The following is a 142,830-nucleotide window of genomic DNA, read 5'->3' as shown; positions in this document are numbered from 1 at the left end:
GACCCGTGTGCGCACCTGTGTAACGCTTTGCTTCTATTTCCCAGTAGTGGCCTGCACCTCAAAACGTCCATTGCCTGGGCAAGCCCAGACGCCCAGCCGATCAAGTTTTCTTCCGAACTGCGAAAGCATCCACTGCGCCTGCGCTGTGATACGCCCCGAACGCCGCCGTCCCTGACGCTACAAAAGGAACTGCTTCATCGCCTCCTGCTACATTTGGCAGTAGCGACGACCCGTGTGCGCACCTGTGTAACGCTTTGCTTCTTTTCCCCAGTTGTGGCATGCACCTGAAAACGTCCATTGCCTGGGCAAGCCCAGACGCCCTGCCGATCAAGTTTGCCTCCGAACAGCGAAAGCATCCACTGCGCCTGCGCTGTGATACGCCCCGAACGCCGCCGTCCCTCACGCAACAAAAGGAACAGCTTCATCGCCTCCTGCTACATTTGGCAGTAGCGACGACCCGTGTTCGCACCTGTGTAACGCTTTGCTTCTATTTCCCAGTTGTGGTCTGCACCTGAAAACGTCCATTGCCTGGGCAAGCCCAGACGCCCAGCCGATCAAGTTTGCCTCCGAACAGCGAAAGCGTCCACTGCGCCTGCGCTGTGATACGCCCCGAACGCCGCCGTTCCTGACGCTACAAAAGGAACAGCTTTATCGCCTCCTGCAACATTTGGCAGTAGCGACGCCCCGTGAGCGCCCCTGTGTAACGCTTTGCTTCTAATTCCCAGTTGTGGCCTGCACCTGAAAACGTCCATTGCCTGGGCAAGCCCAGACGCCCAGCCGATCAAGTTTTCTTCCGAACTGCGAAAGCATCCACTGCGCCTGCGCTGTGATACGCCCCGAACGCCGCCGTCCCTGACGCTACAAAAGGAACTGCTTCATCGCCTCCTGCTACATTTGGCAGTAGCGACGACCCGTGTGCGCACCTGTGTAACGCTTTGCTTCTATTTCCCAGTAGTGGCCTGCACCTCAAAACGTCCATTGCCTGGGCAAGCCCAGACGCCCAGCCGATCAAGTTTTCTTCCGAACTGCGAAAGCATCCACTGCGCCTGCGCTGTGATACGCCCCGAACGCCGCCGTCCCTGACGCTACAAAAGGAACTGCTTCATCGCCTCCTGCTACATTTGGCAGTAGCGACGACCCGTGTGCGCACCTGTGTAACGCTTTGCTTCTTTTCCCCAGTTGTGGCATGCACCTGAAAACGTCCATTGCCTGGGCAAGCCCAGACGCCCTGCCGATCAAGTTTGCCTCCGAACAGCGAAAGCATCCACTGCGCCTGCGCTGTGATACGCCCCGAACGCCGCCGTCCCTGACGCAACAAAAGGAACAGCTTCATCGCCTCCTGCTACATTTGGCAGTAGCGACGACCCGTGTGCGCACCTGTGTAACGCTTTGCTTCTATTTCCCAGTTGTGGTCTGCACCTGAAAACGTCCATTGCCTGGGCAAGCCCAGACGCCCAGCCGATCAAGTTTGCCTCCGAACAGCGAAAGCGTCCACTGCGCCTGCGCTGTGATACGCCCCGAACGCCGCCGTCCCTGACGCTACAAAAGGAACAGCTTCATCACCTCCTGCTACATTTGGCAGTAGCGACGACCCGTGTGCGCACCTGTGTCACGCTTTGCTTCTATTTCCCAGTTGTGGCCTGCACCTGAAAACGTCCATTGCCTGGGCAAGCCCAGACGCCCAGCCGATCAAATTTGCCTCCGAACAGCGAAAGCGTCCACTGCGCCTGCGCTGTGATACGCCCCGTACGCCGCCGTCCCTAAGGCTTCAAAAGGAACTGCTTCATCGCCTCCTGCTACATTTGGCAGTAGCGACGACCCGTGTGCGCACCTGTATAACGTTTTGCTTCTATTTCCCAGTTGTGGCCTGCACCTGAAAACGTCCATTGCCTGGTCAAGCCCAGACGCCTAGCCGATCAAGTTTGCCTCCGAACAGCGAACGCGTCCACTGCGCCTGCGCTGTGATACGCCCCGAAAGCCGCCGTCCCTGACGCTACGAAAGGAACTGCTTCATCGCCTCCTGCTACATTTGGCAGTAGCGACGACCCGTGTGCGCACCTGTGTAACGCTTTGCTTCTATTTCCCAGTAGTGGCCTGCACCTCAAAACGTCCATTGCCTGGGCAAGCCCAGACGCCCAGCCGATCAAGTTTTCTTCCGAACTGCGAAAGCATCCACTGCGCCTGCGCTGTGATACGCCCCGAACGCCGCCGTCCCTGACGCTACAAAAGGAACTGCTTCATCGCCTCCTGCTACATTTGGCAGTAGCGACGACCCGTGTGCGCACCTGTGTAACGCTTTGCTTCTTTTCCCCAGTTGTGGCATGCACCTGAAAACGTCCATTGCCTGGGCAAGCCCAGACGCCCTGCCGATCAAGTTTGCCTCCGAACAGCGAAAGCATCCACTGCGCCTGCGCTGTGATACGCCCCGAACGCCGCCGTCCCTGACGCAACAAAAGGAACAGCTTCATCGCCTCCTGCTACATTTGGCAGTAGCGACGACCCGTGTGCGCACCTGTGTAACGCTTTGCTTCTATTTCCCAGTTGTGGTCTGCACCTGAAAACGTCCATTGCCTGGGCAAGCCCAGACGCCCAGCCGATCAAGTTTGCCTCCGAACAGCGAAAGCGTCCACTGCGCCTGCGCTGTGATACGCCCCGAACGCCGCCGTCCCTGACGCTACAAAAGGAACAGCTTCATCACCTCCTGCTACATTTGGCAGTAGCGACGACCCGTGTGCGCACCTGTGTCACACTTTGCTTCTATTTCCCAGTTGTGGCCTGCACCTGAAAACGTCCATTGTCTGGGCAAGCCCAGACGCCCAGCCGATCAAATTTGCCTCCGAACAGCGAAAGCATCCACTGCGCCTGCGCCGTGATACGCCCCGAACACCGCCGTCCCTGACGCTACAAAAGGAACTGCTTCATCGCCTCCTGCTACATTTGGCAGTAGCGACGACCCGTGTGCGCACCTGTGTAACGCTTTGCTTCTATTTCCCAGTTGTAGGTCTGCACCTGAAAACGTCCATTGCCTGGGAAAGCCCAGACACCAAGCCGATCAAGTTTGCCTCCGAACAGCGAAAGCGTCCACTGCGCCTGCGCTGTGATACGCCCCGAACGCCGCCGTCCCTGACGCTACAAAAGGAACTGCTTCATCGCCTCCTGCTACATTTGACAGTAGCGACGGCCCGTGTGCGCACCTGTGTAACGCTTTGCTTCTATTTCCCAGTTGTGGCCTGCACCTGAAAACGTCCATTGCTGGGCAAGCCCAGACGCCCAGCCGATCAAGTTTGCCTCCGAACAGCGAAAGCTTCCACTGTGCCTGCGCTGTGATACGCCCCGTACGCCGCCGTCCCTGACGCTACAAAAGGAACTACTTCATCGCCTCCTGCTACATTTGGCAGTAGCGACGACCCGTGTGCGCACCTGTATAACGTTTTGCTTCTATTTCCCACTTTTGGCCTGCACCCGAAAACGTCCATTGCCTGGGCAAGCCCAGACGCCCAGCCGATCAAGTTTGCCTCCGAACAGCGAAAGCGTCCACTGCGCCTGCGCTGTGATACGCCCCGAAAGCCGCCGTCCCTGACGCTACGAAAGGAATTGCTTCATCGCCTCCTGCTACATTTGGCAGTAGCGACGACCCGTGTGCGCACCTGTGTAACGCTTTGCTTCTATTTCCCAGTTGTGGCCTGTACCTGAAAACGTCCATTGCCTGGGCAAGCCCAGACGCCCAGCCGATCAAGTTTTCTTCCGAACTGCGAAAGCATCCACTGCGCCTGCGCTGTGATACGCCCCGAACGCCGCCGTCCCTGACGCTAAAAAAGGAACTGCTTCATCGCCTCCTGCTACATTTGGCAGTAGCGACGACCCGTGTGCGCACCTGTGTAACGCTTTGGTTCTTTTTCCCAGTTGTGGCCTGCACCTGAAATCGTCCATTGCCTGGGCAAGCCCAGACGCCCTGCCGATCAAGTTTGCGTCCGAACAGCGAAAGCATCCACTGCGCCTGCGCTGTGATACGCCCCGTACGCCGCCGTCCCTAAGGCTTCAAAAGGAACTGCTTCATCGCCTCCTGCTACATTTGGCAGTAGCGACGACCCGTGTGCGCACCTGTATAACGTTTTGCTTCTATTTCCCAGTTGTGGCCTGCACCTGAAAACGTCCATTGCCTGGTCAAGCCCAGACGCCTAGCCGATCAAGTTTGCCTCCGAACAGCGAACGCGTCCACTGCGCCTGCGCTGTGATACGCCCCGAACGCCGCCGTCCCTGACGCAACAAAAGGAACTGCTTCATCGCCTCCTGCTACATTTGGCAGTAGCGACGACCCGTGTGCGCACCTGTGTAACGATTTGCTTCTATTTCCCAGTTGTGGCCTGCACCTGAAAACGTCCATTGCCTGGGCAAGCCCAGACGCCCAGCCGATCAAATTTGCCTCCGAACAGCGAAAGCGTCCACTGCGCCTGCGCTGTGATACGCCCCGTACGCCGCCGTCCCTAAGGCTTCAGAACTGCTTCATCGCCTCCTGCTACATTTGGCAGTAGCGACGACCCGTGTGCGCACCTGTGTAACGCTTTGCTTCTATTTCCCAGTAGTGGCCTGCACCTCAAAACGTCCATTGCCTGGGCAAGCCCAGACGCCCAGCCGATCAAGTTTTCTTCCGAACTGCGAAAGCATCCACTGCGCCTGCGCTGTGATACGCCCCGAACGCCGCCGTCCCTGACGCTACAAAAGGAACTGCTTCATCGCCTCCTGCTACATTTGGCAGTAGCGACGACCCGTGTGCGCACCTGTGTAACGCTTTGCTTCTTTTCCCCAGTTGTGGCATGCACCTGAAAACGTCCATTGCCTGGGCAAGCCCAGACGCCCTGCCGATCAAGTTTGCCTCCGAACAGCGAAAGCATCCACTGCGCCTGCGCTGTGATACGCCCCGAACGCCGCCGTCCCTCACGCAACAAAAGGAACAGCTTCATCGCCTCCTGCTACATTTGGCAGTAGCGACGACCCGTGTTCGCACCTGTGTAACGCTTTGCTTCTATTTCCCAGTTGTGGTCTGCACCTGAAAACGTCCATTGCCTGGGCAAGCCCAGACGCCCAGCCGATCAAGTTTGCCTCCGAACAGCGAAAGCGTCCACTGCGCCTGCGCTGTGATACGCCCCGAACGCCGCCGTTCCTGACGCTACAAAAGGAACAGCTTTATCGCCTCCTGCAACATTTGGCAGTAGCGACGCCCCGTGAGCGCCCCTGTGTAACGCTTTGCTTCTAATTCCCAGTTGTGGCCTGCACCTGAAAACGTCCATTGCCTGGGCAAGCCCAGACGCCCAGCCGATCAAGTTTTCTTCCGAACTGCGAAAGCATCCACTGCGCCTGCGCTGTGATACGCCCCGAACGCCGCCGTCCCTGACGCTACAAAAGGAACTGCTTCATCGCCTCCTGCTACATTTGGCAGTAGCGACGACCCGTGTGCGCACCTGTGTAACGCTTTGCTTCTATTTCCCAGTAGTGGCCTGCACCTCAAAACGTCCATTGCCTGGGCAAGCCCAGACGCCCAGCCGATCAAGTTTTCTTCCGAACTGCGAAAGCATCCACTGCGCCTGCGCTGTGATACGCCCCGAACGCCGCCGTCCCTGACGCTACAAAAGGAACTGCTTCATCGCCTCCTGCTACATTTGGCAGTAGCGACGACCCGTGTGCGCACCTGTGTAACGCTTTGCTTCTTTTCCCCAGTTGTGGCATGCACCTGAAAACGTCCATTGCCTGGGCAAGCCCAGACGCCCTGCCGATCAAGTTTGCCTCCGAACAGCGAAAGCATCCACTGCGCCTGCGCTGTGATACGCCCCGAACGCCGCCGTCCCTGACGCAACAAAAGGAACAGCTTCATCGCCTCCTGCTACATTTGGCAGTAGCGACGACCCGTGTGCGCACCTGTGTAACGCTTTGCTTCTATTTCCCAGTTGTGGTCTGCACCTGAAAACGTCCATTGCCTGGGCAAGCCCAGACGCCCAGCCGATCAAGTTTGCCTCCGAACAGCGAAAGCGTCCACTGCGCCTGCGCTGTGATACGCCCCGAACGCCGCCGTCCCTGACGCTACAAAAGGAACAGCTTCATCACCTCCTGCTACATTTGGCAGTAGCGACGACCCGTGTGCGCACCTGTGTCACGCTTTGCTTCTATTTCCCAGTTGTGGCCTGCACCTGAAAACGTCCATTGTCTGGGCAAGCCCAGACGCCCAGCCGATCAAATTTGCCTCCGAACAGCGAAAGCATCCACTGCGCCTGCGCCGTGATACGCCCCGAACACCGCCGTCCCTGACGCTACAAAAGGAACTGCTTCATCGCCTCCTGCTACATTTGGCAGTAGCGACGACCCGTGTGCGCACCTGTGTAACGCTTTGCTTCTATTTCCCAGTTGTAGGTCTGCACCTGAAAACGTCCATTGCCTGGGAAAGCCCAGACACCAAGCCGATCAAGTTTGCCTCCGAACAGCGAAAGCGTCCACTGCGCCTGCGCTGTGATACGCCCCGAACGCCGCCGTCCCTGACGCTACAAAAGGAACTGCTTCATCGCCTCCTGCTACATTTGACAGTAGCGACGGCCCGTGTGCGCACCTGTGTAACGCTTTGCTTCTATTTCCCAGTTGTGGCCTGCACCTGAAAACGTCCATTGCTGGGCAAGCCAAGACGCCCAGCCGATCAAGTTTGCCTCCGAACAGCGAAAGCTTCCACTGTGCCTGCGCTGTGATACGCCCCGTACGCCGCCGTCCCTGACGCTACAAAAGGAACTACTTCATCGCCTCCTGCTACATTTGGCAGTAGCGACGACCCGTGTGCGCACCTGTATAACGTTTTGCTTCTATTTCCCACTTTTGGCCTGCACCCGAAAACGTCCATTGCCTGGGCAAGCCCAGACGCCCAGCCGATCAAGTTTGCCTCCGAACAGCGAAAGCGTCCACTGCGCCTGCGCTGTGATACGCCCCGAAAGCCGCCGTCCCTGACGCTACGAAAGGAATTGCTTCATCGCCTCCTGCTACATTTGGCAGTAGCGACGACCCGTGTGCGCACCTGTGTAACGCTTTGCTTCTATTTCCCAGTTGTGGCCTGTACCTGAAAACGTCCATTGCCTGGGCAAGCCCAGACGCCCAGCCGATCAAGTTTTCTTCCGAACTGCGAAAGCATCCACTGCGCCTGCGCTGTGATACGCCCCGAACGCCGCCGTCCCTGACGCTAAAAAAGGAACTGCTTCATCGCCTCCTGCTACATTTGGCAGTAGCGACGACCCGTGTGCGCACCTGTGTAACGCTTTGGTTCTTTTTCCCAGTTGTGGCCTGCACCTGAAATCGTCCATTGCCTGGGCAAGCCCAGACGCCCTGCCGATCAAGTTTGCGTCCGAACAGCGAAAGCATCCACTGCGCCTGCGCTGTGATACGCCCCGAACGCCGCCGTCCCTGACGCAACAAAAGGAACTGCTTCATCGCCTCCTGCTACATTTGGCAGTAGCGACGACCCGTGTGCGCACCTGTGTAACGATTTGCTTCTATTTCCCAGTTGTGGCCTGCACCTGAAAATGTCCATTGCCTGGGCAAGCCCAGACGCCCAGCCGATCAAATTTGCCTCCGAACAGCGAAAGCGTCCACTGCGCCTGCGCTGTGATACGCCCCGTACGCCGCCGTCCCTAAGGCTTCAAAAGGAACTGCTTCATCGCCTCCTGCTACATTTGGCAGTAGCGACGACCCGTGTGCGCACCTGTATAACGTTTTGCTTCTATTTCCCAGTTGTGGCCTGCACCTGAAAACGTCCATTGCCTGGTCAAGCCCAGACGCCTAGCCGATCAAGTTTGCCTCCGAACAGCGAACGCGTCCACTGCGCCTGCGCTGTGATACGCCCCGAACGCCGCCGTCCCTGACGCAACAAAAGGAACTGCTTCATCGCCTCCTGCTACATTTGGCAGTAGCGACGACCCGTGTGCGCACCTGTGTAACGATTTGCTTCTATTTCCCAGTTGTGGCCTGCACCTGAAAACGTCCATTGCCTGGGCAAGCCCAGACGCCCAGCCGATCAAATTTGCCTCCGAACAGCGAAAGCGTCCACTGCGCCTGCGCTGTGATACGCCCCGTACGCCGCCGTCCCTAAGGCTTCAAAAGGAACTGCTTCATCGCCTCCTGCTACATTTGGCAGTAGCGACGACCCGTGTGCGCACCTGTGTAACGCTTTGCTTCTATTTCCCAGTAGTGGCCTGCACCTCAAAACGTCCATTGCCTGGGCAAGCCCAGACGCCCAGCCGATCAAGTTTTCTTCCGAACTGCGAAAGCATCCACTGCGCCTGCGCTGTGATACGCCCCGAACGCCGCCGTCCCTGACGCTACAAAAGGAACTGCTTCATCGCCTCCTGCTACATTTGGCAGTAGCGACGACCCGTGTGCGCACCTGTGTAACGCTTTGCTTCTTTTCCCCAGTTGTGGCATGCACCTGAAAACGTCCATTGCCTGGGCAAGCCCAGACGCCCTGCCGATCAAGTTTGCCTCCGAACAGCGAAAGCATCCACTGCGCCTGCGCTGTGATACGCCCCGAACGCCGCCGTCCCTCACGCAACAAAAGGAACAGCTTCATCGCCTCCTGCTACATTTGGCAGTAGCGACGACCCGTGTGCGCACCTGTGTAACGCTTTGCTTCTATTTCCCAGTTGTGGTCTGCAACTGAAAACGTCCATTGCCTGGGCAAGCCCAGACGCCCAGCCGATCAAGTTTGCCTCCGAACAGCGAAAGCGTCCACTGCGCCTGCGCTGTGATACGCCCCGAACGCCGCCGTTCCTGACGCTACAAAAGGAACAGCTTTATCGCCTCCTGCAACATTTGGCAATAGCGACGCCCCGTGAGCGCCCCTGTGTAACGCTTTGCTTCTAATTCCCAGTTGTGGCCTGCACCTGAAAACGTCCATTGCCTGGGCAAGCCCAGACGCCCAGCCGATCAAGTTTTCTTCCGAACTGCGAAAGCATCCACTGCGCCTGCGCTGTGATACGCCCCGAACGCCGCCGTCCCTGACGCTACAAAAGGAACTGCTTCATCGCCTCCTGCTACATTTGGCAGTAGCGACGACCCGTGTGCGCACCTGTGTAACGCTTTGCTTCTTTTTCCCAGTTGTGGCCTGCACCTGAAAACGTCCATTGCCTGGGCAAGCCCAGACGCCCTGCCGATCAAGTTTGCCTCCGAACAGTGAAAGCATCCACTGCGCCTGCGCTGTGATACGCCCCGAACGCCGCCGTTCCTGACGCAACAAAAGGAACTGCTTCATCGCCTCCTGCTACATTTGGCAGTAGCGACGACCCGTGTGCGCACCTGTGTAACGCTTTGCTTCTATTTCCCAGTTGTGGCCTGCACCTTAAAACGTCCATTGCCTGGGCAAGCCCAGACGTCCAGCCGATCAAATTTGTCTCCGAACAGCGAAGGAATCCGCTGCGCCTGCGCTGTGATACGCCCCGAACGCCGTCTTCCCTGACGCTAGAAAAGGAACTGCTTCATCGCCTCCTGCAACATTTGGCAGCAGCGACGACCCGTGTGCGCCCCTGTGTAACGCTTTGCTTCTATTTCCCAGTTGTGGCCTGCACCTGAAAGCGTCCATTGCCTGGGCAAGCCCAGACGCCCAGCCGATCAAGTTTGCCTCTGAACTGCGAAAGCATCCACAGCGCCTGCGCTGTGGTACGCCCCGAACGTCGCCGTCCCTGACGCTACAAAAGGAGCTGCTTCATCGCCTCCTGCTACATTTGGCAGTAGCGATGACCCGTGTTCGCACCTGTGTAACGCTTTGCTTCTTTTTCCCAGTTGTGGCCTGCACCTGAAAACGTCCATTGCCTGGGCAAGCCCAGACGCCCTGCCGATCACGTTTGCCTCCGAACAGCGAAAGCATCCACTGCGTCTGCGCTGTGATACGACCCGAACGCCGCCGTCCCTGACGCAACAAAAGGATCTGCTTCATCGCCTCCTGCTACATTTGGCCCTAGCTACGACCCGTGTGCGCACCTGTGTCACGCTTTGCTTCTATTTCCCAGTTGTGGCCTGCACCTGAAAACGTCCATTGTCTCGGCAAGCCCAGACGCCCAGCCGATCAAATTTGCCTCCGAACAGCGAAAGCATCCACTGCGCCTGCGCCGTGATACGCCCCGAACACCGCCGTCCCTGACGCTACAAAAGGAACTGCTTCATCGCCTTCTGCTACATTTGGCAGTAGCGACGACCCGTGTGCGCACCTGTGTAACGCTTTGCTTCTATTTCCCAGTTGTAGGTCTGCACCTGAAAACGTCCATTGCCTGGGAAAGCCCAGACACCAAGCCGATCAAGTTTGCCTCCGAACAGCGAAAGCGTCCACTGCGCCTGCGCTGTGATACGCCCCGAACGCCGCCGTCCCTGACGCTACAAAAGGAACTGCTTCATCGCCTCCTGCTACATTTGACAGTAGCGACGGCCCGTGTGCGCACCTGTGTAACGCTTTGCTTCTATTTCCCAGTTGTGGCCTGCACCTGAAAACGTCCATTGCTGGGCAAGCCCAGACGCCCAGCCGATCAAGTTTGCCTCCGAACAGCGAAAGCTTCCACTGTGCCTGCACTGTGATACGCCCCGTACGCCGCCGTCCCTGACGCTACAAAAGGAACTACTTCATCGCCTCCTGCTACATTTGGCAGTAGCGACGACCCGTGTGCGCACCTGTATAACGTTTTGCTTCTATTTCCCACTTTTGGCCTGCACCCGAAAACGTCCATTGCCTGGGCAAGCCCAGACGCCCAGCCGATCAAGTTTGCCTCCGAACAGCGAAAGCGTCCACTGCGCCTGCGCTGTGATATGCCCCGAAAGCCGCCGTCCCTGACGCTACGAAAGGAACTGCTTCATCGCCTCCTGCTACATTTGGCAGTAGCGACGACCCGTGTGCGCACCTGTGTAACGCTTTGCTTCTATTTCCCAGTTGTGGCCTGCACCTGAAAACGTCCATTGCCTGGGCAAGCCCAGACGCCCAGCCGATCAAGTTTTCTTCCGAACTGCGAAAGCATCCACTGCGCCTGCGCTGTGATACGCCCCGAACGCCGCCGTCCCTGACGCTAAAAAAGGAACTCCTTCATCGCCTCCTGCTACATTTGGCAGTAGCGACGACCCGTGTGCGCACCTGTGTAACGCTTTGCTTCTTTTTCCCAGTTGTGGCCTGCACCTGAAAACGTCCATTGCCTGGGCAAGCCCAGACGCCTTGCCGATCAAGTTTGCCTCCGAACAGCGAAAGCATCCACTGCGCCTGCGCTGTGATACGCCCCGAACGCCGCCGTCCCTGACGCAACAAAAGGAACTGCTTCATCGCCTCCTGCTACATTTGGCAGTAGCGACGACCCGTGTGCGCACCTGTGTAACGCTTTGCTTCTATTTCCCAGTTGTGGCCTGCACCTTAAAACGTCCATTGCCTGGGCAAGCCCAGACGTCCAGCCGATCAAATTTGTCTCCGAACAGCGAAGGAATCCACTGCGCCTGCGCTGTGATACGCCCCGAACGCCGTCTTCCCTGACGCTAGAAAAGGAACTGCTTCATCGCCTCCTGCAACATTTGGCAGCAGCGACGACCCGCGTGCGCCCCTGTGTAACGCTTTGCTTCTATTTCCCAGTTGTGGCCTGCACCTGAAAGCGTCCATTGCCTGGGCAAGCCCAGACGCCCAGCCGATCAAGTTTGCCTCTGAACTGCGAAAGCATCCACAGCGCCTGCGCTGTGGTACGCCCCGAACGTCGCCGTCCCTGACGCTACAAAAGGAGCTGCTTCATCGCCTCCTGCTACATTTGGCAGTAGCGATGATCCGTGTTCGCACCTGTGTAACGCTTTGCTTCTTTTTCCCAGTTGTGGCCTGCACCTGAAAACGTCCATTGCCTGGGCAAGCCCAGACGCCCTGCCGATCACGTTTGCCTCCGAACAGCGAAAGCATCCACTGCGTCTGCGCTGTGATACGACCCGAACGCCGCCGTCCATGACGCAACAAAAGGATCTGCTTCATCGCCTCCTGCTACATTTGGCCCTAGCTACGACCCGTGTGCGCACCTGTGTAACGCTTTGCTTCTATTTCCCAGTTGTGGCCTGCACCTGAAAACGTCCTTTGCCTGGGAAAACCCAGACGCTCAGCCGATCAAGTTTGCCTCCGAACAGCGAAAGCGTCCACTACGCCTGCACTGTGATACGCCCCGAACGCCGCCGTCCCTGACGCTACGAACGGAACTGCTTCATCGCCTGCAGCTACATTTGGCAGTAGCGACGACCCGTGTGCGCACCTGTGTAACGCTTTGCTTCTATTTCCCAGTTGTGGCCTGCACCTGAAAACGTCCATTGCCTGGGGAAGCCCAGACGCACAGACGATCAAGTTTGCCTCCGAACAGCGAAAGCATCCACTGCACCTGCGCTGTGATACACCCCGAACGCCGTCGTCCCTGACGCTACAAAAGGAACTGCTTCATCGCCTCCTGCTACATTTGGCAGTAGCGACGACCCGTGTGCGCACCTGTGTAACGCTTTGCTTCTATTTCCCAGTTGTGGCCTGTACCTGAAAACGTCCATTGCCTGGGCAAGCCCAGACGCACAGCCGATCAAGTTTGCCTCCGAACAGCGAAAGCGTCCACTGCGCCTGCGCTGTGATACGCCCCGAAAGCCGCCGTCCCTGACGATACGAAAGGAACTGCTTCATCGCCTCCTGCTACATTTGGCAGTAGCGACGACCCGTGTGCGCACCTGTGTAACGCTTTGCTTCTATTTCCCAGTTGTAGGTCTGCACCTGAAAACGTCCATTGCCTGGGAAAGCCCAGACACCAAGCCGATCAAGTTTGCCTCCGAACAGCGAAAGCGTCCACTGCGCCTGCGCTGTGATACGCCCCGAACGCCGCCGTCCCTGACGCTACAAAAGGAACTGCTTCATCGCCTCCTGCTACATTTGGCAGTAGCGACGGCCCGTGTGCGCACCTGTGTAACGCTTTGCTTCTATTTCCCAGTTGTGGCCTGCACCTGAAAACGTCCATTGCTGGGCAAGCCCAGACGCCCAGCCGATCAAGTTTGCCTCCGAACAGCGAAAGCTTCCACTGTGCCTGCGCTGTGATACGCCCCGTACGCCGCCGTCCCTGACGCTACAAAAGGAACTACTTCATCGCCTTCCTACTACATTTGGCAGTAGCGACGACCCGTGTGCGCACCTGTATAACGTTTTGCTTCTATTTCCCACTTTTGGCCTGCACCCGAAAACGTCCATTGCCTGGGCAAGCCCAGACGCCCAGCCGATCAAGTTTGCCTCCGAACAGCGAAAGCGTCCACTGCGCCTGCGCTGTGATACGCCCCGAAAGCCGCCGTCCCTGACGCTACGAAAGGAACTGCTTCATCGCCTCCTGCTACATTTGGCAGTAGCGACGACCCGTGTGCGCACCTGTGTAACGCTTTGCTTCTATTTCCCAGTTGTGGCCTGCACCTCAAAACGTCCATTGTCTGTTCAAGCCCAGACGTCCAGCCGATCAAATTTGCCTCCGAACAGCGAAAGAATCCACTGCGCCTGCGCTGTGATACGCCCCGAACGCCGTCTTCCCTGACGCTAGAAAAGGAATTGCTTCATCGCCTCCTGCAACATTTGGCAGTAGCGACGACCCGTGAGCGCCCCTGTGTAACGCTTTGCTTCTATTTCCCAGTTGTGGCCTGCACCTGAAAACGTCCATTGCCTGGGCAAGCCCAGACGCCCAGCCGATCAAGTTTTCTTCCGAACTGCGAAAGCATCCACTGCGCCTGCGCTGTGATACGCCCCGAACGCCGCCGTCCCTGACGCTAAAAAAGGAACTGCTTCATCGCCTCCTGCTACATTTGGCAGTAGCGACGACCCGTGTGCGCACCTGTGTAACGCTTTGCTTCTTTTTCCCAGTTGTGGCCTGCACCTGAAAACGTCCATTGCCTGGGCAAGCCCAGACGCCCTGCCGATCAAGTTTGCCTCCGAACAGCGAAAGCATCCACTGCGCCTGCGCTGTGATACGCCCCGAACGCCGCCGTCCCTGACGCAACAAAAGGAATTGCTTCATCGCCTCCTGCTACATTTGGCAGTAGCGACGACCCGTGTGCGCACCTGTGTAACGATTTGCTTCTATTTCCCAATTGTGGCCTGCACCTGAAAACGTCCATTGCCTGGGCAAGCCCAGACGCCCAGGCGATCAAATTTGCCTCCGAACAGCGAAAGCATCCACTGCGCCTGCGCCGTGATACGCCCCGAACACCGCCGTCCCTGACGCTACAAAAGGAACTGCTTCATCGCCTCCTGCTACATTTGGCAGTAGCGACAACCCGTGTGCGCACCTGTGTAACGCTTTGCTTCTATTTCCCAGTTGTAGGTCTGCACCTGAAAACGTCCATTGCCTGGGAAAGCCCAGACACCAAGCCGATCAAGTTTGCCTCCGAACAGCGAACGCGTCCACTGCGCCTGCGCTGTGATACGCCCCGAACGCCGCCGTCCCTGACGCTACAAAAGGAAACTGCTTCATCGCCTCCTGCTACATTTGACAGTAGCGACGGCCCGTGTGCGCACCTGTGTAACGCTTTGCTTCTATTTCCCAGTTGTGGCCTGCACCTGAAAACGTCCATTGCTGGGCAAGCCCAGACGCCAAGCCGATGAAGTTTGCCTCCGAACAGCGAAAGCTTCCACTGTGCCTGCGCTGTGATACGCCCCGTACGCCGCCGTCCCTGACGCTACAAAAGGAACTACTTCATCGCCTCCTGCTACATTTGGCAGTAGCGACGAACCGTGTGCGCTCCTGTATAACGTTTTGCTTCTATTTCCCACTTTTGGCCTGCACCCGAAAACGTCCATTGCCTGGGCAAGCCCAGACGCCCAGCCGATCAAGTTTGCCTCCGAACAGCGAAAGCGTCCACTGCGCCTGCGCTGTGATACGCCCCGAAAGCCGCCGTCCCTGACGCTACGAAAGGAACTGCTTCATCGCCTCCTGCTACATTTGGCAGTAGCGACGACCCGTGTGCGCACCTGTGTAACGCTTTGCTTCTATTTCCCAGTTGTGGCCTGCACCTGAAAACGTCCATTGCCTGGGCAAGCCCAGACGCCCAGCCGATCAAGTTTTCTTCCGAACTGCGAAAGCATCCACTGCGCCTGCGCTGTGATACGCCCCGAACGCCGCCGTCCCTGACGCTAAAAAAGGAACTGCTTCATCGCCTCCTGCTACATTTGGCAGTAGCGACGACCCGTGTGCGCACCTGTGTAACGCTTTGCTTCTTTTTCCCAGTTGTGGCCTGCACCTGAAAACGTCCATTGCCTGGGCAAGCCCAGACGCCCTGCCGATCAAGTTTGCCTCCGAACAGCGAAAGCATCCACTGCGCCTGCGCTGTGATACGCCCCGAACGCCGCCGTCCCTGACGCAACAAAAGGAACTGCTTCATCGCCTCCTGCTACATTTGGCAGTAGCGACGACCCGTGTGCGCACCTGTGTAACGATTTGCTTCTATTTCCCAGTTGTGGCCTGCACCTGAAAACGTCCATTGCCTGGGCAAGCCCAGACGCCCAGCCGATCAAATTTGCCTCCGAACAGCGAAAGCGTCCACTGCGCCTGCGCTGTGATACGCCCCGTACGCCGCCGTCCCTAAGGCTTCAAAAGGAACTGCTTCATCGCCTCCTGCTACATTTGGCAGTAGCGACGACCCGTGTGCGCACCTGTATAACGTTTTGCTTCTATTTCCCAGTTGTGTCCTGCACCTGAAAACGTCCATTGCCTGGGCAAGCCCAGACGCCTAGCCGATCAAGTTTGCCTCCGAACAGCGAACGCGTCCACTGCGCCTGCGCTGTGATACGCCCCGAAAGCCGCCGTCCCTGACGCTACGAAAGGAACTGCTTCATCGCCTCCTGCTACATTTGGCAGTAGCGACGACCCGTGTGCGCACCTGTGTAACGCTTTGCTTCTATTTCCCAGTAGTGGCCTGCACCTCAAAACGTCCATTGCCTGGGCAAGCCCAGACGCCCAGCCGATCAAGTTTTCTTCCGAACTGCGAAAGCATCCACTGCGCCTGCGCTGTGATACGCCCCGAACGCCGCCGTCCCTGACGCTACAAAAGGAACTGCTTCATCGCCTCCTGCTACATTTGGCAGTAGCGACGACCCGTGTGCGCACCTGTGTAACGCTTTGCTTCTTTTCCCCAGTGGTGGCATGCACCTGAAAACGTCCATTGCCTGGGCAAGCCCAGACGCCCTGCCGATCAAGTTTGCCTCCGAACAGCGAAAGCATCCACTGCGCCTGCGCTGTGATACGCCCCGAACGCCGCCGTCCCTGACGCAACAAAAGGAACAGCTTCATCGCCTCCTGCTACATTTGGCAGTAGCGACGACCCGTGTGCGCACCTGTGTAACGCTTTGCTTCTATTTCCCAGTTGTGGTCTGCACCTGAAAACGTCCATTGCCTGGGCAAGCCCAGACGCCCAGCCGATCAAGTTTGCCTCCGAACAGCGAAAGCGTCCACTGCGCCTGCGCTGTGATACGCCCCGAACGCCGCCGTCCCTGACGCTACAAAAGGAACAGCTTTATCGCCTCCTGCAACATTTGGCAGTAGCGACGCCCCGTGAGCGCCCCTGTGTAACGCTTTGCTTCTATTTCCCAGTTGTGGCCTGCACCTGAAAACGTCCATTGCCTGGGCAAGCCCAGACGCCCAGCCGATCAAGTTTTCTTCCGAACTGCGAAAGCATCCACTGCGCCTGCGCTGTGATACGCCCCGAACGCCGCCGTCCCTGACGCTACAAAAGGAACTGCTTCATCGCCTCCTGCTACATTTGGCAGTAGCGACGACCCGTGTGCGCACCTGTGTAACGCTTTGCTTCTTTTTCCCAGTTGTGGCCTGCACCTGAAAACGTCCATTGCCTGGGCAAGCCCAGACGCCCTGCCGATCAAGTTTGCCTCCGAACAGTGAAAGCATCCACTGCGCCTGCGCTGTGATACGCCCCGAACGCCGCCCTTCCTGACGCAACAAAAGGAACTGCTTCATCGCCTCCTGCTACATTTGGCAGTAGCGGCGACCCGTGTGCGCACCTGTGTAACGCTTTGCTTCTATTTCCCAGTTGTGGCCTGCACCTTAAAACGTCCATTGCCTGGGCAAGCTCAGACGTGCAGCCGATCAAATTTGTCTCCGAACAGCGAAGGAATCCACTGCGCCTGCGCTGTGATACGCCCCGAACGCCGTCTTCCCTGACGCTAGAAAAGGAACTGCTTCATCGCCTCCTGCAACATTTGGCAGCAGCGACGACCCGTGTGCGCCCCTGTGTAACGCTTTGCTTCTATTTCCCAGTTGTGGCCTGCACCTGAAAGCGTCCATTGCCTGGGCAAGCCCAGACGCCCAGCCGATCAAGTTTGCCTCTGAACTGCGAAAGCATCCACTGCGCCTGCGCTGTGGTACGCCCCGAACGCCGCCGTCCCTGACGCTACAAAAGGAGCTGCTTCATCGCCTCCTGCTACATTTGGCAGTAGCGATGACCCGTGTTCGCACCTGTGTAACGCTTTGCTTCTTTTTCCCAGTTGTGGCCTGCACCTGAAAACGTCCATTGCCTGGGCAAGCCCAGACGCCCTGCCGATCACGTTTGCCTCCGAACAGCGAAAGCATCCACTGCGTCTGCGCTGTGATACGACCCGAACGCCGCCGTCCCTGACGCAACAAAAGGATCTGCTTCATCGCCTCCTGCTACATTTGGCCGTAGCTACGACCCGTGTGCGCACCTGTGTAACGCTTTGCTTCTATTTCCCAGTTGTGGCCTGCACCTGAAAACGTCCTTTGCCTGGGAAAGCCCAGACGCTCAGCCGATCAAGTTTGCCTCCGAACAGCGAAAGCGTCCACTACGCCTGCACTGTGATACGCCCCGAACGCCGCCGTCCCTGACGCTACGAACGGAACTGCTTCATCGCCTGCAGCTACATTTGGCAGTAGCGACGACCCGTGTGCGCACCTGTGTAACGCTTTGCTTCTATTTCCCAGTTGTGGCCTGCACCTGAAAACGTCCATTGCCTGGGGAAGCCCAGACGCACAGACGATCAAGTTTGCCTCCGAACAGCGAAAGCATCCACTGCACCTGCGCTGTGATACACCCCGAACGCCGTCGTCCCTGACGCTACAAAAGGAACTGCTTCATCGCCTCCTGCTACATTTGGCAGTAGCGACGACCCGTGTGCGCACCTGTGTAACGCTTTGCTTCTATTTCCCAGTTGTGGCCTGTACCTGAAAACGCCCATTGCCTGGGCAAGCCCAGACGCACAGCCGATCAAGTTTGCCTCCGAACAGCGAAAGCGTCCACTGCGCCTGCGCTGTGATACGCCCCGAAAGCCGCCGTCCCTGACGATACGAGAGGAACTGCTTCATCGCCTCCTGCTACATTTGGCAGTAGCGACGACCCGTGTGCGCTCCTGTGTAACGATTTGCTTCTTTTTCCCAGTTTTGGCCTGCACCTGAAAACGTCCATTGCCTGGGCAAGCCCAGACGCCCAGCCGATCAAATTTGCCTCCGAACTGCGAAAGCATCCACTGCGCCTGCGCTGTGATACGCCCCGAACGCCGCCGTCCCTGACGCTACAAAAGGAACTGCTTCATCACCTCCTGCTACATTTGGCAGTAGCGACGACCCGTGTGCGCACCTGTGTCACGCTTTGCTTCTATTTCCCAGTTGTGGCCTGCACCTGAAAACGTCCATTGTCTGGGCAAGCCCAGACGCCCAGCCGATCAAATTTGCCTGCGAACAGCGAAAGCATCCACTGCGCCTGCGCCGTGATACGCCCCGAACACCGCCGTCCCTGACGCTACAAAAGGAACTGCTTCATTGCCTCCTGCTACATTTGGCAGTAGCGACGACCCGTGTGCGCACCTGTGTAACGCTTTGCTTCTATTTCCCAGTTGTAGGTCTGCACCTGAAAACGTCCATTGCCTGGGAAAGCCCAGACACCAAGCCGATCAAGTTTGCCTCCGAACAGCGAAAGCGTCCACGGCGCCTGCGCTGTGATACGCCCCGAACGCCGCCGTCCCTGACGCTACAAAAGGAACTGCTTCATCGCCTCCTGCTACATTTGGCAGTAGCGACGGCCCGTGTGCGCACCTGTGTAACGCTTTGCTTCTGTTTCCCAGTTGTGGCCTGCACCTGAAAACGTCCATTGCTGGGCAAGCCCAGACGCCCAGCCGATCAAGTTTGCCTCCGAACAGCGAAAGCTTCCACTGTGCCTGCGCTGTGATACGCCCCGTACGCCGCCGTCCCTGACGCTACAAAAGGAACTACTTCATCGCCTTCCTGCTACATTTGGCAGTAGCGACGACCCGTGTGCGCACCTGTATAACGTTTTGCTTCTATTTCCCACTTTTGGCCTGCACCCGAAAACGTCCATTGCCTGGGCAAGCCCAGACGCCCAGCCGATCAAGTTTGCCTCCGAACAGCGAAAGCGTCCACTGCGCCTGCGCTGTGATACGCCCCGAAAGCCGCCGCCCCTGACGCTACGAAAGGAACTGCTTCATCGCCTCCTGCTACATTTGGCAGTAGCGACGACCCGTGTGCGCATCTGTGTAACGCTTTGCTTCTATTTCCCAGTTGTGGCCTGCACCTCAAAACGTCCATTGTCTGGGCAAGCCCAGACGTCCAGCCGATCAAATTTGCCTCCGAACAGCGAAAGAATCCACTGCGCCTGCGCTGTGATACGCCCCGAACGCCGTCTTCCCTGACGCTAGAAAAGGAATTGCTTCATCGCCTCCTGCAACATTTGGCAGTAGCGACGACCCGTGAGCGCCCCTGTGTAACGCATTGCTTCTATTTCCGAGTTGTGGCCTGCACCTGAAAACGTCCATTGCCTGGGCAAGCCCAGACGCCCAGCCGATCAAGTTTTCTTCCGAGCTGCGAAAGCATCCACTGCGCCTGCGCTGTGATACGCCCCGAACGCCGCCGTCCCTGACGCTAAAAAAGGAACTGCTTCATCGCCTCCTGCTACATTTGGCAGTAGCGACGACCCGTGTGCGCACCTGTGTAACGCTTTGCTTCTTTTTCCCAGTTGTGGCCTGCACCTGAAAACGTCCATTGCCTGGGCAAGCCCAGACGCCCTGCCGATCAAGTTTGCCTCCGAACAGCGAAAGCATCCACTGCGCCTGCGCTGTGATACGCCCCGAACGCCGCCGTCCCTGACGCAACAAAAGGAACTGCTTCATCGCCTCCTGCTACATTTGGCAGTAGCGACGACCCGTGTGCGCACCTGTGTAACGATTTGCTTCTATTTCCCAGTTGTGGCCTGCACCTGAAAACGTCCATTGCCTGGGCAAGCTCAGACGCCCAGGCGATCAAATTTGCCTCCGAACAGCGAAAGCGTCCACTGCGCCTGCGCTGTGATACGCCCCGAACGCCGCCGTCCCTGACGCTACAAAAGGAACTGATTCATCGCCTCCTGCTACATTTGGCAGTAGCGACGACCCGTGTGCGCACCTGTGTAACGCTTTGCTTCTTTTCCCCAGTTGTGGCCTGCACCTGAAAACGTCCATTGCCTGGGCAAGCCCAGACGCCCTGCCGATCAAGTTTGCCTCCGAACAGCGAAAGCATCCACTGCGCCTGCGCTGTGATACGCCCCGAACGCCGCCGTCCCTGACGCAACAAAAGGAACAGCTTCATCGCCTCCTGCTACATTTGGCAGTAGCGACGACCCGTGTGCGCACCTGTGTAACGATTTGCTTCTATTTCCCAGTTGTGGCCTGCACCTGAAAACGTCCATTGCCTGGGCAAGCCCAGACGCCCAGCCGATCAAATTTGCCTCCGAACAGCGAAAGCGTCCACTGCGCCTGCGCTGTGATACGCCCCGTACGCCGCCGTCCCTAAGGCTTCAAAAGGAACTGCTTCATCGCCTCCTGCTACATTTGGCAGTAGCGACGACCCGTGTGCGCACCTGTATAACGTTTTGCTTCTATTTCCCAGTTGTGGCCTGCACCTGAAAACGTCCATTGCCTGGGCAAGCCCAGACGCCTAGCCGATCAAGTTTGCCTCCGAACAGCGAACGCGTCCACTGCGCCTGCGCTGTGATACGCCCCGAAAGCCGCCGTCCCTGACGCTACGAAAGGAACTGCTTCATCGCCTCCTGCTACATTTGGCAGTAGCGACGACCCATGTGCGCACCTGTGTAACGCTTTGCTTCTATTTCCCAGTTGTGGCCTGCACCTCAAAAAGTCCATTGCCTGGGCAAGCCCAGACGCCCAGCCGATCAAGTTTTCTTCCGAACTGCGAAAGCATCCACTGCGCCTGCGCTGTGATACGCCCCGAACGCCGCCGTCCCTGACGCTACAAAAGGAACTGCTTCATCGCCTCCTGCTACATTTGGCAGTAGCGACGACCCGTGTGCGCAACTGTGTAACGCTTTGCTTCTTTTCCCCAGTTGTGGCATGCACCTGAAAACGTCCATTGCCTGGGCAAGCCCAGACGCCCTGCCGATCAAGTTTGCCTCCGAACAGCGAAAGCATCCACTGCGCCTGCGCTGTGATACGCCCCGAACGCCGCCGTCCCTGACGCAACAAAAGGAACAGCTTCATCGCCTCCTGCTACATTTGGCAGTAGCGACGACCCGTGTGCGCACCTGTGTAACGCTTTGCTTCTATTTCCCAGTTGTGGTCTGCACCTGAAAACGTCCATTGCCTGGGCAAGCCCAGACGCCCAGCCGATCAAGTTTGCCTCCGAACAGCGAAAGCGTCCACTGCGCCTGCGCTGTGATACGCCCCGAACGCCGCCGTCCCTGACGCTACAAAAGGAACAGCTTTATCGCCTCCTGCAACATTTGGCAGTAGCGACGCCCCGTGAGCGCCCCTGTGTAACGCTTTGCTTCTATTTCCCAGTTGTGGCCTGCACCTGAAAACGTCCATTGTTTGGGCAAGCCCAGACGCCCAGCCGATCAAGTTTTCTTCCGAACTGCGAAAGCATCCACTGCGCCTGCGCTGTGATACGCCCCGAACGCCGCCGTCCCTGACGCTACAAAAGGAACTGCTTCATCGCCTCCTGCTACATTTGGCAGTAGCGACGACCCGTGTGCGCACCTGTGTAACGCTTTGCTTCTTTTTCCCAGTTGTGGCCTGCACCTGAAAACGTCCATTGCCTGGGCAAGCCCAGACGCCCTGCCGATCAAGTTTGCCTCCGAACAGTGAAAGCATCCACTGCGCCTGCGCTGTGATACGCCCCGAACGCCGCCGTCCCTGACGCAACAAAAGGAACTGATTCATCGCCTCCTGCTACATTTGGCAGTAGCGACGACCCGTGTGCGCACCTGTGTAACGATTTGCTTCTATTTCCCAGTTGTGGCCTGCACCTGAAAACGTCCATTGCCTGGGCAAGCCCAGACGCCCAGCCGATCAAATTTGCCTCCGAACAGCGAAAGCTTCCACTGCGCCTGCGCTGTGATACGCCCCGTACGCCGCCGTCCCTAAGGCTTCAAAAGGAACTGCTTCATCGCCTCCTGCTACATTTGGCAGTAGCGACGACCCGTGTGCGCACCTGTATAACGTTTTGCTTCTATTTCCCAGTTGTCGCCTGCACCTGAAAACGTCCATTGCCTGGGCAAGCCCAGACGCCTAGCCGATCAAGTTTGCCTCCGAACAGCGAACGCGTCCACTGCGCCTGCGCTGTGATACGCCCCGAAAGCCGCCGTCCCTGACGCTACGAAAGGAACTGCTTCATCGCCTCCTGCTACATTTGGCAGTAGCGACGACCCGTGTGCGCACCTGCGTAACGCTTTGCTTCTATTTCCCAGTTGTGGCCTGCACCTCAAAACGTCCATTGTCTGGGCAAGCCCAGACGTCCAGCCGATCAAATTTGCCTCCGAACAGCGAAAGAATCCACTGCGCCTGCGCTGTGATACGCCCCGAACGCCGTCTTCCCTGACGCTAGAAAAGGAATTGCTTCATCGCCTCCTGCAACATTTGGCAGTAGCGACGGCCCGTGAGCGCCCCTGTGTAACGCTTTGCTTCTATTTCCCAGTTGTGGCCTGCACCTGAAAACGTCCATTGCCAGGGCAAGCCCAGACGCCCAGCCGATCAAGTTTTCTTCCGAGCTGCGAAAGCATCCACTGCGCCTGCGCTGTGATACGCCCCGAACGCCGCCGTCCCTGACGCTAAAAAAGGAACTGCTTCATCGCCTCCTGCTACATTTGGCAGTAGCGACGACCCGTGTGCGCACCTGTGTAACGCTTTGCTTCTTTTTCCCAGTTGTGGCCTGCACCTGAAAACGTCCATTGCCTGGGCAAGCCCAGACGCCCTGCCGATCAAGTTTGCCTCCGAACAGCGAAAGCATCCACTGCGCCTGCGCTGTGATACGCCCCGAACACCGCCGTCCCTGACGCAACAAAAGGAACTGCTTCATCGCCTCCTGCTACATTTGGCAGTAGCGACGACCCGTGTGCGCACCTGTGTAACGATTTGCTTCTATTTCCCAGTTGTGGCCTGCACCTGAAAACGTCCATTGCCTGGGCAAGCCCAGACGCCCAGGCGATCAAATTTGCCTCCGAACAGCGAAAGCGTCCACTGCGCCTGCGCTGTGATACGCCCCGTACGCCGCCGTCCCTAAGGCTTCAAAAGGAACTGCTTCATCGCCTCCTGCTACATTTGGCAGTAGCGACGACCCGTGTGCGCACCTGTATAACGTTTTGCTTCTATTTCCCAGTTGTGGCCTGCACCTGAAAACGTCCATTGCCTGTGCAAGCCCAGACGCCTAGCCGATCAAGTTTGCCTCCGAACAGCGAACGCGTCCACTGCGCCTGCGCTGTGAAAGCCGCCGTCCCTGACGCTACGAAAGGAACTGCTTCATCGCCTCCTGCTACATTTGGCAGTAGCGACGACCCGTGTGCGCACCTGTGTAACGCTTTGCTTCTATTTCCCAGTAGTGGCCTGCACCTCAAAACGTCCATTGCCTGGGCAAGCCCAGACGCCCAGCCGATCAAGTTTTCTTCCGAACTGCGAAAGCATCCACTGCGCCTGCGCTGTGATACGCCCCGAACGCCGCCGTCCCTGACGCTACAAAAGGAACTGCTTCATCGCCTCCTGCTACATTTGGCAGTAGCGACGACCCGTGTGCGCACCTGTGTAACGCTTTGCTTCTTTTCCCCAGTTGTGGCCTGCACCTGAAAACGTCCATTGCCTGGGCAAGCCCAGACGCCCTGCCGATCAAGTTTGCCTCCGAACTGCGAAAGCATCCACTGCGCTTGCGCTGTGATACGCCCCGAACGCCGCCGTCCCTGACGCTACAAAAAGAACTGCTTCATCGCCTCCTGCTACATTTGGCAGTAGCGACGACCCGTGTGCGCACCTGTGTAACGCTTTGCTTCTTTTTCCCAGTTGTGGCCTGCACCTGAAAACGTCCATTGCCTGGGCAAGCCCAGACGCCCTGCCGATCAAGTTTGCCTCCGAACAGTGAAAGCATCCACTGCGCCTGCGCTGTGATACGCCCCGAACGCCGCCGTCCCTAACGCAACAAAAGGAACTGCTTCATCGCCTGCTGCTACATTTGGCAGTAGCGACGACCCGTGTGCGCACCTGTGTAACGGATTTGCTTCTATTTCCCATTTTTGGCCTGCACCTGAAAATGTCCATTGCCTGGGCAAGCCCAGACGCCCAGCCGATCAAATTTGCCTCCGAACAGCGAAAGCGTCCACTGCGCCTGCGCTGTGATACGAACCGTACGCCGCCGTCCCTAGGGCTTCAAAAGGAACTGCTTCATCGCCTCCTGCTACATTTGGCAGTAGCGACGACCCGTGTGGCGTACCTGTATAACGTTTTGCTTCTATTTCCCAGTTGTGGCCTGCACCTGAAAACGTCCATTGCCTGGCAAGCCCAGACGCCTAGCCGATCAAGTTTGCCTCCGAACAGCGAACGCGTCCACTGCGCCTGCGCTGTGATACGCCCCGAAAGCCGCCGTCCCTGACGCTACGAAAGGAACTGCTTCATCGCCTCCTGCTACATTTGGCAGTAGCGACGACCCGTGTGCGCACCTGTGTAACGCTTTGCTTCTATTTCCCAGTAGTGGCCTGCACCTCAAACCGTCCCATTGCCTGGGCAAGCCCAGACGCCCAGCCGATCAAGTTTTCTTCCGAACTGCGAAAGCATCCACTGCGCCTGCGCTGTGATACGCCCCGAACGCCGCCGTCCCTGACGCTACAAAAGGAACTGCTTCATCGCCTCCTGCTACATTTGGCAGTAGCGACGACCCGTGTGCGCACCTGTGTAACGCTTTGCTTCTTTTCCCCAGTTGTGGCATGCACCTGAAAACGTCCATTGCCTGGGCAAGCCCAGACGCCCTGCCGATCAAGTTTTGCCTCCGAACAGCGAAAGCATCCACTGCGCCCTGCGCTGTGATACGCCCCGCACGCCGCCGTCCCTGACCGCAACAAAAGGAACAGCTTCATCGCCTCCTGCTACATTTGGCAGTAGCGACGACCCGTGTGCGCACCTGTGTAACGCTTTGCTTCTATTTCCCTGTTGTGGTCTGCACCCTGAAAACGTCCATTGCCTGGGCAAGCCCAGACGCCCAGCCGATCAAGTTTGCCTCCGAGCAGCGAAAGACGTCCACTGCGCCTGCGCTGTGATACGCCCCGAACGCCGCCGTCCCTGACGCTACAAAAGGAACAGCTTTATCGCCTCCTGCAACATTTGGCAGTAGCGACGCCCCGTGAGCGCCCCCTGTGTAACCGCTTTGCTTCTATTTCCCAGTTGTGGCCTGCACCTGAAAACGTCCCATTGCCTGGGAAAGCCAGACACCAAGCCGATCAAGTTTGCCTCCGAACAGCGAAAGCGTCCACTGCGCCTGCGCTGTGATACGCCCCGAACGCCGCCGTCCCTGACGCTACAAAAGGAACTGCTTCAAGCGCCTCCTGCTACATTTGGCAGTAGCGACGGCCCGTGTGCGCACCTGTGTAACGCTTTGCTTCTATTTCCCAGTTGTGGCCTGCACTTGAAAACGTCCATTGCTGGGCAACCCAGACGCCCAGCCGATCAAGTTTGCCTCCGAACAGCGAAAGCTTCCACTGTGCCTGCGCTGTGATACGCCCCGTACGCCGCCGTCCCTGACGCTACAAAAGGAACCACTTCATCGCCTTCCTGCTACATTTGGCAGTAGCGACGACCCGTGTGCGCACCTGTATAACGTTTTGCTTCTATTTCCCACTTTTGGCCTGCACCCGAAAACGTCCATTGCCTGGGCAAGCCCAGACGCCCAGCCGATCAAGTTTGCCTCCGAACAGAGAAAGCGTCCACTGCGCCTGCGCTGTGATACGCCCCGAAAGCCGCCGTCCCTGACGGTACGAAAGGAACTGCTTCATCGCCTCCTGCTACATTTGGCAGTAGCGACGACCCGTGTGCGCACCTGTGTAACGCTTTGCTTCTATTTCCCAGTTGTGGCCTGCACCTCAAAACGTCCATTGTCTGGGCAAGCCCAGACGTCCAGCCGATCAAATTTGCCTCCGAACAGCGAAAGAATCCACTGCGCCTGCGCTGTGATACGCCCCGAACGCCGTCTTCCCTGACGCTAGAAAAGGAATTGCTTCATCGCCTCCTGCAACATTTGGCAGTAGCGACGACCCGTGAGCGCCCCTGTGTAACGCTTTGCTTCTATTTCCCAGTTGTGGCCTGCACCTGAAAACGTCCATTGCCTGGGCAAGCCCAGGACGCCCAGCCGATCAAGTTTTCTTCCGAGCTGCGAAAGCATCCACTGCGCCTGCGCTGTGATACGCCCCGAACGCCGCCGTCCCTGACGCTAAAAAAGGAACTGCTTCATCGCCTCCTGCTACATTTGGCAGTAGCGACGACCCGTGTGCGCACCTGTGTAACGCTTTGCTTCTTTTTCCCAGTTGTGGCCTGCACCTGAAAACGTCCATTGCCTGGGCAAGCCCAGACGCCCTGCCGATCAAGTTTGCCTCCGAACAGCGAAAGCATCCACTGCGCCTGCGCTGTGATACGCCCCGAACGCCGCCGTCCCTGACGCAACAAAAGGAACTGCTTCATCGCCTCCTGCTACATTTGGCAGTAGCGACGACCCGTGTGCGCACCTGTGTAACGATTTGCTTCTATTTCCCAGTTGTGGCCTGCACCTGAAAACGTCCATTGCCTGGGCAAGCCCAGACGCCAGGCGATCAAATTTGCCTCCGAACAGCGAAAGCGTCCCACTGCGCCTGCGCTGTGATACGCCCCGTACGCCGCCCGTCCCTAAGGCTTCAAAAGGAACTGCTTCATCGCCTCCTGCTACATTTGGCAGTAGCGACGACCCGTGTGCGCACCTGTATAACGTTTTGCTTCTATTTCCCAGTTGTGGCCTGCACCTGAAAACGTCCATTGCCTGGGCAAGCCCAGACGCCTAGCCGATCAAGTTTGCCTCCGAACAGCGAACGCGTCCACTGCGCCTGCGCTGTGAAAGCCGCCGTCCCTGACGCTACGAAAGGAACTGCTTCATCCCCTCCTGCTACATTTGGCAGTAGCGTGTGCGCACCTGTGTAACGCTTTCCTTCTATTTCCCAGTAGTGGCCTGCACCTCAAAACGTCCATTGCCTGGGCAAGCCCAGACGCCCAGCCGATCAAGTTTTCTTCCGAACTGCGAAAGCATCCACTGCGCCTGCGCTGTGATACGTCCCGAACGCCGCCGTCCCTGACGCTACAAAAGGAACTGCTTCATCGCCTCCTGCTACATTTGGCAGTAGCGACGACCCGTGTGCGCACCTGTGTAACGCTTTGCTTCTTTTCCCCAGTTGTGGCCTGCACCTGAAAACGTCCATTGCCTGGCAAGCCCAGACGCCCTGCCGATCAAGTTTGCCTCCGAACTGCGAAAGCATCCACTGCGCTTGCGCTGTGATACGCCCCGAACGCCGCCGTCCCTGACGCTACAAAAGGAACTGCTTCATCGCCTCCTGCTACATTTGGCAGTAGCGACGACCCGTGTGCGCACCTGTGTAACGCTTTGCTTCTTTTTCCCAGTTGTGGCCTGCACCTGAAAACGTCCATTGCCTGGGCAAGCCCAGACGCCCTGCCGATCAAGTTTGCCTCCGAACAGTGAAAGCATCCACTGCGCCTGCGCTGTGATACGCCCCGAACGCCGCCGTCCCTAAGGCTTCAAAAGGAACTGCTTCATCGCCTCCTGCTACATTTGGCAGTAGCGACGACCCGTGTGCGCACCTGTATAAACGTTTTGCTTCTATTTCCCAGTTGTGGCCTGCACCTGAAAACGTCCATTGCCTGGCAAGCCCAGACGCCTAGCCGATCAAGTTTGCCTCCGAACAGCGAACGCGTCCACTGCGCCTGCGCTGTGATACGCCCCGAAAGCCGCCGTCCCTGACGCTACGAAAGGAACTGCTTCATCGCCTCCTGCTACATTTGGCAGTAGCGACGACCCGTGTGCGCACCTGTGTAACGCTTTGCTTCTATTTCCCAGTAGTGGCCTGCACCTCAAAACGTCCATTGCCTGGGCAAGCCCAGACGCCCAGCCGATCAAGTTTTCTTCCGAACTGCGAAAGCATCCACTGCGCCTGCGCTGTGATACGCCCCGAACGCCGCCGTCCCTGACGCTACAAAAGGAACTGCTTCATCGCCTCCTGCTACATTTGGCAGTAGCGACGACCCGTGTGCGCGCCTGTGTAACGCTTTGCTTCTTTTCCCCAGTTGTGGCATGCACCTGAAAACGTCCATTGCCTGGGCAAGCCCAGACGCCCTGCCGATCAAGTTTTGCCTCCGAACAGCGAAAGCATCCACTGCGCCTGCGCTGTGATACGCCCCGAACGCCGCCGTCCCTGACGCAACAAAAAGAACAGCTTCATCGCCTCCTGCTACATTTGGCAGTAGCGACGACCCGTGTGCGCACCTGTGTAACGCTTTGCTTCTATTTCCCAGTTGTGGTCTGCACCTGAAAACGTCCATTGCCTGGGCAAGCCCAGACGCCCAGCCGATCAAGTTTGCCTCCGAACAGCGAAAGCGTCCACTGCGCCTGCGCTGTGATACGCCCCGAACGCCGCCGTCCCTGACGCTACAAAAGGAACAGCTTTATCGCCTCCTGCAACATTTGGCAGTAGCGACGCCCCGTGAGCGCCCCTGTGTAACGCTTTGCTTCTATTTCCCAGTTGTGGCCTGCACCTGAAAACGTCCATTGCCTGGGAAAGCCCAGACACCAAGCCGATCAAGTTTGCCTCCGAACAGCGAAAGCGTCCACTGCGCCTGCGCTGTGATACGCCCCGAACGCCGCCGTCCCTGACGCTACAAAAGGAACTGCTTCATCGCCTCCTGCTACATTTGGCAGTAGCGACGGCCCGTGTGCGCACCTGTGTAACGCTTTGCTTCTATTTCCCAGTTGTGGCCTGCACCTGAAAACGTCCATTGCTGGGCAACCCAGACGCCCAGCCGATCAAGTTTGCCTCCGAACAGCGAAAGCTTCCACTGTGCCTGCGCTGTGATACGCCCCGTACGCCGCCGTCCCTGACGCTACAAAAGGAACCACTTCATCGCCTTCCTGCTACATTTGGCAGTAGCGACGACCCGTGTGCGCACCTGTATAACGTTTTGCTTCTATTTCCCACTTTTGGCCTGCACCCGAAAACGTCCATTGCCTGGGCAAGCCCAGACGCCCAGCCGATCAAGTTTGCCTCCGAACAGCGAAAGCGTCCACTGCGCCTGCGCTGTGATACGCCCCGAACGCCGTCTTCCCTGACGCTAGAAAAGGAATTGCTTCATCGCCTCCTGCAACATTTGGCAGTAGCGACGACCCGTGAGCGCCCCTGTGTAACGCTTTGCTTCTATTTCCCAGTTGTGGCCTGCACCTGAAAACGTCCATTGCCTGGGCAAGCCCAGACGCCCAGCCGATCAAGTTTTCTTCCGAGCTGCGAAAGCATCCACTGCGCCTGCGCTGTGATACGCCCCGAACGCCGCCGTCCCTGACGCTAAAAAAGGAACTGCTTCATCGCCTCCTGCTACATTTGGCAGTAGTGACGACCCGTGTGCGCACCTGTGTAACGCTTTGCTTCTTTTTCCCAGTTGTGGCCTGCACCTGAAAACGTCCATTGCCTGGGCAAGCCCAGACGCCCTGCCGATCAAGTTTGCCTCCGAACAACGAAAGCATCCACTGCGCCTGCGCTGTGATACGCCCCGAACGCCGCCGTCCCTGACGCAACAAAAGGAACTGCTTCATCGCCTCCTGCTACATTTGGCAGTAGCGACGACCCGTGTGCGCACCTGTGTAACGATTTGCTTCTATTTCCCAGTTGTGGCCTGCACCTGAAAACGTCCATTGCCTGGGCAAGCCCAGACGCCCAGGCGATCAAATTTGCCTCCGAACAGCGAAAGCGTCCACTGCGCCTGCGCTGTGATACGCCCCGTACGCCGCCGTCCCTAAGGCTTCAAAAGGAACTGCTTCATCGCCTCCTGCTACATTTGGCAGTAGCGACGACCCGTGTGCGCACCTGTATAACGTTTTGCTTCTATTTCCCAATTGTAGCCTGCACCTGAAAACGTCCATTGCCTGGGCAAGCCCAGACGCCTAGCCGATCAAGTTTGCCTCCGAACAGCGAACGCGTCCACTGCGCCTGCGCTGTGAAAGCCGCCGTCCCTGACGCTACGAAAGGAACTGCTTCATCGCCTCCTGCTACATTTGGCAGTAGCGACGACCCGTGTGCGCACCTGTGTAACGCTTTGCTTCTATTTCCCAGTAGTGGCCTGCACCTCAAAACGTCCATTGCCTGGGCAAGCCCAGACGCCCAGCCGATCAAGTTTTCTTCCGAACTGAGAAAGCATCCACTGCGCCTGCGCTGTGATACGCCCCGAACGCCGCCGTCCCTGACGCTACAAAAGGAACTGCTTCATCGCCTCCTGCTACATTTGGCAGTAGCGACGACCCGTGTGCGCACCTGTGTAACGTTTGCTTCTTTTCCCCAGTTGTGGCCTGCACCTGAAAACGTCCATTGCCTGGGCAAGCCCAGACGCCCTGCCGATCAAGTTTGCCTCCGAACAGCGAAAGCATCCACTGCGTCTGCGCTGTGATACGCCCCGAACGCCGCCGTCCCTGACGCAACAAAAGGAACAGCTTCATCGCCTCCTGCTACATTTGGCAGTAGCGACGACCCGTGTGCGCACCTGTGTAACGCTTTGCTTCTATTTCCCAGTTGTGGTCTGCACCTGAAAACGTCCATTGCCTGGGCAAGCCCAGACGCCCAGCCGATCAAGTTTGCCTCCGAACAGCGAAAGCGTCCACTGCGCCTGCGCTGTGATACGCCCAGAACGCCGCCGTCCCTGACGCTACAAAAGGAACAGCTTTATCGCCTCCTGCAACATTTGGCAGTAGCGACGCCCCGTGAGCGCCCCTGTGTAACGCTTTGCTTCTATTTCCCAGTTGTGGCCTGCACCTGAAAACGTCCATTGCCTGGGCAAGCCCAGACGCCCAGCCGATCAAGTTTTCTTCCGAACTGCGAAAGCATCCACTGCGCCTGCGCTGTGATACGCCCCGAACGCCGCCGTCCCTGACGCTACAAAAGGAACTGCTTCATCGCCTCCTGCTACATTTGGCAGTAGCGACGACCCGTGTGCGCACCTGTGTAACGCTTTGCTTCTTTTTCCCAGGTGTGACCTGCACCTGAAAACGTCCATTGCCTGGGCAAGCCCAGACGCCCTGCCGATCAAGTTTGCCTCCGAACAGTGAAAGCATCCACTGCGCCTGCGCTGTGATACGCCCCGAACGCCGCCGTCCCTGACGCTAAAAAAGGAACTGCTTCATCGCCTCCTGCTACATTTGGCAGTAGCGACGACCCGTGTGCGCACCTGTGTAACGCTTTGCTTCTTTTCCCCAGTTGTGGCATGCACCTGAAAACGTCCATTGCCTGGGCAAGCCCAGACGCCCTGCCGATCAAGTTTGCCTCCGAACAGCGAAAGCATCCACTGCGCCTGCGCTGTGATACGCCCCGAACGCCGCCGTCCCTGACGCAACAAAAGGAACAGCTTCATCGCCTCCTGCTACATTTGGCAGTAGCGACGACCCGTGTGCGCACCTGTGTAACGCTTTGCTTCTATTTCCCAGTTGTGGTCTGCACCTGAAAACGTCCATTGCCTGGGCAAGCCCAGACGCCCAGCCGATCAAGTTTGCCTCCGAACAGCGAAAGCGTCCACTGCGCCTGCGCTGTGATACGCCCCGAACGCCGCCGTCCCTGACGCTACAAAAGGAACAGCTTTATCGCCTCCTGCAACATTTGGCAGTAGCGACGCCCCGTGAGCGCCCCTGTGTAACGCTTTGCTTCTATTTCCCAGTTGTGGCCTGCACCTGAAAACATCCATTGCCTGGGAAAGCCCAGACACCAAGCCGATCAAGTTTGCCTCCGAACAGCGAAAGCGTCCACTGCGCCTGCGCTGTGATACGCCCCGAACGCCGCCGTCCCTGACGCTACAAAAGGAACTGCTTCATCGCCTCCTGCTACATTTGGCAGTAGCGACGGCCCGTGTGCGCACCTGTGTAACGCTTTGCTTCTATTTCCCAGTTGTGGCCTGCACCTGAAAACGTCCATTGCTGGGCAACCCAGACGCCCAGCCGATCAAGTTTGCCTCCGAACAGCGAAAGCTTCCACTGTGCCTGCGCTGTGATACGCCCCGTACGCCGCCGTCCCTGACGCTACAAAAGGAACCACTTCATCGCCTTCCTGCTACATTTGGCAGTAGCGACGACCCGTGTGCGCGCCTGTGTAACGCTTTTGCTTCTTTTCCCCAGTTGTGGCATGCACCTGAAAACGTCATTGCCTGGGCAAGCCCAGACGCCCTGCCGATCAAGTTTGCCTCCGAACAGCGAAAGCATCCACTGCGCCTGCGCTGTGATACGCCCCGAACGCCCGCCGTCCCTGACGCAACAAAAGGAACATCTTCATCGCCTCCTGCTACATTTGGCAGTAGCGACGACCCGTGTGCGCACCTGTGTAACGCTTTGCTTCTATTTCCCAGTTGTGGTCTGCACCTGAAAACGTCCATTGCCTGGGCAAGCCCAGACGCCCAGCCGATCAAGTTTGCCTCCGAACAGCGAAAGCGTCCACTGCGCCTGCGCTGTGATACGCCCCGAACGCCGCCGTCCCTGACGCTACAAAAGGAACAGCTTTATCGCCTCCTGCAACATTTGGCAGTAGCGACGCCCCGTGAGCGCCCCTGTGTAACGCTTTGCTTCTATTACCCAGTTGTGGCCTGCACCTGAAAACGTCCATTGCCTGGGAAAGCCCAGACACCAAGCCGATCAAGTTTGCCTCCGAACAGCGAAAGCGTCCACTGCGCCTGCGCTGTGATACGCCCCGAACGCCGCCGTCCCTGACGCTACAAAAGGAACTGCTTCATCGCCTCCTGCTACATTTGGCAGTAGCGACGGCCCGTGTGCGCACCTGTGTAACGCTTTGCTTCTATTTCCCAGTTGTGGCCTGCACCTGAAAACGTCCATTGCTGGCAACCCAGACGCCCAGCCGATCAAGTTTGCCTCCGAACAGCGAAAGCTTCCACTGTGCCTGCGCTGTGATACGCCCCGTACGCCGCCGTCCCTGACGCTACAAAAGGAACCACTTCATCGCCTTCCTGCTACATTTGGAAGTAGCGACGACCCGTGTGCGCACCTGTATAAACGTTTTGCTTCTATTTCCCACTTTTGGCCTGCACCCGAAAACGTCCATTGCCTGGGCAAGCCCAGACGCCCAGCCGATCAAGTTTGCCTCCGAACAGCGAAAGCGTCCACTGCGCCTGCGCTGTGATACGCCCCGAACGCCGTCTTCCCTGACGCTAGAAAAGGAATTGCTTCATCGCCTCCTGCAACATTTGGCAGTAGCGACGACCCGTGAGCGCCCCTGTGTAACGCTTTGCTTCTATTTCCCAGTTGTGGCCTGCACCTGAAAACGTCCATTGCCTGGGCAAGCCCAGACGCCCAGCCGATCAAGTTTTCTTCCGAGCTGCGAAAGCATCCACTGCGCCTGCGCTGTGATACGCCCCGAACGCCGCCGTCCCTGACGCTAAAAAAGGAACTGCTTCATCGCCTCCTGCTACATTTGGCAGTAGTGACGACCCGTGTGCGCACCTGTGTAACGCTTTGCTTCTTTTTCCCAGTTGTGGCCTGCACCTGAAAACGTCCATTGCCTGGGCAAGCCCAGACGCCCTGCCGATCAAGTTTGCCTCCGAACAACGAAAGCATCCACTGCGCCTGCGCTGTGATACGCCCCGAACGCCGCCGTCCCTGACGCAACAAAAGGAACTGCTTCATCGCCTCCTGCTACATTTGGCAGTAGCGACGACCCGTGTGCGCACCTGTGTAACGATTTGCTTCTATTTCCCAGTTGTGGCCTGCACCTGAAAACGTCCATTGCCTGGGCAAGCCCAGACGCCCAGGCGATCAAATTTGCCTCCGAACAGCGAAAGCGTCCACTGCGCCTGCGCTGTGATACGCCCCGTACGCCGCCGTCCCTAAGGCTTCAAAAGGAACTGCTTCATCGCCTCCTGCTACATTTGGCAGTAGCGACGACCCGTGTGCGCACCTGTATAACGTTTTGCTTCTATTTCCCAATTGTAGCCTGCACCTGAAAACGTCCATTGCCTGGGCAAGCCCAGACGCCTAGCCGATCAAGTTTGCCTCCGAACAGCGAACGCGTCCACTGCGCCTGCGCTGTGAAAGCCGCCGTCCCTGACGCTACGAAAGGAACTGCTTCATCGCCTCCTGCTACATTTGGCAGTAGCGACGACCCGTGTGCGCACCTGTGTAACGCTTTGCTTCTATTTCCCAGTAGTGGCCTGCACCTCAAAACGTCCATTGCCTGGGCAAGCCCAGACGCCCAGCCGATCAAGTTTTCTTCCGAACTGAGAAAGCATCCACTGCGCCTGCGCTGTGATACGCCCCGAACGCCGCCGTCCCTGACGCTACAAAAGGAACTGCTTCATCGCCTCCTGCTACATTTGGCAGTAGCGACGACCCGTGTGCGCACCTGTGTAACGTTTGCTTCTTTTCCCCAGTTGTGGCCTGCACCTGAAAACGTCCATTGCCTGGGCAAGCCCAGACGCCCTGCCGATCAAGTTTGCCTCCGAACAGCGAAAGCATCCACTGCGTCTGCGCTGTGATACGCCCCGAACGCCGCCGTCCCTGACGCAACAAAAGGAACAGCTTCATCGCCTCCTGCTACATTTGGCAGTAGCGACGACCCGTGTGCGCACCTGTGTAACGCTTTGCTTCTATTTCCCAGTTGTGGTCTGCACCTGAAAACGTCCATTGCCTGGGCAAGCCCAGACGCCCAGCCGATCAAGTTTGCCTCCGAACAGCGAAAGCGTCCACTGCGCCTGCGCTGTGATACGCCCCGAACGCCGCCGTCCCTGACGCTACAAGAGGAACAGCTTTATCGCCTCCTGCAACATTTGGCAGTAGCGACGCCCCGTGAGCGCCCCTGTGTAACGCTTTGCTTCTATTTCCCAGTTGTGGCCTGCACCTGAAAACGTCCATTGCCTGGGCAAGCCCAGACGCCCAGCCGATCAAGTTTTCTTCCGAACTGCGAAAGCATCCACTGCGCCTGCGCTGTGATACGCCCCGAACGCCGCCGTCCCTGACGCTACAAAAGGAACTGCTTCATCGCCTCCTGCTACATTTGGCAGTAGCGACGACCCGTGTGCGCACCTGTGTAACGCTTTGCTTCTTTTTCCCAGGTGTGACCTGCACCTGAAAACGTCCATTGCCTGGGCAAGCCCAGACGCCCTGCCGATCAAGTTTGCCTCCGAACAGTGAAAGCATCCACTGCGCCTGCGCTGTGATACGCCCCGAACGCCGCCGTCCCTGACGCTAAAAAAGGAACTGCTTCATCGCCTCCTGCTACATTTGGCAGTAGCGACGACCCGTGTGCGCACCTGTGTAACGCTTTGCTTCTTTTCCCCAGTTGTGGCATGCACCTGAAAACGTCCATTGCCTGGGCAAGCCCAGACGCCCTGCCGATCAAGTTTGCCTCCGAACAGCGAAAGCATCCACTGCGCCTGCGCTGTGATACGCCCCGAACGCCGCCGTCCCTGACGCAACAAAAGGAACAGCTTCATCGCCTCCTGCTACATTTGGCAGTAGCGACGACCCGTGTGCGCACCTGTGTAACGCTTTGCTTCTATTTCCCAGTTGTGGTCTGCACCTGAAAACGTCCATTGCCTGGGAAAGCCCAGACACCAAGCCGATCAAGTTTGCCTCCGAACAGCGAAAGCGTCCACTGCGCCTGCGCTGTGATACGCCCCGAACGCCGCCGTCCCTGACGCTACAAAAGGAACTGCTTCATCGCCTCCTGCTACATTTGGCAGTAGCGACGGCCCGTGTGCGCACCTGTGTAACGCTTTGCTTCTATTTCCCAGTTGTGGCCTGCACCTGAAAACGTCCATTGCTGGGCAACCCAGACGCCCAGCCGATCAAGTTTGCCTCCGAACAGCGAAAGCTTCCACTGTGCCTGCGCTGTGATACGCCCCGTACGCCGCCGTCCCTGACGCTACAAAAGGAACCACTTCATCGCCTTCCTGCTTCATTTGGCAGTAGCGACGACCCGTGTGCGCGCCTGTGTAACGCTTTGCTTCTTTTCCCCAGTTGTGGCATGCACCTGAAAACGTCCATTGCCTGGGCAAGCCCAGACGCCCTGCCGATCAAGTTTGCCTCCGAACAGCGAAAGCATCCACTGCGCCTGCGCTGTGATACGCCCCGAACGCCGCCGTCCCTGACGCAACAAAAGGAACAGCTTCATCGCCTCCTGCTACATTTGGCAGTAGCGACGACCCGTGTGCGCACCTGTGTAACGCTTTGCTTCTATTTCCCAGTTGTGGTCTGCACCTGAAAACGTCCATTGCCTGGGCAAGCCCAGACGCCCAGCCGATCAAGTTTGCCTCCGAACAGCGAAAGCGTCCACTGCGCCTGCGCTGTGATACGCCCCGAACGCCGCCGTCCCTGACGCTACAAAAGGAACAGCTTTATCGCCTCCTGCAACATTTGGCAGTAGCGACGCCCCGTGAGCGCCCCTGTGTAACGCTTTGCTTCTATTTCCCAGTTGTGGCCTGCACCTGAAAACGTCCATTGCCTGGGAAAGCCCAGACACCAAGCCGATCAAGTTTGCCTCCGAACAGCGAAAGCGTCCACTGCGCCTGCGCTGTGATACGCCCCGAACGCCGCCGTCCCTGACGCTACAAAAGGAACTGCTTCATCGCCTCCTGCTACATTTGGCAGTAGCGACGGCCCGTGTGCGCACCTGTGTAACGCTTTGCTTCTATTTCCCAGTTGTGGCCTGCACCTGAAAACGTCCATTGCTGGGCAACCCAGACGCCCAGCCGATCAAGTTTGCCTCCGAACAGCGAAAGCTTCCACTGTGCCTGCGCTGTGATACGCCCCGTACGCCGCCGTCCCTGACGCTACAAAAGGAACCACTTCATCGCCTTCCTGCTACATTTGGCAGTAGCGACGACCCGTGTGCGCACCTGTATAACGTTTTGCTTCTATTTCCCACTTTTGGCCTGCACCCGAAAACGTCCATTGCCTGGGCAAGCCCAGACGCCCAGCCGATCAAGTTTGCCTCCGAACAGCGAAAGCGTCCACTGCGCCTGCGCTGTGATACGCCCCGAACGCCGTCTTCCCTGACGCTAGAAAAGGAATTGCTTCATCGCCTCCTGCAACATTTGGCAGTAGCGACGACCCGTGAGCGCCCCTGTGTAACGCTTTGCTTCTATTTCCCAGTTGTGGCCTGCACCTGAAAACGTCCATTGCCTGGGCAAGCCCAGACGCCCAGCCGATCAAGTTTTCTTCCGAGCTGCGAAAGCATCCACTGCGCCTGCGCTGTGATACGCCCCGAACGCCGCCGTCCCTGACGCTAAAAAAGGAACTGCTTCATCGCCTCCTGCTACATTTGGCAGTAGTGACGACCCGTGTGCGCACCTGTGTAACGCTTTGCTTCTTTTTCCCAGTTGTGGCCTGCACCTGAAAACGTCCATTGCCTGGGCAAGCCCAGACGCCCTGCCGATCAAGTTTGCCTCCGAACAACGAAAGCATCCACTGCGCCTGCGCTGTGATACGCCCCGAACGCCGCCGTCCCTGACGCAACAAAAGGAACTGCTTCATCGCCTCCTGCTACATTTGGCAGTAGCGACGACCCGTGTGCGCACCTGTGTAACGATTTGCTTCTATTTCCCAGTTGTGGCCTGCACCTGAAAACGTCCATTGCCTGGGCAAGCCCAGACGCCCAGGCGATCAAATTTGCCTCCGAACAGCGAAAGCGTCCACTGCGCCTGCGCTGTGATACGCCCCGTACGCCGCCGTCCCTAAGGCTTCAAAAGGAACTGCTTCATCGCCTCCTGCTACATTTGGCAGTAGCGACGACCCGTGTGCGCACCTGTATAACGTTTTGCTTCTATTTCCCAATTGTAGCCTGCACCTGAAAACGTCCATTGCCTGGGCAAGCCCAGACGCCTAGCCGATCAAGTTTGCCTCCGAACAGCGAACGCGTCCACTGCGCCTGCGTTGTGAAAGCCGCCGTCCCTGACGCTACGAAAGGAACTGCTTCATCGCCTCCTGCTACATTTGGCAGTAGCGACGACCCGTGTGCGCACCTGTGTAACGCTTTGTTTCTATTTCCCAGTAGTGGCCTGCACCTCAAAACGTCCATTGCCTGGGCAAGCCCAGACGCCCAGCCGATCAAGTTTTCTTCCGAACTGAGAAAGCATCCACTGCGCCTGCGCTGTGATACGCCCCGAACGCCGCCGTCCCTGACGCTACAAAAGGAACTGCTTCATCGCCTCCTGCTACATTTGGCAGTAGCGACGACCCGTGTGCGCACCTGTGTAACGTTTGCTTCTTTTCCCCAGCTGTGGCCTGCACCTGAAAACGTCCATTGCCTGGGCAAGCCCAGACGCCCTGCCGATCAAGTTTGCCTCCGAACAGCGAAAGCATCCACTGCGTCTGCGCTGTGATACGCCCCGAACGCCGCCGTCCCTGACGCAACAAAAGGAACAGCTTCATCGCCTCCTGCTACATTTGGCAGTAGCGACGACCCGTGTGCGCACCTGTGTAACGCTTTGCTTCTATTTCCCAGTTGTGGTCTGCACCTGAAAACGTCCATTGCCTGGGCAAGCCCAGACGCCCAGCCGATCAAGTTTGCCTCCGAACAGCGAAAGCGTCCACTGCGCCTGCGCTGTGATACGCCCCGAACGCCGCCGTCCCTGACGCTACAAGAGGAACAGCTTTATCGCCTCCTGCAACATTTGGCAGTAGCGACGCCCCGTGAGCGCCCCTGTGTAACGCTTTGCTTCTATTTCCCAGTTGTGGCCTGCACCTGAAAACGTCCATTGCCTGGGCAAGCCCAGACGCCCAGCCGATCAAGTTTTCTTCCGAACTGCGAAAGCATCCACTGCGCCTGCGCTGTGATACGCCCCGAACGCCGCCGTCCCTGACGCTACAAAAGGAACTGCTTCATCGCCTCCTGCTACATTTGGCAGTAGCGACGACCCGTGTGCGCACCTGTGTAACGCTTTGCTTCTTTTTCCCAGGTGTGACCTGCACCTGAAAACGTCCATTGCCTGGGCAAGCCCAGACGCCCTGCCGATCAAGTTTGCCTCCGAACAGTGAAAGCATCCACTGCGCCTGCGCTGTGATACGCCCCGAACGCCGCCGTCCCTGACGCTAAAAAAGGAACTGCTTCATCGCCTCCTGCTACATTTGGCAGTAGCGACGACCCGTGTGCGCACCTGTGTAACGCTTTGCTTCTTTTTCCCAGTTGTGGCCTGCACCTGAAAACGTCCATTGCCTGGGCAAGCCCAGACGCCCTGCCGATCAAGTTTGCCTCCGAACAGCGAAAGCATCCACTGCGCCTGCGCTGTGATACGCCCCGAACGCCGCCGTCCCTGACGCAACAAAAGGAACTGCTTCATCGCCTCCTGCTACATTTGGCAGTAGCGACGACCCGTGTGCGCACCTGTGTAACGATTTGCTTCTATTTCCCAGTTGTGGCCTGCACCTGAAAACGTCCATTGCCTGGGCAAGCCCAGACGCCCAGGCGATCAAATTTGCCTCCGAACAGCGAAAGCGTCCACTGCGCCTGCGCTGTGATACGCCCCGTACGCCGCCGTCCCTAAGGCTTCAAAAGGAACTGCTTCATCGCCTCCTGCTACATTTGGCAGTAGCGACGACCCGTGTGCGCACCTGTATAACGTTTTGCTTCTATTTCCCAGTTGTGGCCTGCACCTGAAAACGTCCATTGCCTGGGCAAGCCCAGACGCCTAGCCGATCAAGTTTGCCTCCGAACAGCGAACGCGTCCACTGCGCCTGCGCTGTGAAAGCCGCCGTCCCTGACGCTACGAAAGGAACTGCTTCATCGCCTCCTGCTACATTTGGCAGTAGCGACGACCCGTGTGCGCACCTGTGTAACGCTTTGCTTCTATTTCCCAGTAGTGGCCTGCACCTCAAAACGTCCATTGCCTGGGCAAGCCCAGACGCCCAGCCGATCAAGTTTTCTTCCGAACTGCGAAAGCATCCACTGCGCCTGCGCTGTGATACGCCCCGAACGCCGCCGTCCCTGACGCTACAAAAGGAACTGCTTCATCGCCTCCTGCTACATTTGGCAGTAGCGACGACCCGTGTGCGCACCTGTGTAACGTTTGCTTCTTTTCCCCAGTTGTGGCCTGCACCTGAAAACGTCCATTGCCTGGGCAAGCCCAGACGCCCTGCCGATCAAGTTTGCCTCCGAACAGCGAAAGCATCCACTGCGTCTGCGCTGTGATACGCCCCGAACGCCGCCGTCCCTGACGCAACAAAAGGAACAGCTTCATCGCCTCCTGCTACATTTGGCAGTAGCGACGACCCGTGTGCGCACCTGTGTAACGCTTTGCTTCTATTTCCCAGTTGTGGTCTGCACCTGAAAACGTCCATTGCCTGGGCAAGCCCAGACGCCCAGCCGATCAAGTTTGCCTCCGAACAGCGAAAGCGTCCACTGCGCCTGCGCTGTGATACGCCCCGAACGCCGCCGTCCCTGACGCTACAAGAGGAACAGCTTTATCGCCTCCTGCAACATTTGGCAGTAGCGACGCCCCGTGAGCGCCCCTGTGTAACGCTTTGCTTCTATTTCCCAGTTGTGGCCTGCACCTGAAAACGTCCATTGCCTGGGCAAGCCCAGACGCCCAGCCGATCAAGTTTTCTTCCGAACTGCGAAAGCATCCACTGCGCCTGCGCTGTGATACGCCCCGAACGCCGCCGTCCCTGACGCTACAAAAGGAACTGCTTCATCGCCTCCTGCTACATTTGGCAGTAGCGACGACCCGTGTGCGCACCTGTGTAACGCTTTGCTTCTTTTTCCCAGGTGTGCCCTGCACCTGAAAACGTCCATTGCCTGGGCAAGCCCAGACGCCCTGCCGATCAAGTTTGCCTCCGAACAGTGAAAGCATCCACTGCGCCTGCGCTGTGATACGCCCCGAACGCCGCCGTCCCTGACGCAACAAAAGGAACTGCTTCATCGCCTCCTGCTACATTTGGCAGTAGCGACGACCCGTTTTGGCACCTGTGTAACGCTTTGCTTCTATTTCCCAGTTGTGGCCTGCACCTTAAAACGTCCATTGCCTGGGCAAGCCCATACGTCCAGCCGATCAAATTTGTCTCCGAACAGCGAAGGAATCCACTGCGCCTGCGCTGTGATACGCCCCGAACGCCGTCTTCCCTGACGCTAGAAAAGGAACTGCTTCATCGCCTCCTGCAACATTTGGCAGCAGCGACGACCCGTGTGCGCCCCTGTGTAACGCTTTGCTTCTATTTCCCAGTTGTGGCCTGCACCTGAAAACGTCCATTGCCTGGGCAAGCCCAGACGCCCAGCCGATCAAGTTTGCCTCTGAACTGCGAAAGCATCCACTGCGCCTGCGCTGTGGTACGCCCCGAACGCCGCCGTCCCTGACGCTACAAAAGGAGCTGCTTCATCGCCTCCTGCTACATTTGGCAGTAGCGACGACCCGTGTTCGCACCTGTGTAACGCTTTGCTTCTTTTTCCCAGTTGTGGCCTGCACCTGAAAACGTCCATTGCCTGGGCAAGCCCAGACGCCCTGCCGATCACGTTTGCCTCCGAACAGCGAAAGCATCCACTGCGTCTGCGCTGTGATACGACCCGAACGCCGCCGTCCCTTACGCAACAAAAGGAACTGCTTCATCGCCTCCTGCTACATTTGGCCCTAGCTACGACCCGTGTGCGCACCTGTGTAACGCTTTGCTTCTATTTCCCAGTTGTGGTCTGCACCTGAAAACGTCCATTGCCTGGGCAAGCCCAGACGCCCAGCCGATCAAATTTGCCTCCGAACAGCGAAAGCGTCCACTGCGCCTGCGCTGTTATACGCCCCGTACGCCGCCGTCCCTGAGGCTACAAAAGGAACTGTTTCATCGCCTCCTGCTACATTTGGCAGTAGCGATGACCCGTGTGCGGCCCTGTGTAACGCTTTGCTTCTATTTCCCAGTTGTGGCCCTGCACCTTTCAACGTCCATCGCCTGGGCAAGCCCAGACGCCCAGCCGATGAAGTCTGCCTCCGAACAGCGAAAGCGTCCACTGCGCCTGCGCTGTGATACGCCCCGAACGCCGCCGTCCCTGACGCTACAAAAGGAACTGCTTCATCACCTCCTGCTACATTTGGCAGTAGCGACGATCCGTGTGCGCACCTGTGTAACGCTTTGCTTCTATTTCCCAGTTGTGGCCTGCACCTGAAAATGTCCATTGCCAGGGGAATCCCAGACGCCCAGCCGATCGTTTGCCTCCAAACAGCGAAAGCGTCCACTGAGCCTGGGCTGTGATACGCCCCGAACGCGCCCGTCCCTGACACTACAAGAGGAACTGCTTCATCGCCTCCTGCTACATTTGGCAGTAGCGACGACCCGTGTGCGCACCTGTATAACGTTTTGCTTCTATTTCCCAGTTGTGGCCTGCACCTGAAAACGTCCATTGCTGGGCAAGCCCAGACGCCCAGCCGATCAAATTTGCCTCCGAACAGCGAAAGCATCCACTGCGCCTGCGCCGTGATACGCCCCCGAACACCGCCGTTCCTGACACTACAAAAGGAACTGCTTCATCGCCTCCTGCTACATTTGGCAGTAGCGAGGACCCGTGTCCGCACCTGTGTAACGCTTTGCTTCTATTTCCATATGTGGCCTGCACCTGAAAACGTCCTTTGCCTGGGCAAGCCAGACGCTCAGCCGATCAAGTTTGCTCCGAACAGCGAAAGCGTCCACTACGCCTGCACTGTGATACGCCCTGAACGCCGCCGTCCCTGACGCTACGAAAGGAACTGCTTCATCGCCTCCTGCTACATTTGGCAGCAGCGACGACCCGTGTGCGCACCTGTGTAACGGTTTTGCTTCTATTTCCAGTTGTGGCCTGCACCTGAAAACGTCCATTGCCTGGGCAAGCCCAGACGGACAGCCGATCAAATTTGCCTCCGAACAGCGAAAGCATCCACTGCGCCTGCGCTGTGATACACCCCGTACGCCGCCGTCCCTGACGCTACAAAAGGAACTACTTCATCGCCTCCTGCTACATTTGGCAGTAGCGACGACCCGTGTGCGCACCTATATAACGTTTTTGCTTCTATTTCCCAGTTGTGGCCTGCACCTGAAAACGTCCATCGCCTGGGCAAGCCAGGCGCCCAGCCGATCAAGTTTGCTTCCGATCAGCGAAGGCGTCCACTGCACCTGCGCTGTGATACGCCCCGAACGCCGCCGTCCCTGACGCAACAAAAGGAACTGCTTCATCGCCTCCTGCTACATTTGGCAGTAGCGACGGCCCATGTGCGCAGCTGTGTAACGCTTTGCTTCTATTTCCCAGTTGTGGCCTGCACCTGAAAACGTCCATTGCCTGGACAAGCCCAGACGCCCAGCCGATCAAGTTTGCCTCCGAACAGCGAAAGCTTCCACTGTGCCTGCGCTGTGATACGCCCCGTACGCCGCCGTCCCTGACGCTACAAAAGGAACTACTTCATCGCTCCTGCTACATTTGGCAGTAAGCGACGACCCGTGTGCGCACCTGTATTACGTTTGCTTCTATTTCCCAGTTGTGGCCTGCACCTGAAAACGTCCATTGCCTGGGCAAGCCCAGACGCCCAGCCGATCAAGTTTGCCTCCGAACAGCGAAAGCGTCCACTGCGCCTGCGCTGTGATACGCCCCGAAATCCGCCGTCCTGACGCTACGAAAGGAACTGCTTCATCGCCTCCTGCCACATTTGGCAGTAGCGACGACCCGTGTGCGCACCTGTGTAACGGTTTGCTTCTATTTCCCAGTTGTGGCCTGCACCTGAAACGTCCATTGCCTGGACAAGCCCAGACGCCCAGCCGATCAAGTTTGCCTCCGAACAGCGAAAGCTTCCACTGTGCCTGCGCTGTGATACGCCCCGTACGCCGCCGTCCCTGACGCTACAAAAGGAACTACTTCATCGCCTCCTGCTACATTTGGCAGTAGCGACGACCCGTGTGCGCACCTGTATAACGTTTTGCTTCTATTTTCCAGTTGTGTCCTGCACCTGAAAACGTCCATCGCCTGGGCAAAGCCCAGACGCCCAGCCGATCAAGTTTGCCTCCGATCAGCGAAGGCGTCCACAGCACCTGCGCAGTGATACGCCCCGAACGCCGCCGTCCCTGACGCTACAAAAGAACTTCTTCATCGCCTCCTGCTAGATTTGGCAGTAGCGACGACCGGTGTGCGCACCTGTGTAACGCTTTGCTTCTCTTTATCAGTTGTGGCCTGCACCTGAAAACGTCCATTGCCTGGGCAAGCCCAGACGCCCAGCCCATCAAGTTTGCCTCCGAACTGCGAAAGCATCCACTGCGCTTGCGCTGTGATACGCCCCGAACGCCGCCGTCCCTGACGCTACAAAAGGAACTGCTTCATCGCCTCCTGCTACATTTGGCAGTAGCGACGACCCGTGTGCGCCCCTGTGTAACGCTTTGCTTCTATTTCCCAGTTGTGGTCTGCACCTGAAAACGTCCATTGCCTGGGCAAGCCCAGACACCAAGCCGATCAAGTTTGCCTCCGAACAGCGAAAGCGTCCACTGCGCCTGCGCTGTGATACGCCCCGAACGCCGCCGTCCCTGAGGCTTCAATAGGAACTGCTTCATCGCCTCCTGCTACATTTGGCAGTAGCGATGACCCGTGTGCGGACCTGTGTAACGCTTTGCTTCTATTTCCCAGTTGTGGCCTGCACCTGACAAAGTCCATCGCCTGGTCAAGCCCAGACGCCCAGCCGATCAAGATTGCCTCCGAACAGCGAATGCGTCCACTGCGCCTGCGCTGTGATACGCCCCGAACGCCGCCGTCCCTGACGCTACAAAAGGAAGAGCTTTATCGCCTCCTGCTGCATTTGGCAGTAGCGACGACCCGTGTGCGCACCTGTGTAACGCTTTGCTTCTATTTCCCAGTTGTGGGCCTGCACCTGAAAACGTCCATTGCCTGGGCAAGCCAGACGCCAAGCCGATCAAGTTTGCCTCCGAACAGCGAAAGCGTCCACTGCGCCTGCGCTGTGATACGCCCCGAACGCCGCCGTCCCTGGCGCTACAAAAGGAACTGCTTCATCGTCTCCTGCTATATTTGGCAGTAGCGACGGCCCGTGTTCGCACCTGTGTAACGCTTTGCTTCTATTTCCCAGTTGTGGCCTGCACCTGAAAACGTCCATTGCCTGGGCAAGCCCAGACGTCCAGCCGATCAAATTTGCCTCCGAACAGCGAAAGAATCCACTGCGCGTGCGCTGTGATACGCCCCCGAACGCCGTCTTCCCTGACGCTAGAAAAGGAACTGCTTCATCGCCTCCTGCAACATTTGGCAGTAGCGACGACCCGTGAGCGCCCCTGTGTAACGCTTGGCTTCTATTTCCTAGTTGTGGCCTGCACCTGAAAACGTCCATTGCCTGGGCAAGCCCAGACGCCCAGCCGATCAAGTTTGCCTCCGAACTGCGAAAGCATCCACTGCGCCTGCGCTGTGATACGCCCCCTAACGCCGCCGTCCCTGACGCTACAAAAGGGAACTGCTTCATCGCCTCCTGCTACATTTGGCAGTAGCGACGACCCGTGTGCGCACCTGTGTAACGCTTTGCTTCTTTTTCCCAGTTGTGGCCTGCTCCTGAAAACGTCCATTGCCTGGGCAAGCCCAGACGCCCTGCCGATCAAGTTTGCCCCCGAACAGCGAAAGCATCCACTGCGCCTGCGCTGTGATACGCCCCGAACGCCGCCGTCCCTGAGGCAACAAAAGGAACTTCTTCATCGCCTCCTGCTACATTTGGCAGTAGCGACGACCCGTGTGCGCACCTGTGTAACGCTTTGCGTCTATTTCCCAGTTGTGGCCTGCACCTGAAAACGTCCATTGCCTGGGCATGCCCAGACGGCCAGCCGATCAAATTTGCCTCCGAACAGCGAAAGCGTCAACTGCGCCTGCGCTGTGATACGCCCCGTACGCCGCCGTCCCTGACGCTACAAAAGGAACTGCTTCATCGCCTCCTGTTACATTTGGCAGTAGCGACGACCCGTGTGCGCACCTATATAACGTTTTGCTTCTATTTGCCAGTTGTGGCCTGCACCTGAAAACGTCCATTGCCTAGGCAAGCCCAGACGCCCAGCCGATCAAGTTTGCCTCCGAACAGCGAAAGCATCCACTGCGCCTGCGCTGTGATACGCCCCGAACGCCGCCGTCCCTGACGCAACAAAAGGAACTGCTTCATCGCCTCCTGCTACATTTGGCAGTAGCGACGACCCGTGTGCGCCCCTGTGTAACGCTTTGCTTCTATTTCCCAGTTGTGGTCTGCACCTGAAAACGTCCATTGCCTGGGCAAGCCCAGACACCAAGCCGATCAAGTTTGCCTCCGAACAGCGAAAGCGTCCACTGCACCTGCGCTGTGATACGCCCCGAACGCCGCCGTCCCTGACGCAACAAAAGGAACTGCTTCATCGCCTCCTGCTACATTTGGCAGTAGCGACGGCCCGTGTGCGCAGCTGTGTAACGCTTTGCTTCTATTTCCCAGTTGTGGCCTGCACCTGAAAACGTCCATCGCCTGGGCAAGCCCAGGCGCCCAGCCGATCAAGTTTGCTTCCGATCAGCGAAGGCGTCCACTGCACCTGCGCTGTGATACGCCCCGAACGCCGCCGTCCCTGACGCAACAAAAGGAACTGCTTCATCGCCTCCTGCTACATTTGGCAGTAGCGACGGCCCGTGTGCGCAGCTGTGTAACGCTTTGCTTCTATTTCCCAGTTGTGGCCTGCACCTGAAAACGTCCATTGCCTGGACAAGCCGAGACGCCCAGCCGATCAAGTTTGCCTCCGAACAGCGAAAGCTTCCACTGTGCCTGCGCTGTGATACGCCCCGTACGCCGCCGTCCCTGACGCTACAAAAGGAACTACTTCATCGCCTCCTGCTACATTTGGCAGTAGCGACGACCCGTGTGCGCACCTGTATTACGTTTTGCTTCTATTTCCCAGTTGTGGCCTGCACCTGAAAACGCCCATTGCCTGGGCAAGCCCAGACGCCCAGCCGATCAAGTTTGCCTCCGAACAGCGAAAGCGTCCACTGCGCCTGCGCTGTGATACGCCCCGAAATCCGCCGTCCCTGACGCTACGAAAGGAACTGCTTCATCGCCTCCTGCCACATTTGGCAGTAGCGACGACCCGTGTGCGCACCTGTGTAACGGTTTGCTTCTATTTCCCAGTTGTGGCCTGCACCTGAAAACGTCCATTGCCTGGACAAGCCCAGACGCCCAGCCGATCAAGTTTGCCTCCGAACAGCGAAAGCTTCCACTGTGCCTGCGCTGTGATACGCCCCGTACGCCGCCGTCCCTGACGCTACAAAAGGAACTACTTCATCGCCTCCTGCTACATTTGGCAGTAGCGACGACCCGTGTGCGCACCTGTATAACGTTTTGCTTCTATTTTCCAGTTGTGGCCTGCACCTGAAAACGTCCATCGCCTGGGCAAGCCCAGACGCCCAGCCGATCAAGTTTGCCTCCGATCAGCGAAGGCGTCCACAGCACCTGCGCTGTGATACGCCCCGAACGCCGCCGTCCCTGACGCTACAAAAGGAACTGCTTCATCGCCTCCTGCTAGATTTGGCAGTAGCGACGACCGGTGTGCGCACCTGTGTAACGCTTTGCTTCTCTTTATCAGTTGTGGCCTGCACCTGAAAACGTCCATTGCCTGGGCAAGGCCAGACGCCCAGCCCATCAAGTTTGCCTCCGAACTGCGAAAGCATCCACTGCGCTTGCGCTGTGATACGCCCCGAACGCCGCCGTCCCTGACGCTACAAAAGGAACTGCTTCATCGCCTCCTGCTACATTTGGCAGTAGCGACGACCCGTGTGCGCCCCTGTGTAACGCTTTGCTTCTATTTCCCAGTTGTGGTCTGCACCTGAAAACGTCCATTGCCTGGGCAAGCCCAGACACCAAGCCGATCAAGTTTGCCTCCGAACAGCGAAAGCGTCCACTGCGCCTGCGCTGTGATACGCCCCGAACGCCGCCGTCCCTGAGGCTTCAATAGGAACTGCTTCATCGCCTCCTGCTACGTTTGGCAGTAGCGATGCCCCGTGTGCGGACCTGTGTAACGCTTTGCTTCTATTTCCCAGTTGTGGCCTGCACCTGACAAAGTCCATCGCCTGGGCAAGCCCAGACGCCCAGCCGATCAAGATTGCCTCCGAACAGCGAATGCGTCCACTGCGCCTGCGCTGTGATACGCCCCGAACGCCGCCGTCCCTGACGCTACAAAAGGAAGAGCTTTATCGCCTCCTGCTGCATTTGGCAGTAGCGACGACCCGTGTGCGCACCTGTGTAACGCTTTGCTTCTATTTCCCAGTTGTGGCCTGCACCTGAAAACGTTCATTGCCTGGGCAAGCCAGACGCCAAGCCGATCAAGTTTGCCTCCGAACAGCGAAAGCGTCCACTGCGCCTGCGCTGTGATACGCCCCGAACGCCGCCGTCCCTGGCGCTACAAAAGGAACTGCTTCATCGTCTCCTGCTATATTTGGCAGTAGCGACGGCCCGTGTTCGCACCTGTGTAACGCTTTGCTTCTATTTCCCAGTTGTGGCCTGCACCTGAAAACGTCCATTGCCTGGGCAAGCCCAGACGCCCAGCCGATCAAGTTTGCCTCCGAACTGCGAAAGCATCCACTGCGCCTGCGCTGTGATACGCCCCTAACGCCGCCGTCCCTGACGCTACAAAAGGAACTGCTTCATCGCCTCCTGCTACATTTGGCAGTAGCGACGACCCGTGTGCGCACCTGTGTAACGCTTTGCTTCTTTTTCCCAGTTGTGGCCTGCTCCTGAAAACGTCCATTGCCTGGGCAAGCCCAGACGCCCTGCCGATCAAGTTTGCCCCCGAACAGCGAAAGCATCCACTGCGCTTGCGCTGTGATACGCCCCGAACGCCGCCGTCCCTGACGCAACAAAAGGAACTGCTTCATCGCCTCCTGCTACATTTGGCAGTAGCGACGACCCGTGTGTGCACCTGTGTAACGCTTTGCTTCTATTTCCCAGTTGTGGCATGCACCTGAAAACGTCCATTGCCTGGGCATGCCCAGACGGCCAGCCGATCAAATTTGCCTCCGAACAGCGAAAGCGTCAACTGCGCCTGCGCTGTGATACGCCCCGTACGCCGCCGTCCCTGACGCTACAAAAGGAACTGCTTCATCGCCTCCTGTTACATTTGGCAGTAGCGACGACCCGTGTGCGCACCTATATAACGTTTTGCTTCTATTTGCCAGTTGTGGCCTGCACCTGAAAACGTCCATTGCCTAGGCAAGCCCAGACGCCCAGCCGATCAAGTTTGCCTCCGAACAGCGAAAGCGTGCACTGCGCCTGCGCTGTGATACGCCCCGAACGCCGCCGTCCCTGATGCTTCAAAAGGAACTGCTTCATTGCCTCCTGCTACATTTGGCAGTAGCGATGACCCGTGTGCGCACCTGTGTAACGCTTTGCTTCTATTTCCCAGTTGTGGCCTGCACCTGAAAAAGTCCATTGCCTGGGCAAGCCCAGACACCAAGCCGATCAAGTTTGCCTCCGAACAGCGAAAGCGTCCACTGCCCCTGCGCTGTCATACGCCCCGAACGCCGCCGTCCCTGACGCTACAAAAGGAACTGCTTCATCGCCTCCTGCTACATTTGGCAGTAGCGACGGCCCGTGTGCGCACCTGTGTAACGCTTTGCTTCTATTTCCCAGTTGTGGCCTGCACCTGAAAACGTCCATTGCCTGGGCAAGCCCAGACGCCCAGCCGATCAAGTTTGCCTCCGAACAGCGAAAGCTTCCACTGTGCCTGCGCTGTGATACGCCCCGTACGCCGCCGTCCCTGACGCTACAAAAGGAAGAGCTTTATCGCCTCCTGCTACATTTGGCAGTAGCGACGACCCGTGTGCGCACCTGTGTAACGCTTTGCTTCTATTTCCCAGTTGTGGCCTGCACCTGAAAACGTCCATTGCCTGGGCAAGCCCAGACGTCCAGCCAATCAAATTTGCCTCCGAACAGCGAAAGCGTCAATTGCGCCTGCGCTGTGATACGCCCCGTACGCCGCCGTCCCTGACGCTACAAAAGGAACTGCTTCATCGCCTCCTGCTACATTTGGCAGTAGCGACGACCCGTGTGCGCACCAGTATAGCGTTTTGCTTTATTTGCCAGTTGTGGCCTGCACCTGAAAACGTCCATTGCCTAGGCAAGCCCAGACGCCCAGCCGATCAAGTTTGCCTCCGAACAGCGAAAGCGTCCACTGCGCCTGCGCTGGGATACGCCCCGAATGCCGCCGTCCCTGATGCTTCAAAAGGAACTGCTTCATTGCCTCCTGCTACATTTGGCAGTAGCGATGACCCGTGTGCGCACCTGTGTAACGCTTTGCTTCTATTTCCCAGTTGTGGCCTGCACCTGACAACGTCCATCGCCTGGGCAAGTCCAGACGCCCAGCCGATCAAGTTTGCCTCCCAACAGCGAAGGCGTCCACTGCGCCGGCGCTGTTATACGCCCCGAACGCCGCCGTCCCTGACGCTTCAAAAGGAACTGCTTCATTGCCTCCTGCTACATTTGGCAGTAGCGATGACCCGTGTGCGCACCAGTGTAACGCTTTGCTTCTATTTCCCAGTTGTGGCCTGCACCTGACTACGTCCACGCCTGGGCAAGCCCAGACGCCCATCCGATCAAGTTTGCCTCCGAACAGCGAAGGCGTCCACTGCGCCTGCGCTGTGATACGCCCCGAACGCCGCCGTCCTTGACGCTACAAAAGGAACTGCTTCATCGCCTCCTGCTTGATTTGGCAGTAGCGACGACCCGTGTGCGCACCTGTGTAACGCTTTGCTTCTCTATCAATTGTGGCTGCACCTGAAAACGTCCATTGCCTGGGCAAGCCCAGACGCCCCGCCCATCAAGTTTGCCTTCGAACTGCGAAAGCATCCACTGCGCTTGCGCTGTGATACGCCCCGAACGCCGCCGTCCCTGACGCTACAAAAGGAACTGCTTCATCGCCTCCTGCTAAATTTGGCAGTAGCGACGACCCGTGTGCGCCCCTGTGTAACGCTTTGCTTCTATTTCCCAGTTGTGGTCTGCACCTGAAAACGTCCATTGCCTGGGCAAGCCCAGACACCAAGCCGATCAAGTTTGCCTCCGAACAGCGAAAGCGTCCACTGCGCCTGCGCTGTGATACGCCCCGAACGCCGCCGTCCCTGACGCTACAAAAGGAACTGCTTCATCGCCTCCTGCTACATTTGGCAGTAGCGACGACCCGTGTGCGCACCTGTGTAACGCTTTGCTTCTATTTCCCAGTTGTGGCCTGCACCTGAAAACGTCCATTGCCTTGGCAAGCCAGACGCCAAGCCTATCAAGTTTGCCTCCGAACAGCGAAAGCGTCCACTGCGCCTGCGCTGTGATACGCCCCGTACGCCGCCGTCCCTGGCGCTACAAAAGGAACTGCTTCATCGCCTCCTGCTATATTTGGCAGTAGCGACGGCCCGTGTGCGCACCTATATAACGTTTTGCTTCTATTTGCCAGTTGTGGCCTGCACCTGAAAACGTCCATTGCCTAGGGAAGCCCAGACGCCCAGCCGATCAAGTTTGCCTCCGAACAGCGAAAGCGTCCACTGCGCCTGCGCTGTGATACGCCCCGAACGCCGCCGTCCCTGATGCTTCAAAAGGAACTGCTTCATTGCCTCCTGCTACATTTGGCAGTAGCGATGACCCGTGTGCGCACCTGTGTAACGTTTTGCTTCTATTTCCCAGTTGTGGCCTGCACCTGAAAACGTCCATTGCCTGGGCAAGCCCAGACACCAAGCCGATCAAGTTTGCCTCCGAACAGCGAAAGCGTCCACTGCCCCTGCGCTGTCATACGCCCCGAACGCCGCCGTCCCTGACGCTACAAAAGGAACTGCTTCATCGCCTTCTGCTACATTTGGCAGTAGCGACGGCCCGTGTGCGCACCTGTGTAACGCTTTGCTTCTATTTCCCAGTTGTGGCCTGCACCTGAAAACGTCCATTGCCTGGGCAAGCCCAGACGCCCAGCCGATCAAGTTTGCCTCCGAACAGCGAAAGCTTCCACTGTGCCTGCGCTGTGATACGCCCCGTACGCCGCCGTCCCTGACGCTACAAAAGGAAGAGCTTTATCGCCTCCTGCTACATTTGGCAGTAGCGACGACCCGTGTGCGCACCTGTGTAACGCTTTGCTTCTATTTCCCAGTTGTGGCCTGCACCTGAAAACGTCCATTGCCTGGGCAAGCCCAGACGTCCAGCCAATCAAATTTGCCTCCGAACAGCGAAAGCGTCAATTGCGCCTGCGCTGTGATACGCCCCGTACGCCGCCGTCCCTGACGCTACAAAAGGAACTGCTTCATCGCCTCCTGCTACATTTGGCAGTAGCGACGACCCGTGTGCGCACCTGTATAACGTTTTGCTTCTATTTGCCAGTTGTGGCCTGCACCTGAAAACGTCCATTGCCTAGGCAAGCCCAGACGCCCAGCCGATCAAGTTTGCCTCCGAACAGCGAAAGCGTCCACTGCGCCTGCGCTGGGATACGCCCCGAATGCCGCCGTCCCTGATGCTTCAAAAGGAACTGCTTCATTGCCTCCTGCTACATTTGGCAGTAGCGATGACCCGTGTGCGCACCTGTGTAACGCTTTGCTTCTATTTCCCAGTTGTGGCCTGCACCTGACAACGTCCATCGCCTGAGCAAGTCCAGACGCCCAGCCGATCAAGTTTGCCTCCGAACAGCGAAGGCGTCCACTGCGCCGGCGCTGTTATACGCCCCGTACGCCGCCGTCCCTGACGCTACAAAAGGAAGAGCTTTATCGCCTCCTGCTACATTTGGCAGTAGCGACGACCCGTGTGCGCACCTGTGTAACGCTTTGCTTCTATTTCCCAGTTGTGGCCTGCACCTGAAAACGTCCATTGCCTTGGCAAGCCCAGACGTCCAGCCAATCAAATTTGCCTCCGAACAGCGAAAGCGTCAATTGCGCCTGCGCTGTGATACGCCCCGTACGCCGCCGTCCCTGACGCTACAAAAGGAACTGCTTCATCGCCTCCTGCTACATTTGGCAGTAGCGACGACCCGTGTGCGCACCAGTATAACGTTTTGCTTCTATTTGCCAGTTGTGGCCTGCACCTGAAAACGTCCATTGCCTAGGCAAGCCCAGACGCCCAGCCGATCAAGTTTGCCTCCGAACAGCGAAAGCGTCCACTGCGCCTGCGCTGGGATACGCCCCGAATGCCGCCGTCCCTGATGCTTCAAAAGGAACTGCTTCATTGCCTCCTGCTACATTTGGCAGTAGCGATGACCCGTGTGCGCACCTGTGTAACGCTTTGCTTCTATTTCCCAGTTGTGGCCTGCACCTGACAACGTCCATCGCCTGGGCAAGTCCAGACGCGCAGCCGATCAAGTTTGCCTCCGAACAGCGAAGGCGTCCACTGCGCCGGCGCTGTTATACGCCCCGAACGCCGCCGTTCCTGACGCTTCAAAAGGAACTGCTTCATTGCCTCCTGCTACATTTGGCAGTAGCGATGACCCGTGTGCGCACCTGTGTAACGCTTTGCTTCTATTTCCCAGTTGTGGCCTGCACCTGACTACGTCCACGCCTGGGCAAGCCCAGACGCCCATCCGATCAAGTTTGCCTCCGAACAGCGAAGGCGTCCACTGCGCCTGCGCTGTGATACGCCCCGAACGCCGCCGTCCTTGACGCTACAAAAGGAACTGCTTCATCGCCTCGTGCTTGATTTGGCAGTAGCGACGACCCGTGTGCGCACCTGTGTAACGCTTTGCTTCTCTATCAATTGTGGCCTGCACCTGAAAACGTCCATTGCCTGGGCAAGCCCAGACGCCCCGCCCATCAAGTTTGCCTCCGAACTGCGAAAGCATCCACTGCGCTTGCGCTGTGATACGCCCCGAACGCCGCCGTCCCTGACGCTACAAAAGGAACTGCTTCATCGCCTCCTGCTACATTTGGCAGTAGCGACGACCCGTGTGCGCCCCTGTGTAACGCTTTGCTTCTATTTCCCAGTTGTGGTCTGCACCTGAAAACGTCCATTGCCTGGGCAAGCCCAGACACCAAGCCGATCAAGTTTGCCTCCGAACAGCGAAAGCGTCCACTGCGCCTGCGCTGTGATACGCCCCGAACGCCGCCGTCCCTGACGCTACAAAAGGAACTGCTTCATCGCCTCCTGCTACATTTGGCAGTAGCGACGGCCCGTGTGCGCACCTGTGTAACGCTTTGCTTCTATTTCCCAGTTCTGGCCTGCACCTGAAAACGTCCATTGCCTGGACAAGCCCAGACGCCCAGCCGATCAAGTTTGCCTCCGAACAGCGAAAGCTTCCACTGTGCCTGCGCTGTGATACGCCCCGTACGCCGCCGTCCCTGACGCTACAAAAGGAACAGCTTTATCGCCTCCTGCTACATTTGGCAGTAGCGACGACCCGTGTGCGCACCTGTGTAACGCTTTGCTTCTATTTCCCAGTTGTGGCCTGCACCTGAAAACGTCCATTGCCTGGGCAAGCCAGACGCCAAGCCGATCAAGTTTGCCTCCGAACAGCGAAAGCGTCCACTGCGCCTGCGCTGTGATACGCCCCGTACGCCGCCGTCCCTGACGCTACAAAAGGAACTGCTTCATCGCCTCCTGTTACATTTGGCAGTAGCGACGACCCGTGTGCGCACCTATATAACGTTTTGCTTCTATTTGCCAGTTGTGGCCTGCACCTGAAAACGTCCATTGCCTAGGGAAGCCCAGACGCCCAGCCGATCAAGTTTGCCTCCGAACAGCGAAAGCGTCCACTGCGCCTGCGCTGTGATACGCCCCGAACGCCGCCGTCCCTGATGCTTCAAAAGGAACTGCTTCATTGCCTCCTGCTACATTTGGCAGTAGCGATGACCCGTGTGCGCACCTGTGTAACGCTTTGCTTCTATTTCCCAGTTGTGGCCTGCACCTGAAAACGTCCATTGCCTGGGCAAGCCCAGACACCAAGCCGATCAAGTTTGCCTCCGAACAGCGAAAGCGTCCACTGCCCCTGCGCTGTCATACGCCCCGAACGCCGCCGTCCCTGACGCTACAAAAGGAACTGCTTCATCGCCTCCTGCTACATTTGGCAGTAGCGACGGCCCGTGTGCGCACCTGTGTAACGCTTTGCTTCTATTTCCCAGTTGTGGCCTGCACCTGAAAACGTCCATTGCCTGGGCAAGCCCAGACGCCCAGCCGATCAAGTTTGCCTCCGAACAGCGAAAGCTTCCACTGTGCCTGCGCTGTGATACGCCCCGTACGCCGCCGTCCCTGACGCTACAAAAGGAAGAGCTTTATCGCCTCCTGCTACATTTGGCAGTAGCGACGACCCGTGTGCGCACCTGTGTAACGCTTTGCTTCTATTTCCCAGTTGTGGCCTGCACCTGAAAACGTCCATTGCCTGGGCAAGCCCAGACGTCCAGCCAATCAAATTTGCCTCCGAACAGCGAAAGCGTCAATTGCGCCTGCGCTGTGATACGCCCCGTACGCCGCCGTCCCTGACGCTACAAAAGGAACTGCTTCATCGCCTCCTGCTACATTTGGCAGTAGCGACGACCCGTGTGCGCACCTGTATAACGTTTTGCTTCTATTTGCCAGTTGTGGCCTGCACCTGAAAACGTCCATTGCCTAGGCAAGCCCAGACGCCCAGCCGATCAAGTTTGCCTCCGAACAGCGAAAGCGTCCACTGCGCCTGCGCTGGGATACGCCCCGAATGCCGCCGTCCCTGATGCTTCAAAAGGAACTGCTTCATTGCCTCCTGCTACATTTGGCAGTAGCGATGACCCGTGTGCGCACCTGTGTAACGCTTTGCTTCTATTTCCCAGTTGTGGCCTGCACCTGACAACGTCCATCGCCTGGGCAAGTCCAGACGCCCAGCCGATCAAGTTTGCCTCCGAACAGCGAAGGCGTCCACTGCGCCGGCGCTATTATACGCCCCGAACGCCGCCGTCCCTGACGCTTCAAAAGGAACTGCTTCATTGCCTCCTGCTACATTTGGCAGTAGCGATGACCCGTGTGCGCACCTGTGTAACGCTTTGCTTCTATTTCCCAGTTGTGGCCTGCACCTGACTACGTCCACGCCTGGGCAAGCCCAGACGCCCATCCGATCAAGTTTGCCTCCGAACAGCGAAGGCGTCCACTGCGCCTGCGCTGTGATACGCCCCGAACGCCGCCGTCCTTGACGCTACAAAAGGAACTGCTTCATCGCCTCCTGCTTGATTTGGCAGTAGCGACGACCCGTGTGCGCACCTGTGTAACGCTTTGCTTCTCTATCAGTTGTGGCCTGCACCTGAAAACGTCCATTGCCTGGGCAAGCCCAGACGCCCCGCCCATCAAGTTTGCCTCCGAACTGCGAAAGCATCCACTGCGCTTGCGCTGTGATACGCCCCGAACGCCGCCGTCCCTGACGCTACAAAAGCAACTGCTTCATCGCCTCCTGCTACATTTGGCAGTAGCGACGACCCGTGTGCGCCCCTGTGTAACGCTTTGCTTCTATTTCCCAGTTGTGGTCTGCACCTGAAAACGTCCATTGCCTGGGCAAGCCCAGACACCAAGCCGATCAAGTTTGCCTCCGAACAGCGAAAGCGTCCACTGCGCCTGCGCTGTGATACGCCCCGAACGCCGCCGTCCCTGACGCTACAAAAGGAACTGCTTCATCGCCTCCTGCTACATTTGGCAGTAGCGACGGCCCGTGTGCGCACCTGTGTAACGCTTTGCTTCTATTTCCCAGTTCTGGCCTGCACCTGAAAACGTCCATTGCCTGGACAAGCCCAGACGCCCAACCGATCAAGTTTGCCTCCGAACAGCGAAAGCTTCCACTGTGCCTGCGCTGTGATACGCCCCGTACGCCGCCGTCCCTGACGCTACAAAAGGAACAGCTTTATCGCCTCCTGCTACATTTGGCAGTAGCGACGACCCGTGTGCGCACCTGTGTAACGCTTTGCTTCTATTTCCCAGTTGTGGCCTGCACCTGAAAACGTCCATTGCCTGGGCAAGCCAGACGCCAAGCCGATCAAGTTTGCCTCCGAACAGCGAAAGCGTCCACTGCGCCTGCGCTGTGATACGCCCCGAACGCCGCCGTCCCTGGCGCTACAAAAGGAACTGCTTCATCGCCTCCTGCTATATTTGGCAGTAGCGACGGCCGGTGTTCGCACCTGTGTAACGCTTTGCTTCTATTTCCCAGTGGTGGCCTGCACCTGAAAACGTCCATTGCCTGGGCAAGCCCAGACGTCCAGCCAATCAAATTTGCCTCCGAACAGCGAAAGCGTTAATTGCGCCTGCGCTGTGATACGCCCCGTACGCCGCCGTCCCTGACGCTACAAAAGGAACTGCTTCATCGCCTCCTGCTACATTTGGCAGTAGCGACGACCCGTGTGCGCACCTGTATAACGTTTTGCTTCTATTTGCCAGTTGTGGCCTGCACCTGAAAACGTCCATTGCCTAGGCAAGCCCAGACGCCCAGCCGATCAAGTTTGCCTCCGAACAGCGAAAGCGTCCACTGCGCCTGCGCTGGGATACGCCCCGAATGCCGCCGTCCCTGATGCTTCAAAAGGAACTGCTTCATTGCCTCCTGCTACATTTGGCAGTAGCGATGACCCGTGTGCGCACCTGTGTAACGCTTTGCTTCTATTTCCCAGTTGTGGCCTGCACCTGACAACGTCCATCGCCTGGGCAAGTCCAGACGCCCAGCCGATCAAGTTTGCCTCCGAACAGCGAAGGCGTCCACTGCGCCGGCGCTGTGATACGCCCCGAACGCCGCCGTCCCTGATGCTTCAAAAGGAACTGCTTCATTGCCTCCTGCTACATTTGGCAGTAGCGATGACCCGTGTGCGCACCTGTGTAACGCTTTGCTTCTATTTCCCAGTTGTGGCCTGCACCTGACTACGTCCACGCCTGGGCAAGCCCAGACGCCCAGCCGATCAAGTTTGCCTCCGAACAGCGAAGGCGTCCACTGCGCCTGCGCTGTGATACGCCCCGAACGCCGCCGTCCTTGACGCTACAAAAGGAACTGCTTCATCGCCTCCTGCTTGATTTGGCAGTAGCGACGACCCGTATGCGCACCTGTGTAACGCTTTGCTTCTCTTTATCTGTTGTGGCCTGCACCTGAAAACGTCCATTGCCTGGGCAAGCCCAGACGCCCAACCCATCAAGTTTGCCTCCGAACTGCGAAAGCATCCACTGCGCTTGCGCTGTGATACGCCCCGAACGCCGCCGTCCCTGACGCTACAAAAGGAACTGCTTCATCGCCTCCTGCTACATTTGGCAGTAGCGACGGCTAGTGTGCGCACCTGTGTAACGCTTTGCTTCTATTTCCCAGTTGTGGCCTGCACCTGAAAACGTCCATTGCCTGGACAAGCCCAGAAGCCCAGCCGATCAAGTTTGCCTCCGAACAGCGAAAGCTTCCACTGTGCCTGCGCTGTGATACGCCCCGTACGCCGCCATCCCTGACGCTACAAAAGGAACTGCTTCATCGCCTCCTGCTAGATTTGGCAGTAGCGACGACCCGTGTGCGCACCTGTGTAACACTTTGCTTCTATTTCCCAGTTGTGGCCTGCACCTCAATACGTCCATTGTCTGGGCAAGCCCAGACGCCCAGCCGATCAAGTTTGCCTCCGAACAGCGAAAGCTTCCACTGTGCCTGCGCTGTGATACGCCCCGTACGCCGCCATCCCTGACGCTACAAAAGGAACTACTTCATCGCCTCCTGCTACATTTGGCAGTAGCGACGACCCGTGTGCGCACCTGTGTAACGCTTTGCTTCTATTTCCCAGTTGTGGCCTGCACATCAAAACGTCCATTGTCTGGGCAAGCCCAGACGTCCAGCCGATCAAATTTGCCTCCGAACAGCGAAAGAATCCACTGCGCCTGCGCTGTGATACGCCCCGAACGCCGTCTTCCCTGACGCTAGAAAAGGAACTGCTTCATCGCCTCCTGCAACATTTGGCAGTTGCGACGACCCGTGAGCGCCCCTGTGTAACGCTTTGCTTCTATTTCCCAGTTGTGGCCTGCACCTGAAAACGTACACTGCCTGGGCAAGCCCAGACGCCCAGCCGATCAAGTTTTCCACCGAACTGCGAAAGCATCCACTGCGCCTGCGCTGTGATACGCCCCGAACGCCGCCGTCCCTGACGCTACAAAAGGAACTGCTTCATCGCCTCCTGCTACATTTGGCAGTAGCGACGACCCGGGTGCGCACCTGTGTAACGCTTTGCTACTTTTTCCCAGTTGTGGCCTGCACCTGAAAACGTCCATTGCCTGGGCAAGCCCAGACGCCCTGCCGATCAAGTTTGCCTCCGAACAGCGAAAGCATCCACTGCGCCTGCGCTGTGATGCGCACCGAACGCCGCCGTCCCTGACGCAACAAAAGGAACTGCTTCATCGCCTCCTGCTACATTTGGCAGTAGCGACGACCCGTGTGCGCACCTGTGTAGCGCTTTGCTTCTATTTCCCAGTTGTGGCCTGCACCTGAAAATGTCCGTTGCCTGGGCAAGCCAAGACGCCCAGCCGATCAAATTTGCCTCCGAACAGCGAAAGCGTCCACTGCGCCTGCGCTGTGATACGCTCCGAGCGCCGCCGTCCCTGAGGCTTCAAAAGGAACTGGTTCATCGCCTCCTGCTACATTTGGCAGTAGCGATGACCCGTGTGCGGACCTGTGTAACGCTTTGCTTCTATTTCCCAGTTGTGGCCTGAACCTGACAAAGTCCATCGCCTGGGCAAGCCCAGACGCCCAGCCGATCAAGATTGCCTCCGAACAGCGAATGCGTGCACTGCGTCTGCGCTGTGATACGCCCCGAACGCCGCCATCCCTGACGCTACAAAAGGAAGAGCTTTATCGCCTCCTGCTGCATTTGGCAGTAGCGACGACCCGTGTGCGCACCTGTGTAACGGTTTGCTTCTATTTCCCAGTTGTGGCCTGCACCTGAAAACGTCCATTGCCTGGGCAAGCCAGACGCCAAGCCGATCAAGTTTGCCTCCGAACAGCGAAAGCGTCCACTGCGCCTGCGCTGTGATACGCCCCGAACGCCGCCGTCCCTGGCGCTACAAAAGGAACTGCTTCATCGTCTCCTGCTATATTTGGCAGTAGCGACGGCCCGTGTTCGCACCTGTGTAACGCTTTGCTTCTATTTCCCAGTTGTGGCCTGCACCTGAAAACATCCATTGCCTGGGCAAGCCCAGATGTCCAGCCGATCAAATTTGCCTCCGAACAGCGAAAGAATCCACTGAGCGTGCGCTGTGATACGCCCCGAACGCCGTCCTCCCTGACGCTAGAAAAGGAACTGCTTCATCGCCTCCTGCAACATTTGGCAGTAGCGACGACCCGTGAGCGCCCCTGTGTAACGCTTGGCTTCTATTTCCTAGTTGTGGCCTGCACCTGAAAACGTCCATTGCCTGGGCAAGCCCAGACGCCCAGCCGATCAAGTTTGCCTCCGAACAGCGAAAGCGTCCACTGCGCCTGCGCTGTGATACGCCCCGAACGCCGCCGTCCCTGATGCTTCAAAAGGAACTGCTTCATTGCCTCCTGCTACATTTGGCAGTAGCGATGACCCGTGTGCGCACCTGTGTAACGCTTTGCTTCTATTTCCCAGTTGTGGCCTGCACCTGAAAACGTCCATTGCCTGGGCAAGCCCAGACACCAAGCCGATCAAGTTTGCCTCCGAACAGCGAAAGCGTCCACTGCCCCTGCGCTGTCATACGCCCCGAACGCCGCCGTCCCTGACGCTACAAAAGGAACTGCTTCATCGCCTCCTGCTACATTTGGCAGTAGCGACGGCCCGTGTGCGCACCTGTGTAACGCTTTGCTTCTATTTCCCAGTTGTGGCCTGCACCTGAAAACGTCCATTGCCTGGGCAAGCCCAGACGCCCAGCCGATCAAGTTTGCCTCCGAACAGCGAAAGAATCCACTGCGCCTGCGCTGTGATACGCCCCGAACGCCGTCTTCCCTGACGCTACAAAAGGAACAGCTTTATCGCCTCCTGCTACATTTGGCAGTAGCGACGACCCGTGTGCGCACCTGTGTAACGCTTTGCTTCTATTTTCCAGTTGTGGCCTGCACCTGAAAACGTCCATTGCCTGGGCAAGCCCAGACGTCTAGCCAATCAAATTTGCCTCCGAACAGCGAAAGCGTCAATTGCGCCTGCGCTGTGATACGCCCCGTACGCCGCCGTCCCTGACGCTACAAAAGGAACTGCTTCATCGCCTCCTGCTACATTTGGCAGTAGCGACGGCCCGTGTGCGCACCTGTGTAACGCTTTGCTTCTATTTCCCAGTTGTGGCCTGCACCTGACTACGTCCACGCCTGGGCAAGCCCAGACGCCCAGCCGATCAAGTTTGCCTCCGAACAGCGAAGGCGTCCACTGCGCCTGCGCTGTGATACGCCCCGAACGCCGCCGTCCTTGACGCTACAAAAGGAACTGCTTCATCGCCTCCTGCTTGATTTGGCAGTAGCGACGACCCGTATGCGCACCTGTGTAACGCTTTGCTTCTCTTTATCTGTTGTGGCCTGCACCTGAAAACGTCCATTGCCTGGGCAAGCCCAGACGCCCAGCCCATCAAGTTTGCCTCCGAACTGCGAAAGCATCCACTGCGCTTGCGCTGTGATACGCCCCGAACGCCGCCGTCCCTGACGCTACAAAAGGAACTGCTTCATCGCCTCCTGCTACATTTGGCAGTAGCGACGGCCAGTGTGCGCACCTGTGTAACGCTTTGCTTCTATTTCCCAGTTGTGGCCTGCACCTGAAAACGTCCATTGCCTGGACAAGCCCAGAAGCCCAGCCGATCAAGTTTGCCTCCGAACAGCGAAAGCTTCCACTGTGCCTGCGCTGTGATACGCCCCGTACGCCGCCATCCCTGACGCTACAAAAGGAACTGCTTCATCGCCTCCTGCTAGATTTGGCAGTAGCGAAGACCCGTGTGCGCACCTGTGTAACGCTTTGCTTCTATTTCCCAGTTGTGGCCTGCACCTCAATACGTCCATTGTCTGGGCAAGCCCAGACGCCCAGCCGATCAAGTTTGCCTCCGAACTGCGAAAGCATCCACTGCGCTTGCGCTGTGATACGCCCCGAACGCCGCCGTCCCTGACGCTACAAAAGGAACTGCTTCATCGCATCCTGCTACATTTGGCAGTAGCGACAACCCGTGTGCGCACCTGTGTAATGCTTTGCTTCTATTTCCCAGTTGTGGTCTGCACCTGAAAACGTCCATTGCCTGGACAAGTCCAGAAGCCCAGCCGATCAAGTTTGCCTCCGAACAGCGAAAGCTTCCACTGTGCCTGCGCTGTGATACGCCCCGTACGCCGCCATCCCTGACGCTACAATAGGAACTACTTCATCGCCTCCTGCTACATTTGGCAGTAGCGACGACCCGTGTGCGCACCTGTGTAACGCTTTGCTTCTATTTCCCAGTTGTGGCCTGCACATCAAAACGTCCATTGTCTGGGCAAGCCCAGACGTCCAGCCGATCAAATTTGCCTCCGAACAGCGAAAGAATCCACTGCGCCTGCGCTGTGATACGCCCCGAACGCCGTCTTCCCTGACGCTAGAAAAGGAACTGCTTCATCGCCTCCTGCAACATTTGGCAGTAGCGACGACCCGTGAGCGCCCCTGTGTAACGCTTGGCTTCTATTTCCTAGTTGTGGCCTGCACCTGAAAACGTCCATTGCCTGGGCAAGCCCAGACGCCCAGCCGATCAAGTTTGCCTCCGAACAGCGAAAGCGTCCACTGCGCCTGCGCTGTGATACGCCCCGTACGCCGCCGTCCCTGACGCTACAAAAGGAACTGCTTCATCGCCTCCTGCTACATTTGACAGTAGCGACGGCCCGTGTGCGCACCTGTGTAACGCTTTGCTTCTATTTCCCAGTTGTGGCCTGCACCTGAAAACGTCCATTGCCTGGACAGGCCCAGACGCCCAGCCGATCAAGTTTGCCTCCGAACAGCGAAAGCTTCCACTGTGCCTGCGCTGTGATACGCCCCGTACGCCGCCGTCCCTGACGCTACAAAAGGAACAGCTTTATCGCCTCCTGCTACATTTGGCAGTAGCGACGACCCGTGTGCGCACCTGTGTAACGCTTTGCTTCTATTTCCCAGTTGTGGCCTGCACCTGAAAACGTCCATTGCCTGGGCAAGCCAGACGCCAAGCCGATCAAGTTTGCCTCCGAACAGCGAAAGCGTCCACTGCGCCTGCGCTGTGATACGCCCCGAACGCCGCCGTCCCTGGCGCTACAAAAGGAACTGCTTCATCGCCTCCTGCTATATTTGGCAGTAGCGACGGCCCGTGTTCGCACCTGTGTAACGCTTTGCTTCTATTTCCCAGTTGTGGCCTGCACCTGACTACGTCCACGCCTGGGCAAGCCCAGACGCCCAGCCGATCAAGTTTGCCTCCGAACAGCGAAGGCGTCCACTGCGCCTGCGCTGTGATACGCCCCGAACGCCGCCGTCCTTGACGCTACAAAAGGAACTGCTTCATCGCCTCCTGCTTGATTTGGCAGTAGCGACGACCCGTATGCGCACCTGTGTAACGCTTTGCTTCTCTTTATCTGTTGTGGCCTGCACCTGAAAACGTCCATTGCCTGGGCAAGCCCAGACGCCCAGCCCATCAAGTTTGCCTCCGAACTGCGAAAGCATCCACTGCGCTTGCGCTGTGATACGCCCCGAACGCCGCCGTCCCTGACGCTACAAAAGGAACTGCTTCATCGCCTCCTGCTACATTTGGCAGTAGCGACGGCCAGTGTGCGCACCTGTGTAACGCTTTGCTTCTATTTCCCAGTTGTGGCCTGCACCTGAAAACGTCCATTGCCTGGACAAGCCCAGAAGCCCAGCCGATCAAGTTTGCCTCCGAACAGCGAAAGCTTCCACTGTGCCTGCGCTGTGATACGCCCCGTACGCCGCCATCCCTGACGCTACAAAAGGAACTGCTTCATCGCCTCCTGCTAGATTTGGCAGTAGCGAAGACCCGTGTGCGCACCTGTGTAACGCTTTGCTTCTATTTCCCAGTTGTGGCCTGCACCTCAATACGTCCATTGTCTGGGCAAGCCCAGACGCCCAGCCGATCAAGTTTGCCTCCGAACTGCGAAAGCATCCACTGCGCTTGCGCTGTGATACGCCCCGAACGCCGCCGTCCCTGACGCTACAAAAGGAACTGCTTCATCGCATCCTGCTACATTTGGCAGTAGCGACAACCCGTGTGCGCACCTGTGTAACGCTTTGCTTCTATTTCCCAGTTGTGGTCTGCACCTGAAAACGTCCATTGCCTGGACAAGTCCAGAAGCCCAGCCGATCAAGTTTGCCTCCGAACAGCGAAAGCTTCCACTGTGCCTGCGCTGTGATACGCCCCGTACGCCGCCATCCCTGACGCTACAATAGGAACTACTTCATCGCCTCCTGCTACATTTGGCAGTAGCGACGACCCGTGTGCGCACCTGTGTAACGCTTTGCTTCTATTTCCCAGTTGTGGCCTGCACATCAAAACGTCCATTGTCTGGGCAAGCCCAGACGTCCAGCCGATCAAATTTGCCTCCGAACAGCGAAAGAATCCACTGCGCCTGCGCTGTGATACGCCCCGAACGCCGTCTTCCCTGACGCTAGAAAAGGAACTGCTTCATCGCCTCCTGCAACATTTGGCAGTTGCGACGACCCGTGAGCGCCCCTGTGTAACGCTTTGCTTCTATTTCCCAGTTGTGGCCTGCACCTGAAAACGTACACTGCCTGGGCAAGCCCAGACGCCCAGCCGATCAAGTTTTCCACCGAACTGCGAAAGCATCCACTGCGCCTGCGCTGTGATACGCCCCGAGCGCCGCCGTCCCTGACGCTACAAAAGGAACTGCTTCATCGCCTCCTGCTACATTTGTCAGTAGCGACGACCCGTGTGCGCACCTGTGTAACGCTTTGCTTCTTTTTCCCAGTTGTGGCCTGCACCTGAAAACGTCCATTGCCTGGGCAAGCCCAGACGCCCTGCCGATCAAGTTTGCCTCCGAACAGCGAAAGCATCCACTGCGCCTGCGCTGTGATACGCCCCGAACGCCGCCGTCCCTGACGCAACAAAAGGAACTGCTTCATCGCCTCCTGCTACATTTGGCAGTAGCGACGACCCGTGTGCGCACCTGTGTAACACTTTGCTTCTATTTCCCAGTTGTGGCCTGCACCTGAAAACGTCCATTGCCTGGGCAAGCCCAGACGCCCAGCCGATCAAATTTGCCTCCGAACAGCGAAAGCGTCCACTGCGCCTGCGCTGTGATACGCTCCGAGCGCCGCCGTCCCTGAGGCTTCAAAAGGAACTGCTTCATCGCCTCCTGCTACATTTGGCAGTAGCGATGACCCGTGTGCGGACCTGTGTAACGCTTTGCTTCTATTTCCCAGTTGTGGCCTGAACCTGACAAAGTCCATCGCCTGGGCAAGCCCAGACGCCCAGCCGATCAAGATTGCCTCCGAACAGCGAATGCGTGCACTGCGCCTGCGCTGTGATACGCCCCGAACGCCGCCGTCCCTGACGCTACAAAAGGAAGAGCTTTATCGCCTCCTGCTGCATTTGGCAGTAGCGACGACCCGTGTGCGCACCTGTGTAACGCTTTGCTTCTATTTCCCAGTTGTGGCCTGCACCTGAAAACGTCCATTGCCTGGGCAAGCCAGACGCCAAGCCGATCAAGTTTGCCTCCGAACAGCGAAAGCGTCCACTGCGCCTGCGCTGTGATACGCCCCGAACGCCGCCGTCCCTGGCGCTACAAAAAGAACTGCTTCATCGTCTCCTGCTATATTTGGCAGTAGCGACGGCCCGTGTTCGCACCTGTGTAACGCTTTGCTTCTATTTCCCAGTTGTGGCCTGCACCTGAAAACATCCATTGCCTGGGCAAGCCCAGATGTCCAGCCGATCAAATTTGCCTCCGAACAGCGAAAGAATCCACTGCGCGTGCGCTGTGATACGCCCCGAACGCCGTCTTCCCTGACGCTAGAAAAGGAACTGCTTCATCGCCTCCTACAACATTTGGCAGTAGCGACGACCCGTGAGCGCACCTGTGTAACGCTTTGCTTCTATTTCCCAGTTGTGGCCTGCACCTGAAAACGTCCATTGCCTGGGCATGCCCAGACGCCCAGCCGATCAAATTTGCCTCCGAACAGCGAAAGCGTCAACTGCGCCTGCGCTGTGATACGCCCCGTACGCCGCCGTCCCTGACGCTACAAAAGGAACTGCTTCATCGCCTCCTGTTACATTTGGCAGTAGCGGCGACCCGTGTGCGCACCTGTATAACGTTTTGCTTCTATTTGCCAGTTGCGGCCTGCACCTGAAAACGTCCATTGCCTAGGCAAGCCCAGACGCCCAGCCGATCAAGTTTGCCTCCGAACAGCGAAAGCGTCCACTGCGCCGGCGCTGTGATACGCCCCGAACGCCGCCGTCCCTGATGCTTCAAAAGGAACTGCTTCATTGCCTCCTGCTACATTTGGCAGTAGCGATGACCCGTGTGCGCACCTGTGTAACGCTTTGCTTCTATTTCCCAGTTGTGGCCTGCACCTGAAAACGTCCATTGCCTGGGCAAGCCCAGACACCAAGCCGATCAAGTTTGCCTCCGAACAGCGAAAGCGTCCACTGCCCCTGCGATGTCATACACCCCGAACGCCGCCGTCCCTGGCGCTACAAAAGGAACTGCTTCATCGCCTCCTGCTATATTTGGCAGTAGCGACGGCCCGTGTTCGCACCTGTGTAACGCTTTGCTTCTATTTCCCAGTTGTGGCCTGCACCTGACTACGTCCACGCCTGGGCAAGCCCAGACGCCCAGCCGATCAAGTTTGCCTCCGAACAGCGAAGGCGTCCACTGCGCCTGCGCTGTGATACGCCCCGAACGCCGCCGTCCTTGACGCTACAAAAGGAACTGCTTCATCGCCTCCTGCTTGATTTGGCAGTAGCGACGACCCGTATGCGCACCTGTGTAACGCTTTGCTTCTCTTTATCTGTTGTGGCCTGCACCTGAAAACGTCCATTGCCTGGACAAGCCCAGAAGCCCAGCCGATCAAGTTTGCCTCCGAACAGCGAAAGCTTCCACTGTGCCTGCGCTGTGATACGCCCCGTACGCCGCCATTCCTGACGCTACAAAAGGAACTGCTTCATCGCCTCCTGCTAGATTTGGCAGTAGCGACGACCCGTGTGCGCACCTGTGTAACGCTTTGCTTCTATTTCCCAGTTGTGGCCTGCACCTGAAAACGTCCATTGCCTGGGCAAGCCCAGACGCCCTGCCGATCAAGTTTGCCTCCGAACAGCGAAAGCATCCACTGCGCCTGCGCTGTGATACGCCCCGAACGCCGCCGTCCCTGACGCAACAAAAGGAACTGCTTCATCGCCTCCTGCTACATTTGGCAGTAGCGACGACCCGTGTGCGCACCTGTGTAACACTTTGCTTCTATTTCCCAGTTGTGGCCTGCACCTGAAAACGTCCATTGCCTGGGCAAGCCCAGACGCCCAGCCGATCAAATTTGCCTCCGAACAGCGAAAGCGTCCACTGCGCCTGCGCTGTGATACGCTCCGAGCGCCGCCGTCCCTGAGGCTTCAAAAGGAACTGCTTCATCGCCTCCTGCTACATTTGGCAGTAGCGATGACCCGTGTGCGGACCTGTGTAACGCTTTGCTTCTATTTCCCAGTTGTGGCCTGAACCTGACAAAGTCCATCGCCTGGGCAAGCCCAGACGCCCAGCCGATCAAGATTGCCTCCGAACAGCGAATGCGTGCACTGCGCCTGCGCTGTGATACGCCCCGAACGCCGCCGTCCCTGACGCTACAAAAGGAAGAGCTTTATCGCCTCCTGCTGCATTTGGCAGTAGCGACGACCCGTGTGCGCACCTGTGCAACGCTTTGCTTCTATTTCCCAGTTGTGGCCTGCACCTGAAAACGTCCATTGCCTGGGCAAGCCAGACGCCAAGCCGATCAAGTTTGCCTCCGAACAGCGAAAGCGTCCACTGCGCCTGCGCTGTGATACGCCCCGAACGCCGCCGTCCCTGGCGCTACAAAAAGAACTGCTTCATCGTCTCCTGCTATATTTGGCAGTAGCGACGGCCCGTGTTCGCACCTGTGTAACGCTTTGCTTCTATTTCCCAGTTGTGGCCTGCACCTGAAAACATCCATTGCCTGGGCAAGCCCAGATGTCCAGCCGATCAAATTTGCCTCCGAACAGCGAAAGAATCCACTGCGCGTGCGCTGTGATACGCCCCGAACGCCGTCTTCCCTGACGCTAGAAAAGGAACTGCTTCATCGCCTCCTACAACATTTGGCAGTAGCGACGACCCGTGAGCGCACCTGTGTAACGCTTTGCTTCTATTTCCCAGTTGTGGCCTGCACCTGAAAACGTCCATTGCCTGGGCATGCCCAGACGCCCAGCCGATCAAATTTGCCTCCGAACAGCGAAAGCGTCAACTGCGCCTGCGCTGTGATACGCCCCGTACGCCGCCGTCCCTGACGCTACAAAAGGAACTGCTTCATCGCCTCCTGTTACATTTGGCAGTAGCGGCGACCCGTGTGCGCACCTGTATAACGTTTTGCTTCTATTTGCCAGTTGCGGCCTGCACCTGAAAACGTCCATTGCCTAGGCAAGCCCAGACGCCCAGCCGATCAAGTTTGCCTCCGAACAGCGAAAGCGTCCACTGCGCCGGCGCTGTGATACGCCCCGAACGCCACCGTCCCTGATGCTTCAAAAGGAACTGCTTCTGTGCCTCCTGCTACATTTGGCAGTAGCGATGACCCGTGTGCGCACCTGTGTAACGCTTTGCTTCTATTTCCCAGTTGTGGCCTGCACCTGAAAACGTCCATTGCCTGGGCAAGCCCAGACACCAAGCCGATCAAGTTTGCCTCCGAACAGCGAAAGCGTCCACTGCCCCTGCGATGTCATACACCCCGAACGCCGCCGTCCCTGGCGCTACAAAAGGAACTGCTTCATCGCCTCCTGCTATATTTGGCAGTAGCGACGGCCCGTGTTCGCACCTGTGTAACGCTTTGCTTCTATTTCCCAGTTGTGGCCTGCACCTGACTACGTCCACGCCTGGGCAAGCCCAGACGCCCAGCCGATCAAGTTTGCCTCCGAACAGCGAAGGCGTCCACTGCGCCTGCGCTGTGATACGCCCCGAACGCCGCCGTCCTTGACGCTACAAAAGGAACTGCTTCATCGCCTCCTGCTTGATTTGGCAGTAGCGACGACCCGTATGCGCACCTGTGTAACGCTTTGCTTCTCTTTATCTGTTGTGGCCTGCACCTGAAAACGTCCATTGCCTGGACAAGCCCAGAAGCCCAGCCGATCAAGTTTGCCTCCGAACAGCGAAAGCTTCCACTGTGCCTGCGCTGTGATACGCCCCGTACGCCGCCATTCCTGACGCTACAAAAGGAACTGCTTCATCGCCTCCTGCTAGATTTGGCAGTAGCGACGACCCGTGTGCGCACCTGTGTAACGCTTTGCTTCTATTTCCCAGTTGTGGCCTGCACCTCAATACGTCCATTGTCTGGGCGAGCCCAGACGCCCAGCCGATCAAGTTTGCCTCCGAACTGCGAAAGCATCCACTGCGCTTGCGCTGTGATACGCCCCGAACGCCGCCGTCCCTGACGCTACAAAAGGAACTGCTTCATCGCCTCCTGCTACATTTGGCAGTAGCGACAACCCGTGTGCGCACCTGTGTAACGCTTTGCTTCTATTTCCCAGTTGTGGTCTGCACCTGAAAACGTCCATTGCCTGGACAAGCCCAGAAGCCCAGCCGATCAAGTTTGCCTCCGAACAGCGAAAGCTTCCACTGTGCCTGCGCTGTGATACGCCCCGTACGCCACCATCCCTGACGCTACAAAAGGAACTACTTCATCGCCTCCTGCTACATTTGGCAGTAGCGACGACCCGTGTGCGCACCTGTGTAACGCTTTGCTTCTATTTCCCAGTTGTGGCCTGCACATCAAAACGTCCATTGTCTGGGCAAGCCCAGACGTCCAGCCGATCAAATTTGCCTCCGAACAGCGAAAGAATCCACTGCGCCTGCGCTGTGATACGCCCCGAACGCCGTCTTCCCTGACGCTAGAAAAGGAACTGCTTCATCGCCTCCTGCAACATTTGGCAGTTGCGACGACCCGTGAGCGCCCCTGTGTAACGCTTTGCTTCTATTTCCCAGTTGTGGCCTGCACCTGAAAACGTACACTGCCTGGGCAAGCCCAGACGCCCAGCCGATCAAGTTTTCCACCGAACTGCGAAAGCATCCACTGCGCCTGCGCTGTGATACGCCCCGAACGCCACCGTCCCTGACGCTACAAAAGGAACTGCTTCATCGCCTCCTGCTACATTTGTCAGTAGCGACGACCCGTGTGCGCATCTGTGTAACGCTTTGCTTCTTTTTCCCAGTTGTGGCCTGCACCTGAAAACGTCCATTGCCTGGGCAAGCCCAGACGCCCTGCCGATCAAGTTTGCCTCCGAACAGCGAAAGCATCCACTGCGCCTGCGCTGTGATACGCCCCGAACGCCGCCGTCCCTGACGCAACAAAAGGAACTGCTTCATCGCCTCCTGCTTCATTTGGCAGTAGCGACGACCCGTGTGCGCACCTGTGTAACACTTTGCTTCTATTTCCCAGTTGTGGCCTGCACCTGAAAACGTCCATTGCCTGGGCAAGCCAGACGCCAAGCCGATCAAGTTTGCCTCCGAACAGCGAAAGCGTCCACTGCGCCTGCGCTGTGATACGCCCCGAACGCCGCCGTCCCTGGCGCTACAAAAGGAACTGCTTCATCGTCTCCTGCTATATTTGGCAGTAGCGACGGCCCGTGTTCGCACCTGTGTAACGCTTTGCTTCTATTTCCCAGTTGTGGCCTGCACCTGAAAACATCCATTGCCTGGGCAAGCCCAGATGTCCAGCCGATCAAATTTGCCTCCGAACAGCGAAAGAATCCACTGCGCGTGCGCTGTGATACGCCCCGAACGCCGTCTTCCCTGACGCTAGAAAAGGAACTGCTTCATCGCCTCCTACAACATTTGGCAGTAGCGACGACCCGTGAGCGCCCCTGTGTAACGCTTGGCTTCTATTTCCTAGTTGTGGCCTGCACCTGAAAACGTCCATTGCCTGGGCAAGCCCAGACGCCCAGCCGATCAAGTTTGCCTCCGAACTGCGAAAGCATCCACTGCGCCTGCGCTGTGATACGCCCCTAACGCCGCCGTCCCTGACGCTACAAAAGGAACTGCTTCATCGCCTCCTGCTACATTTGGCAGTAGCGACGACCCGTGTGCGCACCTGTGTAACGCTTTGCTTCTATTTCCCAGTTGTGGCCTGCACCTGAAAACGTCCATTGCCTGGGCAAGCCCAGACACCAAGCCGATCAAGTTTGCCTCCGAACAGCGAAAGCGTCCACTGCCCCTGCGATGTCATACACCCCGAACGCCGCCGTCCCTGACGCTACAAAAGGAACTGCTTCATCGCCTCCTGCTACATTTGGCAGTAGCGACGGCCCGTGTGCGCACCTGTGTAACGCTTTGCTTCTATTTCCCAGTTGTGGCCTGCACCTGAAAACGTCCATTGCCTGGGCAAGCCCAGACGCCCAGCCGATCAAGTTTGCCTCCGAACAGCGAAAGCTTCCACTGTGCCTGCGCTGTGATACGCCCCGTACGCCGCCGTCCCTGACGCTACAAAAGGAACTACTTGATCGCCTCCTGCTACATTTGGTAGTAGCGATGACCCGTGTGCGGTCCTGTGTAACGCTTTGCTTCTATTTCCCAGTAGTAGCCTGCACCTGACAACGTCCATCGCCTGGGCAAGCCCAGACGCCCAGCCGATCAAGATTGCCTCCGAACAGCGAAAGCGTCCACTGCGCCTGCGCTGTGATACGCCCCGAACGCCGCCGTCCCTGACGCTACAAAAGGAACAGCTTTATCGCCTCCTGCTACATTTGGCAGTAGCGACGACCCGTGTGCGCACCTGTGTAACGCTTTGCTTCTATTTCCCAGTTGTGGCCTGCACCTGAAAACGTCCATTGCCTGGGCAAGCCAGACGCCAAACCGATCAAGTTTGCCTCCGAACAGCGAAAGCGTCCACTGCGCCTGCGCTGTGAAACGCCCCGAACGCCGCCGTCCCTGGCGCTACAAAAGGAACTGCTTCATCGCCTCCTGCTATATCTGGCAGTAGCGACGGCCCGTGTTCGCACCTGTGTAACGCTTTGCTTCTATTTCCCAGTGGTGGCCTGCACCTGAAAACGTCCATTGCCTGGGCAAGCCCAGACGTCCAGCCAATCAAATTTGCCTCCGAACAGCGAAAGCGTCAATTGCGCCTGCGCTGTGATACGCCCCGTACGCCGCCGTCCCTGACGCTACAAAAGGAACTGCTTCATCGCCTCCTGCTACATTTGGCAGTAGCGACGACCCGTGTGCGCACCTGTATAACGTTTTGCTTCTATTTGCCAGTTGTGGCCTGCACCTGAAAACGTCCATTGCCTAGGCAAGCCCAGACGCCCAGCCGATCAAGTTTGCCTCCGAACAGCGAAAGCGTCCACTGCGCCTGCGCTGGGATACGCCCCGAATGCCGCCGTTCCTGATGCTTCAAAAGGAACTGCTTCATTGCCTCCTGCTACATTTGGCAGTAGCGATGACCCGTGTGCGCACCTGTGTAACGCTTTGCTTCTATTTCCCAGTTGTGGCCTGCACCTGACAACGTCCATCGCCTGGGCAAGTCCAGACGCCCAGCCGATCAAGTTTGCCTCCGAACAGCGAAGGCGTCCACTGCGCCGGCGCTGTGATACGCCCCGAACGCCGCCGTCCCTGATGCTTCAAAATGAACTGCTTCATTGCCTCCTGCTACATTTGGCAGTAGCGATGACCCGTGTGCGCACCTGTGTAACGCTTTGCTTCTATTTCCCAGTTGTGGCCTGCACCTGACAAAGTCCATCGCCTGGGCAAGTCCAGACGCCCAGCCGATCAAGTTTGCCTCCGAACAGCGAAGGCGTCCACTGCGCCTGCGCTGTGATACGCCCCGAACGCCGCCGTCCTTGAGGCTACAAAAGGAACTGCTTCATCGCCTCCTGCTTGATTTGGCAGTAGCGACGACCCGTGTGCGCACCTGTGTAACGCTTTGCTTCTCTTTATCAGTTGTGGCCTGCACCTGAAAACGTCCATTGCCTGCGCAAGCCCAGACGCCCAGCCGATCAAGTTTGCCTCCGAACTGCGAAAGCATCCACTGCGCCTGCGCTGTGATACGCCCCGAACGCCGCCGTCCCTGACGCTACAAAATGAACTGCTTCATCGCCTCCTGCTACATTTGGCAGTAGCGACGACCTGTGTGCGCACCTGTGTAACGCTTTGCTTCTATTTCCCAGTTGTGGCCTGCACCTGAAAACGTCCATTGCCTGGGCAAGTCCAGACACCATGCCGATCAAGTTTGCCTCCGAACAGCGAAAGCGTCCACTGCACCTGCGCTGTGATACGCCCCGAACGCCGCCGTCCCTGACGCTACAAAAGGAACTGCTTCATTGCCTCCTGCTACATTTGGCAGTAGCGACGGCCCGTGTGCGCACCTGTGTAACGCTTTGCTTCTTTTTCCCAGTTGTGGCCTGCACCTGAAAACGTCCATTGCCTGGGCAAGCCCAGACGCCCAGCCGATCAAGTTTGCCTCCGAACAGCGAAAGCGTCCACTGACCTTGCGCTGTGATACGCCCCGAAAGCCGCCGTCCCTGACGCTACGAAAGGAACTGCTTTATCGCCTCCTGCTACATTTGGCAGTAGCGACGACCCGTGTGCGCACCTGTGTAACGCTTTGCTTCTATTTCCCAGTTGTGGCCTGCACCTGAAAACGTCCATTGCCTGGGCAAGCCCAGACACCAAGCCGATCAAGTTTGCCTCCGAACAGCGAAAGCGTCCACTGCCCCTGCGCTGTCATACGCCCCGAACGCCGCCGTCCCTGACGCTACAAAAGGAACTGCTTCATCGCCTCCTGCTACATTTGGCAGTAGCGACGGCCTGTGTGCGCACCTGTGTAACGCTTTGCTTTTATTTCCCAGTTGTGGCCTGCACCTGAAAACGTCCATTGCCTGGGCAAGCCCAGACGCCCAGCCGATCAAGTTTGCCTCCGAACAGCGAAAGCTTCCACTGTGCCTGCGCTGTGATACGCCCCGTACGCCGCCGTCCCTGACACTACAAAAGGAACTACTTCATCGCCTCCTGCTACATTTGGCAGTAGCGACGACCCGTGTGCGCACCTGTATAACGTTTTGCTTCGATTTCCCAGTTGTGGCCTGCACCTGAAAACGTCCACTACCTGGCAAGCCCTGACGCCCAGCCGATCAAATTTGCCTCAGAACAGCGAAAGCGTCCACTGCGCCTGCGCTGTGATACGCCCCGTACGCCGCCGTCCCTGAGGCTTCAAAAAGAACTGCTTCATCGCCTCCTGCTACATTTGGTAGTAGCGATGACCCGTGTGCGGTCCTGTGTAACGCTTTGCTTCTATCTCCCAGTTGTGGCCTGCACCTGACAACGTCCATCGCCTGGGCAAGCCCAGACGCCCAGCCGATCAAGATTGCCTCCGAACAGCGAAAGCGTCCACTGCGCCTGCGCTGTGATACGCCCCGAACGCCGCCGTCCCTGACGCTACAAAAGGAACAGCTTTATCGCCTCCTGCTACATTTGGCAGTAGCGATGACCCGTGTGCGCACCTGTGTAACGCTTTGCTTCTATTTCCCAGTTGTGGCCTGCACCTGACAACGTCCATCACCTGGGCAAGTCCAGACGCCCAGCCGATCAAGTTTGCCTCCGAACAGCGAAGGCGTCCACTGCGCCTGCTCTGTGATACGCCCCGAACGCCGCCGTCCTCGATGCTTCAAAAGGAACTGCTTCATTGCCTCCTGCTACATTTGGCAGTAGCGATGACCCGTGTGCGCACCTGTGTAACGCTTTGCTTCTATTTCCCAGTTGTGGCCTGCACCTGACTACGTCCACGCCTGGGCAAGCCCAGACGCCCAGCCCATCAAGTTTGCCTCCGAACAGCGAAGGCGTCCACTGCGCCTGCGCTGTGATACGCCCCGAACGCCGCCGTCCTTGACGCTACAAAAGGAACTGCTTCATCGCCTCCTGCTAGATTTGGCAGTAGCGACGACCCGTGTGCGCACCTGTGTAACGCTTTGCTTCTCTCTATCAGTTGTGGCCTGCACCTGAAAACGTCCATTGCCTGCGCAAGCCCAGACGCCCAGCCGATCAAGTTTGCCTCCGAACTGCGAAAGCATCCACTGCGCCTGCGCTGTGATACGCCCCGAACGCCGCCGTCCCTGACGCTACAAAAGGAACTGCTTCATCGCCTCCTGCTACATTTGGCAGTAGCGACGACCTGTGTGCGCACCTGTGTAACGCTTTGCTTCTATTTCCCAGTTGTGGCCTGCACCTTAAAACGTCCATTGCCTGGGCAAGTCCAGACACCAAGCCGATCAAGTTTGCCTCCGAACAGCGAAAGCGTCCACTGTACCTGCGCTGTGATACGCCCCGAACGCCGCCGTCCCTGACGCTACAAAAGTGACTGCTTCATCGCCTCCTGCTACATTTGGCAGTAGCGACGGCCTGTGTGCGCACCTGTGTAACGCTTTGCTTCTTTTTCCCAGTTGTGGCCTGCACCTGAAAACGTCCATTGCCTGGGCAAGCCCAGACGCCCAGCCGATCAAGTTTGCCTCCGAACAGCGAAAGCGTCCACTGCGCTTGCGCTGTGATACGCCCCGAAAGCCGCCGTCCCTGACGCTACGAGAGGAACTGCTTCATCGCCTCCTCCTACATTTGGCAGTAGCGACGACCCGTGTGCGCACCTGTGTAACACTTTGCTTCTATTTCCCAGTTGTGGCCTGCACCTGAAAACGTCCATTGCCTGGGCAAGCCCAGACGCCCAGCCGATCAAGTTTGCCTCCGAACAGCGAAAGCATCCACTGCGCCTGCGCTGTGATACGCCCCGAACGCCGCCGTCCCTGACGCTACAAAAGGAACTGCTTCATCGCCTCCTGCTACATTTGGCAGTAGCGACGACCCGTGTGCGCACCTGTGTAACGCTTTGCTTCTTTTTCCCAGTTGTGGCCTGCACCTGAAAACGTCCATTGCCTGGGCAAGCCCAGACGCCCTGCCGATCAAGTTTGCCTCCGAACAGCGAAAGCATCCACTGCGCCTGCGCTGTGATACGCTCCGAACGCCGCCGTCCCTGACGCAACAAAAGGAACTGCTTCATCGCATCCTCCTACATTTGGCAGTAGCGACGACCCGTGTGCGCACCTGTGTAACTCTTTGCTTCTATTTCCCAGTTGTGGCCTGCACCTGAAAACGTCCATTGCGTGGGCAAGCCCGGACGCCCAGCCGATCAAATTTGCCTCCGAACAGCGAAAGCGTCCACTGCGCCTGCGCTGTGATACGCCCCGTACGCCGCCGTCCCTGAGGCTTCAGAAGGAACTGCTTCATCGCCTACTGCTACATTTGGCAGTAGCGACGGCCCGTGTTCGCACCTGTGTAACGCTTTGCTTCTATTTCCCAGTTGTGGCCTGCTCCTCAAAACGTCCATTGTCTGGGCAAGCCCAGACGTCCAGCCAATCAAATTTGCCTCCGAACAGCGAAAGAATCCACATCGCCTGCGCTGTGATACGCCCCGAACGCCGTCTTCCCTGACGCTAGAAAAGGATCTGCTTCATCGCCTCCTGCAACATTTGGCAGTAGCGACGACCCCTGATCGCCCCAGTGTAACGCTTTGCTTCTATTTCCCAGTTGTGGCCTGCACCTGAAAACGTCCATATCCTGGGCAAGCCCAGACGCCCAGCCGATCAAGTTTGCCTCCGAACTGCGAAAGCATCCACTGCGCCTGCGCTGTGATACGCCCCGAACGCCGCCGTCCCTGACGCTACAAAAGGAACTGCTTCATCGCCTCCTGCTACATTTGGCAGTAGCGACGACCCGTGTGCGCACCTGTGTAACGCTTTGCTTCTATTTCCCAGTTGTGGCCTGCACCTGACAACGTCCATCGCCTGGGCAAGCCTAGACGTCCAGCCGATCAAGTTTGCCTCCGAACAGCGAAGGCGTCCAGTGCGCCTGCGCTGTGATACGCCCCGAACGCCGCCTTCCCTGATGCTTCAAAAGGAACTGCTTCATTGCCTCCTGCTACATTTGGCAGTAGCGATGACCCGTGTGCGCACCTGTGTAACGCTTTGCTTCTATTTCCCAGTTGTGGCCTGCACCTGACTACGTCCACGCCTGGGCAAGCCCAGACGCCCAGCCGATCAAGTTTGCCTCCGAACAGCGAAGGCGTCCACTGCGCCTGCGCTGTGATACGCCCCGAACGCCGCCGTCCTTGACGCTACAAAAGGAACTGCTTCATCGCTTCCTGCTAGATTTGGCAGTAGCGAAGACACGTGTGCGCACCTGTGTAACGGTTTGCTTCTCTTTATCAGTTGTGGCCTGCACCTGAAAACGTCCATTGCCTGGGCAAGCCCAGACGCCCAGCCGATCAAGTTTGCCTCCGAACTGCGAAAGCGTCCACTGCGCCTGCGCTGTGATACGCCCCGAACGCCGCCGTCCCTTGTGCTACAAAAGGAACTACTTCATCGCCTCCTGCTACATTTCGCAGTAGCGACGACTCGTGTGCGCACCTGTGTAACGCTTTGCTTTTATTTCCCAATTGTGGCCTGCAGCTGGAAATGTCCATTGCCTGGACAAGCCCAGACGCCCAGCCGATCAAGTTTGCCTCCGAACTGCGAAAGCATCCACTGCGCCTGCACTGTGATACGCCCCGAACGCCGCCGTCCCTGACGCTACAAAAGGAACTGCTTCATCGCCTCCTGCTACATTTGGCAGTAGCGACGACCCGTGTGCGCTCCTGTGTAACGCTTTGCTTCTATTTCCCAGTTGTGGCCTGCACGTGAAAACGTCCATTGCCTGGGCAAGTCCAGACACCAAGCCGATCAAGTTTGCCTCCGAACAGCGAAAGCGTCCACTGCACCGGCGCTGTGATACGCCCCGAACGCCGCCGTCCCTGACGCTACAAAAGGAACTGCTTCATCGCCTCCTGCTACATTTGGCAGTAGCGACGGCCTGTGTGCGCACATGTGTAACGCTTTGCTTCTATTTCCCAGTTGTGGCCTGCACCTGAAAACGTCCATTGCCTGGGCAAGCCCAGACGCCCAGCCGATCAAGTTTGCCTCCGAACAGCGAAAGCGTCCACTGCGCTTGCGCTGTGATACGCCCCGAAAGCCGCCGTCCCTGACGCTACGAAAGGAACTGCTTCATCGCCTCCTGGTACATTTGGCAGTAGCGACGACCCGTGTGCGCACCTGTGTAACGCTTTCCTTCTATTTCCCAGTTGTGGCCTGCACCTCAAAACGTCCATTGTCTGGGCAAGCCCAGACGTCCAGCCGATCAAATTTGCCTCCGAACAGCGAAAGAATCCACTGCGCCTGCGCTGTGATACGCCCCGAACGCGGTCTTCCCTGACGCTAGAAAAGGAACTGCTTCATCGCCTCTTGCAACATTTGGCAGTAGCGACGACCCGTGATCGCCCCTGTGTAACGCTTTGCTTCTATTTCCCAGTTGTGGCCTGCACCTGAAAACGTCCATTGCCTGGGCAAGCCCAGACGCCCAGCCGATCAAGTTTGCCTCCGAACTGCGAAAGCATCCACTGCGCCTGCGCTGTGATACGCCCCGAACGCCGCCGTCCCTGACGCTACAAAAGGAACTGCTTCATCGCCTCCTGCTACATTTGGCAGTAGCGACGACCCGTGTGCGCACCTGTGTAACGCTTTGCTTCTTTTTCCCAGTTGTGGCCTGCACCTGAAAACGTCCATTGCCTGGGCAAGCCCAGACGCCCAGCCGATCAAGTTTGCCTCCGAATTGCGAAAGCATCCACTGCGCCTGCACTGTGATACGCCCCGAACGCCGCCGTCCCTGACGCTACAAAAGGAACTGCTTCATCGCCTCCTGCTACATTTGGCAGTAGCGACGACCCGTGTGCGCACCTGTGTAACGCTTTGCTTCTATTTCCCAGTTGTGGCCTGCACCTGAAAACGTCCATTGCCTGGGCAAGTCCAGACACCATGCTGATCAAGTTTGCCTCCGAACAGCGAAAGCGTCCACTGCACCTGCGCTGTGATACGCCCCGAACGCCGTCTTCCCTGACGCTAGAAAAGGAACTGCTTCATCGCCTCCTGCAACATTTGGCAGTAGCGACGACCCGTGATCGCCCCTGTGTAACGCTTTGCTTCTATTTCCCAGTTGTGGGCTGCACCTGAAAACGTCCATTGCCTGGGCAAGCCCAGACGCCCGGCCGATCAAGTTTGCCTCCGAACTGCGAAAGCATCCACTGCGCCTGCGCTGTGATACGCCCCGAACGTCGCCGTCCCTGACGCTACAAAAGGAACTGCTTCATCGCCTCCTGCTACATTTGGCAGTAGCGACGACCCGTGTGCGCACCTGTGTAACGCTTTGCTTCTATTTCCCAGTTGTGGCCTGCACCTGACAACGTCCATCGCCTGGGCAAGCCTAGACGTCCAGCCGATCAAGTTTGCCTCCGAACAGCGAAGGCGTCCAGTGCGCCTGCGCTGTGATACGCCCCGAACGCCGCCTTCCCTGATGCTTCAAAAGGAACTGCTTCATTGCCTCCTGCTACATTTGGCAGTAGCGATGACCCGTGTGCGCACCTGTGTAACGCTTTGCTTCTATTTCCCAGTTGTGGCCTGCACCTGACTACGTCCACGCCTGGGCAAGCCCAGACGCCCAGCCGATCAAGTTTGCCTCCGAACAGCGAAGGCGTCCACTGCGCCTGCGCTGTGATACGCCCCGAACGCCGCCGTCCTTGACGCTACAAAAGGAACTGCTTCATCGCCTCCTGCTAGATTTGGCAGTAGCGAAGACACGTGTGCGCACCTGTGTAACGGTTTGCTTCTCTTTATCAGTTGTGGCCTACACCTGAAAACGTCCATTGCCTGGGCAAGCCCAGACGCCCAGCCGATCAAGTTTGCCTCCGAACTGCGAAAGCGTCCACTGCGCCTGCGCTGTGATACGCCCCGAACGCCGCCGTCCCTGGTGCTACAAAAGGAACTACTTCATCGCCTCCTGCTACATTTCGCAGTAGCGACGACTCGTGTGCGCACCTGTGTAACGCTTTGCTTTTATTTCCCAATTGTGGCCTGCAGCTGGAAATGTCCATTGCCTGGACAAGCCCAGACGCCCAGCCGATCAAGTTTGCCTCCGAACTGCGAAAGCATCCACTGCGCCTGCACTGTGATACGCCCCGAACGCCGCCGTCCCTGACGCTACAAAAGGAACTGCTTCATCGCCTCCTGCTACATTTGGCAGTAGCGACGACCCGTGTGCGCTCCTGTGTAACGCTTTGCTTCTATTTCCCAGTTGTGGCCTGCACGTGAAAACGTCCATTGCCTGGGCAAGTCCAGACACCAAGCCGATCAAGTTTGCCTCCGAACAGCGAAAGCGTCCACTGCACCGGCGCTGTGATACGCCCCGAACGCCGCCGTCCCTGACGCTACAAAAGGAACTGCTTCATCGCCTCCTGCTACATTTGGCAGTAGCGACGGCCTGTGTGCGCACATGTGTAACGCTTTGCTTCTATTTCCCAGTTGTGGCCTGCACCTGAAAACGTCCATTGCCTGGGCAAGCCCAGACGCCCAGCCGATCAAGTTTGCCTCCGAACAGCGAAAGCGTCCACTGCGCTTGCGCTGTGATACGCCCCGAAAGCCGCCGTCCCTGACGCTACGAAAGGAACTGCTTCATCGCCTCCTGGTACATTTGGCAGTAGCGACGACCCGTGTGCGCACCTGTGTAACGCTTTCCTTCTATTTCCCAGTTGTGGCCTGCACCTCAAAACGTCCATTGTCTGGGCAAGCCCAGACGTCCAGCCGATCAAATCTGCCTCCGAACAGCGAAAGAATCCACTGCGCCTGCGCTGTGATACGCCCCGAACGCGGTCTTCCCTGACGCTAGAAAAGGAACTGCTTCATCGCCTCTTGCAACATTTGGCAGTAGCGACGACCCGTGATCGCCCCTGTGTAACGCTTTGCTTCTATTTCCCAGTTGTGGCCTGCACCTGAAAACGTCCATTGCCTGGGCAAGCCCAGAGGCCCAGCCGATCAAGTTTGCCTCCGAACTGCGAAAGCATCCACTGCGCCTGCGCTGTGATACGCCCCGAACGCCGCCGTCCCTGACGCTACAAAAGGAACTGCTTCATCGCCTCCTGCTACATTTGGCAGTAGCGACGACCCGTGTGCGCACCTGTGCAACGCTTTGCTTCTTTTTCCCAGTTGTGGCCTGCACCTGAAAACGTCCATTGCCTGGGCAAGCCCAGACGCCCAGCCGATCAAGTTTGCCTCCGAATTGCGAAAGCATCCACTGTGCCTGCACTGTGATACGCCCCGAACGCCGCCGTCCCTGACGCTACAAAAGGAACTGCTTCATCGCCTCCTGCTACATTTGGCAGTAGCGACGACCCGTGTGCGCACCTGTGTAACGCTTTGCTTCTATTTCCCAGTTGTGGCCTGCACCTGAAAACGTCCATTGCCTGGGCAAGTCCAGACACCATGCTGATCAAGTTTGCCTCCGAACAGCGAAAGCGTCCACTGCACCTGCGCTGTGATACGCCCCGAACGCCGTCTTCCCTGACGCTAGAAAAGGAACTGCTTCATCGCCTCCTGCAACATTTGGCAGTAGCGACGACCCGTGATCGCCCCTGTGTAACGCTTTGCTTCTATTTCCCAGTTGTGGGCTGCACCTGAAAACGTCCATTGCCTGGGCAAGCCCAGACGCCCGGCCGATCAAGTTTGCCTCCGAACTGCGAAAGCATCCACTGCGCCTGCGGTGTGATACGCCCCGAACGTCGCCGTCCCTGACGCTACAAAAGGAACTGCTTCATCGCCTCCTGCTACATTTGGCAGTAGCGACGACCCGTGTGCGCACCTGTGTAACGCTTTGCTTCTTTTTCCCAGTTGTGGCCTGCACCTGAAAACGTCCATTGCCTGGGCAAGCCCAGACGCCCTGCCGATCAAGTTTGCCTCCGAACAGCGAAAGCATCCACTGCGCCTGCGCTGTGATACGCCCCGAACGCCGCCGTCCCTGACGCAACAAAAGGAACTGCTTCATCGCCTCCTGCTACATTTGGCAGTAGCGACGACCCGTGTGCGCACCTGTGTAACGCTTTGCTTCTATTTCCCAGTTGTGGCCTGCACCTGAAAACGTCCATTGCGTGGGCAAGCCCAGACGCCCAGCCGATCAAATTTGCCTCCGAACAGCGAAAGCGTCCACTGCGCCTGCGCTGTGATACGCCCCGTACGCCGCCGTCCCTGAGGCTTCAGAAGGAACTGCTTCATCGCCTCCTGCTACATTTGGCAGTAGCGATGGCCCGTGTTCGCACCTGTGTAACGCTTTGCTTCTATTTCCCAGTTGTGGCCTGCACCTGAAAACGTCCATTGCCTGGGCAAGCCCAGACGCCCAGCCGATCAAGTTTGCCTCCGAACAGCGAAGGCGTCCACTGCGCCTGCGCTGTGATACGCCCCGAACGCCGCCGTCCCTGATGCTTCAAAAGGAACTACTTCATCGCCTCCTGCTACATTTGGCAGTAGCGACGACCCGTGTGCGCACCTTTGTAACGCTTTGCTTCTATTTCCCAGTTGTGGCCTGCACCTGAAAACGTCCATTGCCTGGGCAAGTCCAGACACCAAGCCGATCAAGTTTGCCTCCGAACACCGAAAGCGTCCACTGCACCTGCGCTGTGATACGCCCCGAACGCCGCCGTCCCTGGCGCTACAAAAGGAACTGCTTCATCGCCTCCTGCTACATCTGGCAGTAGCGACGGCCCGTGTGCGCACCTGTGTGACGCTTTGCTTCTATTTCCCAGTTTTGGCCTGCACCTGAAAACGTCCATTGCCTGGGCAAGTCCAGACGCCCAGCCGATCAAGTTTGCCTCCGATCTGCGAAAGCATCCACTGCGCCTGCGCTGTGATACGCCCCGAACGCCGCCGTCCCTGATGCTACAAAAGGAACTACTTCATCGCCTCCTGCTACATTTCGCAGTAGCGACGACTCGTGTGCGCACCTGTGTAACGCTTTGCTTTTATTTCCCAATTGTGGCCTGCAGCTGGAAATGTCCATTGCCTGGACAAGCCCAGACGCCCAGCCGATCAAGTTTGCCTCCGAACTGCGAAAGCATCCACTGCGCCTGCACTGTGATACGCCCCGAACGCCGCCGTCCCTGACGCTACAAAAGGAACTGCTTCATCGCCTCCTGCTACATTTGGCAGTAGCGACGACCCGTGTGCGCTCCTGTGTAACGCTTTGCTTCTATTTCCCAGTTGTGGCCTGCACCTGAAAACGTCCATTGCCTGGGCAAGTCCAGACACCAAGCCGATCAAGTTTGCCTCCGAACAGCGAAAGCGTCCACTGCACCGGCGCTGTGATACGCCCCGAACGCCGCCGTCCCTGACGCTACAAAAGGAACTGCTTCATCGCCTCCTGCTACATTTGGCAGTAGCGACGACCCGTGTGCGCACCTGTGTAACGCTTTGCTTGTTTTTCCCAGTTGTGGCCTGCACCTGAAAACGTCCATTGCCTGGGCAAGCCCAGACGCCCAGCCGATCAATTTTGCCTCCGAACTGCGAAAGCATCCACTGCGCCTGCACTGTGATACGCCCCGAACGCCGCCGTCCCTGACGCTACAAAAGGAACTGCTTCATCGCCTCCTGCTACATTTGGCAGTAGCGACGACCCGTGTGCGCACCTGTGTAACGCTTTGATTCTATTTCCCAGTTGTGGCCTGCACCAGAAAACGTCCATTGCGTGTTCAAGCCCAGACGCCCAGCCGATCAAATTTGCCTCCGAACAGCGAAAGCGTCCACTGCGCCTGCGCTGTGATACGCCCCGTACGCCGCCGTCCCTGAGGCTACAAAAGGAACTGCTTCATCGCCTCCTGCTACATTTGGCAGTAGCGACGACCCGTGTGCGCACCTGTGTAACGCTTTGATTCTATTTCCCAGTTGTGGCCTGCACCTGAAAACGTCCATTGCCTGGGCAAGTCCAGACGCCCAGCCGATCAAGTTTGCCTCCGAACTGCGAAAGCATCCACTGCGCCTGCGCTGTGATACGCCCCGAACGCCGCCGTCCCTGACGCTACAAAAGGAACTGCTTCATCGCCTCCTGCTACATTTGGCAGTAGCGACGACCCGTGTGCGCACCTGTGTAACGCTTTGCTTCTTTTTCCCAGTTGTGGCCTGCACCTGAAAACGTCCATTGCGTGTTCAAGCCCAGACGCCCAGCCGATCAAATTTGCCTCCGAACAGCGAAAGCGTCCACTGCGCCTGCGCTGTGATACGCCCCGTACGCCGCCGTCCCTGAGGCTTCAGAAGGAACTGCTTCATCGCCTCCTGCTACATTTGGCAGTAGCGATGGCCCGTGTTTGCACCTGTGTAACGCTTTGCTTCTATTTCCCAGTTGTTGCCTGCACCTGAAAACGTCCATTGCCTGGGCAAGCCCAGACGCCCAGCCGATCAAATTTGCCTCCGAACAGCGAAAGCGTCAACTGCGCCTGCGCTGTGATACGCCCCGTACGCCGCTGTCCCTGACGCTACAAAAGGAACTGCTTCATCGCCTCCTGCTACATTTGGCAGTAGCGACGACCCGTGTGCGCACCTGTATAACGTTTTGCTTCTATTTGCCAGTTGTGGCCTGCACCTGAAAACGTCCATTGCCTAGGCAAGCCCAGACGCCCAGCCGATCAAGTTTGCCTCCGAACAGCGAAAGCGTCCACTGCGCCTGCGCTGTGATACGCCCCGAATGACGCCGTCCCTGATGCTTCAAAAGGAACTGCTTCATTGCCTCCTGCTACATTTGGCAGTAGCGATGACCCGTGTGCGCACCTGTGTAACGCTTTGCTTCTATTTCCCAGTTGTGGCCTGCACCTGACAACGTCCATCGCCTGGGCAAGCCCAGACGCCCAGCCGATCAAGTTTGCCTCCGAACAGCGAAGGCGTCCACTGCGCCTGCGCTGTGATACGCCCCGAACGCCGCCGTCCCTGATGCTTCAAAAGGAACTACTTCATCGACTCCTGCTACATTTGGCAGTAGCGACGACCCGTGTGCGCACCTTTGTAACGCTTTGCTTCTATTTCCCAGTTGTGGCCTGCACCTGAAAACGTCCATTGCCTGGGCAAGTCCAGACACCAAGCCGATCAAGTTTGCCTCCGAACAGCGAAAGCGTCCACTGCACCTGCGCTGTGATACGCCCCGAACGCCGCCGTCCCTGACGCTACAAAAGGAACTGCTTCATCGCCTCCTGCTACATTTGGCAGTAGCGACGGCCCGTGTGCGCACCTGTGTAACGCTTTGCTTCTATTTCCCAGTTGTGGCCTGCACCTGAAATCGTCCATTGCCTGGGCAAGCCCAGACGTCCAGCCGATCAAATTTGCCTCCGAACAGCGAAAGAATCCACTGCGCCTGCGCTGTGATACGCCCCGAACGCCGTCTTCCCTGACGCTAGAAAAGGAACTGCTTCATCGCCTCCTGCAACATTTGGCAGTAGCGACGACCCGTGATCGCCCCTGTGTAACGCTTTGCTTCTATTTCCCAGTTGTGGCCTGCACCTGAATACGTCCATTGCCTGGGCAAGCCCAGACGCCCAGCCGATCAAGTTTGCCTCCGAACTGCGAAAGCATCCACTGCGCCTGCGCTGTGATACGCCCCGAACGCCGCCGTCCCTGACGCTACAAAAGGAACTGCTTCATCGCCTCCTGCTACATTTGGCTGTAGCGACGACCCGTGTGCGCACCTGTATAACGTTTTGCTTCTATTTGCCAGTTGTGGCCTGCACCTGAAAACGTCCATTGCCTAGGCAAGCTCAGACGCCCAGCCGATCAAGTTTGCCTCCGAACAGCGAAAGGGTCCACTGCGCCTGCGCTGTGATACGCCCCGAATGACGCCGTCCCTGATGCTTCAAAAGGAACTTCTTCATTGCCTCCTGCTACATTTGGCAGTAGCGATGACCCGTGTGCGCACCTGTGTAACGCTTTGCTTCTATTTCCCAGTTGTGGCCTGCACCTGACAACGTCCTTCGCCTGGGCAAGCCCAGACGCCCAGCCGATCAAGTTTGCCTCCGAACAGCGAAGGCGTCCACTGCGCCTACGCTGTGATACGCCCCGAACGCCGCCGTCCCTGATGCTTCAAAAGGAACTACTTCATCGCCTCCTGCTACATTTGGCAGTAGCCACGACCCGTGTGCGCACCTTTGTAACGCTTTGCTTCTATTTCCCAGTTGTGGCCTGCACCTGAAAACGTCCATTGCCTCGGCAAGTCCAGACACCAAGCCGATCAAGTTTGCCTCCGAACAGCGAAAGCGTCCACTGCACCTGCGCTGTGATACGCCCCGAACGCCGCCGTCCCTGACGCTACAAAAGGAACTGCTTCATCGCCTCCTGCTACATTTGGCAGTAGCGACGGCCCGTGATCGCCCCTGTGTAACGCTTTGCTTCTATTTCCCAGTTGTGGCCTGCACCTGAAAACGTCCATTGCCTGGGCAAGCCCAGACGCCCAGCCGATCAAGTTTGCCTCCGAACTGCGAAAGCATCCACTGCGCCTGCGCTGTGATACGCCCCGAACGCCGCCGTCCCTGACGCTACAAAAGGAACTGCTTCATCGCCTCCTGCTACATTTGGCAGTAGCGACGACCCGTGTGCGCACCTGTGTAACGCTTTGCTTCTTTTTCCCAGTTGTGGCCTGCACCCTAAAACGTCCATTGCCTGGGCAAGCCCAGACGCCCAGCCGATCAAGTTTGCCTCCGAACTGCGAAAGCATCCACTGCGCCTGCACTGTGATACGCCCCGAACGCCGCCGTCCCTCACGCTACGAAAGGAACTGCTTCATCGCCTCATGCTACATTTGGCAGTAGCGACGACCCGTGTGCGCACCTGTGTAACGCATTGCTCCTATTTCCCAGTTGTGTCCTGCACCTCAAAACGTCCATTGTCTGGGCAAGCCCAGACGTCCAGCCGATCAAATTTGCCTCCGAACAGCGAAAGAATCCACTGCGCCTTCGCTGTGATACGCCCCGAACGCCGTCTTCCCTGACGCTAGAAAAGGAACTGCTTCATCGCCTCCTGCAACATTTGGCAGTAGCGACGACCCGTGATCGCCCCTGTGTAACGCTTTGCTTCTATTTCCCAGTTGTGGCCTGCACCTGAAAACGTCCATTGCCTGGGCAAGCCCAGACGCCCAGTCGATCAAGTTTGCCTCCGAACTGCGAAAGCATCCACTGCGCCTGCGCTGTGATACGCCCCGAACGCCGCCGTCCCTGACGCTACAAAAGGAACTGCTTCATCGCCTCCTGCTACATTTGGCAATAGCGACGACCCGTGTGCGCACCTGTGTAACGCTTTGCTTCTTTTTCCCAGTTGTGGCCTGCACCTGAAAACGTACATTGCCTGGGCAAGCCCAGACGCCCAGTCGCTCAAGTTTGCCTCCGAACTGCGAAAGCATCCACTGCGCCTGCACTGTGATACGCCCCGAACGCCGCCGTCCCTGACGCTACAAAAGGAACTGCTTCATCGCCTCCTGCTACATTTGGCAGTATCGACGACCCGTGTGCGCACCTGTGTAACGCTTTGCTTCTATTTCCCAGTTGTGGCCTGCACCTGAAAACGTCCATTGCCTGGGCAAGTCCAGACACCAAGCCGATCAAGTTTGCCTCCGAACAGCGAAAGCGTCCACGGCACCTGCGCTGTGATACGCCCCGAACGCCGCCGTCCCTGACGCTACAAAAGGAACTGCTTCATCGCCTCCTGCTACATTTGGCAGTAGCGACGGCCCGTGTGCGCACCTGTGTAACGCTTTGCTTCTATTTCCCAGTTGTGGCCTGCACCTGAAAACGTCCATTGCCTGGGCAAGCCCAGACGCCCAGCCGATCAAGTTTGCCTCCGAACAGCGAAAGCGTCCACTGCGCTTGCGCTGTGATACGCCCCGAAAGCCGCCGTCCCTGACGCTACGAAAGGAACTGCTTCATCGCCTCCTGCTACATTTGGCAGTAGCGACGACCGGTGTGCGCACATGTGTAACGCTTTGCTTCTATTTCCCAGTTGTGGCCTGCACCTCAAAACGTCCATTGTCTGGGCAAGCCCAGACGTCCAGCCGATCAAATTTGCCTCCGAACAGCGATAGAATCCACTGCGCCTGCGCTGTGATACGCCCCGAACGCCGTCTTCCCTGACGCTAGAAAAGCAACTGCTTCGTCGCCTCCTGCAACATTTGGCAGTAGCGACGACCCGTGATCGCCCCTGTGTAACGCTATGCTTCTATTTCCCAGTTGTGGCCTGCACCTGAAAACGTCCATTGCCTGAGCAAGCCCAGACGCCCAGCCGATCAAGTTTGCCTCCGAACTGCGAAAGCATCCACTGCGCCTGCGCTGTGATACGCCCCGAACGCCGCCGTCCCTGACGCTACAAAGGAACTGCTTCATCGCCTCCTGCTACATTTGGCAGTAGCGACGACCCGTGTGCGCACCTGTGTAACGCTTTGCTTCTATTTCCCAGTTGTGGCCTGCACCTGACAACGTCCATCGCCTGGGCAAGCCTAGACGCCCAGCCGATCAAGTTTGCCTCCGAACAGCGAAGGCGTCCAGTGCGCCTGCGCTGTGATACGCCCCGAACGCCGCCTTCCCTGATGCTTCAAAAGGAACTGCTTCATTGCCTCCTGCTACATTTGGCAGTAGCGATGACCCGTGTGCGCACCTGTGTAACGCTTTGCTTCTATTTCCCAGTTGTGGCCTGCACCTGACTACGTCCACGCCTGGGCAAGCCCAGACGCCCAGCCGATCAAGTTTGCCTCCGAACAGCGAAGGCGTCCACTGCGCCTGCGCTGTGATACGCCCCGAACGCCGCCGTCCTTGACGCTACAAAAGGAACTGCTTCATCGCCTCCTGCTAGATTTGGCAGTAGCGAAGACCCGTGTGCGCACCTGTGTAACGGTTTGCTTCTCTTTATCAGTTGTGGCCTGCACCTGAAAACGTCCATTGCCTGGGCAAGCCCAGACGCCCAGCCGATCAAGTTTGCCTCCGAACTGCGAAAGCATCCACTGCGCCTGCGCTGTGATACGCCCCGAACGCCGCCGTCCCTGGTGCTACAAAAGGAACTACTTCATCGCCTCCTGCTACATTTCGCAGTAGCGACGACTCGTGTGCGCACCTGTGTAACGCTTTGCATTTATTTCCCAATTGTGGCCTGCAGCTGGAAATGTCCATTGCCTGGACAAGCCCAGACGCCCAGCCGATCAAGTTTGCCTCCGAACTGCGAAAGCATCCACTGCGCCTGCACTGTGATACGCCACGAACGCCGCCGTCCCTGACGCTACAAAAGGAACTGCTTCATCGCCTCCTGCTACATTTGGCAGTAGCGACGACCCGTGTGCGCTCCTATGTAACGCTTTGCTTCTATTTCCCAGTTGTGGCCTGCACGTGAAAACGTCCATTGCCTGGGCAAGTCCAGACACCAAGCCGATCAAGTTTGCCTCCGAACAGCGAAAGCGTCCACAGCACCGGTGCTGTGATACGCCCCGAACGCCGCCGTCCCTAACGCTACAAAAGGAACTGCTTCATCGCCTCCTGCTACATTTGGCAGTAGCGACGGCCTGTGTGCGCACATGTGTAACGCTTTGCTTCTATTTCCCAGTTGTGGCCTGCACCTGAAAACGTCCATTGCCTGGGCAAGCCCAGACGCCCAGCCGATCAAGTTTGCCTCCGAACAGCGAAAGCGTCCACTGCGCTTGCGCTGTGATACGCCCCGAAAGCCGCCGTCCCTGACGCTAGAAAAGGAACTGCTTCATCGCCTCCTGCAACATTTGGCAGTAGCGACGACCCGTGATCGCCCCTGTGTAACGCTTTGCTTCTATTTCCCAGTTGTGGGCTGCACTTGAAAACGTCCATTGCCTGGGCAAGCCCAGACGCCCAGCCGATCAAGTTTGCCTCCGAATTGCGAAAGCATCCACTGCGCCTGCACTGTGATACGCCCCGAACGCCGCCGTCCCTGACGCTACAAAAAGAACTGCTTCATCGCCTCCTGCTACATTTGGCAGTAGCGACGACCCGTGTGCGCACCTGTGTAACGCTTTGCTTCTATTTCCCAGTTGTGGCCTGCACCTGAAAACGTCCATTGCCTGGGCAAGTCCAGACACCGTGCCGATCAACTTTGCCTCCGAACAGCGAAAGAATCCACTGCGCCTGCGCTGTGATACGCCCCGAACGCCGTCTTCCCTGACGCTAGAAAAGGAACTGCTTCATCGCCTCCTGCAACATTTGGCAGTAGCGACGACCCGTGATCGCCCCTGTGTAACGCTTTGCTTCTATTTCCCAGTTGTGGCCTGCACCTGAAAACGTCCATTGCCTGGGCAAGCCCAGACGCCCAGCCGATCAAGTTTGCCTCCGAACTGCGAAAGCATCCACTGCGCCTGCGCTGTGATACGCCCCGAACGCCGCCGTCCCTGACGCTACAAAAGGAACTGCTTCATCGCCTCCTGCTACATTTGGCAGTAGCGACGACCCGTGTGCGCACCTGTGTAACGCTTTGCTTCTTTTTCCCAGTTGTGGCCTGCACCTGAAAACGTCCATTGCCTGGGCAAGCCCAGACGCCCAGCCGATCAAGTTTGCCTCCGAATTGCGAAAGCATCCACTGCGCCTGCACTGTGATACGCCCCGAACGCCGCCGTCCCTGACGCTACAAAAGGAACTGCTTCATCGCCTCCTGCAACATTTGGCAGTAGCGACGACCCGTGTGCGCACCTGTGTAACGCTTTGCATCTATTTCCCAGTTGTGGCCTGCACCTGAAAACGTCCATTGCCTGGGCAAGTCCAGACACCGTGCCGATCAACTTTGCCTCCGAACAGCGAAAGAATCCACTGCGCCTGCGCTGTGATACGCCCCGAACGCCGTCTTCCCTGACGCTAGAAAAGGAACTGCTTCATCGCCTCCTGCTACATTTGGCAGTAGCGACGACCCGTGTGCGCACCTGTGTAACGCTTTGCTTCTTTTTCCCAGTTGTGGCCTGCACCCTAAAACGTCCATTGCCTGGGCAAGCCCAGACGCCCAGCCGATCAAGTTTGCCTCCGAACTGCGAAAGCATCCACTGCGCCTGCACTGTGATACGCCCTGAACGCCGCCGTCCCTCACGCTACGAAAGGAACTGCTTCATCGCCTCATGCTACATTTGGCAGTAGCGACGACCCGTGTGCGCACCTGTGTAACGCATTGCTTCTATTTCCCAGTTGTGTCCTGCACCTCAAAACGTCCATTGTCTGGGCAAGCCCAGACGTCCAGCCGATCAAATTTGCCTCCGAACAGCGAAAGAATCCACTGCGCCTTCGCTGTGATACGCCCCGAACGCCGTCTTCCCTGACGCTAGAAAAGGAACTGCTTCATCGCCTCCTGCAACATTTGGCAGTAGCGACGACCCGTGATCGCCCCTGTGTAACGCTTTGCTTCTATTTCCCAGTTGTGGCCTGCACCTGAAAACGTCCATTGCCTGGGCAAGCCCAGACGCCCAGTCGATCAAGTTTGCCTCCGAACTGCGAAAGCATCCACTGCGCCTGCGCTGTGATACGCCCCGAACGCCGCCGTCCCTGACGCTACAAAAGGAACTGCTTCATCGCCTCCTGCTACATTTGGCAATAGCGACGACCCGTGTGCGCACCTGTGTAACGCTTTGCTTCTTTTTCCCAGTTGTGGCCTGCACCTGAAAACGTACATTGCCTGGGCAAGCCCAGACGCCCAGTCGCTCAAGTTTGCCTCCGAACTGCGAAAGCATCCACTGCGCCTGCACTGTGATACGCCCCGAACGCCGCCGTCCCTGACGCTACAAAAGGAACTGCTTCATCGCCTCCTGCTACATTTGGCAGTATCGACGACCCGTGTGCGCACCTGTGTAACGCTTTGCTTCTATTTCCCAGTTGTGGCCTGCACCTGAAAACGTCCATTGCCTGGGCAAGTCCAGACACCAAGCCGATCAAGTTTGCCTCCGAACAGCGAAAGCGTCCACGGCACCTGCGCTGTGATACGCCCCGAACGCCGCCGTCCCTGACGCTACAAAAGGAACTGCTTCATCGCCTCCTGCTACATTTGGCAGTAGCGACGGCCCGTGTGCGCACCTGTGTAACGCTTTGCTTCTATTTCCCAGTTGTGGCCTGCACCTGAAAACGTCCATTGCCTGGGCAAGCCCAGACGCCCAGCCGATCAAGTTTGCCTCCGAACAGCGAAAGCGTCCACTGCGCTTGCGCTGTGATACGCCCCGAAAGCCGCCGTCCCTGACGCTACGAAAGGAACTGCTTCATCGCCTCCTGCTACATTTGGCAGTAGCGACGACCGGTGTGCGCACATGTGTAACGCTTTGCTTCTATTTCCCAGTTGTGGCCTGCACCTCAAAACGTCCATTGTCTGGGCAAGCCCAGACGTCCAGCCGATCAAATTTGCCTCCGAACAGCGATAGAATCCACTGCGCCTGCGCTGTGATACGCCCCGAACGCCGTCTTCCCTGACGCTAGAAAAGCAACTGCTTCGTCGCCTCCTGCAACATTTGGCAGTAGCGACGACCCGTGATCGCCCCTGTGTAACGCTATGCTTCTATTTCCCAGTTGTGGCCTGCACCTGAAAACGTCCATTGCCTGGGCAAGCCCAGACGCCCAGCCGATCAAGTTTGCCTCCGAACTGCGAAAGCATCCACTGCGCCTGCGCTGTGATACGCCCCGAACGCCGCCGTCCCTGACGCTACAAAAGGAACTGCTTCATCGCCTCCTGCTACATTTGGCAGTAGCGACGACCCGTGTGCGCACCTGTGTAACGCTTTGCTTCTATTTCCCAGTTGTGGCCTGCACCTGACAACGTCCATCGCCTGGGCAAGCCTAGACGCCCAGCCGATCAAGTTTGCCTCCGAACAGCGAAGGCGTCCAGTGCGCCTGCGCTGTGATACGCCCCGAACGCCGCCTTCCCTGATGCTTCAAAAGGAACTGCTTCATTGCCTCCTGCTACATTTGGCAGTAGCGATGACCCGTGTGCGCACCTGTGTAACGCTTTGCTTCTATTTCCCAGTTGTGGCCTGCACCTGACTACGTCCACGCCTGGGCAAGCCCAGACGCCCAGCCGATCAAGTTTGCCTCCGAACAGCGAAGGCGTCCACTGCGCCTGCGCTGTGATACGCCCCGAACGCCGCCGTCCTTGACGCTACAAAAGGAACTGCTTCATCGCCTCCTGCTAGATTTGGCAGTAGCGAAGACCCGTGTGCGCACCTGTGTAACGGTTTGCTTCTCTTTATCAGTTGTGGCCTGCACCTGAAAACGTCCATTGCCTGGGCAAGCCCAGACGCCCAGCCGATCAAGTTTGCCTCCGAACTGCGAAAGCATCCACTGCGCCTGCGCTGTGATACGCCCCGAACGCCGCCGTCCCTGGTGCTACAAAAGGAACTACTTCATCGCCTCCTGCTACATTTCGCAGTAGCGACGACTCGTGTGCGCACCTGTGTAACGCTTTGCATTTATTTCCCAATTGTGGCCTGCAGCTGGAAATGTCCATTGCCTGGACAAGCCCAGACGCCCAGCCGATCAAGTTTGCCTCCGAACTGCGAAAGCATCCACTGCGCCTGCACTGTGATACGCCACGAACGCCGCCGTCCCTGACGCTACAAAAGGAACTGCTTCATCGCCTCCTGCTACATTTGGCAGTAGCGACGACCCGTGTGCGCTCCTATGTAACGCTTTGCTTCTATTTCCCAGTTGTGGCCTGCACGTGAAAACGTCCATTGCCTGGGCAAGTCCAGACACCAAGCCGATCAAGTTTGCCTCCGAACAGCGAAAGCGTCCACAGCACCGGCGCTGTGATACGCCCCGAACGCCGCCGTCCCTAACGCTACAAAAGGAACTGCTTCATCGCCTCCTGCTACATTTGGCAGTAGCGACGGCCTGTGTGCGCACATGTGTAACGCTTTGCTTCTATTTCCCAGTTGTGGCCTGCACCTGAAAACGTCCATTGCCTGGGCAAGCCCAGACGCCCAGCCGATCAAGTTTGCCTCCGAACAGCGAAAGCGTCCACTGCGCTTGCGCTGTGATACGCCCCGAAAGCCGCCGTCCCTGACGCTAGAAAAGGAACTGCTTCATCGCCTCCTGCAACATTTGGCAGTAGCGACGACCCGTGATCGCCCCTGTGTAACGCTTTGCTTCTATTTCCCAGTTGTGGGCTGCACTTGAAAACGTCCATTGCCTGGGCAAGCCCAGACGCCCAGCCGATCAAGTTTGCCTCCGAATTGCGAAAGCATCCACTGCGCCTGCACTGTGATACGCCCCGAACGCCGCCGTCCCTGACGCTACAAAAAGAACTGCTTCATCGCCTCCTGCTACATTTGGCAGTAGCGACGACCCGTGTGCGCACCTGTGTAACGCTTTGCTTCTATTTCCCAGTTGTGGCCTGCACCTGAAAACGTCCATTGCCTGGGCAAGTCCAGACACCGTGCCGATCAACTTTGCCTCCGAACAGCGAAAGAATCCACTGCGCCTGCGCTGTGATACGCCCCGAACGCCGTCTTCCCTGACGCTAGAAAAGGAACTGCTTCATCGCCTCCTGCAACATTTGGCAGTAGCGACGACCCGTGATCGCCCCTGTGTAACGCTTTGCTTCTATTTCCCAGTTGTGGCCTGCACCTGAAAACGTCCATTGCCTGGGCAAGCCCAGACGCCCAGCCGATCAAGTTTGCCTCCGAACTGCGAAAGCATCCACTGCGCCTGCGCTGTGATACGCCCCGAACGCCGCCGTCCCTGACGCTACAAAAGGAACTGCTTCATCGCCTCCTGCTACATTTGGCAGTAGCGACGACCCGTGTGCGCACCTGTGTAACGCTTTGCTTCTTTTTCCCAGTTGTGGCCTGCACCTGAAAACGTCCATTGCCTGGGCAAGCCCAGACGCCCAGCCGATCAAGTTTGCCTCCGAATTGCGAAAGCATCCACTGCGCCTGCACTGTGATACGCCCCGAACGCCGCCGTCCCTGACGCTACAAAAGGAACTGCTTCATCGCCTCCTGCTACATTTGGCAGTAGCGACGACCCGTGTGCGCACCTGTGTAACGCTTTGCTTGTTTTTCCCAGTTGTGGCCTGCACCTGAAAACGTCCATTGCCTGGGCAAGTCCAGACACCGTGCCGATCAACTTTGCCTCCGAACAGCGAAAGAATCCACTGCGCCTGCGCTGTGATACGCCCCGAACGCCGTCTTCCCTGACGCTAGAAAAGGAACTGCTTCATCGCCTCCTGCAACATTTGGCAGTAGCGACGACCCGTGATCGCCCCTGTGTAACGCTTTGCTTCTATTTCCCAGTTGTGGCCTGCACCTGAAAACGTCCATTGCCTGGGCAAGCCCAGACGCCCAGCCGATCAAGTTTGCCTCCGAACTGCGAAAGCATCCACTGCGCCTGCGCTGTGATACGCCCCGAACGCCGCCGTCCCTGACGCTACAAAAGGAACTGCTTCATCGCCTCCTGCTACATTTGGCAGTAGCGACGACCCGTGTGCGCACCTGTGTAACGCTTTGCTTCTTTTTCCCAGTTGTGGCCTGCACCTGAAAACGTCCATTGCGTGGGCAAGCCCAGACGCCCAGCCGATCAAATTTGCCTCCGAACAACGAAAGCGTCCACTGCGCCTGCGCTGTGATACGCCCCGTACGCCGCCGTCCCAGAGGCTTCAGAAGGAACTGCTTCATCGCCTCCTGCTACATTTGGCAGTAGCGACGACCCGTGTGCGCTCCTGTGTAACGCTTTGCTTCTATTTCCCAGTTGTGGCCTGCACGTGAAAACGTCCATTGCCTGGGCAAGTCCAGACACCAAGCCGATCAAGTTTGCCTCCGAACAGCGAAAGCGTCCACTGCACCGGCGCTGTGATACGCCCCGAACGCCGCCGTCCCTGACGCTACAAAAGGAACTGCTTCATCGCCTCCTGCTACATTTGGCAGTAGCGACGGCCTGTGTGCGCACATGTGTAACGCTTTGCTTCTTTTTCCCAGTTGTGGCCTGCACCTGAAAACGTCCATTGCCTGGGCAAGCCCAGACGCCCAGCCGATCAAGTTTGCCTCCGAATTGCGAAAGCATCCACTGCGCCTGCACTGTGATACGCCCCGAACGCCGCCGTCCCTGACGCTACAAAAGGAACTGCTTCATCGCCTCCTGCTACATTTGGCAGTAGCGACGACCCGTGTGCGCACCTGTGTAACGCTTTGCATCTATTTCCCAGTTGTGGCCTGCACCTGAAAACGTCCATTGCCTGGGCAATTCGAGACACCGTGCCGATCAACTTTGCCTCCGAACAGCGAAAGCGTCCACTGCACCTGCGCTGTGATACGCCCCGAACGCCGTCTTCCCTGACGCTAGAAAAGGAACTGCTTCATCGCCTCCTGCAACATTTGGCAGTAGCGACGACCCGTGATCGCCCCTGTGTAACGCTTTGCTTCTATTTCCCAGTTGTGGGCTGCACTTGAAAACGTCCATTGCCTGGGCAAGCCCAGACGCCCAGCCGATCAAGTTTGCCTCCGAACTGCGAAAGCATCCACTGCGCCTGCGCTGTGATACGCCCCGAACGTCGCCGTCCCTGACGCTACAAAAGGAACTGCTTCATCGCCTCCTGCTACATTTGGCAGTAGCGACGACCCGTGTGCGCACCTGTGTAACGCTTTGCTTCTTTTTCCCAGTTGTGGACTGCACCTGAAAACGTATATTGCCTGGGCAAGCCCAGACGCCCTGCCGATCAAGTTTGCCTCCGAACAGCGAAAGCATCCACTGCGCCTGCGCTGTGATACGCCCCGAACGCCGCCGTCCCTGACGCAACAAAAGGAACTGCTTCATCGCCTCCTGCTACATTTGGCAGTAGCGACGACCCGTGTGCGCTCCTGTGTAACGCTTTGCTTCTATTTCCCAGTTGTGGCCTGCACGTGAAAACGTCCATTGCCTGGGCAAGTCCAGACACCAAGCCGATCAAGTTTGCCTCCGAACAGCGAAAGCGTCCACTGCACCGGCGCTGTGATACGCCCCGAACGCCGCCGTCCCTGACGCTACAAAAGGAACTGCTTCATCGCCTCCTGCTACATTTGGCAGTAGCGACGGCCTGTGTGCGCACATGTGTAACGCTTTGCTTCTATTTCCCAGTTGTGGCCTGCACCTGAAAACGTCCATTGCCTGGGCAAGCCCAGACGCCCAGCCGATCAAGTTTGCCTCCGAACAGCGAAAGCGTCCACTGCGCTTGCGCTGTGTTACGCCCCGAAAGCCGCCGTCCCTGACGCTACGAAAGGAACTGCTTCATCGCCTCCTGGTACATTTGGCAGTAGCGACGACCCGTGTGCGCTCCTGTGTAACGCTTTCCTTCTATTTCCCAGTTGTGGCCTGCACCTCAAAACGTCCATTGTCTGGGCAAGCCCAGACGTCCAGCCGATCAAATTTGCCTCCGAACAGCGAAAGAATCCACTGCGCCTGCGCTGTGATACGCCCCGAACGCGGTCTTCCCTGACGCTAGAAAAGGAACTGCTTCATCGCCTCTTGCAACATTTGGCAGTAGCGACGACCCGTGATCGCCCCTGTGTAACGCTTTGCTTCTATTTCCCAGTTGTGGCCTGCACCTGAAAACGTCCATTGCCTGGGCAAGCCCAGACGCCCAGCCGATCAAGTTTGCCTCCGAACTGCGAAAGCATCCACTGCGCCTGCGCTGTGATACGCCCCGAACGCCGCCGTCCCTGACGCTACAAAAGGAACTGCTTCATCGCCTCCTGCTACATTTGGCAGTAGCGACGACCCGTGTGCGCACCTGTGCAACGCTTTGCTTCTTTTTCCCAGTTGTGGCCTGCACCTGAAAACGTCCATTGCCTGGGCAAGCCCAGACGCCCAGCCGATCAAGTTTGCCTCCGAATTGCGAAAGCATCCACTGTGCCTGCACTGTGATACGCCCCGAACGCCGCCGTCCCTGACGCTACAAAAGGAACTGCTTCATCGCCTCCTGCTACATTTGGCAGTAGCGACGACCCGTGTGCGCACCTGTGTAACGCTTTGCTTCTATTTCCCAGTTGTGGCCTGCACCTGAAAACGTCCATTGCCTGGGCAAGTCCAGACACCATGCTGATCAAGTTTGCCTCCGAACAGCGAAAGCGTCCACTGCACCTGCGCTGTGATACGCCCCGAACGCCGTCTTCCCTGACGCTAGAAAAGGAACTGCTTCATCGCCTCCTGCAACATTTGGCAGTAGCGACGACCCGTGATCGCCCCTGTGTAACGCTTTGCTTCTATTTCCCAGTTGTGGGCTGCACCTGAAAACGTCCATTGCCTGGGCAAGCCCAGACGCCCGGCCGATCAAGTTTGCCTCCGAACTGCGAAAGCATCCACTGCGCCTGCGGTGTGATACGCCCCGAACGTCGCCGTCCCTGACGCTACAAAAGGAACTGCTTCATCGCCTCCTGCTACATTTGGCAGTAGCGACGACCCGTGTGCGCACCTGTGTAACGCTTTGCTTCTTTTTCCCAGTTGTGGCCTGCACCTGAAAACGTCCATTGCCTGGGCAAGCCCAGACGCCCTGCCGATCAAGTTTGCCTCCGAACAGCGAAAGCATCCACTGCGCCTGCGCTGTGATACGCCCCGAACGCCGCCGTCCCTGACGCAACAAAAGGAACTGCTTCATCGCCTCCTGCTACATTTGGCAGTAGCGACGACCCGTGTGCGCACCTGTGTAACGCTTTGCTTCTATTTCCCAGTTGTGGCCTGCACCTGAAAACGTCCATTGCGCGGGCAAGCCCAGACGCCCAGCCGATCAAATTTGCCTCCGAACAGCGAAAGCGTCCACTGCGCCTGCGCTGTGATACGCCCCGTACGCCGCCGTCCCTGAGGCTTCAGTAGGAACTGCTTCATCGCCTCCTGCTACATTTGGCAGTAGCGATGGCCCGTGTTCGCACCTGTGTAACGCTTTGCTTCTATTTCCCAGTTGTGGCCTGCACCTGAAAACGTCCATTGCCTGGGCAAGCCCAGACGCCCAGCCGATCAAGTTTGCCTCCGAACAGCGAAGGCGTCCACTGCGCCTGCGCTGTGATACGCCCCGAACGCCGCCGTCCCTGATGCTTCAAAAGGAACTACTTCATCGCCTCCTGCTACATTTGGCAGTAGCGACGACCCCTGTGCGCACCTTTGTAACGCTTTGCTTCTATTTCCCAGTTGTGGCCTGCACCTGAAAACGTCCATTGCCTGGGCAAGTCCAGACACCAAGCCGATCAAGTTTGCCTCCGAACACCGAAAGCGTCCACTGCACCTGCGCTGTGATACGCCCCGAACGCCGCCGTCCCTGGCGCTACAAAAGGAACTGCTTCATCGCCTCCTGCTACATCTGGCAGTAGCGACGGCCCGTGTGCGCACCTGTGTGACGCTTTGCTTCTATTTCCCAGTTTTGGCCTGCACCTGAAAACGTCCATTGCCTGGGCAAGTCCAGACGCCCAGCCGATCAAGTTTGCCTCCGATCTGCGAAAGCATCCACTGCGCCTGCGCTGTGATACGCCCCGAACGCCGCCGTCCCTGATGCTACAAAAGGAACTACTTCATCGCCTCCTGCTACATTTCGCAGTAGCGACGACTCGTGTGCGCACCTGTGTAACGCTTTGCTTTTATTTCCCAATTGTGGCCTGCAGCTGGAAATGTCCATTGCCTGGACAAGCCCAGACGCCCAGCCGATCAAGTTTGCCTCCGAACTGCGAAAGCATCCACTGCGCCTGCACTGTGATACGCCCCGAACGCCGCCGTCCCTGACGCTACAAAAGGAACTGCTTCATCGCCTCCTGCTACATTTGGCAGTAGCGACGACCCGTGTGCGCTCCTGTGTAACGCTTTGCTTCTATTTCCCAGTTGTGGCCTGCACCTGAAAACGTCCATTGCCTGGGCAAGTCCAGACACCAAGCCGATCAAGTTTGCCTCCGAACAGCGAAAGCGTCCACTGCACCGGCGCTGTGATACGCCCCGAACGCCGCCGTCCCTGACGCTACAAAAGGAACTGCTTCATCGCCTCCTGCTACATTTGGCAGTAGCGACGACCCGTGATCGCACCTGTGTAACGCTTTGCTTGTTTTTCCCAGTTGTGGCCTGCACCTGAAAACGTCCATTGCCTGGGCAAGCCCAGACGCCCAGCCGATCAAGTTTGCCTCCGAACTGCGAAAGCATCCACTGCGCCTGCACTGTGATACGCCCCGAACGCCGCCGTCCCTGACGCTACAAAAGGAACTGCTTCATCGCCTCCTGCTACATTTGGCAGTAGCGACGACCCGTGTGCGCACCTGTGTAACGCTTTGATTCTATTTCCCAGTTGTGGCCTGCACCAGAAAACGTCCATTGCGTGTTCAAGCCCAGACGCCCAGCCGATCAAATTTGCCTCGGAACAGCGAAAGCGTCCACTGCGCCTGCGCTGTGATACGCCCCGTACGCCGCCGTCCCTGAGGCTACAAAAGGAACTGCTTCATCGCCTCCTGCTACATTTGGCAGTAGCGACGACCCGTGTGCGCACGTGTGTAACGCTTTGATTCTATTTCCCAGTTGTGGCCTGCACCTGAAAACGTCCATTGCCTGGGCAAGTCCAGACGCCCAGCCGATCAAGTTTGCCTCCGAACTGCGAAAGCATCCACTGCGCCTGCGCTGTGATACGCCCCGAACGCCGCCGTCCCTGACGCTACAAAAGGAACTGCTTCATCGCCTCCTGCTACATTTGGCAGTAGCGACGACCCGTGTGCGCACCTGTGTAACGCTTTGCTTCTTTTTCCCAGTTGTGGCCTGCACCTGAAAACGTCCATTGCGTGTTCAAGCCCAGACGCCCAGCCGATCAAATTTGCCTCCGAACAGCGAAAGCGTCCACTGCGCCTGCGCTGTGATACGCCCCGTACGCCGCCGTCCCTGAGGCTTCAGAAGGAACTGCTTCATCGCCTCCTGCTACATTTGGCAGTAGCGATGGCCCGTGTTTGCACCTGTGTAACGCTTTGCTTCTATTTCCCAGTTGTTGCCTGCACCTGAAAACGTCCATTGCCTGGGCAAGCCCAGACGCCCAGCGGATCAAATTTGCCTCCGAACAGCGAAAGCGTCAACTGCGCCTGCGCTGTGATACGCCCCGTACGCCGCTGTCCCTGACGCTACAAAAGGAACTGCTTCATCGCCTCCTGCTACATTTGGCAGTAGCGACGACCCGTGTGCGCACCTGTATAACGTTTTGCTTCTATTTGCCAGTTGTGGCCTGCACCTGAAAACGTCCATTGCCTAGGCAAGCCCAGACGCCCAGCCGATCAAGTTTGCCTCCGAACAGCGAAAGCGTCCACTGCGCCTGCGCTGTGATACGCCCCGAATGACGCCGTCCCTGATGCTTCAAAAGGAACTGCTTCATTGCCTCCTGCTACATTTGGCAGTAGCGATGACCCGTGTGCGCACCTGTGTAACGCTTTGCTTCTATTTCCCAGTTGTGGCCTGCACCTGACAACGTCCATCGCCTGGGCAAGCCCAGACGCCCAGCCGATCAAGTTTGCCTCCGAACAGCGAAGGCGTCCACTGCGCCTGCGCTGTGATACGCCCCGAACGCCGCCGTCCCTGATGCTTCAAAAGGAACTACTTCATCGACTCCTGCTACATTTGGCAGTAGCGACGACCCGTGTGCGCACCTTTGTAACGCTTTGCTTCTATTTCCCAGTTGTGGCCTGCACCTGAAAACGTCCATTGCCTGGGCAAGTCCAGACACCAAGCCGATCAAGTTTGCCTCCGAACAGCGAAAGCGTCCACTGCACCTGCGCTGTGATACGCCCCGAACGCCGCCGTCCCTGACGCTACAAAAGGAACTGCTTCATCGCCTCCTGCTACATTTGGCAGTAGCGACGGCCCGTGTGCGCACCTGTGTAACGCTTTGCTTCTATTTCCCAGTTGTGGCCTGCACCTGAAATCGTCCATTGCCTGGGCAAGCCCAGACGTCCAGCCGATCAAATTTGCCTCCGAACAGCGAAAGAATCCACTGCGCCTGCGCTGTGATACGCCCCGAACGCCGTCTTCCCTGACGCTAGAAAAGGAACTGCTTCATCGCCTCCTGCAACATTTGGCAGTAGCGACGACCCGTGATCGCCCCTGTGTAACGCTTTGCTTCTATTTCCCAGTTGTGGCCTGCACCTGAATACGTCCATTGCCTGGGCAAGCCCAGACGCCCAGCCGATCAAGTTTGCCTCCGAACTGCGAAAGCATACACTGCGCCTGCGCTGTGATACGCCCCGAACGCCGCCGTCCCTGACGCTACAAAAGGAACTGCTTCATCGCCTCCTGCTACATTTGGCTGTAGCGACGACCCGTGTGCGCACCTGTATAACGTTTTGCTTCTATTTGCCAGTTGTGGCCTGCACCTGAAAACGTCCATTGCCTAGGCAAGCTCAGACGCCCAGCCGATCAAGTTTGCCTCCGAACAGCGAAAGCGTCCACTGCGCCTGCGCTGTGATACGCCCCGAATGACGCCGTCCCTGATGCTTCAAAAGGAACTTCTTCATTGCCTCCTGCTACATTTGGCAGTAGCGATGACCCGTGTGCGCACCTGTGTAACGCTTTGCTTCTATTTCCCAGTTGTGGCCTGCACCTGACAACGTCCTTCGCCTGGGCAAGCCCAGACGCCCAGCCGATCAAGTTTGCCTCCGAACAGCGAAGGCGTCCACTGCGCCTACGCTGTGATACGCCCCGAACGCCGCCGTCCCTGATGCTTCAAAAGGAACTACTTCATCGCCTCCTGCTACATTTGGCAGTAGCCACGACCCGTGTGCGCACCTTTGTAACGCTTTGCTTCTATTTCCCAGTTGTGGCCTGCACCTGAAAACGTCCATTGCCTCGGCAAGTCCAGACACCAAGCCGATCAAGTTTGCCTCCGAACAGCGAAAGCGTCCACTGCACCTGCGCTGTGATACGCCCCGAACGCCGCCGTCCCTGACGCTACAAAAGGAACTGCTTCATCGCCTCCTGCTACATTTGGCAGTAGCGACGGCCCGTGATCGCCCCTGTGTAACGCTTTGCTTCTATTTCCCAGTTGTGGCCTGCACCTGAAAACGTCCATTGCCTGGGCAAGCCCAGACGCCCAGCCGATCAAGTTTGCCTCCGAACTGCGAAAGCATCCACTGCGCCTGCGCTGTGATACGCCCCGAACGCCGCCGTCCCTGACGCTACAAAAGGAACTGCTTCATCGCCTCCTGCTACATTTGGCAGTAGCGACGACCCGTGTGCGCACCTGTGTAACGCTTTGCTTCTTTTTCCCAGTTGTGGCCTGCACCTGAAAACGTCCATTGCCTGGGCAAGCCCAGACGCCCAGCCGATCAAGTTTGCCTCCGAACTGCGAAAGCATCCACTGCGCCTGCACTGTGATACGCCCCGAACGCCGCCGTCCCTCACGCTACGAAAGGAACTGCTTCATCGCATCATGCTACATTTGGCAGTAGCGACGACCCGTGTGCGCACCTGTGTAACGCATTGCTTCTATTTCCCAGTTGTGTCCTGCACCTCAAAACGTCCATTGTCTGGGCAAGCCCAGACGTCCAGCCGATCAAATTTGCCTCCGAACAGCGAAAGAATCCACTGCGCCTTCGCTGTGATACGCCCCGAACGCCGTCTTCCCTGACGCTAGAAAAGGAACTGCTTCATCGCCTCCTGCAACATTTGGCAGTAGCGACGACCCGTGATCGCCCCTGTGTAACGCTTTGCTTCTATTTCCCAGTTGTGGCCTGCACCTGAAAACGTCCATTGCCTGGGCAAGCCCAGACGCCCAGTCGATCAAGTTTGCCTCCGAACTGCGAAAGCATCCACTGCGCCTGCGCTGTGATACGCCCCGAACGCCGCCGTCCCTGACGCTACAAAAGGAACTGCTTCATCGCCTCCTGCTACATTTGGCAATAGCGACGACCCGTGTGCGCACCTGTGTAACGCTTTGCTTCTTTTTCCCAGTTGTGGCCTGCACCTGAAAACGTGCATTGCCTGGGCAAGCCCAGACGCCCAGTCGCTCAAGTTTGCCTCCGAACTGCGAAAGCATCCACTGCGCCTGCACTGTGATACGCCCCGAACGCCGCCGTCCCTGACGCTACAAAAGGAACTGCTTCATCGCCTCCTGCTACATTTGGCAGTATCGACGACCCGTGTGCGCACCTGTGTAACGCTTTGCTTCTATTTCCCAGTTGTGGCCTGCACCTGAAAACGTCCATTGCCTGGGCAAGTCCAGACACCAAGCCGATCAAGTTTGCCTCCGAACAGCGAAAGCGTCCACGGCACCTGCGCTGTGATACGCCCCGAACGCCGCCGTCCCTGACGCTACAAAAGGAACTGCTTCATCGCCTCCTGCTACATTTGGCAGTAGCGACGGCCCGTGTGCGCACCTGTGTAACGCTTTGCTTCTATTTCCCAGTTGTGGCCTGCACCTGAAAACGTCCATTGCCTGGGCAAGCCCAGACGCCCAGCCGATCAAGTTTGCCTCCGAACAGCGAAAGCGTCCACTGCGCTTGCGCTGTGATACGCCCCGAAAGCCGCCGTCCCTGACGCTACGAAAGGAACTGCTTCATCGCCTCCTGCTACATTTGGCAGTAGCGACGACCGGTGTGCGCACATGTGTAACGCTTTGCTTCTATTTCCCAGTTGTGGCCTGCACCTCCAAACGTCCATTGTCTGGGCAAGCCCAGACGTCCAGCCGATCAAATTTGCCTCCGAACAGCGATAGAATCCACTGCGCCTGCGCTGTGATACGCCCCGAACGCCGTCTTCCCTGACGCCAGAAAAGCAACTGCTTCGTCGCCTCCTGCAACATTTGGCAGTAGCGACGACCCGTGATCGCCCCTGTGTAACGCTATGCTTCTATTTCCCAGTTGTGGCCTGCACCTGAAAACGTCCATTGCCTGGGCAAGCCCAGACGCCCAGCGGATCAAATTTGCCTCCGAACAGCGAAAGCGTCAACTGCGCCTGCGCTGTGATACGCCCCGTACGCCGCTGTCCCTGACGCTACAAAAGGAACTGCTTCATCGCCTCCTGCTACATTTGGCAGTAGCGACGACCCGTGTGCGCACCTGTATAACGTTTTGCTTCTATTTGCCAGTTGTGGCCTGCACCTGAAAACGTCCATTGCCTAGGCAAGCCCAGACGCCCAGCCGATAAAGTTTGCCTCCGAACAGCGAAAGCGTCCACTGCGCCTGCGCTGTGATACGCCCCGAATGACGCCGTCCCTGATGCTTCAAAAGGAACTGCTTCATTGCCTCCTGCTACATTTGGCAGTAGCGATGACCCGTGTGCGCACCTGTGTAACGCTTTGCTTCTATTTCCCAGTTGTGGCCTGCACCTGACAACGTCCATCGCCTGGGCAAGCCCAGACGCCCAGCCGATCAAGTTTGCCTCCGAACAGCGAAGGCGTCCACTGCGCCTGCGCTGTGATACGCCCCGAACGCCGCCGTCCCTGATGCTTCAAAAGGAACTACTTCATCGACTCCTGCTACATTTGGCAGTAGCGACGACCCGTGTGCGCACCTTTGTAACGCTTTGCTTCTATTTCCCAGTTGTGGCCTGCACCTGAAAACGTCCATTGCCTGGGCAAGTCCAGACACCAAGCCGATCAAGTTTGCCTCCGAACAGCGAAAGCGTCCACTGCACCTGCGCTGTGATACGCCCCGAACGCCGCCGTCCCTGACGCTACAAAAGGAACTGCTTCATCGCCTCCTGCTACATTTGGCAGTAGCGACGGCCCGTGTGCGCACCTGTGTAACGCTTTGCTTCTATTTCCCAGTTGTGGCCTGCACCTGAAATCGTCCATTGCCTGGGCAAGCCCAGACGTCCAGCCGATCAAATTTGCCTCCGAACAGCGAAAGAATCCACTGCGCCTGCGCTGTGATACGCCCCGAACGCCGTCTTCCCTGACGCTAGAAAAGGAACTGCTTCATCGCCTCCTGCAACATTTGGCAGTAGCGACGACCCGTGATCGCCCCTGTGTAACGCTTTGCTTCTATTTCCCAGTTGTGGCCTGCACCTGAATACGTCCATTGCCTGGGCAAGCCCAGACGCCCAGCCGATCAAGTTTGCCTCCGAACTGCGAAAGCATACACTGCGCCTGCGCTGTGATACGCCCCGAACGCCGCCGTCCCTGACGCTACAAAAGGAACTGCTTCATCGCCTCCTGCTACATTTGGCTGTAGCGACGACCCGTGTGCGCACCTGTATAACGTTTTGCTTCTATTTGCCAGTTGTGGCCTGCACCTGAAAACGTCCATTGCCTAGGCAAGCTCAGACGCCCAGCCGATCAAGTTTGCCTCCGAACAGCGAAAGCGTCCACTGCGCCTGCGCTGTGATACGCCCCGAATGACGCCGTCCCTGATGCTTCAAAAGGAACTTCTTCATTGCCTCCTGCTACATTTGGCAGTAGCGATGACCCGTGTGCGCACCTGTGTAACGCTTTGCTTCTATTTCCCAGTTGTGGCCTGCACCTGACAACGTCCTTCGCCTGGGCAAGCCCAGACGCCCAGCCGATCAAGTTTGCCTCCGAACAGCGAAGGCGTCCACTGCGCCTACGCTGTGATACGCCCCGAACGCCGCCGTCCCTGATGCTTCAAAAGGAACTACTTCATCGCCTCCTGCTACATTTGGCAGTAGCCACGACCCGTGTGCGCACCTTTGTAACGCTTTGCTTCTATTTCCCAGTTGTGGCCTGCACCTGAAAACGTCCATTGCCTCGGCAAGTCCAGACACCAAGCCGATCAAGTTTGCCTCCGAACAGCGAAAGCGTCCACTGCACCTGCGCTGTGATACGCCCCGAACGCCGCCGTCCCTGACGCTACAAAAGGAACTGCTTCATCGCCTCCTGCTACATTTGGCAGTAGCGACGGCCCGTGATCGCCCCTATGTAACGCTTTGCTTCTATTTCCCAGTTGTGGCCTGCACCTGAAAACGTCCATTGCCTGGGCAAGCCCAGACGCCCAGCCGATCAAGTTTGCCTCCGAACTGCGAAAGCATCCACTGCGCCTGCGCTGTGATACGCCCCGAACGCCGCCGTCCCTGACGCTACAAAAGGAACTGCTTCATCGCCTCCTGCTACATTTGGCAGTAGCGACGACCCGTGTGCGCACCTGTGTAACGCTTTGCTTCTTTTTCCCAGTTGTGGCCTGCACCTGAAAACGTCCATTGCCTGGGCAAGCCCAGACGCCCAGCCGATCAAGTTTGCCTCCGAACTGCGAAAGCATACACTGCGCCTGCGCTGTGATACGCCCCGAACGCCGCCGTCCCTGACGCTACAAAAGGAACTGCTTCATCGCCTCCTGCTACATTTGGCTGTAGCGACGACCCGTGTGCGCACCTGTATAACGTTTTGCTTCTATTTGCCAGTTGTGGCCTGCACCTGAAAACGTCCATTGCCTAGGCAAGCTCAGACGCCCAGCCGATCAAGTTTGCCTCCGAACAGCGAAAGCGTCCACTGCGCCTGCGCTGTGATACGCCCCGAATGACGCCGTCCCTGATGCTTCAAAAGGAACTTCTTCATTGCCTCCTGCTACATTTGGCAGTAGCGATGACCCGTGTGCGCACCTGTGTAACGCTTTGCTTCTATTTCCCAGTTGTGGCCTGCACCTGACAACGTCCTTCGCCTGGGCAAGCCCAGACGCCCAGCCGATCAAGTTTGCCTCCGAACAGCGAAGGCGTCCACTGCGCCTACGCTGTGATACGCCCCGAACGCCGCCGTCCCTGATGCTTCAAAAGGAACTACTTCATCGCCTCCTGCTACATTTGGCAGTAGCCACGACCCGTGTGCGCACCTTTGTAACGCTTTGCTTCTATTTCCCAGTTGTGGCCTGCACCTGAAAACGTCCATTGCCTCGGCAAGTCCAGACACCAAGCCGATCAAGTTTGCCTCCGAACAGCGAAAGCGTCCACTGCACCTGCGCTGTGATACGCCCCGAACGCCGCCGTCCCTGACGCTACAAAAGGAACTGCTTCATCGCCTCCTGCTACATTTGGCAGTAGCGACGGCCCGTGATCGCCCCTATGTAACGCTTTGCTTCTATTTCCCAGTTGTGGCCTGCACCTGAAAGCGTCCATTGCCTGGGCAAGCCCAGACGCCCAGCCGATCAAGTTTGCCTCCGAACTGCGAAAGCATCCACTGCGCCTGCGCTGTGATACGCCCCGAACGCCGCCGTCCCTGACGCTACAAAAGGAACTGCTTCATCGCCTCCTGCTACATTTGGCAGTAGCGACGACCCGTGTGCGCACCTGTGTAACGCTTTGCTTCTTTTTCCCAGTTGTGGCCTGCACCTGAAAACGTCCATTGCCTGGGCAAGCCCAGACGCCCAGCCGATCAAGTTTGCCTCCGAACTGCGAAAGCATCCACTGCGCCTGCACTGTGATACGCCCCGAACGCCGCCGTCCCTCACGCTACGAAAGGAACTGCTTCATCGCATCATGCTACATTTGGCAGTAGCGACGACCCGTGTGCGCACCTGTGTAACGCATTGCTTCTATTTCCCAGTTGTGTCCTGCACCTCAAAACGTCCATTGTCTGGGCAAGCCCAGACGTCCAGCCGATCAAATTTGCCTCCGAACAGCGAAAGAATCCACTGCGCCTTCGCTGTGATACGCCCCGAACGCCGTCTTCCCTGACGCTAGAAAAGGAACTGCTTCATCGCCTCCTGCAACATTTGGCAGTAGCGACGACCCGTGATCGCCCCTGTGTAACGCTTTGCTTCTATTTCCCAGTTGTGGCCTGCACCTGAAAACGTCCATTGCCTGGGCAAGCCCAGACGCCCAGTCGATCAAGTTTGCCTCCGAACTGCGAAAGCATCCACTGCGCCTGCGCTGTGATACGCCCCGAACGCCGCCGTCCCTGACGCTACAAAAGGAACTGCTTCATCGCCTCCTGCTACATTTGGCAATAGCGACGACCCGTGTGCGCACCTGTGTAACGCTTTGCTTCTTTTTCCCAGTTGTGGCCTGCACCTGAAAACGTGCATTGCCTGGGCAAGCCCAGACGCCCAGTCGCTCAAGTTTGCCTCCGAACTGCGAAAGCATCCACTGCGCCTGCACTGTGATACGCCCCGAACGCCGCCGTCCCTGACGCTACAAAAGGAACTGCTTCATCGCCTCCTGCTACATTTGGCAGTATCGACGACCCGTGTGCGCACCTGTGTAACGCTTTGCTTCTATTTCCCAGTTGTGGCCTGCACCTGAAAACGTCCATTGCCTGGGCAAGTCCAGACACCAAGCCGATCAAGTTTGCCTCCGAACAGCGAAAGCGTCCACGGCACCTGCGCTGTGATACGCCCCGAACGCCGCCGTCCCTGACGCTACAAAAGGAACTGCTTCATCGCCTCCTGCTACATTTGGCAGTAGCGACGGCCCGTGTGCGCACCTGTGTAACGCTTTGCTTCTATTTCCCAGTTGTGGCCTGCACCTGAAAACGTCCATTGCCTGGGCAAGCCCAGACGCCCAGCCGATCAAGTTTGCCTCCGAACAGCGAAAGCGTCCACTGCGCTTGCGCTGTGATACGCCCCGAAAGCCGCCGTCCCTGACGCTACGAAAGGAACTGCTTCATCGCCTCCTGCTACATTTGGCAGTAGCGACGACCGGTGTGCGCACATGTGTAACGCTTTGCTTCTATTTCCCAGTTGTGGCCTGCACCTCCAAACGTCCATTGTCTGGGCAAGCCCAGACGTCCAGCCGATCAAATTTGCCTCCGAACAGCGATAGAATCCACTGCGCCTGCGCTGTGATACGCCCCGAACGCCGTCTTCCCTGACGCTAGAAAAGCAACTGCTTCGTCGCCTCCTGCAACATTTGGCAGTAGCGACGACCCGTGATCGCCCCTGTGTAACGCTATGCTTCTATTTCCCAGTTGTGGCCTGCACCTGAAAACGTCCATTGCCTGGGCAAGCCCAGACGCCCAGCCGATCAAGTTTGCCTCCGAACTGCGAAAGCATCCACACCGCCTGCGCTGTGATACGCCCCGAACGCCGCCGTCCCTGACGCTACAAAAGGAACTGCTTCATCGCCTCCTGCTACATTTGGCAGTAGCGACGACCCGTGTGCGCACCTGTGTAACGCTTTGCTTCTATTTCCCAGTTGTGGCCTGCACCTGACAACGTCCATCGCCTGGGCAAGCCTAGACGCCCAGCCGATCAAGTTTGCCTCCGAACAGCGAAGGCGTCCAGTGCGCCTGCGCTGTGATACGCCCCGAACGCCGCCTTCCCTGATGCTTCAAAAGGAACTGCTTCATTGCCTCCTGCTACATTTGGCAGTAGCGATGACCCGTGTGCGCACCTGTGTAACGCTTTGCTTCTATTTCCCAGTTGTGGCCTGCACCTGACTACGTCCACGCCTGGGCAAGCCCAGACGCCCAGCCGATCAAGTTTGCCTCCGAACAGCGAAGGCGTCCACTGCGCCTGCGCTGTGATACGCCCCGAACGCCGCCGTCCTGGACGCTACAAAAGGAACTGCTTCATCGCCTCCTGCTAGATTTGGCAGTAGCGAAGACCCGTGTGCGCACCTGTGTAACGGTTTGCATTTATTTCCCAATTGTGGCCTGCAGCTGGAAATGTCCATTGCCTGGACAAGCCCAGACGCCCAGCCGATCAAGTTTGCCTCCGAACTGCGAAAGCATCCACTGCGCCTGCACTGTGATACGCCACGAACGCCGCCGTCCCTGACGCTACAAAAGGAACTGCTTCATCGCCTCCTGCTACATTTGGCAGTAGCGACGACCCGTGTGCGCTCCTATGTAACGCTTTGCTTCTATTTCCCAGTTGTGGCCTGCACGTGAAAACGTCCATTGCCTGGGCAAGTCCAGACACCAAGCCGATCAAGTTTGCCTCCGAACAGCGAAAGCGTCCACAGCACCGGCGCTGTGATACGCCCCGAACGCCGCCGTCCCTAACGCTACAAAAGGAACTGCTTCATCGCCTCCTGCTACATTTGGCAGTAGCGACGGCCTGTGTGCGCACATGTGTAACGCTTTGCTTCTATTTCCCAGTTGTGGCCTGCACCTGAAAACGTCCATTGCCTGGGCAAGCCCAGACGCCCAGCCGATCAAGTTTGCCTCCGAACAGCGAAAGCGTCCACTGCGCTTGCGCTGTGATACGCCCCGAAAGCCGCCGTCCCTGACGCTAGAAAAGGAACTGCTTCATCGCCTCCTGCAACATTTGGCAGTAGCGACGACCCGTGATCGCCCCTGTGTAACGCTTTGCTTCTATTTCCCAGTTGTGGGCTGCACTTGAAAACGTCCATTGCCTGGGCAAGCCCAGACGCCCAGCCGATCAAGTTTGCCTCCGAATTGCGAAAGCATCCACTGCGCCTGCACTGTGATACGCCCCGAACGCCGCCGTCCCTGACGCTACAAAAGGAACTGCTTCATCGCCTCCCGCTACATTTGGCAGTAGCGACGACCCGTGTGCGCACCTGTGTAACGCTTTGCTTCTATTTCCCAGTTGTGGCCTGCACCTGAAAACGTCCATTGCCTGGGCAAGTCCAGACACCGTGCCGATCAACTTTGCCTCCGAACAGCGAAAGAATCCACTGCGCCTGCGCTGTGATACGCCCCGAACGCCGTCTTCCCTGACGCTAGAAAAGGAACTGCTTCATCGCCTGCTGCTACATTTGGCAGTAGCGACGACCCGTGTGCGCACCTGTGTAACGCTTTGCTTCTATTTCCTAGTTGCAACCTGCACCTGAAAACGTCCATTGCGTGGGCAAGCCCAGACGCCCAGCCGATCAAATTTGCCTCCGAACAGCGAAAGCGTCAACTGCGCCGGCGCTGTGATACGCCCCGTACGCCGCCGTCCCTGACGCTACAAAAGGAACTGCTTCATCGCCTCCTGCTACATTTGGCAGTAGCGACGACCCGTTTGCGCACCTGTATAACGTTTTGCTTCTATTTGCCAGTTGTGGCCTGCACCTGAAAACGTCCATTGCCTAGGCAAGCCCAGACGCCCAGCCGATCAAGTTTGCCTCCGAACAGCGAAAGCGTCCACTGCGCCTGCGCTGTGATACGCCCCGAATGACGCCGTCCCTGATGCTTCAAAAGGAACTGCTTCATTGCCTCCTGCTACATTTGGCAGTAGCGATGACCCGTGTGCGCACCTGTGTAACGCTTTGCTTCTATTTCCCAGTTGTGGCCTGCACCTGACAACGTCCATCGCCTGGGCAAGCCAAGACGCCCAGCCGATCAAGTTTGCCTCCGAACAGCGAAGGCGTCCACTGCGCCTGCGCTGTGATACGCCCCGAACGCCGCCGTCCCTGATGCTTCAAAAGGAACTACTTCATCGCCTCCTGCTACATTTGGCAGTAGCGACGACCCGTGTGCGCACCTTTGTAACGCTTTGCTTCTATTTCCCAGTTGTGGCCTGCGCCTGAAAACGTCCATTGCCTGGGCAAGTCCAGACACCAAGCCGATCAAGTGTGCCTCCGAACAGCGAAAGCGTCCACTGCACCTGCGCTGTGATACGCCCCGAACGCCGCCGTCCCTGACGCTACAAAAGGAACTGCTTCATCGCCTCCTGCTACATTTGGCAGTAGCGACGGCCCGTGTGCGCACCTGTGTAACGCTTTGCTTCTATTTCCCAGTTGTGGCCTGCACCTGAAATCGTCCTTTGCCTGGGCAAGCCGAGACGTCCAGCCGATCAAATTTGCCTCCGAACAGCGAAAGAATCCACTGCGCCTGCGCTGTGATACGCCCCGAACGCCGTCTTCCCTGACGCTAGAAAAGGAACTGCTTCATCGCCTCCTGCAACATTTGGCAGTAGCGACGACCCGTGATCGCCCCTGTGTAACGCTTTGCTTCTATTTCCCAGTTGTGCCCTGCACCTGAAAACGTCCATTGCCTGGGTAAGCCCAGACGCCCAGCCGATCAAGTTTGCCTCCGAACTGCGAAAGCATCCACTGCGCCTGCGCTGTGATACGCCCCGAACGCCGCCGTCCCTGACGCTACAAAAGGAACTGCTTCATCGCCTCCTGCTACATTTGGCAGTAGCGACGACCCGTGTGCGCACCTGTGTAACGCTTTGCTTCTTTTTCCCAGTTGTGGCCTGCACCTGAAAACGTCCATTGCCTGGGCAAGCCCAGACGCCCAGCCGATCAAGTTTGCCTCCGAACTGCGAAAGCATCCACTGCGCCTGCACTGTGATACGCCCCGAACGCCGCCGTCCCTCACGCTACAAAAGGAACTGCTTCATCGCCTCCTGGTACATTTGGCAGTAGCGACGGCCCGTGTGCGCACCTGTGTAACGCTTTGCTTCTATTTCCCAGTTGTGGCCTGCACCTGAAAATGTCCATTGCCTGGGCAAGCCCAGACGCCCAGCCGATCAAGTTTGCCTCCGAACATCGAAAGTGTCCACTGCGCTTGCGCTGTGATACGCCCCGAAAGCCGCCGTCCCTGACGCTATGAAAGGAACTGCTTCATCGACTCCTGCTACATTTGGCAGTAGCGACGACCCGTGTGCGCATTTGTGTAACGCTTTGCTTCTATTTCCCAGTTGTGGCCTGCACCTGAAAGCGTCCATTGCCTGGGCAAGTCCAGACACCAAGCCGATCAAGTTTGCCTCCGAACAGCGAAAGCGTCCACTGCACCTGCGCTGTGATACGCCCCGAACGCCGCCGTCCCTGACGCTACAAAAGGAACTGCTTCATAGCCTCCTGGTACATTTGGCAGTAGCGACGGCCCGTGTGCGCACCTGTGTAACGCTTTGCTTCTATTTCCCAGTTGTGGCCTGCACCTGAAAACGTCCATTGCCTGGGCAAGCCCAGACGCCCAGCCGATCAAGTTTGCCTCCGAACATCGAAAGTGTCCACTGCGCTTGCGCTGTGATACGCCCCGAAAGCCGCCGTCCCTGACGCTACGAAAGGAACTGCTTCATCGCCTCCTGCTACATTTGGCAGTAGCGACGACCCGTGTGCGCACCTGTGTAACGCATTGCTTCTATTTCCCAGTTGTGTCCTGCACCTCAAAACGTCCATTGTCTGGGCAAGCCCAGACGTCCAGCCGATCAAATTTGCCTCCGAACAGCGAAAGAATCCACTGCGCCTGCGCTGTGATACGCCCCGAACGCCGTCTTCCCTGACGCTAGAAAAGGAACTGCTTCATCGCCTCCTGCAACATTTGGCAGTAGCGACGACCCGTGATCGCCCCTGTGTAACGCTTTGCTTCTATTTCCCAGTTGTGGCCTGCACCTGAAAACGTCCATAGCCTGGGCAAGCCCAGACGCCCAGTCGATCAAGTTTGCCTCCGAACTGCGAAAGCATCCACTGCGCCTGCGCTGTGATACGCCCCGAACGCCGCCGTCCCTGACGCTACAAAAGGAACTGCTTCATCGCCTCCTGCTACATTTGGCAATAGCGACGACCCGTGTGCGCACCTGTGTAACGCTTTGCTTCTTTTTCCCAGTTGTGGCCTGCACCTGAAAACGTCCATTGCCTGGGCAAGCCCAGAAGCCCAGCCGATCAAGTTTGCCTCCGAACTGCGAAAGCATCCACTGCGCCTGCACTGTGATACGCCCCGAACGCCGCCGTCCCTGACTCTACAAAAGGAACTGCTTCATCGCCTCCTGCTACATTTGGCAGTAGCGACGACCCGTGTGCGCACCTGTGTAACGCTTTGCTTCTATTTCCCAGTTGTGGCCTGCACCTGAAAACGTCCATTGCCTGGGCAAGTCCAGACACCAAGCCGATCAAGTTTGCCTCCGAACAGCGAAAGCGTCCACGGCACCTGCGCTGTGATACGCCCCGAACGCCGCCGTCCCTGACGCTACAAAAGGAACTGCTTCATCGCCTCCTGCTACATTTGGCAGTAGCGACGGCCCGTGTGCGCACCTGTGTAACGCTTTGCTTCTATTTCCCAGTTGTGGCCTGCACCTGAAAACGTCCATTGCCTGGGCAAGCCCAGACGCCCAGCCGATCAAGTTTGCCTCCGAACAGCGAAAGCGTCCACTGCGCTTGCGCTGTGATACGCCCCGAAAGCCGCCGTCCCTGACGCTACGAAAGGAACTGCTTCATCGCCTCCTGCTACATTTGGCAGTAGCGACGACCGGTGTGCGCACATGTGTAACGCTTTGCTTCTATTTCCCAGTTGTGGCCTGCACCTCAAAACGTCCATTGTCTGGGCAAGCCCAGATGTCCAGCCGATCAAATTTGCCTCCGAACAGCGATTGAATCCACTGCGCCTGCGCTGTGATACGCCCCGAACGCCGTCTTCCCTGACGCTAAAAAAGGAACTGCTTCGTCGCCTCCTGCAACATTTGGCAGTAGCGACGACCCGTGATCGCCCCTGTGTAACGCTTTGCTTCTCTTTCCCAGTTGTGGCCTGCACCTGAAAACGTCCATTGCCTAGGCAAGCCCAGACGCCCAGCCGATCAAGTTTGCCTCCGAACTGCGAAAGCATCCACTGCGCCTGCGCTGTGATACGCCCCGAACGCCGCCGTCCCTGACGCTACAAAAGGAACTGCTTCATCGCCTCCTGCTACATTTGGCAGTAGCGACGGCCCGTGTGCGCACCTGTGTAACGCTTTGCTTCTATTTCCCAGTTGTGGCCTGCACCTGACAACGTCCATCGCCTGGGCAAGCCTAGACGCCCAGCCGATCAAGTTTGCCTCCGAACAGCGAAGGCGTCCAGTGCGCCTGCGCTGTGATACGCCCCGAACGCCGCCTTCCCTGATGATTCAAAAGGAACTGCTTCATTGCCTCCTGCTACATTTGGCAGTAGCAATGACCCGTGTGCGCACCTGTGTAACGCTTTGCTTCTATTTCCCAGTTGTGGCCTGCACCTGACTACGTCCACGCCTGGGCAAGCCCAGACGCCCAGCCGATCAAGTTTGCCTCCGAACAGCGAAGGCGTCCACTGCGCCTGCGCTGTGATACGCCCCGAACGCCGCCGTCCTTGACGCTACAAAAGGAACTGCTTCATCGCCTCCTGCTAGATTTGGCAGTAGCGAAGACCCGTGTGCGCACCTGTGTAACGGTTTGCTTCTCTTTATCAGTTGTGGCCTGCACCTGAAAACGTCCATTGCCTGGGCAAGCCCAGACGCCCAGCCGATCAAGTTTGCCTCCGAACTGCGAAAGCATCCACTGCGCCTGCGCTGTGATACGCCCCGAACGCCGCCGTCCCTGGTGCTACAAAAGGAACTACTTCATCGCCTCCTGCTACATTTCGCAGTAGCGATGACTCGTGTGCGCACCTGTGTAACGCTTTGCTTTTATTTCCCAATTGTGGCCAGCAGCTGGAAATGTCCATTGCCTGGACAAGCCCAGACGCCCAGCCGATCAAGTTTGCCTCCGAACTGCGAAAGCATCCACTGCGCCTGCACTGTGATACGCCACAAACGCCGCCGTCCCTGACGCTACAAAAGGAACTGCTTCATCGCCTCCTGCTACATTTGGCAGTATCGACGACCCGTGTGCGCTCCTATGTAACGCTTTGCTTCTATTTCCCAGTTGTGGCCTGCACGTGAAAACGTCCATTGCCTGGGCAAGTCCAGACACCAAGCCGATCAAGTTTGCCTCCGAACAGCGAAAGCGTCCACAGCACCGGCGCTGTGATACGCCCCGAACGCCGCCGTCCCTGACGCTACAAAAGGAACTGCTTCATCGCCTCCTGCTACATTTCGCAGTAGCGACGGCCTGTGTACGCACATGTGTAACGCTTTGCTTCTATTTCCCAGTTGTGGCCTGCACCTGAAGACGTCCATTGCCTGGGCAAGCCCAGACGCCCAGCCGATCAAGTTTGCCTCCGAACAGCGAAAGCGTCCACTGCGCTTGCGCTGTGATACGCCCCGAAAGCCGCCGTCCCTGACGCTACGAAAGGAACTGCTTCATCGCCTCCTGCTACATTTGGCAGTAGCGACGACCCGTGTGCGCCCCTGTGTAACGCTTTGCTTCTATTTCCCAGTTGTGCCCTGCACCTGAAAACGTCCATTGCCTGGGTAAGCCCAGACGCCCAGCCGATCAAGTTTGCCTCCGAACTGCGAAAGCATCCACTGCGCCTGCGCTGTGATACGCCCCGAACGCCGCCGTCCCTGACGCTACAAAAGGAACTGCTTCATCGCCTCCTGCTACATTTGGCAGTAGCGACGACCCGTGTGCGCACCTGTGTAACGCTTTGCTTCTTTTTCCCAGTTGTGGCCTGCACCTGAAAACGTCCATTGCCTGGGCAAGCCCAGACGCCCAGCCGATCAAGTTTGCCTCCGAACTGCGAAAGCATCCACTGCGCCTGCACTGTGATACGCCCCGAACGCCGCCGTCCCTCACGCTACAAAAGGAACTGATTCATCGCCTCCTGGTACATTTGGCAGTAGCGACGGCCCGTGTGCGCACCTGTGTAACGCTTTGCTTCTATTTCCCAGTTGTGGCCTGCACCTGAAAATGTCCATTGCCTGGGCAAGCCCAGACGCCCAGCCGATCAAGTTTGCCTCCGAACATCGAAAGTGTCCACTGCGCTTGCGCTGTGATACGCCCCGAAAGCCGCCGTCCCTGACGCTATGAAAGGAACTGCTTCATCGACTCCTGCTACATTTGGCAGTAGCGACGACCCGTGTGCGCACCTGTGTAACGCTTTGCTTCTATTTCCCAGTTGTGGCCTGCACCTGAAAACGTCCATTGCCTGGGCAAGTCCAGACACCAAGCCGATCAAGTTTGCCTCCGAACAGCGAAAGCGTCCACTGCACCTGCGCTGTGATACGCCCCGAACGCCGCCGTCCCTGACGCTACAAAAGGAACTGCTTCATAGCCTCCTGGTACATTTGGCAGTAGCGACGGCCCGTGTGCGCACCTGTGTAACGCTTTGCTTCTATTTCCCAGTTGTGGCCTGCACCTGAAAACGTCCATTGCCTGGGCAAGCCCAGACGCCCAGCCGATCAAGTTTGCCTCCGAACATCGAAAGTGTCCACTGCGCTTGCGCTGTGATACGCCCCGAAAGCCGCCGTCCCTGACGCTACGAAAGGAACTGCTTCATCGCCTCCTGCTACATTTGGCAGTAGCGACGACCCGTGTGCGCACCTGTGTAACGCATTGCTCCTATTTCCCAGTTGTGTCCTGCACCTCAAAACGTCCATTGTCTGGGCAAGCCCAGACGTCCAGCCGATCAAATTTGCCTCCGAACAGCGAAAGAATCCACTGCGCCTGCGCTGTGATACGCCCCGAACGCCGTCTTCCCTGACGCTAGAAAAGGAACTGCTTCATCGCCTCCTGCAACATTTGGCAGTAGCGACGACCCGTGATCGTTCCTGTGTAACGCTTTGCTTCTATTTCCCAGTTGTGGCCTGCACCTGAAAACGTCCATAGCCTGGGCAAGCCCAGACGCCCAGTCGATCAAGTTTGCCTCCGAACTGCGAAAGCATCCACTGCGCCTGCGCTGTGATACGCCCCGAACGCCGCCGTCCCTGACGCTACAAAAGGAACTGCTTCATCGCCTCCTGCTACATTTGGCAATAGCGACGACCCGTGTGCGCACCTGTGTAACGCTTTGCTTCTTTTTCCCAGTTGTGGCCTGCACCTGAAAACGTCCATTGCCTGGGCAAGCCCAGAAGCCCAGCCGATCAAGTTTGCCTCCGAACTGCGAAAGCATCCACTGCGCCTGCACTGTGATACGCCCCGAACGCCGCCGTCCCTGACGCTACAAAAGGAACTGCTTCATCGCCTCCTGCTACATTTGGCAGTAGCGACGACCCGTGTGCGCACCTGTGTAACGCTTTGCTTCTATTTCCCAGTTGTGGCCTGCACCTGAAAACGTCCATTGCCTGGGCAAGTCCAGACACCAAGCCGATCAAGTTTGCCTCCGAACAGCGAAAGCGTCCACGGCACCTGCGCTGTGATACGCCCCGAACGCCGCCGTCCCTGACGCTACAAAAGGAACTGCTTCATCGCCTCCTGCTACATTTGGCAGTAGCGACGGCCCGTGTGCGCACCTGTGTAACGCTTTGCTTCTATTTCCCAGTTGTGGCCTGCACCTGAAAACGTCCATTGCCTGGGCAAGCCCAGACGCCCAGCCGATCAAGTTTGCCTCCGAACAGCGAAAGCGTCCACTGCGCTTGCGCTGTGATACGCCCCGAAAGCCGCCGTCCCTGACGCTACGAAAGGAACTGCTTCATCGCCTCCTTCTACATTTGGCAGTAGCGACGACCGGTGTGCGCACATGTGTAACGCTTTGCTTCTATTTCCCAGTTGTGGCCTGCACCTCAAAACGTCCATTGTCTGGGCAAGCCCAGATGTCCAGCCGATCAAATTTGCCTCCGAACAGCGATTGAATCCACTGCGCCTGAGCTGTGATACGCCCCGAACGCCGTCTTCCCTGACGCTAGAAAAGGAACTGCTTCGTCGCCTCCTGCAACATTTGGCAGTAGCGACGACCCGTGATCGCCCCTGTGTAACGCTTTGCTTCTCTTTCCCAGTTGTGGCCTGCACCTGAAAACGTCCATTGCCTAGGCAAGCCCAGACGCCCAGCCGATCAAGTTTGCCTCCGAACTGCGAAAGTATCCACTGCGCCTGCGCTGTGATACGCCCCGAACGCCGCCGTCCCTGACGCTACAAAAGGAACTGCTTCATCGCCTCCTGCTACATTTGGCAGTAGCGACGACCCGTGTGCGCACCTGTGTAACGCTTTGCTTCTATTTCCCAGTTGTGGCCTGCACCTGACAACGTCCATCGCCTGGGCAAGCCTAGACGCCCAGCCGATCAAGTTTGCCTCCGAACAGCGAAGGCGTCCAGTGCGCCTGCGCTGTGATACGCCCCGAACGCCGCCTTCCCTGATGATTCAAAAGGAACTGCTTCATTGCCTCCTGCTACATTTGGCAGTAGCAATGACCCGTGTGCGCACCTGTGTAACGCTTTGCTTCTATTTCCCAGTTGTGGCCTGCACCTGACTACGTCCACGCCTGGGCAAGCCCAGACGCCCAGCCGATCAAGTTTGCCTCCGAACAGCGAAGGTGTCCACTGCGCCTGCGCTGTGATACGCCCCGAACGCCGCCGTCCTTGACGCTACAAAAGGAACTGCTTCATCGCCTCCTGCTAGATTTGGCAGTAGCGAAGACCCGTGTGCGCACCTGTGTAACGGTTTGCTTCTCTTTATCAGTTGTGGCCTGCACCTGAAAACGTCCATTGCCTGGGCAAGCCCAGACGCCCAGCCGATCAAGTTTGCCTCCGAACTGCGAAAGCATCCACTGCGCCTGCGCTGTGATACGCCCCGAACGCCGCCGTCCCTGGTGCTACAAAAGGAACTACTTCATCGCCTCCTGCTACATTTCGCAGTAGCGATGACTCGTGTGCGCACCTGTGTAACGCTTTGCTTTTATTTCCCAATTGTGGCCAGCAGCTGGAAATGTCCATTGCCTGGACAAGTCCAGACGCCCAGCCGATCATGTTTGCCTCCGAACTGCGAAAGCATCCACTGCGCCTGCACTGTGATACGCCACGAACGCCGCCGTCCCTGACGCTACAAAAGGAACTGCTTCATCGCCTCCTGCTACATTTGGCAGTATCGACGACCCGTGTGCGCTCCTATGTAACGCTTTGCTTCTATTTCCCAGTTGTGGCCTGCACGTGAAAACGTCCATTGCCTGGGCAAGTCCAGACACCAAGCCGATCAAGTTTGCCTCCGAACAGCGAAAGCGTCCACAGCACCGGCGCTGTGATACGCCCCGAACGCCGCCGTCCCTGACGCTACAAAAGGAACTGCTTCATCGCCTCCTGCTACATTTGGCAGTAGCGACGGCCTGTGTACGCACATGTGTAACGCTTTGCTTCTATTTCCCAGTTGTGGCCTGCACCTGAAGACGTCCATTGCCTGGGCAAGCCCAGACGCCCAGCCGATCAAGTTTGCCTCCGAACAGCGAAAGCGTCCACTGCGCTTGCGCTGTGATACGCCCCGAAAGCCGCCGTCCCTGACGCTACGAAAGGAACTGCTTCATCGCCTCCTGCTACATTTGGCAGTAGCGACGACCCGTGTGCGCACCTGTGTAACGCTTTCCTTCTATTTCCCAGTTGTGGCCTGCACCTCAAAACGTCCATTGTCTGGGCAAGCCCAGACGTCCAGCCGATCAAATTTGCGTCCGAACAGCGAAAGAATCCACTGCGCCTGCGCTGTGATACGCCCCGAACGCCGTCTTCCCTGACGCTAGAAAAGGAACTGCTTCATCGCCTCCTGCAACATTTGGCAGTAGCGACGACCCGTGATCGCCCCTGTGTAACGCTTTGCTTCTATTTCCCAGTTGTGGCCTGCACCTGAAAACGTCCATTGCCTGGGCAAGCCCAGACGCCCAGCCGATCAAGTTTGCCTCCGAACTGCGAAAGCATCCACTGCGCCTGCGCTGTGATACGCCCCGAACGCCGCCGTCCCTGACGCTACAAAAGGAACTGCTTCATCGCCTCCTGCTACATTTGGCAGTAGCGACGACCCGTGTGCGCACCTGTGTAACGCTTTGCTTCTTTTTCCCAGTTGTGGCCTGCACCTGAAAACGTCCATTGCCTGAGCAAGCCCAGACGCCCAGCCGATCAAGTTTGCCTCCGAATTGCGAAAGCATCCACTGCGCCTGCACTGTGATACGCCCCGAACGCCGCCGTCCCTGACGCTACAAAAGGAACTGCTTCATCGCCTCCTGCTACATTTGGCAGTAGCGACGACCCGTGTGCGCACCTGTGTAACGCTTTGCTTCTATTTCCCAGTTGTGGCCTGCACCTGAAAACGTCCATTGCCTGGGCAAGTCCAGACACCATGCCGATCAAGTTTGCCTCCGAACAGCGAAAGCGTCCAATGCACCTGCGCTGTGATACGCCCCGAACGCCGTCTTCCCTGACGCTAGAAAAGGAACTGCTTCATCGCCTCCTGCAACATTTGGCAGTAGCGACGACCCGTGATCGCCCCTGTGTAACGCTTTGCTTCTATTTCCCAGTTGTGGGCTGCACCTGAAAACGTCCATTGCCTGGGCAAGCCCAGACGCCCAGCCGATCAAGTTTGCCTCCGAACTGCGAAAGCATCCACTGCGCCTGCGCTGTGATACGCCCCGAACGTCGCCGTCCCTGACGCTACAAAAGGAACTGCTTCATCGCCTCCTGCTACATTTGGCAGTAGCGACGACCCGTGTGCGCACCTGTGTAACGCTTTGCTTCTTTTTCCCAGTTGTGGAGTGCACCTGAAAACGTCCATTGCCTGGGCAAGCCCAGACGCCCTGCCGATCAAGTTTGCCTCCGAACAGCGAAAGCATCCACTGCGCCTGCGCTGTGATACGCCCCGAACGCCGCCGTCCCTGACGCAACAAAAGGAACTGCTTCATCGCCTCCTGCTACATTTGGCAGTAGCGACGACCCGTGTGCGCACCTGTGTAAAGCTTTGCTTCTATTTCCCAGTTGTGGCCTGCACCTGAAAACGTCCATTGCGTGGGCAAGCCCAGACGCCCAGCCGATCAAATTTGCCTCCGAACAGCGAAAGCGTCCACTGCGCCTGCGCTGTGATACGCCCCGTACGCCGCCGTCCCTGAGGCTTCAGAAGGAACTGCTTCATCGCCTCCTGCTACATTTGGCAGTAGCGATAGCCCGTGTTCGCACCTGTGTAACGCTTTGCTTCTATTTCCCAGTTGTGGCCTGCACCTGAAAACGTCCATTGCCTGGGCAAGTCCAGACACCAAGCCGATCAAGTTTGCCTCCGAACAGCGAAAGCGTCCACTGTACCTGCGCTGTGATACGCCCCGAACGCCGCCGTCCCTGACGCTACAAAAGGAACTGCTTCATCGCCTCCTGGTACATTTGGCAGTAGCGACGACCCGTGTGCGCACCTGTGTAACGCATTGCTTCTATTTCCCAGTTGTGTCCTGCACCTCAAAACGTCCATTGTCTGGGCAAGCCCAGACGTCCAGCCGATCAAATTTGCTTCCGAACAGCGAAAGAATCCACTGCGCCTGCGCTGTGATACGCCCCGAACGCCGTCTTCCCTGACGCTAGAAAAGGAACTGCTTCATCGCCTCCTGCAACATTTGGCAGTAGCGACGACCCGTGATCGCCCCTGTGTAACGCTTTGCTTCTATTTCCCAGTTGTGGCCTGCACCTGAAAACGTCCATAGCCTGGGCAAGCCCAGACGCCCAGTCGATCAAGTTTGCCTCCGAACTGCGAAAGCATCCACTGCGCCTGCGCTGTGATACGCCCCGAACGCCGCCGTCCCTGACGCTACAAAAGGAACTGCTTCATCGCCTCCTGCTACATTTGGCAATAGCGACGACCCGTGTGCGCACCTGTGTAACGCTTTGCTTCTTTTTCCCAGTTGTGGCCTGCACCTGAAAACGTCCATTGCCTGGGCAAGCCCAGAAGCCCAGCCGATCAAGTTTGCCTCCGAACTGCGAAAGCATCCACTGCGCCTGCACTGTGATACGCCCCGAACGCCGCCGTCCCTGACGCTACAAAAGGAACTGCTTCATCGCCTCCTGCTACATTTGGCAGTAGCGACGACCCGTGTGCGCACCTGTGTAACGCTTTGCTTCTATTTCCCAGTTGTGGCCTGCACCTGAAAACGTCCATTGCCTGGGCAAGTCCAGACACCAAGCCGATCAAGTTTGCCTCCGAACAGCGAAAGCGTCCACGGCACCTGCGCTGTGATACGCCCCGAACGCCGCCGTCCCTGACGCTACAAAAGGAACTGCTTCATCGCCTCCTGCTACATTTGGCAGTAGCGACGGCCCGTGTGCGCACCTGTGTAACGCTTTGCTTCTATTTCCCAGTTGTGGCCTGCACCTGAAAACGTCCATTGCCTGGGCAAGCCCAGACGCCCAGCCGATCAAGTTTGCCTCCGAACAGCGAAAGCGTCCACTGCGCTTGCGCTGTGATACGCCCCGAAAGCCGCCGTCCCTGACGCTACGAAAGGAACTGCTTCATCGCCTCCTGCTACATTTGGCAGTAGCGACGACCGGTGTGCGCACATGTGTAACGCTTTGCTTCTATTTCCCAGTTGTGGCCTGCACCTCAAAACGTCCATTGTCTGGGCAAGCCCAGATGTCCAGCCGATCAAATTTGCCTCCGAACAGCGATTGAATCCACTGCGCCTGCGCTGTGATACGCCCCGAACGCCGTCTTCCCTGACGCTAGAAAAGGAACTGCTTCGTCGCCTCCTGCAACATTTGGCAGTAGCGACGACCCGTGATCGCCCCTGTGTAACGCTTTGCTTCTCTTTCCCAGTTGTGGCCTGCACCTGAAAACGTCCATTGCCTAGGCAAGCCCAGACGCCCAGCCGATCAAGTTTGCCTCCGAACTGCGAAAGCATCCACTGCGCCTGCGCTGTGATACGCCCCGAACGCCGCCGTCCCTGACGCTACAAAAGGAACTGCTTCATCGCCTCCTGCTACATTTGGCAGTAGCGACGACCCGTGTGCGCACCTGTGTAACGCTTTGCTTCTATTTCCCAGTTGTGGCCTGAACCTGACAACGTCCATCGCCTGGGCAAGCCTAGACGCCCAGCCGATCAAGTTTGCCTCCGAACAGCGAAGGCGTCCAGTGCGCCTGCGCTGTTATACGCCCCGAACGCCGCCTTCCCTGATGCTTCAAAAGGAACTGCTTCATTGCCTCCTGCTACATTTGGCAGTAGCGATGACCCGTGTGCGCACCTGTGTAACGCTTTGCTTCTATTTCCCAGTTGTGGCCTGCACCTGACTACGTCCACGCCTGGGCAAGCCCAGACGCCCAGCCGATCAAGTTTGCCTCCGAACAGCGAAGGCGTCCACTGCGCCTGCGCTGTGATACGCCCCGAACGCCGCCGTCCTTGACGCTACAAAAGGAACTGCTTCATCGCCTCCTGCTAGATTTGGCAGTAGCGAAGACCCGTGTGCGCACCTGTGTAACGGTTTGCTTCTCTTTATCAGTTGTGGCCTGCACCTGAAAACGTCCATTGCCTGGGCAAGCCCAGACGCCCAGCCGATCAAGTTTGCCTCCGAACTGCGAAAGCATCCACTGCGCCTGCGCTGTGATACGCCAAGAACGCCGCCGTCCCTGGTGCTACAAAAGGAACTACTTCATCGCCTCCTGCTACATTTGGCAGTAGCGACGGCCTGTGTGCGCACATGTGTAACGCTTTGCTTCTATTTCCCAGTTGTGGCCTGCACCTGAAGACGTCCATTGCCTGGGCAAGCCCAGACGCCCAGCCGATCAAGTTTGCCTCCGAACAGCGAAAGCGTCCACTGCGCTTGCGCTGTGATACGCCCCGAAAGCCGCCGTCCCTGACGCTACGAAAGGAACTGCTTCATCGCCTCCTGCTACATTTGGCAGTAGCGACGACCCGTGTGCGCACCTGTGTAACGCTTTCCTTCTATTTCCCAGTTGTGGCCTGCACCTCAAAACGTCCATTGTCTGGGCAAGCCCAGACGTCCAGCCGATCAAATTTGCGTCCGAACAGCGAAAGAATCCACTGCGCCTGCGCTGTGATACGCCCCGAACGCCGTCTTCCCTGACGCTAGAAAAGGAACTGCTTCATCGCCTCCTGCAACATTTGGCAGTAGCGACGACCCGTGATCGCCCCTGTGTAACGCTTTGCTTCTATTTCCCAGTTGTGGCCTGCACCTGAAAACGTCCATTGCCTGGGCAAGCCCAGACGCCCAGCAGTTCAAGTTTGCCTCCGAACTGCGAAAGCATCCACTGCGCCTGCGCTGTGATACGCCCCGAACGCCGCCGTCCCTGACGCTACAAAAGGAACTGCTTCATCGCCTCCTGCTACATTTGGCAGTAGCGACGACCCGTGTGCGCACCTGTGTAACGCTTTGCTTCTTTTTCCCAGTTGTGGCCTGCACCTGAAAACGTCCATTGCCTGAGCAAGCCCAGACGCCCAGCCGATCAAGTTTGCCTCCGAATTGCGAAAGCATCCACTGCGCCTGCACTGTGATACGCCCCGAACGCCGCCGTCCCTGACGCTACAAAAGGAACTGCTTCATCGCCTCCTGCTACATTTGGCAGTAGCGACGACCCGTGTGCGCACCTGTGTAACGCTTTGCTTCTATTTCCCAGTTGTGGCCTGCACCTGAAAACGTCCATTGCCTGGGCAAGTCCAGACACCATGCCGATCAAGTTTGCCTCCGAACAGCGAAAGCGTCCAATGCACCTGCGCTGTGATACGCCCCGAACGCCGTCTTCCCTGACGCTAGAAAAGGAACTGCTTCATCGCCTCCTGCAACATTTGGCAGTAGCGACGACCCGTGATCGCCCCTGTGTAACGCTTTGCTTCTATTTCCCAGTTGTGGGCTGCACCTGAAAACGTCCATTGCCTGGGCAAGCCCAGACGCCCAGCCGATCAAGTTTGCCTCCGAACTGCGAAAGCATCCACTGCGCCTGCGCTGTGATACGCCCCGAACGTCGCCGTCCCTGACGCTACAAAAGGAACTGCTTCATCGCCTCCTGCTACATTTGGCAGTAGCGACGACCCGTGTGCGCACCTGTGTAACGCTTTGCTTCTTTTTCCCAGTTGTGGAGTGCACCTGAAAACGTCCATTGCCTGGGCAAGCCCAGACGCCCTGCCGATCAAGTTTGCCTCCGAACAGCGAAAGCATCCACTGCGCCTGCGCTGTGATACGCCCCGAACGCCGCCGTCCCTGACGCAACAAAAGGAACTGCTTCATCGCCTCCTGCTACATTTGGCAGTAGCGACGACCCGTGTGCGCACCTGTGTAAAGCTTTGCTTCTATTTCCCAGTTGTGGCCTGCACCTGAAAACGTCCATTGCGTGGGCAAGCCCAGACGCCCAGCCGATCAAATTTGCCTCCGAACAGCGAAAGCGTCCACTGCGCCTGCGCTGTGATACGCCCCGTACGCCGCCGTCCCTGAGGCTTCAGAAGGAACTGCTTCATCGCCTCCTGCTACATTTGGCAGTAGCGATGGCCCGTGTTCGCACCTGTGCAACGCTTTGCTTCTATTTCCCAGTTGTGGCCTGCACCTGAAAACGTCCATTGCCTGGGCAAGCCCAGACGCCCAGCCGATCAAATTTGCCTCCGAACAGCGAAAGCGTCAACTGCGCCTGCGCTGTGATACGCCCCGTACGCCGCCGTCCCTGACGCTACAAAAGGAACTGCTTCATCGCCTCCTGGTACATTTGGCAGTAGCGACGGCCCGTGTGCGCACCTGTGTAACGCTTTGCTTCTTTTTCCCAGTTGTGGCCTGCACCTGAAAACGTCCATTGCCTGGGCAAGCCCAGACGCCCAGCCGATCAAGTTTGCCTCCGAACTGCGAAAGCATCCACTGCGCCTGCACTGTGATACGCCCCGAACGCCGCCATCCCTGACGCTACAAAAGGAACTGCTTCATCGCCTCCTGCTACATTTGGCAGTAGCGACGACCCGTGTGCGCACCTGTGTAACGCTTTGCTTCTATTTCCCAGTTGTGGCCTGCACCTGAAAACGTCCATTGCCTGGGCAAGTCCAGACACCAAGCCGATCAAGTTTGCCTCCGAACAGCGAAAGCGTCCACGGCACCTGCGCTGTGATACGCCCCGAACGCCGCCGTCCCTGACGCTACAAAAGGAACTGCTTCATCGCCTCCTGCTACATTTGGCAGTAGCGACGGCCTGTGTGCGCACATGTGTAACGCTTTGCTTCTATTTCCCAGTTGTGGCCTGCACCTGAAGACGTCCATTGCCTGGGCAAGCCCAGACGCCCAGCCGATCAAGTTTGCCTCCGAACAGCGAAAGCGTCCACTGCGCTTGCGCTGTGATACGCCCCGAAAGCCGCCGTCCCTGACGCTACGAAAGGAACTGCTTCATCGCCTCCTGCTACATTTGGCAGTAGCGACGACCCGTGTGCGCACCTGTGTAACGCTTTCCTTCTATTTCCCAGTTGTGGCCTGCACCTCAAAACGTCCATTGTCTGGGCAAGCCCAGACGTCCAGCCGATCAAATTTGCGTCCGAATAGCGAAAGAATCCACTGCGCCTGCGCTGTGATACGCCCCGAACGCCGTCTTCCCTGACGCTAGAAAAGGAACTGCTTCATCGCCTCCTGCAACATTTGGCAGTAGCGACGACCCGTGATCGCCCCTGTGTAACGCTTTGCTTCTATTTCCCAGTTGTGGCCTGCACCTGAAAACGTCCATTGCCTGGGCAAGCCCAGACGCCCAGCCGATCAAGTTTGCCTCCGAACTGCGAAAGCATCCACTGCGCCTGCGCTGTGATACGCCCCGAACGCCGCCGTCCCTGACGCTACAAAAGGAACTGCTTCATCGCCTCCTGCTACATTTGGCAGTAGCGACGACCCGTGTGCGCACCTGTGTAACGCTTTGCTTCTTTTTCCTAGTTGTGGCCTGCACCTGAAAACGTCCATTGCCTGAGCAAGCCCAGACGCCCAGCCGATCAAGTTTGCCTCCGAATTGCGAAAGCATCCACTGCGCCTGCACTGTGATACGCCCCGAACGCCGCCGTCCCTGACGCTACAAAAGGAACTGCTTCATCGCCTCCTGCTACATTTGGCAGTAGCGACGACCCGTGTGCGCACCTGTGTAACGCTTTGCTTCTATTTCCCAGTTGTGGCCTGCACCTGAAAACGTCCATTGCCTGGGCAAGTCCAGACACCATGCCGATCAAGTTTGCCTCCGAACAGCGAAAGCGTCCAATGCACCTGCGCTGTGATACGCCCCGAACGCCGTCTTCCCTGACGCTAGAAAAGGAACTGCTTCATCGCCTCCTGCAACATTTGGCAGTAGCGACGACCCGTGATCGCCCCTGTGTAACGCTTTGCTTCTATTTCCCAGTTGTGGGCTGCACCTGAAAACGTCCATTGCCTGGGCAAGCCCAGACGCCCAGCCGATCAAGTTTGCCTCCGAACTGCGAAAGCATCCACTGCGCCTGCGCTGTGATACGCCCCGAACGTCGCCGTCCCTGACGCTACAAAAGGAACTGCTTCATCGCCTCCTGCTACATTTGGCAGTAGCGACGACCCGTGTGCGCACCTGTGTAACGCTTTGCTTCTTTTTCCCAGTTGTGGAGTGCACCTGAAAACGTCCATTGCCTGGGCAAGCCCAGACGCCCTGCCGATCAAGTTTGCCTCCGAACAGCGAAAGCATCCACTGCGCCTGCGCTGTGATACGCCCCGAACGCCGCCGTCCCTGACGCAACAAAAGGAACTGCTTCATCGCCTCCTGCTACATTTGGCAGTAGCGACGACCCGTGTGCGCACCTGTGTAAAGCTTTGCTTCTATTTCCCAGTTGTGGCCTGCACCTGAAAACGTCCATTGCGTGGGCAAGCCCAGACGCCCAGCCGATCAAATTTGCCTCCGAACAGCGAAAGCGTCCACTGCGCCTGCGCTGTGATACGCCCCGTACGCCGCCGTCCCTGAGGCTTCAGAAGGAACTGCTTCATCGCCTCCTGCTACATTTGGCAGTAGCGATGGCCCGTGTTCGCACCTGTGTAACGCTTTGCTTCTATTTCCCAGTTGTGGCCTGCACCTGAAAACGTCCATTGCCTGGGCAAGCCCAGACGCCCAGCCGATCAAATTTGCCTCCGAACAGCGAAAGCGTCAACTGCGCCTGCGCTGTGATACGCCCCGTACGCCGCCGTCCCTGACGCTACAAAAGGAACTGCTTCATCGCCTCCTGGTACATTTGGCAGTAGCGACGGCCCGTGTGCGCACCTGTGTAACGCTTTGCTTCTTTTTCCCAGTTGTGGCCTGCACCTGAAAACGTCCATTGCCTGGGCAAGCCCAGACGCCCAGCCGATCAAGTTTGCCTCCGAACTGCGAAAGCATCCACTGCGCCTGCACTGTGATACGCCCCGAACGCCGCCGTCCCTGACGCTACAAAAGGAACTGCTTCATCACCTCCTGCTACATTTGGCAGTAGCGACGACCCGTGTGCGCACCTGTGTAACGCTTTGCTTCTATTTCCCAGTTGTGGCCTGCACCTGAAAACGTCCATTGCCTGGGCAAGTCCAGACACCAAGCCGATCAAGTTTGCCTCCGAACAGCGAAAGCGTCCACGGCACCTGCGCTGTGATACGCCCCGAACGCCGCCGTCCCTGACGCTACAAAAGGAACTGCTTCATCGCCTCCTGCTACATTTGGCAGTAGCGACGGCCCGTGTGCGCACCTGTGTAACGCTTTGCTTCTATTTCCCAGTTGTGGCCTGCACCTGAAAACGTCCATTGCCTGGGCAAGCCCAGACGTCCAGCCGATCAAGTTTGCCTCCGAACAGCGAAAGCGTCCACTGCGCTTGCGCTGTGATACGCCCCGAAAGCCGCCGTCCCTGACGCTACGAAAGGAACTGCTTCATCGCCTCCTGCTACATTTGGCAGTAGCGACGACCGGTGTGCGCACATGTGTAACGCTTTGCTTCTATTTCCCAGTTGTGGCCTGCACCTCAAAACGTCCATTGTCTGGGCAAGCCCAGACGTCCAGCCGATCAAATTTGCCTCCGAACAGCGATAGAATCCACTGCGCCTGCGCTGTGATACGCCCCGAACGCCGTCTTCCCTGACGCTAGAAAAGGAACTGCTTCGTCGCCTCCTGCAACATTTGGCAGTAGCGACGACCCATGATCGCCCCTGTGTAACGCTTTGCTTCTATTTCCCAGTTGTGGCCTGCACCTGAAAACGTCCATTGCCTAGGCAAGCCCAGACGCCCAGCCGATCAAGTTTGCCTCCGAACTGCGAAAGCATCCACTGCGCCTGCGCTGTGATACGCCCCGAACGCCGCCGTCCCTGTCGCTACAAAAGGAACTGCTTCATCGCCTCCTGCTACATTTGTCAGTAGCGAAGACCCGTGTGCGCAACTGTGTAACGCTTTGCTTCTATTTCCCAGTTGTGGCCTGCACCTGACAACGTCCATCGCCTGGGCAAGCCTAGACGCCCAGCCGATCAAGTTTGCCTCCGAACAGCGAAGGCGTCGAGTGCGCCTGCGCTGTGATACGCCCCGAACGCCGCCTTCCCTGATGCTTCAAAAGGAACTGCTTCATTGCCTCCTGCTACATTTGGCAGTAGCGATGACCCGTGTGCGCACCTGTGTAACGCTTTGCTTCTATTTCCCAGTTGTGGCCTGCACCTGACTACGTCCACGCCTGGGCAAGCCCAGACGCCCAGCCGATCAAGTTTGCCTCCGAACAGCGAAGGCGTCCACTGCGCCTGCGCTGTGATACGCCCCGAACGCCGCCGTCCTTGACGCTACAAAAGGAACTGCTTCGTCGCCTCCTGCAACATTTGGCAGTAGCGACGACCCATGATCGCCCCTGTGTAACGCTTTGCTTCTATTTCCCAGTTGTGGCCTGCACCTGAAAACGTCCATTGCCTAGGCAAGCCCAGACGCCCAGCCGATCAAGTTTGCCTCCGAACTGCGAAAGCATCCACTGCGCCTGCGCTGTGATACGCCCCGAACGCCGCCGTCCCTGTCGCTACAAAAGGAACTGCTTCATCGCCTCCTGCTACATTTGTCAGTAGCGACGACCCGTGTGCGCAACTGTGTAACGCTTTGCTTCTATTTCCCAGTTGTGGCCTGCACCTGACAACGTCCATCGCCTGGGCAAGCCTAGACGCCCAGCCGATCAAGTTTGCCTCCGAACAGCGAAGGCGTCGAGTGCGCCTGCGCTGTGATACGCCCCGAACGCCGCCTTCCCTGATGCTTCAAAAGGAACTGCTTCATTGCCTCCTGCTACATTTGGCAGTAGCGATGACCCGTGTGCGCACCTGTGTAACGCTTTGCTTCTATTTCCCAGTTGTGGCCTGCACCTGACTACGTCCACGCCTGGGCAAGCCCAGACGCCCAGCCGATCAAGTTTGCCTCCGAACAGCGAAGGCGTCCACTGCGCCTGCGCTGTGATACGCCCCGAACGCCGCCGTCCTTGACGCTACAAAAGGAACTGCTTCATCGCCTCCTGCTAGATTTGGCAGTAGCGAAGACCCGTGTGCGCACCTGTGTAACGGTTTGCTTCTCTTTATCAGTTGTGGCCTGCACCTGAAAACGTCCATTGCCTGGGCAAGCCCAGACGCCCAGCCGATCAAGTTTGCCTCCGAACTGCGAAAGCATCCACTGCGCCTGCGCTGTGATACGCCCCGAACGCCGCCGTCCCCGGTGCTACAAAAGGAACTACTTCATCGCCTCCTGCTACATTTCGCAGTAGCGACGACTCGTGTGCGCACCTGTGTAACGCTTTGCTTTTATTTCCCAATTGTGGCCTGCAGCTGGAAATGTCCATTGCCTGGACAAGCCCAGACGCCCAGCCGATCAAGTTTGCCTCCGAACTGCGAAAGCATCCACTGCGCCTGCACTGTGATACGCCACGAACGCCGCCGTCCCTGACGCTACAAAAGGAAATGCTTCATCGCCTCCTGATACATTTGGCAGTAGCGACGACCCGTGTGCGCACCTGTGTAAAGCTTTGCTTCTATTTCCCAGTTGTGGCCTGCACCTGAAAACGTCCATTGCGTGGGCAAGCCCAGACGCCCAGCCGATCAAATTTGCCTCCGAACAGCGAAAGCGTCCACTGCGCCTGCGCTGTGATACGCCCCGTACGCCGCCGTCCCTGAGGCTTCAGAAGGAACTGCTTCATCGCCTCCTGCTACATTTGGCAGTAGCGATGGCCCGTGTTCGCACCTGTGTAACGCTTTGCTTCTATTTCCCAGTTGTGGCCTGCACCTGAAAACGTCCATTGCCTGGGCAAGCCCAGACGCCCAGCCGATCAAATTTGCCTCCGAACAGCGAAAGCGTCAACTGCGCCTGCGCTGTGATACGCCCCGTACGCCGCCGTCCCTGACGCTACAAAAGGAACTGCTTCATCGCCTCCTGGTACATTTGGCAGTAGCGACGGCCCGTGTGCGCACCTGTGTAACGCTTTGCTTCTTTTTCCCAGTTGTGGCCTGCACCTGAAAACGTCCATTGCCTGGGCAAGCCCAGACGCCCAGCCGATCAAGTTTGCCTCCGAACTGCGAAAGCATCCACTGCGCCTGCACTGTGATACGCCCCGAACGCCGCCATCCCTGACGCTACAAAAGGAACTGCTTCATCGCCTCCTGCTACATTTGGCAGTAGCGACGACCCGTGTGCGCACCTGTGTAACGCTTTGCTTCTATTTCCCAGTTGTGGCCTGCACCTGAAAACGTCCATTGCCTGGGCAAGTCCAGACACCAAGCCGATCAAGTTTGCCTCCGAACAGCGAAAGCGTCCACGGCACCTGCGCTGTGATACGCCCCGAACGCCGCCGTCCCTGACGCTACAAAAGGAACTGCTTCATCGCCTCCTGCTACATTTGGCAGTAGCGACGGCCTGTGTGCGCACATGTGTAACGCTTTGCTTCTATTTCCCAGTTGTGGTCTGCACCTGAAGACGTCCATTGCCTGGGCAAGCCCAGACGCCCAGCCGATCAAGTTTGCCTCCGAACAGCGAAAGCGTCCACTGCGCTTGCGCTGTGATACTCCCCGAAAGCCGCCGTCCCTGACGCTACGAAAGGAACTGCTTCATCGCCTCCTGCTACATTTGGCAGTAGCGACGACCCGTGTGCGCACCTGTGTAACGCTTTCCTTCTATTTCCCAGTTGTGGCCTGCACCTCAAAACGTCCATTGTCTGGGCAAGCCCAGACGTCCAGCCGATCAAATTTGCGTCCGAACAGCGAAAGAATCCACTGCGCCTGCGCTGTGATACGCCCCGAACGCCGTCTTCCCTGACGCTAGAAAAGGAACTGCTTCATCGCCTCCTGCAACATTTGGCAGTAGCGACGACCCGTGATCGCCCCTGTGTAACGCTTTGCTTCTATTTCCCAGTTGTGGCCTGCACCTGAAAACGTCCATTGCCTGGGCAAGCCCAGACGCCCAGCCGATCAAGTTTGCCTCCGAACTGCGAAAGCATCCACTGCGCCTGCGCTGTGATACGCCCCGAACGCCGCCGTCCCTGACGCTACAAAAGGAACTGCTTCATCGCCTCCTGCTACATTTGGCAGTAGCGACGACCCGTGTGCGCACCCTGTGTAACGCTTTGCTTCTTTTTCCCAGTTGTGCCTGCACCTGAAAACGTCCATTGCCTGAGCAAGCCAGACGCCCAGCCGATCAAGTTTGCCTCCGAATTGCGAAAGCATCCACTGCGCCTGCACTGTGATACGCCCCGAACGCCGCCGTCCCTGACGCTACAAAAGGAACTGCTTCATCGCCTCCTGCTACATTTGGCAGTACGACGACCCGTGTGCGCACCTGTGTAACGCTTTGCTTCTATTTCCCAGTTGTGGCCTGCACCTGAAAACGTCCATTGCCTGGGCAAGTCCAGACACCATGCCGATCAAGTTTGCCTCCGAACAGCGAAAGCGTCCAATGCACCTGCGCTGTGATACGCCCCGAACGCCGTCTTCCCTGACGCTAGAAAAGAACTGCTTCATCGCCTCCTGCAACATTTGCAGTAGCGACGACCCGTGATCGCCCCTGTGTAACGCTTTGCTTCTATTTCCCAGTTGTGGGCTGCACCTGAAAACGTCCATTGCCTGGGCAAGCCCAGACGCCCAGCCGATCAAGTTTGCCTCCGAACTGCGAAAGCATCCACTGCGCCTGCGCTGTGATACGCCCCGAACGTCGCCGTCCCTGACGCTACAAAAGGAACTGCTTCATCGCCTCCTGCTACATTTGGCAGTAGCGACGACCCGTGTGCGCACCTGTGTAACGCTTTGCTTCTTTTTCCCAGTTGTGAGTGCACCTGAAAACGTCCATTGCCTGGGCAAGCCCAGACGCCCTGCCGATCAAGTTTGCCTCCGAACAGCGAAAGCATCCACTGCGCCTGCGCTGTGATACGCCCCGAACGCCGCCGTCCCTGACGCAACAAAGGAACTGCTTCATCGCCTCCTGCTACATTTGGCAGTAGCGACGACCCGTGTGCGCACCTGTGTAAAGCTTTGCTTCTATTTCCCAGTTGTGGCCTGCACCTGAAAACGTCCATTGCGTGGGCAAGCCCAGACGCCCAGCCGATCAAATTTGCCTCCGAACAGCGAAAGCGTCCACTGCGCCTGCGCTGTGATACGCCCCGTACGCCGCCGTCCCTGAGGCTTCAGAAGGAACTGCTTCATCGCCTCCTGCTACATTTGGCAGTAGCGATGGCCCGTGTTCGCACCTGTGTAACGCTTTGCTTCTATTTCCCAGTTGTGGCCTGCACCTGAAAACGTCCATTGCCTGGCAAGCCAGACGCCCAGCCGATCAAATTTGCCTCCGAACAGCGAAAGCGTCAACTGCGCCTGCGCTGTGATACGCCCCGTACGCCGCCGTCCCTGACGCTACAAAAGGAACTGCTTCATCGCCTCCTGGTACATTTGGCAGTAGCGACGGCCCGTGTGCGCACCTGTGTAACGCTTTGCTTCTTTTTCCAGTTGTGGCCTGCACCTGAAACGTCCATTGCCTGGGCAAGCCCAGACGCCCAGCCGATCAAGTTTGCCTCCGAACTGCGAAAGCATCCACTGCGCCTGCACTGTGATACGCCCCGAACGCCGCCGTCCCTGACGCTACAAAAGGAACTGCTTCATCGCCTCCTGCTACATTTGGCAGTAGCGACGACCCGTGTGCGCACCTGTGTAACGCTTTGCTTCTATTTCCAGTTGTGGCCTGCACCTGAAAACGTCCATTGCCTGGGCAAGTCCAGACACCAAGCCGATCAAGTTTGCCTCCGAACAGCGAAAGCGTCCACGGCAACCTGCGCTGTGATACGCCCCGAACGCCGCCGTCCCTGACGCTACAAAAGGAACTGCTTCATCGCCTCCTGCTACATTTGCAGTAGCGACGGCCCGTGTGCGCACCTGTGTAACGCTTTGCTTCTATTTCCCAGTTGTGGCCTGCACCTGAAAACGTCCATTGCCTGGGCAAGCCCAGACGCCCAGCCGATCAAGTTTGCCTCCGAACAGCGAAAGCGTCCACTGCGCTTGCGCTGTGATACGCCCGAAAGCCGCCGTCCCTGACGCTACGAAAGGAACTGCTTCATCGCCTCCTGCTACATTTGGCAGTAGCGACGACCGGTGTGCGCACATGTGTAACGCTTTGCTTCTATTTCCCAGTGTGGCCTGCACCCAAAACGTCCATTGTCTGGGCAAGCCCAGACGTCCAGCCGATCAAATTTGCCTCCGAACAGCGATAGAATCCACTGCGCCTGCGCTGTGATACGCCCCGAACGCCGTCTTCCCTGACGCTAGAAAAGGAACTGCTTCGTCGCCTCCTGCAACATTTGGCAGTAGCGACGACCCATGATCGCCCCTGTGTAACGCTTTGCTTCTATTTCCCAGTTGTGGCCTGCACCTGAAACGTCCATTGCCTAGGCAAGCCCAGACGCCCAGCCGATCAAGTTTGCCTCCGAACTGCGAAAGCATCCACTGCGCCTGCGCTGTGATACGCCCCGAACGCCGCCGTCCCTGTCGCTACAAAAGGAACTGCTTCATCGCCTCCTGCTACATTTGGCAGTAGCGACGACCCGTGTGCGCAACTGTGTAACGCTTTGCTTCTATTTCCCAGTTGTGGCCTGCACCTGACAACGTCCATCGCCTGGGCAAGCCTAGACGCCCAGCGATCAAGTTTGCCTCCGAACAGGGAAGCGTCGAGTGCGCCTGCGCTGTGATACGCCCCGAACGCCGCCTTCCCTGATGCTTCAAAAGGAACTGCTTCATTGCCTCCTGCTACATTTGCAGTAGCGATGACCCGTGTGCGCACCTGTGTAACGCTTTGCTTCTATTTCCCAGTTGTGGCCTGCACCTGACTACGTCCACGCCTGGGCAAGCCCAGACGCCCAGCCGATCAAGTTTGCCTCCGAACAGCGAAGGCGTCCACTGCGCCTGCGCTGTGATACGCCCCGAACGCCGCCGTCCTTGACGCTACAAAAGGAACTGCTTCATCGCCTCCTGCTAGATTTGGCAGTAGCGAAGACCCGTGTGCGCACCTGTGTAACGGTTTGCTTCTCTTTATCAGTTGTGGCCTGCACCTGAAAACGTCCATTGCCTGGGCAAGCCCAGACGCCCAGCCGATCAAGTTTGCCTCCGAACTGCGAAAGCATCCACTGCGCCTGCGCTGTGATACGCCCCGAACGCCGCCGTCCCTGGTGCTACAAAAGGAACTACTTCATCGCCTCCTGCTACATTTCGCAGTAGCGACGACTCGTGTGCGCACCTGTGTAACGCTTTGCTTTTATTTCCCAATTGTGGCCTGCAGCTGGAAATGTCCATTGCCTGGACAAGCCCAGACGCCCAGCCGATCAAGTTTGCCTCCGAACTGCGAAAGCATCCACTGCGCCTGCACTGTGATACGCCACGAACGCCGCCGTCCCTGACGCTACAAAAGGAACTGCTTCATCGCCTCCTGCTACATTTGGCAGTAGCGACGACCCTTGTGCGCTCCTATGTAACGCTTTGCTTCTATTTCCCAGTTGTGGCCTGCACGTGAAAACGTCCATTGCCTGGGCAAGTCCAGACACCAAGCCGATCAAGTTTGCCTCCGAACAGCGAAAGCGTCCACAGCACCGGCGCTGTGATACGCCCCGAACGCCGCCGTCCCTGACGCTACAAAAGGAACTGCTTCATCGCCTCCTGCTACATTTGGCAGTAGCGACGGCCTGTGAGCGCACATGTGTAACGCTTTGCTTCTATTTCCCAGTTGTGTCCTGCACCTGAAAACGTCCATTGCCTGGGCAAGCCCAGACGCCCAGCCGATCAAGTTTGCCTCCGAACAGCGAAAGCGTCCACTGCGCTTGCGCTGTGATATGCCCCGAAAGCCGCCGTCCCTGACGCTACGAAAGGAACTACTTCATCGCCTCCTGCTACATTTGGCAGTAGCGACGACCCGTGTGCGCACCTGTGTAACGCTTTCCTTCTATTTCCCAGTTGTGGCCTGCACCTCAAAACGTCCATTGTCTGGGCAAGCCCAGACGTCCAGCCGATCAAATTTGCCTCCGAACAGCGAAAGAATCCACTGCGCCTGCGCTGTGATACGCCCCGAACGCCGTCTTCCCTGACGCTAGAAAAGGAACTGCTTCATCGCCTCCTGCAACATTTGGCAGTAGCGACGACCCGTGATCGCCCCTGTGTAACGCTTTGCTTCTATTTCCCAGTTGTGGCCTGCACCTGAAAACGTCCATTGCCTGGGCAAGCCCAGACGCCCAGCCGATCAAGTTTGCCTCCGAACTGCGAAAGCATCCACTGCGCCTGCGCTGTGATACGCCCCGAACGCCGCCGTCCCTGACGCTACAAAAGGAACTGCTTCATCGCCTCCTGCTACATTTGGCAGTAGCGACGACCCGTGTGCGCACCTGTGTAACGCTTTGCTTCTTTTTCCCAGTTGTGGCCTGCACCTGAAAACGTCCATTGCCTGGGCAAGTCCAGACACCATGCCGATCAAGTTTGCCTCCGAACAGCGAAAGCGTCCACTGCACCTGCGCTGTGATACGCCCCGAACGCCGTCTTCCCTGACGCTAGAAAAGGAACTGCTTCATCGCCTCCTGCAACATTTGGCAGTAGCGACGACCCGTGATCGCCCCTGTGTAACGCTTTGCTTCTATTTCCCAGTTGTGGGCTGCACCTGAAAACGTCCATTGCCTGGGCAAGCCCAGACGCCCAGCCGATCAAGTTTGCCTCCGAACTGCGAAAGCATCCACTGCGCCTGCGCTGTGATACGCCCCGAACGTTGCCGTCCCTGACGCAACAAAAGGAACTGCTTCATCGCCTCCTGCTACATTTGGCAGTAGCGACGACCCGTGTGCGCACCTGTGTAAAGCTTTGCTTCTATTTCCCAGTTGTGGCCTGCACCTGAAAACGTCCATTGCGTGGGCAAGCCCAGACGCCCAGCCGATCAAATTTGCCTCCGAACAACGAAAGCGTCCACTGCGCCTGCGCTGTGATACGCCCCGTACGCCGCCGTCCCAGAGGCTTCAGAAGGAACTGCTTCATCGCCTCCTGCTACATTTGGCAGTAGCGACGACCCGTGTGCGCACCTGTGTAACGCTTTGCTTCTTTTTCCCAGTTGTGGAGTGCACCTGAAAACGTCCATTGCCTGGGCAAGCCCAGACGCCCTGCCGATCAAGTTTGCCTCCGAACAGCGAAAGCATCCACTGCGCCTGCGCTGTGATACGCCCCGAACGCCGCCGTCCCTGACGCAACAAAAGGAACTGCTTCATCGCCTCCTGCTACATTTGGCAGTAGCGACGACCCGTGTGCGCACCTGTGTAAAGCTTTGCTTCTATTTCCCAGTTGTGGCCTGCACCTGAAAACGTCCATTGCGTGGGCAAGCCCAGACGCCCAGCCGATCAAATTTGCCTCCGAACAGCGAAAGCGTCCACTGCGCCTGCGCTGTGATACGCCCCGTACGCCGCCGTCCCTGAGGCTTCAGAAGGAACTGCTTCATCGCCTCCTGCTACATTTGGCAGTAGCAATGGCCCGTGTTCGCACCTGTGTAACGCTTTGCTTCTATTTCCCAGTTGTGGCCTGCACCTGAAAACGTCCATTGCCTGGGCAAGCCCAGACGCCCAGCCGATCAAATTTGCCTCCGAACAGCGAAAGCGTCAACTGCGCCTGCGCTGTGATACGCCCCGTACGCCGCCGTCCCTGACGCTACAAAAGGAACTGCTTCATCGCCTCCTGGTACATTTGGCAGTAGCGACGGCCCGTGTGCGCACCTGTGTAACACTTTGCTTCTATTTCCCAGTTGTGGCCTGCACCTGAAAACGTCCATTGCCTGGGCAAGCCCAGACGCCCAGCCGATCAAGTTTGCCTCCGAACATCGAAAGTGTCCACTGCGCTTGCGCTGTGATACGCCCCGAAAGCCGCCGTCCCTGACGCTACGAAAGGAACTGCTTCATCGCCTCCTGCTACATTTGGCAGTAGCGACGACCCGTGTGCGCACCTGTGTAGCGCATTGCTTCTATTTCCCAGTTGTGGCCTGCACCTGAAAATGTCCATTGCCTGGGCAAGCCCAGACGCCCAGCCGATCAAGTTTGCCTCCGAACATCGAAAGTGTCCACTGCGCTTGCGCTGTGATACGCCCCGAAAGCCGCCTTCCCTGACGCTACGAAAGGAACTGCTTCATCGACTCCTGCTACATTTGGCAGTAGCGACGACCCGTGTGCGCACCTGTGTAACGCTTTGCTTCTATTTCCCAGTTGTGGCCTGCACCTGAAAACGTCCATTGCCTGGGCAAGTCCAGACACCAAGCCGATCAAGTTTGCCTCCGAACAGCGAAAGCGTCCACTGCACCTGCGCTGTGATACGCCCCGAACGCCGCCGTCCCTAACGCTACAAAAGGAACTGCTTCATCGCCTCCTGGTACATTTGGCAGTAGCGACGGCCCGTGTGCGCACCTGTGTAACGCTTTGCTTCTATTTCCCAGTTGTGGCCTGCACCTGAAAACGTCCATTGCCTGGGCAAGCCCAGACGCCCAGCCGATCAAGTTTGCCTCCGAACATCGAAAGTGTCCACTGCGCTTGCGCTGTGATACGCCCCGAAAGCCGCCGTCCCTGACGCTGCGAAAGGAACTGCTTCATCGCCTCCTGCTACATTTGGCAGTAGCGACGACCCGTGTGCGCACCTGTGTAACGCATTGCTTCTATTTCCCAGTTGTGTCCTGCACCTCAAAACGTCCATTGTCTGGGCAAGCCCAGACGTCCAGCCGATCAAATTTGCCTCCGAACAGCGAAAGAATCCACTGCGCCTGCGCTGTGATACGCCCCGAACGCCGTCTTCCCTGACGCTAGAAAAGGAACTGCTTCATCGCCTCCTGCAACATTCGGCAGTAGCGACGACCCGTGATCGCCCCTGTGTAACGCTTTGCTTCTATTTCCCAGTTGTGGCCTGCACCTGAAAACGTCCATAGCCTGGGCAAGCCCAGACGCCCAGTCGATCAAGTTTGCCTCCGAACTGCGAAAGCATCCACTGCGCCTGCGCTGTGATACGCCCCGAACGCCGCCGTCCCTGACGCTACAAAAGGAACTGCTTCATCGCCTCCTGCTACATTTGGCAGTAGCGACGACCCGTGTGCGCACCTGTGTAACGCTTTGCTTCTATTTCCCAGTTGTGGCCTGCACCTGAAAACGTCCATTGCCTGGGCAAGTCCAGACACCAAGCCGATCAAGTTTGCCTCCGAACAGCGAAAGCGTCCACGGCACCTGCGCTGTGATACGCCCCGAACGCCGCCGTCCCTGACGCTACAAAAGAACTGCTTCATCGCCTCCTGCTACATTTGGCAGTAGCGACGGCCCGTGAGCGCACCTGTGTAACGCTTTGCTTCTATTTTCCAGTTGTGGCCTGCACCTGTAAACGTCCATTGCCTGGGCAAGCCCAGACGCCCAGCCGATCAAGTTTGCCTCCGAACAGCGAAAGCGTCCACTGCGCTTGCGCTGTGATACGCCCCGAAAGCCGCCGTCCCTGACGCTACGACAGGAACTGCTTCATCGCCTCCTGCTACATTTGGCAGTAGCGACGACCGGTGTGCGCACATGTGTAACGCTTTGCTTCTATTTCCCAGTTGTGGCCTGCACCTCAAAACGTCCATTGTCTGGGCAAGCCCAGACGTCCAGCCGATCAAATTTGCCTCCGAACAGCGATAGAATCCACTGCGCCTGCGCTGTGAGACGCCCCGAACGCCGTCTTCCCTGACGCTAGAAAAGGAACTGCTTCGTCGCCTCCTGCAACATTTGGCAGTAGCGACGACCCGTGATCGCCCCTGTGTAACGCTTTGCTTCTATTTCCCAGTTGTGGCCTGCACCTGAAAACGTCCATTGCCTGGGCAAGCCCAGACGCCCAGCCGATCAAGTTTGCCTCCGAACTGCGAAAGCATCCACTGCGCCTGCGCTGTGATACGCCCCGAACGCCGCCGTCCCTGACGCTACAAAAGGAACTGCTTCATCGCCTCCTGCTACATTTGGCAGTAGCGACGACCCGTGTGCGCACCTGTGTAACGCTTTGCTTCTATTTCCCAGTTGTGGCCTACACCTGACAACGTCCATCGCCTGGGCAAGCCTAGACGCCCAGCCGATCAAGTTTGCCTCCGAACAGCGAAGGCGTCCAGTGCGCCTGCGCTGTGATACGCCCCGAACGCCGCCTTCCCTGATGCTTCAAAAGGAACTGCTTCATTGCCTCCTGCTACATTTGGCAGTAGCGATGACCCGTGTGCGCACCTGTGTAACGCTTTGCTTCTATTTCCCAGTTGTGGCCTGCACCTGACTACGTCCACGCCTGGGCAAGCCCAGACGCCCAGCCGATCAAGTTTGCCTCCGAACAGCGAAGGCGTCCACTGCGCCTGCGCTGTGATACGCCCCGAACGCCGCCGTCCTTGACGCTACAAAAGGAACTGCTTCATCGCCTCCTGCTACATTTGGCAGTAGCGACGACCCGTGTGCGCACCTGTGTAACGCTTTGCTTCTATTTCCCAGTTGTGGCCTGCACCTGAAAACGTCCATTGCCTGGGCAAGTCCAGACACCATGCCGATCAAGTTTGCCTCCGAACAGCGAAAGCGTCCACTGCACCTGCGCTGTGATACGCCCCGAACGCCGTCTTCCCTGACG

Source organism: Amblyomma americanum, chromosome 11, assembly GCF_052857255.1.
Source record: "Amblyomma americanum isolate KBUSLIRL-KWMA chromosome 11, ASM5285725v1, whole genome shotgun sequence".
NCBI classification, from domain to species: Eukaryota; Metazoa; Arthropoda; class Arachnida; order Ixodida; family Ixodidae; genus Amblyomma; species Amblyomma americanum.
This window is presented reverse-complemented; position numbering follows the sequence as displayed.